Consider the following 144,179-nt stretch of genomic DNA (forward strand, 5'->3'; position numbering starts at 1 on the left):
GATGACTTTGTATTGCTGCTCATAGCAATTTCGCTGTCTCTCCCTCCCCTGGACTGAGAGTTCCTTGGGGGTCAGGGAAGCAGGTCTTACTCATCTCTGCCCCACCCCCACATGGTGCCCAGCCCTCGGTCGGGGACCCAGGAGGCCTCCCTTCTCGTGAGCTGTTCAGCGTCAGGAACAACTCCGTCCCAACAGGAGCTGGGTCTCATGAAGGCCGTGCCTGGAGTTGAGAAACAAGTTCTCCTGGAGAAGTTCCACATTCAGGGTTGGAGGGGCAGCTGGGGAGTATGGGAAGCGTCTCTGTCTCTGCTTTTCCGGGAACACCAGCACCTCTGAGCAGGATGTTAATCAGTAATGGTCCCACGGGGCGCATACTTTGGAATAGCAAATATTTGCTGCAGGCTTTCGGCTACAAACTCCGACCTTCTGTCTTTGCCCTGAATGAAGGACCTTCCCAGGCACCCGAGCGGCCACTCAGCGGTAAGAGGCAGTGGATTGAAGGGATGCCTTCACAGTCTAGCCGGCCAGGGGTGGGAAATGACGTTCTCGCCCTCTCCGGATGGGTTCTAAGGTGAGGGGTGGGAGTCGGCGCAGTGCCTGTCCCTCACTCGAGGACCGAGGAGGGCAGTGCTGGCGGCAGAGGTGTGTTGTAGACACAGGGGCTTCCTTTGCAGGGAGGAAAGACGACGAGGCTTTTAGATCCTGAGAGTTTGCGCCTCAACACTCAATATTCAAGCCACACTCAACATCCTAGCTTTCTTTCTGCCCAGGCGAGCGAGCAAGTCCCCCAGGTCCAGGGCTGGGTGGGGAGCTCTCCAGCGACCCTCAGGGCTGAGAGGCGGAGAGGGAGCTGTGGATTTCTTACCACTCGACTTCTATTTAGGATGATACATCCTCGGTGTGCGTGAGGGGACAGGGTGTGCCTGATGCTTGAGGGGACAGATTCTGTTCCAGTCAGCAGATGAACAGTGACCTCAGGGGCTCCGTGTGTCTGTCTAGTAGGCTGCATACAGGGGCCCCTGTGCATTGCCGGGCTGCCGCTCCAAACCTGAGACTTCGCCACCGGGAGGGGTGACACCTGTTTGGGTGCTGGGGTTGTCTCCTGACCACCGTCAGGGAGAAGGGATCTGAATTCAGGAGTATGCTTCCATGGGATTAATTTATTAACTTACAGAGCAGTGCTAAGTAATGTATACAGGCATGCCCGAGAGACACTGTGGGCACTGACGTTCCAGACTGCAATTAAGTGAATATCGTAACAAAGCGATCACATGAATTTTCTGGTTTTCCAGTGCATATGTTATACTATACTGTAGTCTGTTAGATGTTTAATACTGTTATGTCTAGCCTGACCAGGTGGTGGCACAGTGGATAGAGTGTCAGACTGGGACGCGGAGGACCCAGGTTTGAAACCCCGAGGTTGCCAGCTTGAACACGGGCTCATCTGGTTTGAGCAAAGCTCACCAGCTTAAGCTCAAGGTCACTGGCTCGAGCAAGGGGTTACTCGGTCTGCTGAAGGCCCACGGTCAAGGCACATATGAGAAAGCAATCAGTGAACAACTAAGGTGTCGCAATGAAGAATTGATGCTTCTCATCTCTCTCCCTTCCTGTCTATCTGTCCCTATCTGTCCCTCTCCCTGTCTCTGTCACACACACACACAAATACCATTATGTCTAAAAAACAATATACATAGCTTAATTAAAAAAATACGTTATTGCAAAAAAAAAAAAAAAAAAAAACCACTAACCGTCACCTGAGCCTTCAGCAAACTGCGATCTTTCTGCTGGGGAGGGTCTTGTCTTGACGTTGATGAAAACGCAGAATCTGCGAAGCCCAATAAAACAAGGCCGCCTGTGTAATGAAGGCGTGAGCCAGGGGTCTGTTTGGATTTTGCAGGAGGTACTTACCCTGCATTTGCAATGCTGGAGTGAGCTACTGAGCTCGGCCTTGACATTTAGAATTGCATAGGAGTCCCTAAACACTGACATTTAAGAAACACAGCAGAACTAGTTCATGGAGTAAGGTAGTGACTTCAGGCTGAATTCTCTTGTGCCATTTAGCATAAGCAAGAACAGTGCACTGAATCCTGGGGCCCAGTGTCATTTTCTACTAGGCACAGAGAAGGACACAGCCCGCTGCATTGGGCACTTCACCCTGGTACCGCATTCTGCTACAGGTGGCCTGGTTCAGAATGAGGGTCTCTACTAATGAGAACTCCCATAAGGCTTGTAGCCTCCCCTGTCTGATGCCCACTGAGCTGAGTGGTCCTGTCCCACATAGGCTCTTCTGGGGCGGTGGGCCCAGAAGAGAGTGAGGGTGCATCTCAGTGACCTGCCCAGCCAGTCTGTGGGTCACAGACACGGTGCTGTCAGCTGAACAGCAGGAGCTGGGCATGGGACTGTCAGGCGGTGGCCCAGCCCAGCCCTCTGGTGTCTATCCGGATGGGGAACGTGCAGGTGCTCGGAGTCGGGCTCTGTGCCAGGGGATGCGAAGGAGCTCAGGGTGGTGGTAGGGGCCAGGACGGCTAGTGGGTGGGGTTTGGAGACCCACTGCCCGGACGGAAGGCTGGCTCCCCCGGGGCGGTGAGAGTGAGGATGCACTTCCCAGGTCACTGCGAGGTGTAGACGAGGCCAGTGCAGGCCTCGTGGGGACCTGGCTAGTCATTTCTGTGCTGAGTGCTGCAGGTCTGGTGAAGGAAGGAAGACCGGGATGGGTCTATGTGTTTGGGCCCCAAGGCTGTAGGAGAGGTGCAGGGGGCAGATTCTGATCTGGCAACCTCAGCACTGCCCCTTCTCCTGGTCCTGATCGCTACCTGGACCCTCTAAGTTCCCCCCAAACGTGCCCCAGACCCAGGTCCCCCAAACCCAGCTTGACGGGCTGCTGTCGGGCCCAGCGACCGGGGCCATGATAAAAGCAGACCAGTAAAGGGCCTGTGAACCTCCTGCCCCCAGCCCAGCGCCGACCCCTACCCAGTCAGGCCTGGGACCCCGACCACGTCCTCTTTAGTCCACGCTCTCGAGAGGAAGTGGGATGAGTGGGAATGGTGGGGGAGGCTAGCTGGGTAATGGGACCCGGAAGCTCTGTCACCCCTTCGTGTTCCCAATCTCCCCAAGGGAACTAGCCTGCGTGAGCCGGAGCTAAGCCCTTACCGCCCACACCCCAAAGGAAGGAAGGGGGTCACTGGGGGATCGTACCAGAGCACAGCGATGGGCTGCTATGTCAGGCATTAAAAACGTCTGCCCTCCTTTCTCCCGAGGAAGTCTTGCTGCCGACGAGAAGTGCTCCCTGGGCCTCCACAGCTGACCGGATGAAGGCGGTGCAGCGCCTCCTCCTGCCCTGCCTCCTGGCCGAGGTGTGGCTGGTGGCCGGCCTGGGCCCTGGTCCCCAGTCCCCAGAGCCCCTGCAGACCCCCAGTGCCCAGAACGGGACCTCCCAGGGAGTGCAGGCCCCGGAGGAGGAACAGGCGGAGGACTCCTGGCTGACGGCCGGCGGGCGCCAGCTCTCTGCGGACACCTCCAACATGGGGTTCAACCTGCTGCGGAAGATCTCCCTGAGGCACGAAGGCAACGTGGTCTTCTCCCCGCTCGGCCTGTCCGTGGCCATGGCCGCCCTGATGCTGGGCGTCCAGAGGCAGACCAGAGCCCAGCCGGAGAGCGGGCCCCGCCTGCAGACCCTGAACCAGACCAGGCCCGGGCACTGGCTCGGCCTCTTCCGGCAGCTCCGGGAGCGCCTCGCCCGCAGCCGGGAGCTGGGCCTCAGCCAGGGCAGTCTGGCCTTCCTCCAGGAGGATTTCGACGTCAAAGAGACCTTCCTCAATTTATCCAAGAGGTATTTCGATGAGTGTGTGACCATGAATTTTCGCAATGCCTCCCAAGCCAAAGGGCTCATGAATCATTACATTAACAAAGAGACGCAGGGGAAAATCCCCCAACTCTTTGATGAGATTAACCCTGACACCAAATTAATTCTTGTGGATTACATCTTGCTGAAAGGTATTTGGATCCTGTTCTGCTCTCCCGAAGCCATGGGTCTTTGCGTCCGTCCGTCCCCTCCTTTCCTGTTGGGCCCGCATGTGGTTAATGCCAAATGCTTTTCTGTGAAGTTCTCAGGTTCCACAGACAGACTGAAATAGGCACTGACCGTGCAGGATGTAGCAGGCACAGTGCTGGACGTGTTCATTTGAGGCCCTGGTGACCCACGTGCTTGGAGTCCTTAGTTTCCAAGCACATCTGGTCCTGACACAGTGAATCTTCTAGGTCATTAAAAGAAGAAGGCCAATGGTCTGAGACATTCAGGATTACATCTGCGGTCCTTCACTCTCTCCTTTTGTGAGCTGGGGCAAGCGACAAAGTCACTTGTCCTCAGATTCTTAATACAGAAAACGGGGCACCCCCACCGACTGGAGAGAGGAAGAGAGGCTGAGGGAGGTTAGCTTGCTCAAGGTGACATGGTGCCCGGCACAGGGCACGCTCAGAGAGGGACCCTGGCACTGATGCCCGGCAGAGGGCACGCTCAGAGAGGGACCCTGGCACTGATGCCCAGCAGAGGGCACGCTCAGAGAGGGACCCTGGCACTGGTGCCCGGCACAGGGCACGCTCAGAGAGGGACCCTGGCACTGGTGCCCGGCACAGGGCACGCTCAGAGAGGGACCCTGGCACTGGTGCCCGGCACAGGGCACGCTCAGAGAGGGACCCTGGCACTGGTGCCCGGCACAGGGCACGCTCAGAGAGGGACCCTGGCACTGATGCCCGGCACAGGGCACGCTCAGAGAGGGACCCTGGCACTGATGCCCAGCAGAGGGCACGCTCAGAGAGGGACCCTGGTACTGATGCCCAGCAGAGGGCACGCTCAGAGAGGGACCCTGGCACTGATGCCCAGCAGAGGGCACGCTCAGAGAGGGACCCTGGCACTGATGCCCAGCAGAGGGCACGCTCAGAGAGGGACCCTGGCACTGATGCCCAGCAGAGGGCACGCTCAGAGAGGGACCCTGGCACTGATGCCCAGCAGAGGGCACGCTCAGAGAGGGACCCTGGCACTGATGCCCAGCAGAGGGCACGCTCAGAGAGGGACCCTGGCACTGATGCCCAGCAGAGGGCACGCTCAGAGAGGGACCCTGACACTGGTGCCCGGCACAGGGCACGCTCAGTGAGGGACCCTGACACTCACGCAGGTCCTTCCCCTCCTGCCCCTCTTACGGGGCAGTGGACCTGTGTGGCCACTGCTGTAGCAGAAAGCTGACATGAGGGACTTCCAAAGTGCAGGAGGAGAATGCTTCCAGTTGGCCAGGCCACAGCCCCGGGCAGAGGTCTGGGAAGGAAGTCACGCTGCTGCACGCTGGTGGCCTCCCTTGGATTGTGCGGCTATTTGTCAGCAAAGGGCCCCTTCTCTCAGAGCCACCGTAAGCAGCGCTGGGTGGGGAGTGTCGCCACGTCTGCCCAGTGGACTCTGTTTGCACATGGGTGTGCACCCACGGGACAAAGGCGGAGAGAAGGCCGCTCACGAAGGCAGGGGCAGGGGCAGGGAGAGGCCCAGCCTCTTCTAGGCGGGCACTAGCCACAGGGAACGACTAGGAGACATGTCCTTGCTGCTGTGACCCCAGTAGGCCCACGGGTGTGTCTGTGCTCTGCCAGCTGGGAGTGAGCCCACCACGGCTGACCTTTGGGGAATATCTTTGCCTGCCTGAGTTGTGGTCAAAAGCTACTCGTAAGAGACTGCTTTCACAGCTGGGGCAGGAAGTGGGGTAGGTCCTGGCCCTCCGTGGCTTTAGCAAGAACGATGTTCCCTAGGCTGGTGGCTTCCACAATGAGTCCTTTCTCACCTGCTCAGGGAGATGGCTGACCCCTTTCAACCCTCTGCTCACCGAGGCGGACTCTTTCCACGTGAGCAAGTACAGCTCGGTTAAGGTCCCCATGATGTACAGGGCCGGCGACTTCGCCCACACCTTCGATAAGAATTTTCGTTGCCATGTCCTCAAACTGCCCTACCGAGGAAACGCCACCATGCTGGTGGTCCTCATGGAGAAAGTGGGTGACCACCTCGCCCTCGAAGACTACTTGACCGCAGACCTGGTGGACACATGGCTGAGAAACATGAAAACCAGGTACAGCAGGTCCCCTTGCCCGACACAGGCTCAGCCTGCCATCTGGGCCAGCACCCACGACGGCCCCATGACTGAATGCCCGTCTTACCCCGGAGCGCGGGGGCTGCACCTGTCCTGTGTCCTGCTCTCTCTGGCACCTGCCACTGTGCCCGGCTCACTCGGTCACTTGGCCGGCACTTACTAAGTTTCTCCTACGGCGGGCACTGTGACACATGTGCGAGGGAGCCCTCGAGGACCTTACATTCTAGGGACGGGAGACAACTAGGTCAGAGTGCAGGGAAGGTGACGGTGACGGTGACGGCGGCCCCGGCAGGTGCAGGTGGACGTCGGGGCAGCCCTCGCTAAGGGGGTGGCAGTAAGCAAACCCCAAAGTGAAGCAGGATCACGCGGGTATCTGGCAGGCGACAAGTGCTACGAGCAGAAGTGTGACAGTTCGGGGACGAGAGAGTGCCTGGTGGGTTTAAGGGACATCAGGGCATCCGGGGAGAAGAGGAGGTCTAAGAACCGGGGGACCAGGCACAGTCTCCCAGGGCCATGCTGTAGGCCCCAGACACGACTTGGGCTTCTCCTGCGGGTGGCGGGAAGCCACGGGGGGCTTCGGGCAGAGAAGCAGCATGGTCTGACTCGCACTTGAAAGGGCCACGCAGCCCCGGTGCTGAGTAAAGACTCCATGGGGGTGGGGGGAGGCCAGGAGACCGGCCAGGCGGTCACTGTAACCATCCAGACCAGGACGCTGCCCCTTGGGCTGGGGGGGCAGTGCGCCCCACATCCGTTAGGAGGCCGGAGGTGACAGGATTTGCTAAGGGACCGGAGGTGGGTGAGAGGGAGGAAGACTGAGGGGATAAAGCAAGCAAAAGGAAGTAATGTTCAGCTCCTACCGTACAGCCAACATTGTTCTGGGTACTTGCGTCTCATTCAATCCTCTGAATGACCCTGGGAAACTGGTGCTGGTATTTGTGGCTACACTTGACAGAATAAGAAATTGAGACTTCTTTAAAGACTAATTTAGTGACAATTATTCGTTTTCATGCCTTTTATTTTTGAGCCACAATGCATATAAAATAGATCACCTCGGCATTTCTCTGGCTACCGAGGGGTAGGGGGCGGGAAGTTCCTTTCGCTCCCCTCTTGCTGCCCCGCCCCCAGACCCCTTTTCCCCTGGGAGCCCGCGGTCTACGGAATCCAGACACTGACTGCAGCTGCTACCCTGGAGTCTGGGGTTTGGGTTGCTTTTTAAAACATAGGGAAATGGATTCAAAATGCAGTATTCTTTGCTAAAGAGATTGTGCATCATTGGCTCGGAGGTAAAACTGGTTCCGTGAAGCTGAACTTACCTGTATATAGTTGATGAGCAAGGGCTGCTTTCTCCAAGCTGGACCATTACAGAAGAACAGAGTGGGCTCCACGCACAGTCAACTGAGGGGGACGCGTTAATGGAAATCATCTCAGAGGAAGGAAGGAAAGTGTGATCTGTTTAGCGTGCAGAGTCTCTGTGTGGTTTTTGTCTGCGTTTCACCATGATGTCATGTGTACTTGTACCACAGGAACATGGAAGTTTCCTTCCCAAAGTTCAAGTTAGATCAGAAGTATGAGATGCACGAACTGCTTAAGCAGATGGGAATCAGAAGAATCTTCTCACCCTGGGCCAGCCTGAGCGAACTCTCAGCGACCGCGAGAGATCTGAAAGTATCCAAGGTAAGCCGGGTCCTGGACTGGGACCAAACCCTCAGCAGGAAATGGGGCCAAGACCAACAACTATTTTTGCAAATCATTTTAGTAGAAATTTAGATTTAAGTTCTAAAGGCTTGAAATAGTACCCAAGTTGGATGTTTTAAGAATTTTGAGCTACTTTATTAAATTATTAGTTCACCTAATTTAATTTCTCTTATGCAGAGCTCTCTCTCTCTCTCTCTCTACTCTTCCACACGCTCAAGAAAAAATTTACCCGTGAAGAGAAACTGATTCACAGGTTCATTTAACACTTCATGAAATTGCACCACTTGCAAAATGGAAGAAACCCCAGAGGTCCTCTGCTCAACTTCCCGCCCTTGTTGGAATCCCCTCTGTTCAAATCCCTGCAAACCAGCCCTCCAGTTCCTTCTTCCTTCTTATTTTTCCTTCCTTCCTTCCTTCCTTCCTTCTTTTTTTCTTTCCCTCCCTCCTTCCCACCCTCCCTCACTCCCTCCCTCCCTCCCTTCCTTCTTCCCTCCTTCCCTCCCTCCTTCCCTCCCTCCCTCCCTCCCTCCCTTTTGCTTTCAGTGACAAGAAACTCAATACTCCTTTGAAAAGCAGCCCAATCCACAAATGGATAAAATTGTATTTAGGCTTTTTTCATATATATATATAACTGCTCACAAAAATTAGGGGATATTTATAGCTTCATATTCAGTTTGAAATATTCCCTAATTTTTGTGAGCAGTATATTTGACTTATAACTCCTGCCTAATTCATGCTCTTTGGCCCTTGTTCTGCCTCTAAAGCTACTGAGCCTAAGGTTAGTCACCTTCCCCAAGGAATCCCTTCAGCTCATCTGTGTTCTCCGTGGAAGCCCTACTGGCTTTGAGGGGAAGCAATCGCCTGTTGTTCAGAGCAGCTCAGTGCATTGCAGGGAACTGGTTAGCCTTCCTGGCCGGCTTACTAATGCCAGCGGTCACCAGTCATCATTACAACTGAGGAAATGTTCCATTAAAAATGCATCCACCTAAGCTGGATGGTAAGGTCGCCATGGCCTGAAGTCAGGCCTTAGCATCTCAGGGAAGGTAAGACAAGTGAACGTGACAATCCTGCAGACCAGCACCTGAAAGAATTTCTGCTGCACACATGGAAAATTGCAGCAATGTGCTGTTCTACATTTTAAATTGCAAACCACTCATTATTCTCCCTCTGCTCCAGGAAATAAATTTTCACTACAGGAAATCAAGGAATCTCCAGATGTTGTTACACTGATGTTTCCGTTATCCCCTCTTATAATAATTACGGTATGTGGGTGTACCGCCCACCTAGTATGAGGCTCCTGGACAGAAGGGCCCCCCAGTCATGACCGATGGCCCGAGAACAGGCACTCAGAGTTCAGGAAGACCTCACGGACCCCAGGACTTGCTCCAGGGACCCCTCAGAGAAGTACTGGGTGCTGGGGAGCCTAGCCACACCCCTGACCCCACCTTGCCAGCCAGAAATAAGGTCAAAGTAGTCAGGAGTTCCAGACAGCTTGAGAACCTTCTGGAGGAGCACCAGCTCCGCTCAAGAATCAGTGGCACGAAGTCCACGCTCAGAGAGTATTTGCTGATCTGCGGCACACGTGCGTGGACCAGCCAGCCAGAGTCCTTGCGTCCACACCCAAAACATGCTTCATATTTGGGTTGTTGGGGTCTCCTGGTATTGTCTTGAGCTTCCAAGGCAAGTTCCATACCTGTCTGCACGAAGGAGTCCTGTGCCACTAATTCCTAGGAGTGTGGCCCTGTGGGTAGGGCCATAGCAAAAACTGTCAAAGGGCTCAGTTAATCCCCTCTTCTCCACTGCCGCCCTCTGGTCCTCCCCTCTACTTCCTGTCCCAGGTTTTACAGAGAGCAGCGATTGAGGTCGATGAGAAAGGAACCGAGGCCATGGCGGGAACTGTCTCAGAGATCACCGCTTACTCCATGCCTCCCGTCATCAGAGTGGACCGGCCGTTTCACTTCATGATCTACGAAGAAACCTCTGGAATGCTTCTATTTCTGGGCAGGGTAGTGAATCCAACTGTCCTGTGATTTATGACAGGCCAGAGTCCTCGGTGCACAGCAGACACTGAATGTGGGGCATGGGAACCCATACTGGATACTGGCTCGGGGGGCAGGAGACAGTGGGCCCTGTCCTCTGCTAGTCTGAGCCATTCTTAGACAAACCTGAGTATTAAATTCAAACTAATTTTAAGATGTCTGCCCAATCTGTTTGGTAGTTTAAACCTGTTACTAAGAGCCTTCATTGTTGACTAAAGACAAGCCTGGTAGACTATCTTTACCTTTCGCTGTTACTCATGTATTGCGGGACTTAAAAAAAAAAGGTAGACCAGGACACTGTTTCCAGAGGAAGGCTTTGGGAGGAAGACACGCTCACCTTCTCCATGAGCCATGTGCTTTACACTCTTTACTGCCCTCTGGAGCAAAGAAAGTGTTTTCTTGCCCTCTATTATAGATCACTTCTTGCTAACGACAATCAGAACAACACGGCGGTAGTCGGCCCTGACCACAGCTGCCTCAGTGTGGTCCAACTACTCCGGGGCGTGTTCAACCAGGCACCCACTGAGACATAGGTCATCGAGTTCAAAACCTTCATTTTGCAAAGGGCAGAGACAGGGTCACATTACTTCCACGGGCCCCCAGACACTTTGGGGGTCACTCTTCCATAAAAAATACAGATGTCTATATTGAAAGTTGTATGTTATGACTTCACTGACATAATAATGCATATAGTATGGGTTATAGCTGTCTTTATAGCGGTGCTGTCAAAGGAAGTAACTTGTTTATTGCAAGAGATTAAACATGTTCCTGGGCCTCAGACGCTGTGCCCACTGCACACAATGGACAAGCCACACAGGACATCTCAGATGAAGGCAAGCACTTGCTCAACACCACCCATGTGGCGATGGCAGGGCCTCCAGACTCCAGGCTCCAGCCCATTTCACTTTTCCTTCTTTTACTCTAAACCATCTGGTGAGGTCCAAACAAACAGGCTGCATGTGCTCACCTCTCACCAACTGCGGGCACACAGAATAGGAGCGTGGGCCCGAGTGCCCCCTGACGGCACACGGAATAGTAGCGTGGGCCCGGGTGCCCCCTGACGGCACATGGAATAAAGCGTGGGCCCAGGCGCCCGCTGTGGGCACACGGAATAGAAGCGTGGGCCCGGGTGCCCCCTGACGGCACATGGAATAGAAGTGTGGGTCCGGGAGCCCGCTGCGGGCACACGGAATAGAATTGTGAGCCCGGGTGCCCCCTGACGGCACATGGAATAAAGCGTGGGCCCAGGCGCCCGCTGCGGGCACATGGAATAGAAGCGTGGGCCCGGGTGCCCCCTGACGGCACATGGAATAGAAGTGTGGGTCCGGGAGCCCGCTGCGGGCACACAGAATAGAATTGTGGGCCCGGGTGCCCCCTGACGGCACATGGAATAGAAGTGTGGGCCCGGGAGCCCGCTGCGGGCACACGGAATAGAAGCGTGGGCCCGGGTGCCCCCTGACGGCACATGGAATAGTAGCGTGGGCCCGGGTGCCCCCTGACGGCACACGGAAGAGTAGCATGGGCTTGGGTGCCCTCTGACAGCACACGGAATAGTAGCGTGGGCCCGGGTGCTCCCTGACGGCACACGGAATAGTAGCATGGGCTTGGGTGCCCTCTGACAGCACACGGAATAGTAGCGTGGGCTTGGGTGCCCCCTGACGGCACACGGAATAGTAGCGTGGGCTTGGGTGCCCTCTGACAGCACACGGAATAGTAGCGTGGGCTTGGGTGCCCCCTGACGGCACACGGAATAGTAGCGTGGGCCCGGGCGCCTGCTGCGGGCACACGGAATAGTAGCGTGGGCTTGGGTGCCCTCTGACAGCACACGGAATAGTAGCGTGGGCCCGGGCGCCTGCTGCGGGCACACGGAATAGTAGCGTGGGCTTGGGTGCCCTCTGACAGCACACGGAATAGTAGCGTGGGCCCGGGCGCCTGCTGCGGGCACACGGAATAGTAGCGTGGGCTTGGGTGCCCTCTGACAGCACATGGAATAGTAGCGTGGGCCCGGGCGCCCGCTGCAGGCACACGGAATAGAAGCATGAACTCCATGCCAAGGTTAAAAGGAAAACAGCAAATACACCTGAAACTTGCCTAGGCAGTCATTTACTGTCACAAAGACAAGAAAATATTTTAGGAGTAAATTATGAGACTCCTAAATAGAGCTAACTAATCTTAGAGTGCCAGCTGTGTTAACTAAATGCCTAGTTGCATTTCTATCTGTCTGATATCCAATTTTACACCTAAAATTAACTTACTGAGTAGTCATCTTAACCGTTAATACAAATCGGAGTAACGTGTGTCCCCTTATCCAGGGCGCTGGCTCACACCTGGGGAGGGCGAGGCAGTCCTGGGGCCTAGGAAGAGGGCAGAAACAGAGGACTGCTCCAGCTGGACTCCTCGGGGCCTTGTTAGTACTCGATCAATCAGGTTTATATATGGAAAAATACTAAAAAGAGAAATAAAAGAGGCTCAATCAAATTACCCACCTTTAAGAGATGAAATTTAGAAATAAAAAGTCTATGAAAACATAATATCCTCTGAAATAGAGCTGGCCAAACCCAGCTATGAAAAGGTTCGTTATTATTGAAGGATTCGTATAACACACAAAGTAAACTCTCCTCTGCCTTCCCACATGCCCTGCGAAACGGGAATGGCACAACTGAGGAGCCACTGAGCCATTTCACCCGCAGGTGTTGTAAAGTACCAAAGGCTACAGAATTAATATTAATATTTTAGGAGGCTTGGAGAACATTTTATTAATTTGGGTTAAGGTGTGCAGAGAAATTGTGAGAATAGTCTCTGTATTGTGTGATTGGCATAACCAGGATGGCTCTTGCCATTGTATTGTAAATGAAAAGGGAAGGAAAGCATAGATTCCCTGACATTCCACCACACCTGTGGGGAAAGGAGTGAATGGCTAGCCAGGTGCAGGAAGGGAAAAGCCAAAATAAACCTTTTCTTATAACTATGAGCCATTTGCGGGCATTTGTCCCCATGGAAACTACCTCTCTTATGTAAATGCATGCGGTTAATACGTCTGACTCTGGACAGAGAGATGGCGATGAACACTAGAAAATATAGGAAGGCCTTTTAATATGTAAAGAGATATCTTTCTACCATTGTGTTGACTTGTAAATTTTGTTTTCTCCAAAATGATGTATGGTTTGCAAATTGAACGTGGTCCTATCATGTTAAAGGACATATAACTATAACCAATAGCGGTAAGGGGCTCCTAATTGCAATTTTTGCTTCTGTACTTCCCACTTACAAAACTATAAAAACTAAGTAGAACAAAGGGCCGGCGCGCTCTCCGTCAGATTTCTGTCGGAGTTCCCGCCGCTTGGCCAAGCTAGGCAATAAAGCTTTAATCTGTAACCGACAGACCTTGCTCCTGTCTTCCATAATTCGGGTCCCTCCGAATTTGGATTAACACAACGACTACACCTAACACAATATTCTTTGAGGCAGAAAACGGCCCTATTCTCTATTTAAGAAAAAGAATTTAATACCCCCACATATGCTTGAAGAAGCCCCTAAAACACTGTCAGGTTAGAGACACAGACCAATGTAAAGTGCAATTAATGATACAAAAAAGTTCAAGGTTTCAACTAAGGGGAGAAATCTGAACATCATTATAACAAAGCTTCACTATATTTAATTGTCAGGTTTTAAAAACTGTTCCTACACAGACAGACACCCACCCACATATAGACACTGTCTCTCACACATGCTATAATAATTGAGAACAGATTATTGAATCAATCTAATTCCTTTATCTTCACTGTAAAACTCCTACTCAAGCTGAAGAATCTGTTCATTTCAATTCAAACATTTCACGTTTGCCTACTTAACTGCAAATGGACCCGGCCCTTTCAGGGTAAGGTGTCTGCACTCAGGAAGTCAAATAATGGACTTCAAATGCATATGTGATTTTCAAATGCATATGAGGTTGTGGAAGAAAATTTCTACATGCTCTTTATTTTTACCTCTATGAAGTAAAATCCTTTTAAGCCTTCTCTATTCCTGCTATTAAAATTGAGTTTTTTGCTTGTAATGCTAATCTGTGAAATTCTAGAACCTACCCTTAAGAATACAAGTTTCCATAATTACCAAACAGATGAAGGTGCTGTTTTGTTTCTCTGCAGTTACGGATGGAGATCTTTCTCTGTCACACAGGTTTAAAGGAACTATTTGGTAAGTCAGGCAACGAAGGTCTTTCACAAAAGCATCAGTCTTGTTTCCTGTGCAAATCTACATATGTGTGGATATTCATCAATTTGTTTTTTGCTGTTTTTATATATCTGGTTTTGGAAATATATATAATTTTAACAAGTATTTCAACGATTTTTAACATTATCATGTTCTTAAAAAAAGTCTTCCAAGCATAATTTTGATCAACTGTCATAACTGATAACTCAGTGCCTTGGAATAAGACTGCAGCTGACTTCTGCAAATTCCAGAATTGTATGCACAGTGGTGACGTTTCTGTCAAATCGCTTCCCTCTTCTCTCACATGCATAATGGAAATAAAAGTTCCTCACTCTGCTAAACTCATTATTAAACAAATAAAGTGAAATTCTCCATTTTATTTAAAATAAAGTCAATGCTGATTATGAATCCAAGTGCTGGAAAAACTGATGTCACTCCGATGTCCCATTTAGGCATCAAGACTCTGTACCAGAACACGTGTTCAATTCCATGTCAGTGATGCTGGCAGGAGACATCATTAAAATAGTTGAAGGAAATCCACAAAGAATGTATTAAATCGGCCACATGGTCAAGCTTTTCTCCCTACTCAATTTGTAAGTACTGACAAAAGGGTAGTTGAACAATTTCATTAAGGTGATTATCCTTAAATGAGAGATACTTAAGAGAATCACTGAAAATAGCCCAAACAAGGCCAACTGTAAGAAAAGGGGGGAAATATTGACAGCATGGGAGTTCCACACTTAGCCACTGTTCCTGAGTAATTTATAGTTGATGTTGGTGTGTTTCTGTTAGTACTTAAAAATGAACTGTCTTACTCTTTAATCATAGAATAAAAACTGCAGAAAGGTATTTAAAACTTTTTTCACAAACACAGGTATCTCATCAACCTATGTTTTATTTGGAGTAAATTCACTATTCATTATTCCACATTATAAAAAGTAACCACACACGCATAGGCATTCACAAATTAGATCATCTTTATCATACATCAATATATTTTAAAAAACAAATATTTTCTAATATCAATATAGTTGTATGCTGATTGCATTTTGAAATAGAGAAGCTGACAATAGCTTCATACAGTATATCTCAAGAACTGACATTTTAAAATTAATAACATATATGTTCCACAGGCAAATTCTGATGAAAATATTAGCATCAGTACAAATAAATGCTGTTGACATAGCGTAAGCATGATAGCTTGGAATAACAGCTGATTCAAACTAGATTCATCATTTTTAATTAAATAAAGACAAACACATTCTAAAATGTAAACAAAGTATAAAATAAATTTTTCTAGGAAAGAAAGGAAATCATCAATCTATTATTTTTAAGGTAGTTGTGGCTAAAAGTTATCAGAAATCTCTGTGGAATTTTCATTGCCAAATGTAAATTTCAGATTACCCGAGTACAACATATTGTCACCACAGTGCAGACAGCTGTTTGTCCCCTTTTCGGCGTGACTTTTCAATTGGACTTGGAGATTGGTGAGGAACTGCAATGTCTTTCTTACCCCATGTCCCCTCCCAGTGACGCTCTCGCTAGGGCAATGTCAGTGATACGGGCTTCCACACAGCTTTGCGGTGCTAAAGCCCGAGCGCAGGGAGGTAGAGGGTCCTGCACAAACAAACGCGCTGTCTCTTCGCCAGCAGTAGGTACGGCTCCTACTGAAGTTGCTTTTCATTACACTTCACTATGACATTGGGATTCTGGAGTCACATTATTACTTAAGAAATATATATTCTACCTCCTAGGGATTCTAATTTCAAATATGGACCTCTTAGCAACATCAGCTGCCATAATGGATCTCATTCCAGTGAGTAAAAAAAAAAGAAGCCCCCAGCCATTGCTTTAAGCTTTGTCCATCAATCATATTATCTCCAGTTGTCTTTGTTTGGTCTCCTTCATCAAGCAGATGATTTACGGATTGGATTTTCTGGATTTTCTTTGACAAAAAGGAAGAAGGAAAGAGAGAGAGAGGGAGGGAGAAAGAGAGAGAGAGGAAAGGAGGGAGGGATTGAAGGAGGAAGGGTAGCAGGTGAAAGAGAAGAAAGAGAAAGGAAGAGAAGAAAGGAAAGAGAAAGGAGGAAAGAAGAGAGGAAAAAACAAAACATGAAAAATTTTATCCATAAAATGTTTACAAAGTAAATAAAGAAATATAGATAGAATCAACTTTGAACAAATCTAATATATGAGAATTCTGGTTAAGTGAAAAAAATTACACATTAAATATTACTTGGAATTACCTTTAATTTCCAAATCCTGTGTGTACGTAACATAGTATTCAATTCAATTCATACAATGTTTCCTAAATTTTTCTTTTGCATAATCATAACAGAAATTAATGCAGCTTATATTTGTCAATTATTTAGCCTTAAAAGACTATGCATTCCCATACCTCCTTTAAGACACTGGTGTGTGTCACCTCTATGATACTAAAAAGTGGGAAAATGTATTGCATAGACTTTTGTTGAGCAGCAAAAATGGATAATTAATATTTTCTGAAATCACTTCTAGGCTTATTTCAAGTAGAAAAGAATATATTTTCACTTGGATATAATATGGTGCTGAACCGTGGATACTGCATCACAGAAATGTAAAGAAACATAAGCACACTGACCACCTGTCCGGCTATGTGCAGTGTGCATTCATAACAAAGCCTAGATTGGAAGCACATTCTATAGAGATTAAGTTATGGATGTGCAGATCGAGTCACATGTTAAAAAGTTTCTGTAATACCAATATCCCTCCTCCTTCAGAATATTCAGAACATAAGAAGCAAATGATGTGTTTTGTTAGCAGAAGTTTCTAGATGCATTTTTAAACAATTATACATGTAATTGATCATATAATTATTAGAATAATTATATATTATATCTACTGAGCAAGAGAAAATTCCGTCTATAAGCAGGAAAAGCATGCTCAGCAATGGAAGAGCAGATGAAGATAGTCATCTGGAATAAAGGAGAGTTATATAAATATACAAAGTTTTAATGGTCTTTATTTTTTTTTTTTATTCATTTTTAGAGAGGAGAGAGAGGAGAGAGAGGGAGAAAGAGAGAGAGAAGGGAGGAGGAGCTGGAAGCATCAACTCCCATATGTGCCTTGACCAGGCAAGCCCAGGGTTTTGAACCGGCAACCTCAGTGTTTCCAGGTTGACGCCTTATCCACTGAGCCACCACAGGTCAGGCAATGGTCTTTATTTTTTAAAAGTGCCTGGCATTTAGAAAAATTAGTTGAGAAAAGAATGAACTACATTCTGATGTTATTAATATAAGAATTCCAGGGCAATCTTCTGAGAGGAGGAGGGCCAGAGTGACAGAGAGGACAGATCTCAAAATGCCAGAATATGAAAGCACCTTAGAACAAACCAGGAGTCACCCCTGTCATTTTCCTGATGAGACGAGGCCCAGAGTGCTGAGCAAACGTCCACAGCCACTTAGCTGCCGCTGGAACCTGGCACAGGGCACAGGGCTCCAGCTCCGTGCTCTTTACAGACCATGACCTTGTCTGGCTCTAATTTCACGACTTTTAAATGGATCATCCACAGTATAAACATTAGAGCAAGTGTATCAAAGAGCATTCCCTGTAAATAAAAGTGTCCTCTGTATTAACACTACTAATCTGTAATACAGTATTATTTTTTCTACTTATTACTTTTTTCTATGATATATAGTCCTACTCTTTCCTTGAACTCTTTTCCATAAATTTGTTTCTAAGTTTTGAATGAATCTTAAATACACTTATATTTGTACATACTAATGACCAATTAAAAACTTAGAATCAGTTACAATATAGCTCAGTTCCTAAAGGGACACCAGCATGGAGTTTCCACTAAAAGATGCATGTCAGAAACTTTATTAGAAAATAGTCATGAATTAAGTGACATATGTCTAAAGGAAAATCTGAATGCTGTTTAAATTCCATTTTAATCAGAAGATTCAGGTGTCCCGTAGAAGAGAGTAAACCTTTAAGTCTATTTTGGGCAGTCTGGATGAATCACTTCTCCTGTGATATGACCTTTAATCATGGTGATTCTTATGGGACCACCCTCTTCAATGTTTAAACTAAAAGAAACGAAGACTTCAACAATTCAAACAAGATACCAGCAGCACATAAAAAGGAACCACGGGGGGTATGGAGAACAGAGGTCCTTTATAATCTCAACTTTAAGGACAAGTATGTCTGCAGAAGGCTCCAGCTTCCTGACCCACAGCTCTGGACTCTATGCTGCAGTAGATTTCTGAAGTGGAAGCAGCAGTGCCCATCTTTCTGAGCACGGGGCGATGAAGCACTGTCCACTTACGCTAGCTCTTCTAAGGGATGCAATTATACCCAGTGTCTTCTCATATAAAGTTCCTGAAAGTAAACACCTCATAAAAACAATTTTAAAACCTCGGATATTAGTGGGAGCCATTTAAAGTTTCTTGTTGATTCCCTAAGGTTGCCCTGTCTTTGTCATATACAGATCATCTTATTCAAAGTATTAAACGTAACAGAGGCACATGCGCTAATAATCCCCTTTAATTTAGAACATTTCCTCGTTACAGACATTTTCTGCTTTTTGGAAATAGTGGGAAGGAAAGTGCACCGCGGAGAAGAGTAGGATAATACACGTAGGAGTACATCGCTGGGTTACTTACAAGGTGGCCTTACGTGGCTGCATATCTTTACTTCCACTGCTCTTTGGATCAACCGAGGTACCCGTCCCACGGGAGGTGCTGGGGAGGGGAGCATTAGGAGAAAAGGACGCTGGGAGACTGCTGGCATTACGAGTCCGGAACGAGTCATCTGAAAGCAACACGTGCATAGTCAGACACACTGAATATACGAAGAAAGATGGGAACCTGAGAGAAAAAGGTTAATGGTAGCTGGCATTTTTTCTTTGTAAATAAATTTATTAGGATATAACTTATACATAATAAACTGCAGGAATTTAAGGATTTGTCATATGTACACACTCATGAAGCCGTCACCGCAAGCAGAAGTGAACACACCCTCACTATCAAATGTCTCCTCCGGCCCCCTTGTAATGCCTCTCCGTTCCCCACCCCCAGGCAACCACAGATCTGCCTGTCCCTAGAGATTAGTTTGCATTTTCTAGAACTTTATGTAAACGGAACCATACGATATGTCCTCTTCTTTTGTCTGGCTTCTTTCAGGCAGCAGTTATGTTGAGGTTCATGCATGTTGCTATGTATATCAATACTTCATTCCTTTCTATTGCTGACTGGTCTTCCATTGTATGGATGTGTCAAAATTTGTTTATCCTTCTCCTATTGATGAGATATTTGAGTTTTCTCCAGGTTTTGACTATTACAAATAAAGCTGCTATGAACAATCATGTATAAGACCGTGTGTTCAGTAACAACCCAGGAGCGTCATTTCTGGATCACCTAGGAAGTGTACACTGAACTTCATAAGGAGCTGCCAATGTGTTGTCCGAAGCAGTAGAGGCACCACTCTGATTCCCCGCCACACCGACAGTTCTGGAGTGCTCCGCCTCCTCACACACCCTCCCATCCTGAGCCACTCCTCACACACCCTCCCATCCTGAGCCTTTAGCCGGGCATTCTAGGGGCTGTGAAGAGCCATCTCCTCGGGTTTTCTTCTCACTGCTCTTAATTTGCATTTCTCTGATGATTACTGGTATCTCTTCATGTTACTTATTTGCATAACTTCTTTTGTGAAATGCATGTTCAATACTTTTTGCCATTTTAAAATTAGTTGCCTAATTAGTCTTAAAGATTTCTTTGTATATTCTGGTTCCAAGTCTTTTTGTCAGGCATATGTAATATGAATATTTTCTCCCAATCTGTGTCCTGCTATTTATATTTTTATGATTTATATCAAAGCACAGAAATTTTTAAATTTTGATGAAGTCCAATATGTTAATTTTTTCTTTTATGGTTTGGAGAAATCTTTGTCTATTTCAAAATTCCAATGACTTCTGTCTGTATTTTCAGAAATAAAATCTTAATAATTAAAAGTTTTAACTTATATGCTTAAATTGACACACATTTTGAGTTAATTTTGTGTATAGTGCAAGATAAAAGCTAAGGTTAAATTTTTTATGTTTTTTTTATTTTTATTTATTCATTTTAGAGAAGAGAGAGTGAGAGTGAGAGAGAGAAAGGAGGAGGAGCAAGAAGCATCAACTCCCATATGTGCCTTGACCAGGCAAGCCCAGGGTTTTGAACTGGTGACCTCAACGCCCCAGGTCAACACTTTATCCACTGCGCCACCACAGGTCAGGCTTATGTTTTTTTTTAAATATGGACATCCAATTATTCTAGCATCCCTTCTGAAAAATACTATCCCATCACCACTGATCACACGTGTTGATGTAGGCTACACGGTCTTGATTCCTGGAACTAAAATAAAATAATTTAGGTTTCCTAATAAAGTTTTCTTTATCAAAACAGTTTTGGCTACCTCATTTCTGTGCATTTCACTATTGATGTTAGAATCAGCTTACAAACGTCTACAAAAAGACTGCTAGACTTCTGATCAGGATTGCACTGAACCTCTGGATCCATTTTAAAAGAACTGACATCATAACAACACGAAGACTTCTAAACCATAAACATGGTCTACCTCTCTGTTGTCAGGGTCCAAGACAGGCCACCTCAAAATATCCCACCATGGCATATCGATCACTTTGAATTGAAGCTACTTGACAAGCATCCCGGGCCAGAATGGCACCGTGACCCTGCCGTCTCCATGACTACAGGAAATACACGTCCCATGTGAAAGGTGTCCTCCCCACAGCTGGACAGCCTTTACCACTAAAATGAACAACTCTAGCCAAAGAGCCTGTATAAACAAGCCTTACTGTCCCTTGTTTTAAGTTTACTATCTTGTTTAAATTCCTTACTAATAAATGCCCAAACCTTGCTTATATTCCTTTCTAATAAGCCCCACCATTTTTCCCCTCCTTCTATCAATTTCTTCATAAATTTATTGGTTTTTTGTCTAAAAAATATTAAAAGGTGCCTGGTTGATTGTTTCTCTTATGATCCGAGTATCATACTGTGACTCCCATGAACATGTATTAAGTTAGTTTTTCTGCTGCCAACCTAGCCTTATGTCAGTGCCATTAATTTATTATCAGCCCAGCTGTAAGAATTAAAGAAGGGGTCTCCCCTGCCCCAATACCACTTGTTTAGGTCTTCCTTCATTTCTTTCAGCGATATTTTAAAGTCTTTAATGTACATTTACCATAATTTTTCAGAATTTATCCCTGAGCACTTAACATTTTGAAGTTATTATTTTAAATGTTATTTTTTAAATAGACTTTATTTTTTTAAGTTCTCCATTTACAGACATATTGAGAAGACAGTAGAAAGATGTCCCGCTTACCCCGGCCCAGTTTCCCTCCTACTGATAAGGCCTTCCAGCAGTGCGCCACACTTGTTACAGATACTGAGCCAACAGTGACACCTTATCAAGTCAAATCCATGTGTGCTCAGACTGCCTTAGCTGTCACCTGATGTCTGTCCAGGGTCCCCTCCACAATACCACATTCCTTGTCCTCGGACCCTCCTTGGCTGTGGAAGTGTCTCAGCCTTTCCTTGTCTTCGGTGACTTTAAATAACATTTTTGAGGGGGTACCGGTCAAATCTTTTGTAGGATGCCTGACTACGGCATTTTTCTGACGCTTCTCTTACATCAGACTAGGGTCTCAGGGAGGACGACAAGGAAAAGTGCTCTTTTCCTCGCATCTATCAAGGGTGCATACTAGGGTATACTGTTACCACATTTTATTTTACTGCTTCATGACAGATGCTAGAAATGGGATTCTTTTTTAGTCATAAAGCATTTTAAAAATCTAGGACTCTTGATGAACTTTACCAAACTGCTTTCCAAAAGGATCCCACTGATTTTCACACTCACTCACAATGGACAGTCTACAATCTGTTTCCCTGAATCCTTACCAGCCTCTCCTCACATTCCCCGCCCCCGTCGGCTGTACCCACATAGCCTTGGAATGCTGTCACTGAAGACAGGCAGAAGTCACCAGACAGTCAAGGATGAGTCCATGTTAAGGAAAAGGTATTCCATAGACCAGCCGAGCTATGACTTTGATTTTCCTTTCAGTTTATGTAACACTACTCCCCCTTCCAGCCTGCATGCTCCAAACCGGCCTGCTGTTGCTCCTCAGAACACCAGCACTCAGCCTTTGCAGATGACAGGGGCTCTGCAGGGGAGTTATCCCACACCCCTCTGCCTGCCAGGCTCCTAGCACTACTCCCCGTGCATCTCGCAGGACACAACCATCTTGCAGCCTGTCTTAACAACCATCTTGCAGCCTGTCTTAAGGGCCACACGTAGATAAAAATCTCTTCTCTAGGTGAACACTTCACACATCTGTTCAGAAGCATTTCGCTTCCATTTTCTCTTTGTACCTCCCATGTGTAATTGTTTAGTGACTTTCTCCTCAGTCTTCACTTCCTTAAGTAATCAATAATAAGGAATAAGCACATTTTTCTAACCAAGAAACTTGGGAGATATTTCATTCAAACTACATTCCTGTCTCCAAAATAATTTTGAACCCTTAAGATAAAGTCTATTTCAAATATTGCTCATTTAAAGAAAATCTTATTTTATTGTATTTAGCAACTTTCTGAGGAACTCAGATTTCTACTCACCTAGTGAAATCATGGAAGTCTTGGCTAACCCTGAGGCAGAAGGTGTATACGCTGCTGCAGAACTTTTACTAGAAAAGAGCATAAGTAAGTGTAAATCCAAGAACATGCCGTTTCCACCCACTCACCCAGCACCTGGTCCTTTTCAGTCTTGTTTTCCAGGCTGCCCCTACTTCTTATGAAACACGCTTGTTAGTTTTATTCATTTACTTCTTACGTTCCAGGCCTCACAACAATTATTTTGTCTATAACTTCAAAGCATTTCCTTAAACTTTTGCTGCATCGGAATAACAGTCTTTTGATGCTCAGTTAAGACAAGTATTATGAATGAAATTGCCTTGGAAACGACTTATCTTTAGTTCTCATCTCTTTAGTCCAAATGGAGATCACCTTATTGGCTAGGAACTCTAGTTAGATCTGTTGATAATGTCCTAAAATATAACTAAAAATCTGAATAAACTATCTTCAACAAAAGAAAAACATGTTTTTTTTTATAGCATATTATTTTTCTGGATAAATAAATACTTTTAAAAACTTTGATGTTTCCTTAAAATTACTTTGCTTGTTGGTTGATATGCAGCTGTTATACTACATGAGTATAACGCATATAAAATATCATGTTTGTTTCGTTTATTCTGATTCTCTTCTAATCTTAACCATTCAGTCTGCGGGGCGGAAGGGGAAACTACACATTCATTTATTGTCAGCAGCACTCTGTTCTGAACACTCTGCCATAGAAACATGTCAGCGGCTTCTTAATAGACAAAAACAATATTAATAGCAAATAGATGAGGCTATTAAATATGGTCATAGCAGTAGGTTTCCTAGAATACCAGGATAGCTATTCTAATGTAAATTGGTTAACTACTATTTTTTTAAGTCTTTACAGAAGAAAACTTAAAAATCATTTACCTATAAAAACCTCAAAATTAACCAATTTTTATAATAATGTAAATATTTCACATACACAAAGACTTGTGACCACAAAATAAAAATTAAAACATGAATAGCTGACAGATCATACCTAGCACACTTATCAAAGTTGCCATATTTTGCATGAAAAGCTTGACTATTAATGGACTGGCTTCGAATCAATTTGGATTTCTTGATTTCTTTGCCTAGAGTAACAAGCAGAAGAAAAACGTAATTGTTCACTTCATCTTTAGATGTCCCAACCCCATTCCCTCTCCACGCCCACCATTCTCAGTAGACCATCCCACCATTCTCAGTAAACCACAGGTGGTCTAGACTCCTTTCCTTCCTTTGAGCTGACTGGAGCATCTCTTCCCACAGCTGCCCACTGAGAGCTACCACAACAAACAGCACTGAAAGGGCACAGTGACTTCCCCGTAACTAACTTTTATAGAAGGAAGAGGAGACACAAGAAGTTGTTCTTACTTGTTGACGGGGTGCTAGAAGAGGGTCCTGGCAGAGACACGGGGATGCTCTTGGGCAGAGTTGTTGATGTCTTGGTGTCTCTACCTAAAACAAACTCTGTTTTAAGGGCTGTAATTTCTTCTGGGTTCTTACTAATCTCCACAAATATACTAAATACAGAAAAAGTGAAACATTATCCCTCGCTAAGCCACACTCATTCCCAAATAGTCTTACTTTGCATATTTACAGATTTCAATCCTAGTTACTCATGACCAATTTCACAGCCTTTTTGCTGTTAACCGTTTTCCTTTGAAGACCGGAAGCTCCACACTGATCCCCATCGTTTATTTATATACTCTAACATCTGTACAACACTAAGCAGCCAGTTTTTGAAAATGACTTTTAAAAACAAAAGAAAGAAAAGCAACTTTCCATGTAATGTTAACAACTCGACACGGTCTTTCAGAACGCCAGGATGAAACATGAACTAGCTGAGGGACGCGGTGGTGGAGACAGAAAACCGCTTACGTTTCTTGTCGAAGGCTCGCTCACTCACGGGCCTGCCGTCATTCTGCTGCTTCTCCTTCTCCAGTTGTTCCTGTTATTAAAATCTTAGCATTAAAGGTAATCATAAATAGATTTAGAAAAATGTTCTAATGAGAAATTAAGTTTAGAGATACAAATATTATTCACAAAAATTCCTAAAAGAAGTACTTTTTCTAAATTAGTGTCTAAAGAAGTGCAGTTTTTTCCAGATTTGTGTTCTTTTAATATCTATAGAATTGTGCCTTTGGGGATTTGTTAAGCTAAAACAAAAAGTTTAGTGTCATTGTGGTAATAAGCCTTTATTTTCTAGAAGGTATTTACCGATTTTCATTAGCAAAATATTTGTTACTATTGGCCATTTACATTTCTGATTAGTAAATAGCAAAATAATGTTTTCTTTCAAAAGATTGAGAGAAAAGAAAATTGTCTTTGGGACACTTTAAAAATGTTTTATTGAAGTCTAATATACATAGAGAGTGTAAAATTATAAGTGTACAGCTCAATGAATTTTCCCAAAATGAACACACCTATATAGCCACACCAGCTCACAGACCAGGGTATAAAACATTACCAAAACTCAGGAGTCCCTTATCCCAATAGAATAAGTAGGCAAGAAGATCAATAACCATATCAGGTTCCGAACAAACTACATGTATAAAACACTACACCCTATTATCCTGATCCCAGTAATCATAGCTATCTTGAAGTCCTTCGCTAACTGCCTATCAGGATCACCTATGGGTCTTTTGCTATTGCCTGATTTTTTCTCTTAGGCTTAAATCACTCAGTTTAAAAAAATTTTAGAGCCCTCTTAGTGTCAATCCTGAACTAGAAAGTGAAATTAAAATTTTTAATTCCATTTACAATGATGCCAAAAATATATCTAGAAATAAATGTAACAAAAGACTTCTCTGGAACTCTACAGTTAACACTTAGAAAAAGTAAAGAAGGCTAAATAAACGGAGTGGTAGATAATAATCTTTATGGATTAGAAGACTCATATTAAGATGGCAACTTTCCAAATTGATCTATAGATCCATCCTAATTAACATAATCCTCACAAAAATTCTAGCAGGCTTTTTATGGAGATAAACAAAATAATTCTAAGCTTTATATCAAATAAATTATGATGAAAAGCATGACAAAAAATTACATAATATATTATTAAATTTATATAAATTCTCGTAGCAAACTAATTTGTAGAAGTAGATACTAGATTAGTGGTTTCTGGGGACTGGAATAGAAGATATGAATCATAGAGGGGAGAGAGGAAACTTTTAAAAGAATAAAAATGTTTGTTATTTTGCTTGTGGTGTTGGTTTCACAGATATGTCTGTATGTCAAAATTCATCAAACTTTACACTTAAAATGAATGCAGTTAATTGTATGTTAATAATACTTCAATACTTTAATAAAATAGTTTTTAAAGCCTTTTAAATGTAGTTTTCCTTATAATTCATAAAATAGCAGATTTTAAAAGATCAGGACTCTTATTCAGTCATTTTTTGGGGGGAGAAAGTAGTGTAAAATTAAAAGAAATTATTTATTAGGTTTAATAACAAAGCATAGTTAATACTGGTCAGAAATATGTATGTCTGCGCATGTGAAAACAACATACCATTTCCAAAAGAAGTAGTTCTTCTCTTTCTTTTTCTTGATCCAACAAATCTTTTTCATAAAACTTTTTCTGAAACTAAGTTTAAAGTTTAAAATGAAATTGTGAAACATTAATGTGAGTATATGCCAACTTTTAAATACCCTTTTCAACATGAGGCAAAGAGAGTGTACTTACAGCATCCATAGACATTTCCATTCTGTCCAACTCCAACACAGTCTATAAAGAAAGTTTTTCAAGTTATTCAACAGTAACTGAATCAACCATCATTTCTCAAAAGACTCTTTTTTAATAACTAGTCAAGTTTTAAAATTCTTCCCAACTCTACATTGTATTTTTAATCAATCTCTATATATTAATGCTAAGATCTATTTAAACTTAAAAAAAAAATTTAACCTTAAGAAGAGCAAGTCTAGAGGAACATTTTAAATACAAAACATGCACAATTAAACTAGTGTCTAATCATTCCTGGTGCCACTCTTCTGAAGTTTCAGAAATACAGTATGATCTTTGAATTAAAAAAAATTTTTTTTAGCAAAAAAAAAATCTTTTAGCTAAATATATATGAAGCAATCTATTATTTGGCTTAAAATTCTTAATTCCTTTCCACAGAAACTTTTAATCATATGACACTTTAACCAACAGAAAGGAATTCATTCTGAAAGCATTCTCTCAATTTAGTATTTCTCTTTCAGAATACAGTAGTCTAAAACAAATATATCAATCTAACAGTGGCCCATCTACCCCAGGGTTTTGTCTCTGACAGAGTATATATAGTACTTCTCCAAAGAAGTAACTTTAACAGCCAAAATAAAGCACATCTGTATAGTCATATGCCAAAGCTATTCATTGCAAACATATTTATTGAAAGCTTTATTTTTATGCTGAAATTTATAAATATTTGGAAGTTTATGCCATGAAATATCCCTTTTAAATAAAATTACTTCCCACCTTACAACACTGACTAGAGTCAGCTATTCCATTTTTATCCAGAAGCTTTGTGTAGGGCACCGGTTCTCAACTTGTGGGTCGCGACCCCAGCGGGGTCGCCTAAAGCCATTGGAAAATACATAATGCATAATAGGTATTTACATTCCAAATCATAACTGTAGCAAAATTACAGTTATGAAGTAGCCACCAAAATTATTTTTTGGTTTGGGGTCACCGCAACATGAGGAACTGTATTGCGGGGTCACGGCATTAGAAAGGTTGAGAACCACTGGTGTAGGTAGGGCCTCTCAAAGGTTCCCAACACCTGAGTCTGCTCACATTACACTACAGGATTTTCATGGGACAGATTGACTTGTACTTAAAAGAAGAGCTGTAATTTTGTTAACCAGTGTCACGCCAGTAAATTCAATAGAAAGGGGGAAAAAAAGGACTATCAGACTAAAATAAAGAATCCTCCAGAATAATCTATTGTAGGTGACTAATTCATTATATTAATGATATAATTTCTGTACCTACTTATGGGGTTAGCTTATATTATCTCAAGCTAATAAATTCTTTCAGAAGAGTAACTAACTCTCTCATGTGTACTATTTTGACATATTAATTTCATTGTCTAAATTTCTCCAATTAAATGCAAGCAATGTGTGCGTGCGTGCGTGCGTGTGTTTAAATTTAGATGCATGTCCAGACTCTAGGTCTTTCTGGCTATTTCAGTTTATGAAGAGGAATTCACATTTCAGTATAATAGAATTATACTAATAATACTAAGTTATTAAATCACTTTATTAAAAAGTTCCTCAAGTGACATCTGGCAATAATTTCTAGGGGGGAAAAAAAAGGACCACAGAATTTTTTTTTCAAATCAATGCCATTACTTGAGACATTAATAAATTAATTTCTCTCGCTACAAACAAATTCTCAAAAACTATCTGTCCTGGAGTTCATTTATCCAGATGCATAAATGCAACCATTTTAATTTGACTTAATCTTATAAAAGCATTAGTCATATATTGAGCAAAAAATTCTTGAAGGCTAAAGTATTTTAAGGTTTGACTTCACAAACTGAAAGTTTTACTGTTTTAGTTTTCCAACATTCCCAAACAATCCATATAATTAGATCACATACTAAAACAAAACAAAAAACCCTATATGATGCAATGTTATATTATTGATAAAAGAATGCACTCGGGGTAAGAGATGTATATTCTAGTCCTATTTCTGTCACTTAATAATATGATCTTGAGCAGACAATATTTCTAGGTCTAGATCTTCTGTAAAGACACTGAACTAACTTCATGGCTAAGCTTCTATCAAATGTGACTTTCCCAATTTTAACAACAAAGTTTTCCCAGATTATAACTGCTTGTAAATAAAGTCTAGTGAATGAGGTATTCATTATTAGTTGAACAGCATTTACTGAGCACCTAGAATGTGCCAAGCTCTCTCTTGTGGAGCTTATATTACTAGTAATATGGTTTAATGTCTAAGTGCTAACTCTCATATCCAACTGTAGCACACATCAACCAAATCAGTTGTTAATTCTTTTTTTTTTTTTTTTTTTTTTTGGTTTTTTTTTCATTTTTCTGAAGCTGGAAACAGGGAGAGACAGTCAGACAGACTCCCGCATGCGCCCGACCGGGATCCACCCGGCACGCCCACCAGGGGCAACGCTCTGCCCTCCAGGGGGCGATGCTCTGCCCATCCTGGGCGTCGCCATGTTGCGACCAGAGCCACTCTAGCGCCTGGGGCAGAGGCCACAGAGCCATCCCCAGCGCCCGGGCCATCTTTGCTCCAATGGAGCCCTGGCTGCGGGAGGGGAAGAGAGAGACAGAGAGGGAAAGCGCGGCAGAGGGGTGGAGAAGCAAATGGGCGCTTCTCCTGTGTGCCCTGGCCGGGAATCGAACCCGGGTCCTCCGCACGCTAGGCCGACGCTCTACCGCTGAGCCAACTGGCCAGGGCTCAGTTGTTAATTCTTATGACTCTAACATAGTGCCATCCCATCAAGTTAAAATAATAAAGATATAATTAAGACTATCTTAATGCAAAAAATACAAATGTGGCAAATGTGACACTTTTTATTTCTTAATTTATTGACTGGAGAGAGAGAGAGAGAAACATCGATTTGTTGTTCCACTTATTTATGTGTTCATTGGCTGATTCCTGTATGTGCCCTACCTGGGGATCAAGCCCACAACCCTTGGCGTATTGGGTAACACTCTAACCAACTGATCTACCCAGCCAGGGCCGATACTTACTCTTTTGACAATAGCCAGAACATCTTTATCTTTTTCTTGACATAGAAGTTTTCTCACACACATTTCTAACTGCTGAAGTAGATGTTTATCTGCAGGGATCTTCAAGGTAGATTTCACTTTGGGCAACAAGTAGCAAAGTTTCATTCTATAATAAATGAAATACTATTTACTTTGGATTAATCTATAACTTAAATTTAAGAACTGAATAATAATAGTAACATAAAACTGAAAGAATATTCAAGCTGTAGATAGCCTGAAACTGAATTTACTATGCAACATATGCTATGGAGTGCCTACCATGAAACAAGCACTCATCATTCGGGAGCTGAGATACACTGGTGAATAAAAGCAACAAAACTCTCTGCTGCCCTGGAGCTTCACGCTAGCACGGGGCTGGGGAGAGAGGGTTAACTAAGTAAATGTCTGCTGGACAGTGGGAGGTAGAGAAAAGAACTCGGGGAAAGAAGCCAGGGAGTGCTAGAGGAGGCAGCGTTTCAATTGTAAAACAGGTGGTCAGAGAGGGCTTCAGTGAAGGTTTCATTGAAAAGATGACACTTAAGCAAAGACCAAAAAAAAAAAAAAAAAAATGAGGGAATAAGCCACATGTCTCTGAACACGACAGGCAGTGGCTGCAGCAGGAGCAAAAGTCCTACATGCGGAGCTTACTTAGGTGTTGTCCCAAAGTAGCAAACTGGCAAATTGGCCCAAATGGCAAACTGGCTACAACGGATAGAACTGGGCAAAGGTAAGATTAGGGGATGATCTCTAAAGAGGAGGAGGCCAGATCATCCAGGGCCGTGCAGGCCACTGTTCTGAGACCGGCTTCTGTTTTAAGTGCAGTGCGAAGCCACGGAGGGTTTAGGTAGAGGAATGAAATGATGTTGAGATTAGACTGCAGCTGGTCAAGCACAGCAGAGGCCCCTTCAATAACTCAGGGAAGAAAGATGGTGGCCTGAACCAGAGCGTAGCAGCCGAGCTCGTGAGAAGTGGTTAGGTTCTGAAAACATTTTGCAAGCAGCAGGATGTGCTGAGGGATCGGAAGTGGAATGACAGAAAGGAGTTAAGGTTTTGATCTGAACAAGTGGAAAACTGAAATGGTTATTTACTGAGAGGCAAAAGACCTCAGGAGCAAGATAGGGGCGGTTACTTTGGACAGATCAAGTCGGAGGTGCCCATTAGATATTCAGTGGAAATGCTAAGTGGGCCAAGAGTTGAGAGGAAACCCAGAAAAGTGCAGGAAACCTTCTTAGGAGGAGGCAGTCCCGAGGAACATTCTGCTTGACTAAACTCAAACTCTACTGCTTTGCTGGGGCTGGTGTTAGAGAGGGATGCTAGGTGGTTATATGTTCTGTGGCTGCTGTTTCATTTACCCATCTGAGTGCTCTCCAGATACTACTTTCATTTCTGTGTCAAGCCTTGTGGTGGCTAAGTCCCATGCCTACAGACTTCAGATGGTTTGACAGCTGAGCGTTCAATTAAGGATTCTTCTCATACAACAAGATTTGCTTTCTATTCAATCAAAGAGGATAGCTCTTCCTCTAGAATTTTCAACTCTGTAAATAGCTATAATGGTCTCAAACTTATTCAGAGCTCACCATGGATACTGCTAAGCTTGGTAATGTGTTCTCTAATTACGGGATCTCAGTTTTCCCTTCTCACAACTCGGAAGAAGGCTTCTTTGAATACCAATAATATTTTTCCAGTCTTGATATTGTCTAGACTCAGTATTTTAAATTTTAAACACCCAACAAAAACAACAGTCTATGCACACTTCATTCTTTATAACCCAAGTCAAGTCTAGAAAACATATATTCAGTAGCAGCTACACAAACTAGAGTAATGATTTATCTCTATGAGAATCCTGGGCCCATGCAATTATAAAGATTTTGAGGTGAGGGATGACATCTTCCTAGTAAACTAAACTCTTTATGTACATTACCTCTGGTTTGTTCCTCAGGACACACTGTGGACTAGGTACTAAAGAGATGGATACACAGGGAGGTTTAGGAACTCACCCAAAGACACACCGCTAGTGAGCAGGTGTGTGAGCTGGGAATCGGAAACTCTCCTAGCCTGCACGACCCTACCACCTTGGCCTGTGATGGTTCCTATTTTATCTGCACATCTCCATAGCACTGAGCAAAGGCTTTGGTCCCCCCAAACCAATTAGTATATGCTGAAGCTATTTTGGGGGCCAGCAGCCAGGAAGTGGGAACCAAGACAAACTGCTATACAATGATCCCTTACCCAAAATTATCACCAAAACTCATAGAGCAATACTCAATTATTCTCCCTTTGGTTTCTGCATCGGCAGGTTGCTTTCTCTTAGAACCAATGTCATCTTATTAGTCACGTTGCCCAGAGTAGAGATGATTCAGTTTCCTTTCAAATAATTTCTGCCAACTGCTTGGCAAGTGATAATTCATCACATTGAAAGCTGCTTTTCTAGAATCACTTCGATGTGCAAAATGTTAACAATATAGTCAGATCCAGTACTTGTTTAGCAAGAGCTAAATTTTAAAGAATTAGCAACAGTCTTTTTTTAAAGATATTTTTGTTTGTTTGTTTATTGTACTGATTTTAGAGAGAGAGAGAAAGACAGGAATACGGATCTGTTCCTGCATGTGCCCTGACTGGGGATCGAACCAGCAACCTCTGTGCTTTGGGTTGATGTTCTAACTAACTGAGCTCTCTGGCCAGGGCAGCAACAGTCGTTAAACCTCAAGTCAAGGAAACCTCACTGTCATTTACATAGCACAGATAAGATGCACAATATACTGCAGCCAATGCCAGAAAGCACTCTGTATTTTCTCACACTAAAAATACAAAAACCAGCTCTAGATCTGTTCCCCTTAAACAATGCTCACAAAGTTCTCAACATCCTTTGACAATTCTTTTTGGTATATTTTCTCTTAACAGCAACACCGTCCGTCCAGACTATCTTCCCGTTAGTATCATGAGGAACATGGTGCCTGCAGTTCATGTCAGCTGGTTATAAAAGATGCATACATATCACACAGCATAAAGCGAACTGTGGCTAGCATGGGAAAACTCAGCAAGGGCTCCGGAGTTCCTCTGTTTAAGGAACAGAGACTTTGTGTCCTTCCCTCCTACAGATCAGAGGTTCTCAAGTTCAGAACGGACATGGAGCATAGAACACAAGTCTAATGGCTGAGGGTTTAAAATTGCCTTCAACTCATACAATGTACAAATAACCCTCATGGAAGAGTATGTGTGTGCTAAGTGCCCCCAAACTATTCACTTAAAAATGGTTAAAATTTTAGGTCAATTTTATGTTATGTATTTTTAACGCAATTTTAGAAGAAATAACATGCTTATTTTTGGAGGAAAAAAAAGAAAAAATATATTTATTCATTTTTTCAATTTCCAAGCAAGCCAATTTCAAGCCTGTTCCATTTAATCAAACAGTTCATTAATCAACTGCAATTAACATCTACTGGATTTCAAAAACGTAAGACAGCTGAACATTAGAAAAGATAAGAAAAACACTTCTAAGCATCCCTGTTTCTATGAATCAATGGGGCCCTAAAAATGAACAGATCCTCTCCAATTCCACTCAGAACTATATTTTCTTCAGTCTCGGAAGACAGATAAATGAGAGTATCTACTCAGCCACCTTTTGATGCCAATGTGTGTATTCACGCGGCCAGACATGTCTACCAGGCTGGCTTTGACTACTGCTCTCTCAACCCAATTAAGGAGAGACTCAAGATAGTGTTAAAGGACTGTGTTTCTAAATCCAATGATTGAAGCTTATCAATTAAAACTACTAAGAACTTCAAAGCAAAAAGATTCTTAACTTAATTTTTAATTGACTAAGAAAAAGATTTTGCATATATTCATAATAGTATATACATTAAAATATCATTTTTTCCAATATTTTCTTGGATTGATAGCCATACCTCACATTTGCTACTGGATCATGTGTCAGTTCAATAGCAGGTAGAAAGAAATATTTACAGAAAAATGATTTGGAAAAGATCTCTATAATAAATTCACAGGTATCCAAAAATCGAAGTCTATTCCAATAACTTTTTCCTTGGCCCAGTTCTAGAAACAAAAAAAAAATTATCACAAATTTAATCTGTCCTACATTAAATAACATGTGACAAAATCTGACACACAAAATCCATGTCAACTTTCTCTATACCCACAATTTGTCTAGCAAATATGAGAAATAAGAGGAAAAAATCATGTTATACATCGTTTGTAGACCCCTCAAATTAATACCTCAAAAAACAGAAAAAAATTTATTAAACACTGCATTCAATTCCATTAGCATTTAGTAAATACTGGATGACTATTTCTACTGTTTTTGATCATTCACTATGTGCTAAGTACTTGAAACAAATTCTCTCATTCAACCCTGGAAAGCAATGCAATGGGATAAGCACATAATTATCTCTCCTAAAATATAAGGATACTGAGATTCAGAAACATTAAAGTTACAGAGCAAGTAAGTGCAGGGCTAGAATTCAAATACAGGTGTGTATAACTTCAAAATTTTTTAGCAATCAAATTAACTGTTTCTTCCCCATTTCCTTAAAAATGCTTTGAAGTGGTCTGACCAGTGGTGCTGCAGTTGATACAGTGTCAATCTGGAATGCTGAGATTCCAGGTTCGAAACCCCAAGGTCACTGGCTTGAGCACAGGCTCACCAGCTTGAGCAGAGTCACTGGCTTGAGCATGGGATCATTGACATAATGGCTTGAGCGTGGGATCATCAACACGATCCCTTGGTCACCTAGCTTGAGCCCGAAGGTTACTGGCTTGAGCTCAAAAGTCACTGGCTTGAAGTCCAAAATCACTGACTTGAGCCCAAGGTTGCTGGCTTGAGGCCTAGGTCGCTGGGTTGAGCAAGGGGTCACTGGATCAGCTGGAGCCCCCCCACCCTTGGTCAAGACACTTATGAGAAGCAATCAAAGAACAATTAAAATGCTGCAACAACGAGTTGATACTTCTCATCTCTCTCCCTTCCCGTTTGTGTCTCTCTCTTGCTAAAAAAATAAAATTAAAATTAAAATGCTTTGAAGTAGATAAAGTCTTATGTAAACACACAATTATTAAAATAATTCAGATCAAATTAAAAGGATAATTTTCTCCCTTATTATAGTCTTCTTTCAAAATAAAACATTTTACATATAAGATCCTGTCACTAAAAAATTAAAATTTAGTTAAAATATACTTAAAAAGATTAAAGAATAATAAGCATATTTTTTCTTAAGTAAAATTTTGCGTACTCTTAATTTTTTGAAAAGTAGTAATCACTACTTAAAATAGTAAACTCCAATAACCAGAAAATCCTATTACCTGACTTCATAAAAGCTTTAAGACAGGGGTCAGGAACCTTTTTGGCTGAGAGAGCCATGAACGTCACATATTTTAAAATGTAATTCCATGAGAGCCATACAACAACCCGTATACCTTACGCATTAGCCAATAAAAATTTGGTGTTGTCCTGGAGGACAGCTGTGATTGGCTCCAGCCACCCGCAACTATGAACATGAGCGGTAGGAAATGAATGGATTGTAATACATGAGAATGTATTATATTTTTAACGTTATTTTTTTATTAAAGATTGTCTGCGAGCCAGATGCAGCCATCAAAAGAGCCACATCTGGTTTGCCAGCCATAGGTTCCCGACCCCTGCTTTAAGACCTTATGGTCAAATCAAGCATACAATAATTAATGAACTCACTAAGTAGATACAAAAGTAGGCCAGTATTTTTAGAATTAACATCCTCACTAAAGGTTTTTGTCTTGATTTTGGCCCTTAGAAAATTAAAATAAATATGCATTTGTTAATTGACTTTGTTTTTCTTAAGACTTTATAAACCACCTAGACTCACCAGATTCACATTTATGGGTACTATCAACTCTATTCAAAAACAAAAAATTCCCTGTTAATATTTAAAGTAGAAACATGAAATCAATGCTGTGATTCATGGGTAGTCTGCTTATATTTTAGTTCCAAATTTTATTTCATTGGGGGAGAAACTAGGCTTTCAACATAAGTGTAAATATTTTAATTTCTCAAATATAGAAATTCACACCAAAAATCCCAAAGTATTATTACTTGCATTCATCACAGATCTGATCCTGTCACAACGATTTCTAAAACAAAACAAAATAACCAATAAAAGTCAAATACAAAAGCTCTTCAAGTATTTACCAGCATCAGCCTAATTATTCATGGCAGAATGATACAGTGTAAGTCAGACATAAACTATAACTAAGGCCAACCACTTTGTTTATTTTTTTTTTCAAAGTAAGAGACAATGATTACTTACGTTCAATTAATTTTTGAATGACCTCATGTCTTTGTTCTTGTTTACGATTATAACGTAGAAAAATGCATAGAGTTCGTGAAGCTGCCTTTTGGACAGGTAAGACATTCTTAAAGAAATAAGAAAGACAATTAAACTAGTCTATTAGTACCTATTCTGAATAATCTGGCCCTACAAATCAATGTTAAGTTCTTGAGTAACAGTACAAGCAGTGTTATCTGCTTCTCCAATCACTGTGCTTATATCCCTCTGGAAGCATCTTCATATTTCATGTTAACATCACGGATGCTAAAACGGGTAAAAGGCTGATGGGAAATTGGGTGTTAGCTGCAGATTACAGTGCAAATCACAAGGGAAAAAATATAATTTTGAAGTGGACTAATAGAGTTGTCATCACTCCACAGCCACCCTTAGGTCACTTATAGAGGGACAGCTATCCAGATACAATGCAATATAATACACAGTAGCATTTATGAAGTATTCTTGCCAAAAATGTTTAACGTAAAACTCAGCAACCCCTTAGTTCTAACTTCCAGTTTACAAGAAACATGGAGAATAGATGAACAAAATGGCCTCATGAAGAAGCAATCTGACAAAGGCAGAGCTGGAATATTCCACAGGACAACTAAGTCTTTTCCACATTCAACACCATGAAAAAGTAGAGAAAGGGGGGGAGGGACTCTGTTCTGGATGAAAAGAGAATTAAAAGCTATAACAACCTAAGGCAATACAGAGACCTTCATTATATCCTGCATGGAATAAAACAAATATAAAAGACATTTGGTGAAAGATAATTGGTAAAATTTTAATATGGGTTAAATATTAAATGCTATTAAAGAATACTTGTTCACTTGGTTAAATGTAATGGCATTATGATTATATAGAATGTCCTTTTTAGAAATAAATATTGAATGTTTAGAGATAAAATATAATATCTAGAATTTAAAATTCTCCAGCATAATGAAATAAAAAAAGCAAATATAGACATCCCAACTTATGATGGCTTGATTTAGGATTTTTCAACTTCACTGTGGTGCAAAGCAATACACACAGTAAACTATATGAGATACTTAATACTGTTATAAAATAGGCTTTGTGTTAGATGATTTGGCTTAACTGTAGGCTAATTTAAGAGGTCTGAACATGTTTAAGGTAGGCTAAGCTATGACACTTGGTAGGCTGGGTGTATTAAATGTATATTCCACTTATATTTTCAACTTTCAATGGGTATACTGGGACACAACCCCATCGTAAGTCCAGAAACACCTGCATGACAAAATGTTAACAATAAAATCTAAGTGATGGGAACAGGAGGGTTCATTATAGTATTTTCTCCGTTTTGGGGGGGGGGGTGTATCTTGGAAATTTTTTCATAATGAAAGTAGGAAAAAAAGTCCTCCACTCAAAACCTTCCAAAGATGTCCCTGTCACAAAGAAAACGATCTAGACTCCAGTCACGGCCTTCAGGTCCCTGTGCTGTGGACCCAGCCATCTCTCTAGCCTCCTCTCTCTCTCTACCACTCAGCACACTCGCCCTGCTGCTCCTCACACGGCCAAGCATACCTGTATCAACACCGCTGCGTCACTGTTCCCTTTGCCAGGACCACTCGTCCTTCACACATCCTCATGGCCACTCCACCACTCTGTTCAAGCCTCTGCACGCAGCGCACTTGCAGAGGGGGCCTCTTCCTGCCACTGTATCTGCAACAGCATGCTACTGCCCTCCATCACCTCTTTCCCTCTGGCTTCTCTATACTTATCCCTGACAACATTATACACGTCTGTGCTTGTTTATTGTCTGTTGCCAATAAAATGTAAAGTTCTACAAGATTAGGTCCTTTGTCTCTTCACTCACTACTGGATTCTTAGCATCTAGAACTGTGCTCGGCACATAGTAAAAGCTCAATAAATTTTGTTAAATAAATGAATGAATATGAAGACCATACATTTAAGGCGAGTCTATTTACCCTCTCCCTGGCGGCACACAAACACAGGGTAAGTGGAGGTACCGCCTGTCACGCCTCTCTCCCACTAGGTAAAAGATGACCACAGGGCGAACTACTGGAGAAGCAAAGGCACTCGGGAAGAAAACATCCTTCTGGACAGAATGGAATGAACTGAGTTTGTTGTAATATTTCAAGCATGTAAAAAATTTGGTAGTAATTTCAAGCTCAAGTGTGAGTTCCAAAGATTAAGATAAAAGGTTTGGGGCTCACATTTGTCATCATGATTGTGAACATTCTTTGTAAGAAACGATAATAAATCTGATCACTTGATATGACGTGTGGCAGACAGGCATATTTCTGTAGCAGCTTTTCATGAGTTCTCCATTTTAAAGAAGCTGCAGCTCGCTGTTCAGCAGCTGTGAGTGCTGGAATCAAGTCAGGCAGAGATGAAAACTGGGAAAGAAAACACACCAAAAGCACCAACAATAATTAAATCAATTGCAGGATTTAGTCTGTTTATTCAGCTAAAAATACATGAGGCAAGAAATGCTCTTGTCTATCTCAGAACATAGGAGGCATCTCAGTTGTCACAAGGAGATAATAATCTGCTTAAATCAAATACTTTAAAAATAATCCATAAGTAAAATTTATTAGTTACTGAAAACAAAATTTTAGAATAAAGCCTGGGACTCTTACAACCCTTCTAATTATAGTAAAATTTATTCTGTTTCACTGTCAACAAACTCTGACCTTCTAAATTCCTACCCTTTTGTCCTCACCAGCTGTTATTCTTGGAATAATAATACAAATAAAAACTGAAAATATGCATGTAAACTCCAAGGACAACAAATAAGAATATGGTAGTAGAAGACTTGTGGAGGAAATTCCAGCTGTTCAAACTCCAGCAGACACTCACTGAGCATCTACATGTGGCCAGCTCTGCTGTTTCCCCACACAACTTTTCACTGATTCCTCGCAACAGCTCCTCAAGGAAGGTAAACTTTACAACGTTCAGAAACTTTCTGATATACGGGATTTACCTTATTTTCGTGAATACTGCTTTCTCCACCAGTAGACATAAGTTCCAGGATTTCTGGAAGATGATCTATAAGAGCATCTAGTACCTTTGAATAGAGATATTGATTACTCCTATGGTGATTACAATGTTTTTCTAATCTTAGATTATTAGTTAACATCATCAGTCAATTCCTACACAGAAATAATAGTATTTACCAAACAACGTTTTGGAAGTTTCTATTTTCTTACTTCTTGCTGGAGAGTCTTAGAAACATGATCAACTGCCTTGGTCAAAGTACTTATCACCACCAAACTACCAAAAGAGATTAGTGTATCTGTTTCTTAATACTGTTCAAATAGTCTAGATCTGAGACAGCTATTTCTATACAACCAACATGTTCAAAAATTTTTGAAAAGCAGCGTAATTCAGACAACACCCTCAGTAATGTCTAAGTGTTAAAATGTTGCACTGTAGCAAGTTCGCAGTCATTTAAGTAAATGAAATATACTATTGCATCAAAATTAAGTATTTCAAAGCCTTCGCAAATATACTTCCTAAACAATATTTTTAAAAAAGATATAAAGTGTAACATAACATATGATTAAAAGTGCGTTAAATAAAAACCTTTATATGGAAAAAATAGAAAATGAAAAAATGTAACAAAATAGTAATAGTTATTGGAATTAAAGGTACTCTTTTAAATCTATTTTTTTGGCATTTCCAAATTTTCCTGAACAAACAAATATACATGTATATTTAAAAGCTGAATATATTTTAAAACCTAATCTTTTTTTTGTTTTTTGTTTTTTTTGTATTTTTCTGAAGCTGGAAACGGGGAGAGACAGTCAGACAGACTCCCGCATGCACCCAACCGGGATCCACCCGGCACACCCACCAGGGGGCGACGCTCTGCCCACCAGGGGGCGATGCTCTGCCCCTCCGGGGCGTCGCTCTGCCCCGACCAGAGCCACTCTAGCGCCTGGGGCAGAGGCCAAGGAGCCATCCCCAGTGCCCGGGCCATCCTTGCTCCAATGGAGCCTTGGCTGCGGGAGGGGAAGAGAGAGACAGAGAGGAAGGAGGGGAGGGGGTGGAGAAGCAAATGGGCGCTTCTCCTGTGTGCCCTGGCCGGGAATCGAATCCTGGACCCCCGCATGCCAGGCCGACGCTCTACCGCTGAGCCAACTGGCCAGGGCCTAAAACCTAATCTTTTAAAAAGAGCTTCCCAACTTCCAGTCTATGATACATTGACTTAAAGCTTCTGGGGCCTTAAGAGTTCATGCAATTCCCAAGAAACAGGAGGGAAAAGGGCAATGATATATTCGGACTTAACATAAAAGAAGTAAAAACCAAAGAGTAAGAAGATATTACCTCCAGTGATTCGTCTTGTAATAATGTCATTAGTTCTTTATGTATTAAATTTACTCCAGAATTCAGAAGTTTAGACACCTAAAATGTAGCGATCAGATTTAAGACTACTAGACATAAAGGTTATAATAATAATTTTACATATTTAAAAATATTGTTCAATACTTCTTCTAAAATGAAACTAGGTTCAAACATAAATGCAAAATTACTGGTAGATTTGTAGAAGACCAACTGCACATAGAACTAGCCTTTCAGTCTGCTTCATAATAAGATGAAGTGTGCAGACATATGAGGATGAGGAAATGAACATATGGCATTGGAAGTGTGGAAAGATGAATTTATCAGAGCCATGACTTTGATATCACCAGCAATAGTAAGCCCACAGATGCCTCTGGTGCACAGCAGGAAGTCTCAGAGCAGCCGCCAGGGTCCGAGAGGCTATCTCAGGCTCTGAGCATACACCCTGGCCAGGGCTGCTGAAAGAGGCAAGTTCAATTGAAGGGCTGCAGGGACAGACACCAGCAGGCACGTCACCTTTATTTTTATATATTGGGCTTCTGAGTTAAGCTTTATTTGAAAAAATGTGTCCTGATAAAATGTTTTAAAACCTTTACTCTATAGAGTTGAAAATATTTTCAAAATAATAATAAAGTTATAACATATTAAAATAATTACCAGAATCTAGCAATAACACTATTAGGAAAATTTAAATCACCAGTGTGGATTACAGTGTCATTATTAGCCTATCTACATGGTGTGATTGTGAGAATAAGGAAACTAGACACCCAGCAAATAACTATAGCAATGATTTCCAAACTCACTCTTACCAGTGAAATATTTTTTGTATACACATTTTAATGTTTAACATATTATGTCCACTTTAAAACATAAATAAAAATGAAATATTAAAGAAATGAGATAAAATAAACACAATTAGAAACTTTCATATTGCATAAATACGCATTCTCAGACTCTAATCTCACGCACCCATCGCCAGAGACCACTGGAAAAATACAAGCACACATGGCATCCCCACCTAAATACCCACTTAGTGCACATTAGAGACAGTGTTTCACTCAGCTGGCCAGAACCTCTGTCCTCTCCTCTCCAAAAGCATATTTCTATATGTATATTTACAAGGATGACTTAACTGTGCAACAGAGGAATTATTTTAATTATACCATTCAAAGGGAATATTTCCTAGATTTTGCACAATTAACATTTATTTCATTTGTATCAGAAAAAAATATTATTCAAAAGAAGTTAATTTAACAATGTTTTGACATAGAAACACAGTGCAAAGAAGGGGGTGAAATGTTCTCAGAGGATAAGAATGTGTATTACACCTCTTATAAAGAAAGGAAATAGTTTGTTATGCCACTTATGAACAGATTTTTATGTGACAGTTTTGAAGTTTACAAATTAAAGTTTATATACATTTACTGCAACTATAGCATGCACATACTTACTGCAATCATTCAAGAAACACGCCCCAAATTTCAACCTCAAGCTAAAGTAGTAATTAAATCCATCATAAAAATTCCAACTCACTTTTGCTCTTATATTATGAAGAGTTGTTGTAACAGCTGAATCTAAAAGTTATACTGATGAAACATGATACAATTGCAGTAAAAACAATAAATTTAAACAACTAATTTCTCAATTTTCCATTTGTTATCAAGTTCTTAGGTTTAGGTACAAAGTTAAATGTAAATATTATAAAGCATATAAAAACTGATTTTATTTCCAAATCTACAACACTCACATCTACACCACAATGTTGGCTTAAAGTAAGTACTTAGTATAAATATGTTCAATGAATGGATTAATAAATGAAAAAAATATAACATTTATGTAAATGACTTCTATGAACATTCTTTTTTTTTTCCTGAAGCTGGAAACCGGGAGGCAGTCAGACAGACTCCCACATGCGCCCGACCGGTATCCACCCGGCACGCCCACCAGGGGGCGATGCTTTGCCTATCTGGGGCATTGCTCTGTTGTGACCAGAGCCACGCTAGCTCCTGAGGCAGAGGCCATGGGGCCATCCCCAGCGCCCGGGCCATCTTTTGCTCCAGTGGAGCCTCGGCTGTGGGAGGGGAAGAGAGAGACAGAGGAAGGAGAGGAGGAGGGGTGGAGAAACAGATGGGCGCTTCTCCTGTGTGCCCTGGCCAGGAATCGAACCCGGGACTCCTGCACGCCAGGCCAATGCTCTAGCACTGAGCCAACCAGCCAGGGCCTTCTATGAACATTCTAAGATTAAAATTTTAAAATAAGATTTAGGACTAGAATGTGAAAAAGATATAGAGCCTATATTTTATAATACATCTATAAACAAAATTGTACAAAATACCAAATAATCATCTAGTACACATAAAGTTAACAACAAATGTATCACTTCTTGAGACTTACTTCATAAAAGCAAATGGCAATAGTGTATCTGACTGGTACTTCAGGGTCATGACAGAGGCAAAAGAAGGTAGAATAGAGTTCCATGTGGAAGTTTTTAGGATCAACAAAAACGATCATGGCCTGGTGGAGGGGAAGAGAGAAGATGAGTGGGAAGGAGAGAAAAACATGCATCAATACCTAATATTATCATTCTTTCACTTAAATTGAATCACATCCTCTGAATCATAATTTAGTTAGAAATCAAATTTGGAAGATCCAAATATATGCATGTAATTCTAATTTATATTATATATTGCAGTAATATAAACTACAGTAATATTTACTAGGTTCCAATTAATAAAAAATGTTTAAAATTTTAAAAATATTTAAAAATTTTTAAAAATATATTTTCTAGGTTCCTACTGTATATACCAGACATAACACTAAACAGCAAATGTCAAATAAGGCAGTATTTTTAATGCTACCTATTCAATTAATTTTAGTAATAATCAAAATACTTAATCAGTACAAACATATAATTTGTTACCGGAAAGTTATAAGCACAATTCTTCCGTACTGAAATATATTTCTTCTCCTGCTCTAAGATTTGGGGTGGAATCTGGTTCTCATTGTGCCCGTTTTCCTGTTGCAAACCTAGTGTGCAAAGTTTCTTATAAAACTCCAAAAATCTCAAGTGTTGATCTGGAGTAAAAATTCCTAGAGAAATTGAAAACATTTGTTCAATTGAAAACAAAAATTAGAAAGATAAAAGCAAAGTACAATAAAAGCATAATTAGAACCAAATATTTAAAGAAATGGTCAGTAATCACTAAATAACAGCATCATGGAGGAGAGTAACTATTATGAAGAAATCTGAGGATCTACTGGTTCACCTTATGTTAACTGTCATAATACTATTTTATAAGCTATATAATGCAGAAATTAGGCCTGCAATAATTTCTGCAGCATATATCACACTGTAGACCTAAAAAGTCACTATAGTAATAGTAGTGAGGCCATTGTTGTTATTTACTTATGGTAAATATTCTAAATTACCTAGCAAAAAGACATGCATATGCATCTGCAGAGGAGCTAACAATTGAATCTGTAAGATGGCAAACTCAAAATATTTTTGATCAATAAACTGATTCCACATTTGTTAACTATCTTAGGTAGATAAGAACTCATTAGGAATTCTAATTAATTTTCTAATCACCTATTTTAAAAATCTACAATCCACACAAAAATGTTTTGCTATGCTAAGTGGTTATAACTTAATTGCTGCTTAATTATAGTAAGCTAAGAACTGAGTATTATGTTCAAAATGCCAAAAGTTATAGGTATTATTCTATACTGTAAGCTGAACTTCTCATATTATATATTATTAAACAAATGATTAATAAGAGTATACTTACTATGTACCAATAGTTATATACCTGAGCTCCTTTTATCATTTACCAACTAACACATAAAATGTTCAGAAATGTAGAGGCTATCCCTTCCTCACTCTGTCATTGTTCTTCAAGTAGGTTCTGTTAGGGAAAACGTCATCCCTAAATGTGTTCTAAATAATGCTACCAAAATTCTAAGATTTTACACACTTAAAGGATAGGTTCTACAACTGAATAGCTGAAGTTTAGTGACTTAAGAGAAGTCACTCGGAGAAAAAGGAAAAAATGATCTGTAATCTTGAAATTCTTAGGACACAACATACCGTATAGTCCATGGCATAGTTTTCCTAGATGGAAAGATAAGGAAACAAGAATTGATTCATCTGCTTTGAAAGATTTTTCACAAAATGATTTCACTAAGGGAAGTATAGTTTGACTTCTGTCATCTGGAAAACAAAACAAAATTAAACATATTTTAGATCCATTGCCCACGTTGCACACTTGGAAATGAAGACAAATTCCAGAAAGAAATATGACTGTGCTAGCCACACAGTCACAGGAAGTATCTGAAAACAAGGATGAGGGAGGTGCATAGTGAAGAACGGGTCAGAGGAGAATTGAAATGATCAAAAACTTCAATGCCAGGCTGAGGGGGCTGGACTTTATATTGTGGGCCATTGGAAGTAATATATAAAATGATTACAAATTAAAAAGCTAAGATGATTGAGGTTTTGAGTCCGAATAACTAAAAGAATTCTAGCAACACTAATATCAACAGATGAGAAGCAGGCACAGAAAAACCTTCCTTACTCTCTCAGGCGTTCACCTCATACCATTCTGGAGCTTTTTGATTGAAATTAAGTTCGCTTATAGTCTATATAGTCAATTTTTCCACTTTTACTTCTTATAGATAACTCTTCTTTCAAGTTAAATAATTTTTGAGTATGTCTACTTAAGTCAGAAGTTTCTGATGTATTAGTAGTATTTACTGGTAAGTCATAATACTAACTACTCTCTAAATTTCCCATAGTTCTCTTAAACTTTCAGAAAGAACCCACTGTTCTATGAAGGTCTGACAATATTAAAGCGCTGTAACAGGCTTATCAGTATTATTGTTATCACTGTTATTATAATTCCATTTCAGTACCACATCCACTGCTCTAACTAAATGACATTCTTTCAACAAAAACTTACTTCTTATGGAACAAACATGAATTAAGTAGAAAGATGAATCATAAATGATGTTTGCACTTGAGAAACTCAGAGCAGCAAAGAAGCTAAAACCAAACACTATAAGACAATATGGAGTATAGCCCAGGGGTCTGTAAACCCTTTTTGTAAACTCTCTAGGCTTTGCAGTTTATCTGTCCCCACAGCACAAAAATAACTACAGACAACACATAAACAAGAGGCCTGGCTATGTTTCATAAACTTCATTTACAAAATCAGGTGGCAGTGGGACTTGGCCTATAGGCCATAATTTGCCAACCCCTGGTGTAAAGGATTTGGAAAAGTGTCAAGGAGAGAAATATGAGAGCTAGCATTGAAGAAGGAGAAGAAGTAGGCTAGAGGAAAAATAGAGGGAAGGAAAAAAAACAGGAAGGGAAAGAGTGTGTGGAAAGGCTAAAGGTATGAATGAATCTGCTATGCTGGATACTGGCAAGTGGGGCTGGAGCATCAGACAGCAGAGGAGGAGAAAGAACAGCAGGAAATAAAGCCATGAGCACAGGTTAGACCCGAACTGCCAAAACCCAGGGGTGAGGCAGAGAAGGGGAAGAGGTCAAAGATGATACCAAGTTTCCAGTTCGGATGCGGGGGCTGCTGCATTGTTAGGATGAGGAGACCCATTCATTCAGTCATTCACCACGCACTGCAGTTTTACACCTCTGGCTCATCATACGTACAGCCTAATGATTGTTCCATAACACTCATGCATAGTTATTATCCACACTGCAATAATCTTTAAGAGACTCTCCTAGTTTAGGCAACATTTTATTAATCCCAGTGAATGTAATCCTACAATTACATAATAGTTTCACATCTGAGTACTTGACATATACCCCTCCAATTTTCATCCTATTAAAATGGTAATGTTTCCTGATTTAAAAAAAAAAAAAAAAAACACCCAGCCTTAGTCAAGAGTCTAGTCACACAGTCAGGAGAGAAGCTAACTGTTTTTGTGATTTAATTTGTACAACACTAAGAAATACCTCCTTACCCATTCCCATTTAAAACCCTATCCCAGATTTCTCCTTCTGCGGGCCATGAGATTTCTAGCATTAAAATATTAAGGAGAGAAAAGTAATTTAAATATTGTTTTTTGTTTTGTTTTGTTTTGTTTTGTTTTGTTTTGTGACAGAGACAGGGACAGACAGGGACAGACAGGAAGGGAGAGGGACGAGAAGCATCAACTCTTCATTGCGACTCCTTAGTTGTTCATTGATTGATTTCTCATGTGTGCCTTGACCATGGGGCCACAGCAGACCGAGTAACCCCTTGCTCGAGCCAGTGACCTTGGGCTCAAGCTGGTGAGCCTTGCTCAAACCAGATAAGCTTGCACTCAAGCCGGCGACCTCGGGTTTTCGAACCTGGGTCCTCCGCGTCCCAGTCTAACACTCTATTGACTACACCACTGCCTGGTCATGCAATTTAAATATTATTTTAATCAAGATCTTTCTTAGGATCAATTAGCTGAGGAAAGTTAAAGCCTAATAACTAAGCCAAATCTTTAGTCATACACACGAGTCAGTTAAATTTTGCTGAGAGGAAAGAGCAATATGTACTATGTAGCAACAATGGGTGCCGTGAGGGGAAAAGTGGGAGCAGAGAGGAAGGACCACAAAGAGAGAGATGGGAACATTCATCATGAAACATAAGAAATTCTGTCCTGCATCTACCTTACTTCTTATTAGTGAAGCAAAACATAATAAGGAAAACACTGCTTTCAGAAGCAATGATGTGTCCACATGAAGATTTACCTGAATCAAATATGTCAAGCAGATTAACCAAAGTTTCAAATGCTGCAAGCCGCACACTGCTGCCTTCATCCCTAGAGAGTTCTATTAATTCAGGGAGCACCACACTTTTTGTAAGGTCTGTCCTGCACAATAAGCAACGGAAGAAAAGAAATCAAATCAAGAAATCTGTAACAATGACTTCTTAAAAATGAGTCACTGGGTTAGATGCTATAGAAAAATAAGAAAAATCATAAAGATATGGCTTCTGCTTCCCAGAAAACTAAAATCTGATTGGGAAACTTTGACTTAAACATAAGAAATATTAATAGTAATTGCAAAATTATTTGAATCAATTCCAGTTCCCCCAAAACAATATTATTATCCACAGAGATCTAAATACTAATTTATATTAAATTACAAATTAAAATATAGTTTTCCATTTTAAGCAACTTCAACAATGCCGATCCATGACTGCCTTTGCTGAGGCAGGTTGTAGAATTCAGACATGATGGGGCTGATGGTTGGTTCTTGTCCTCTGTCCATGCTTTTGTCTTTTGCAGATTGAAAGGCTGTTGATAAAGGGGAACCACCTAGGGGAGAGCTGAGTAAGAACAGTGGAGGCAACTTCATCTTGTGAAAAGAGACATGGAGATGATTGGGTCCCCAGTATGTCTTCTGGCCCAGTCTCCTTAGAACACTATGTTTTGATCTTAAAAGGCACAAACAAATGAGGAAGTTTCTCAAAACGCTGGTGCTGTTCTCTCTTGGCCAACCACAGAACACAGGATCACCATCAGCATTTAAGCTAGAGCAGACAGCTAACCATCAGATGACAACAAATCATAGCCAGCACCTCGGTAGGTTTGTATCCCACAGCCAGACACCAGAATTCCTGGTGAGTCATCTGGGTAACCCTGCCTATTTCATTCATCTCATTACCCCTGACCCTGTATCTTAGTCCCTTATGACATCATGGAGCATTAGACTAGAAATACTAGCACCTAGGCTGAAAAAAACTGGATGCTACAAAGACAATGGGATAAGGCTTTCCTCAGACTTCTATTCCATATACTTAAATGATAGAAGAGTTTTTAGTAGAAGGGATTATAATCTAGAATTTTGCCCCAGCCAAGGTGAAGCTTACATGTGAAGGTAAGAGAAAAATACTCTCATAACTAGACTAGCTTAAGCAGTATAAAACCCAAACCTACATCCTGAATAAGTTACTCCGCTACGATCCAGTTTCTAACAGGAGCTAAAGAAAGAGGAAAACATGTGCATCCTCTACGTGTAGCTCGGCTGTGCTGCCTTATTCCCCCCAACTTTTAAAATGTGACAAATGGGCAAAGAAAATTTCCATATATGTCATAAAAAAAGAAATAAAAGTGCCTAATAACTATATATTCAACCTCATTGGTTGTCAGAGAAATATATTCATTTCATAAATATATATGAGCAACTCCTTAAGTAAGCACACTGGATTACATATGGGTGAGGTAACGATAAAAACGATACAATCCTGTCTTCCAGGTGCTGCAAGTTTATAAAGAGATATAGTCAAGGAGACAGAGGGTTATTGAATAATATGAGATATTTGCAAAACAACAGTGAAATATCCCTTTTGCCAATGAGATTACAAAAGTTAATACTAAATCTGCATTGTTGGTAAAGGTGCAGGAAACGTCTTCACGTACTACTGGGAGAAGCATAAACTTAAGTCTTTTTGAGTTCTACAATATAGACACAGATTTTGCCCTTTTTTTTACCTACTTATTCCAGTTTTAGAGATGAGTCAAAGGAATTAGTTGTTTATGTCAAAATTTGTGAAATGATAATAGAAGTGAACACTCAGCTAGTATTCACAAAGAGCCAGGCACTACTCTACCCACTTTACAGGCTAGGTAGAATCTTTCTAGTTTTACTTTTATAAATTAATCTTTAAGCAATATTACCAATTTTCAGAACACTACACAATGACCTGCTTATTTTTAATAATGGCAAAATATCAAGTGACAAAAAAAGAGAATACAAAAAAGAGCACAAATCTGGGCAAGACTGAATTAATTAGGAACCACAATGATTCAGAATCAACCTAGACTTAGAAGACCTATCATAAAAAGTTGTTTCTGAGATCAAAATTAGGGAATTGATTATTCATAAATACAAGTGCCTACATAGTTTCTATGAGGACATTGTCCCATCCTAGATTTAGGCATTTGGAATGATAAGTTATTCAAAGTAAGAAGGAAAGAAGTTAACATTAATTGAATATCCCCCACACTGCTAAGCATTTTCACTTTTATCTCTTTTAAACCAGACACTCTAGGACAGTGGTCCCCAACCCCCAAGCCGCGGACCAGTACCGGTCCATGGGCCATTTGGTACCGGTCCGCAGAGAAAGAATAAATAACTTACATTATTTCCATCTTATTTATATTTAAGTCTGAACGATGTTTTATTTTTTAAAAATGACCAGATTCCCTCTGTTACTCCGTCTAAGACTCACTCTTGATATTTGTCTCAGTCACGTGATACATTTATCTGTCCCACCCTAAAGGCTGGTCTGTGAAAATATTTTCTGACATTAAACCAGCCCGTGGCACAGAAAAGGTTGGGGACCACTGCTCTAGGAAACACTTGTGGTTACAATCATTCTTAAAGATAATATAAAGTTTAGCCTTTCAACAGCATGCTTTCATGGAATACAAGAATAGTATACGCATATTTGACTATCCAGAAATAAGATTACGACATAAGAAATTGAAAGTCTACTTACCCAATGCCCTGAGCTATATTTTCTAATTGCCGACACATACAAGATCGAACTTCGTATTCTACGTCTTGACAGAGTGATTTTACCAAGGGAAGTATTTCTCTCTTAATGCTAGAGGGGAGGAAAAGAACATGTAAATGGTGAGCGTTTTAAAATGATTAATATTTTCACACAATTATCATCAAAATCTTAGCATAAAAACAAATATACTTTAATATAAATCTTTATACTCTCCTATGTATTTTTACATAAGTGATTACATTTGGGTAGTATCAGCTATTTGTAAATTATGTAGATGACTGAGTATTTTTTAAATAATGGCTAATTTGGATTGGCAGTTAAACATTTACCTAAGATAAAAAGCTGTAGGCAAGTGGAATATCTGATTCTAGCAACCATTGGCCAAAATATTCCTCAATTTTATATTTTACTCTTGTGTCATAATTATACACTATTCCATCTATCCATTTGGGATTTATCATTTGGGCACAGAGTAGCATACGAATTATAGACAATCTCTATAAAACCTCAAAATAAGATGTATTATTCAAAATAATGAAGGAAGGAAGAGGAAAACCTACCTTTATGTCATGTTTATCAATTTTTGAAGTCTATACGATAATGCCATTTACCCTCAAAACCACACTAGGTATGTATGTGTCAGGGTAGATTAAGACGGGAAACAGAAGAAAAATTAACCTTATTGATTTTGAAAAGCCATGAGATCAAGAAGAAATGCATCTGAATAAGCAGACTTCTGAGAATTCTATAAAGTTAAGACAGCTAAATTTGTATGCAGTACAGAATAATAAAAATCTACAATAACTGTTATTATTCACTTTTAATCAATTTCATTTAATAAAGTAGACAAAAAGTTAATACAAATACTCACGTATGGGCATCAAATTTGTTGGTCAATTTTCCTAAAATTTTACAACTCACTAAACGAGACTGCACTGTTTGGGAAAGTTGTGCCTTGGAAACGAGTGGATTCAAAATCTGAAGAGAAAGATTTAGAGAACAAATTCACAGAGTGTTATATATTCTGAACACTAATATCAGCTAGTGTTAACACTACTTAACTTAACTAATTAACACTAATTAATTAACACTAATTTTCTTCAAAGACTATGTCAATGTTCTCAATGGTTTTAAAGAATCTAAATTATAACTTGAGGTGCACGATTGTTAATCACCTAGATAACCCTGTTTGTCTTCTGGATTATAACATTTTATATATATATAAACATATATATATATATATATAACATAAAGATGATGATAAATTATATAATTAAAAACAATTACACACACAAAAAAACACTGAATTAAAGCTTATGGTGAATTCTGCAATGTACAACAAGTAAGTAAAATATTATGTAGCTACTACCAAATGAGTTTAAAATAATATTAAAAAATTGGCCCTTGCCAGTTGGCTCGGTGGTAGAGTGTCGGCCTGGCGTGCGGAAGTCCAGGGTTCGATTCCCGGCCAGGACACACAGGAGAGGCGCCCATTTGCTTCTCCGCCCCCCCCCCTTCCTCTCTGTCTCTCTCTTCCCTTCCCGCAGCCGAGGCTCCATTGGAGCAAAGATGGCCCGGGCGCTGGGGATGGCTCCTTAGCCTCTGCCCAGGCGCTAGAGTGGCTCTGGTCGCAACAGAGCGATGCCCCGGAAGGGCAGAGCATCGCCCCCTGGTGGACAGAGTGTCGCCCCTGGTGGGCCTGCCAGGTGGATCCTGGTCGGGCACATGCGGGAGTCTGTCTGACTGTCTCTCCCTGTTTCCAGCTTCAGAAAAAATACAATAAATAAATAAATAAATAAATAAATAAATAAATAAATAAATAATACTAAGTGAAAACCAAAATGATGCTAAATGATCATTAATATGGCCAACAGCAACCACATTGGTGGGGGGGAATTCTGCAATGAAAATATATCAGAATGTTAAAAATGGCTAAGTATAAAATCATGATTTTTTTTCCTACTAATTCCTGTTACTCAATTTTTCTATAACTAACATGTGTTGCTTTTAGAGTGAGAAATAACTTTATTCTTTTTTTTAAATACCATTTTTATCAAAAGAAAAATACCTTCCACTTACTATTTAACAAAAACAAGTATTACTTGCCTCGTGCCTTAGGGTTTCTTTGGGCAACACTTCTATTACGGACAGAAGAGTCTCCAGCCACGCGTTGCTGACGCCTGTCGGACACAGACACACATGACAAATTAAACGTCTCACAAATCTGGGGTCAGCTCAGCCACTAATAGTTACAAGATTATTTAATTATGTTTATTACTAATCTAAGAAGTTTCTCTATTTTTTATCTTAGCCAACATCTAGAAAATATTTATATCTTAAAAATACTAATGGGGCGATATTTTTAATCCAAATTGTGCCTTTCTGGATGAGGTACAATAATATTACAAACATAAATGCTATAAAATTTTTTAAAATCTAAGAAGAAAGTGTAAATCATAAGATGACTAATGGGTCTTCTGATTTTTAAGGATACTGTTTTTTGTGGGTTCTGTAAGGAAACAGCATGGCTATTTTTAGTCATACTAATGATCAACTCTTGGGCAGCATGGCCTCATTCAGTTGTGCTGCTCAGACTAACAAGAGTCACAGAAAATCATGACCACAGACAAGAAACAGTAAGTAAGTATACAAAGAAGCATGCCCGGCCCCTGACCTGCATCCCTGTGCTCCAGATGCAGCAGAATGACTTGCAGGAAGGAGTGGGCATATGTGTGAATGGACACTGATTCCTCCTGTAGAATGGTCAAAAACGATACCGCCGCCGTTAACTGCATTTCCACACCTGCAACATGCAGGACTTCCTGTGTAATCAGAAAGAGTTTGCTATTACATAGATGAGAAATCACAAATTAAAATTTTTAAAAATCCAATGTCATAGACACGAAACAGTCATATTTTACAAATAACTGCATCTGACTTTTAAGAGTATGTATGATTGCTTTATTTAAGAAAACTATATTGATCTGCTCCTGATCACTTACATCATTAGACCACATAAAGTTTAAACATCTTAGTAATTGATAAAATAAAATAACATTCCATTGCTTTATGAATGAAAATTTTAAAAGTATATAAACCTTTAAATAATAGAATAGGCATTTTTGATAGAGTTCAATTTCTACTTTGCTATTTGTATTTTACAATTTGCCATCACACCTAAAACAATAATGTCAAAGCTCAGACCAGCACATGTTTTCATTACTTGTATTTCTCCTTCAAAAAATAAACATCATACATTTTACTATTAAAAACTAATACACTTAGGCCCTAGCCAGGTAGCTCAGGTGGTTAGAGCATAGTCTGATACGCCAAGGTTGCGGGTTCCTTCCCTGGTCAGGGCACATACAAGAGCCAATCAATGGTTGCATGGATAAGTGGAACAACAAATTGATGTTTCTCTCTCTCTCCTTCTAAAATCAATTAAAAATTAAATTAAAAATTATAAAAAATAAAATAAACAAAAATGAAATACACTTAAGATTACACAAACATATTTTCCTCTTCAAACAACTGACAAGAACATATATTGTCATGAAGTAAACTGCATTTAAAAGAAGAAAAATTTAAATATAAGAATGTTTATAAAAATTCATTATATTCATTGCCATCTTCATTCACCATTTAAAAATATCTTAATGTATTTTCAAACTTAAAGCCTACATGAGAATAGTAGTTTTCAACACATCAAAAAGTAAAAAAAAAAACTCTCACAATAAAACCTCATCAAAGATATTACCTATAAATCCTAGAAGAGAGTGTGTGTACGCGTGATGTAAAGGTAGCTATGAGAAATACTTTATTTAACCAATCATGGCAATTATATAATTGAATGCCTATTTTATAACTAACATAGTTAAATTAGTAGGACGTGGAACTTGCAGCCACAAAAGAAAGTTTCATTACCTGTGATCTATATATATAAAATATGAATTATAAAGCTCAAACACTTTGAGGTCATCCTTAACACCTTAGTCCCTCACATACCACATTCAAATGACCAATCAATCCTGATCCAGAACCTTATCATTTATCACTTCTACCACCACCACCTTGATGCAGGCCACCATCATTTCCAACCTGAATTATTCCAATAACCAGTTGACTAGTCCCTGATTCTATCACTGTCCCTTCTACACAGCAGCTAGAGATTCTTTTAAGTCAGATCGTATCACTTTTCTGTTCAAAACTCTCCAATGGCTTCCTATTCTACTCAAATGAAATATCAAAGTCCTTTTAAAGGCTTTCAAGATCTGTTCCTTAGTCCCCTTTTCTCAGATTTCCACGTGGTTGGCTCCGTGAACTCTTTCAAACCTCTGTTCAAATATGACCTCTTCAATGAGCCTTATTTTAACCTGAAAGCCACTCCCTTGCCCCAGTTCTCACCACCCCCTCTCCAGGCTTATTAACTCCATCACTCCACGTATTCATTTGTGTATGGTCTGTCTCTCACATCTAGAACATAAGCCTCATGACTATAAGAATTTTGTCTGCTTTGTTCACTATTGTATCCCTAGCTCACGACAGGCATTTGGTGTAATGGCTGGATGACTGAGTATCTCTTACCCTATCCCCTAAACTTTCTGCTCTTGACCCTCTCTCCCTTCACATATATCATCCACATCTCCTAAAAAGTAGCTTCAAGAGATTTAGGTGAGTCCTAAAGATTAGAGATTGGTAGAATTAGATACAGGCAAAACAACAATGGATCACATAGAAATGCATTCCCGATCCTCTTACTATCACATCAACAAGGAGACGTTTCTGCCATCTTCTACCCCAGCACCTCTGTTACCATGAGTTAGACCATGTACACAACCTCCTTGATTCAGCATGGCGGACCACTGCCAGTTATTGTACTAGAAGACATTCTACAGCATGTCATTCTAACAGAAGAAGAGACAAACTCAGAATCCTCGAGTATTTTGCCCAAGGCCAGCAAGCTAGTAACTGGCAACTCTAATACTTAACTCTGGTCTGCAAGATGCCAAATCTAAGCACTGAACTCTTCCTTCTGGATTCTGCACTCCCGTTCATCCATTATTAAGGCATGGCTTAAACCAATCCAGAGCCTTCCTAAGGGAGCGTGGGAGACCTGCGGGGGTTACTGTGGCATGTGTTTATGTGCTATGGTGACTTCCCAGAAAGCCTAGCACACGTTAGGCTGGCTGGGTTTTGTATTTTGTTTGGTTGTTTTAAACTGTTTATCAGATGCATACACGTTATTTTACAAGTTTTTTTCAACCAATAGTCAATTGTGGATTTTACGAGTTCTTGGCTGAAAGAAAAAGAGAAGAATGATGAAGTGTCAAGCAGAAGCAGCAACTGGTCTCTGGAATCAGCCCTCCCGGACCTCCCTGTTTTACTGTTTCCAAAACAAACATGGTTCCACACTAACAATTTTGGATTTGGAAATCGCTTTCAAAAGATTTGATGTGGCCAGTATACATCACTTACAGGTTTCAGAAGGCACAGCTTTTATTTAGAAACAGAAAATACTTTGCGAAGCAATATTAAAAAAAATTGTGAGGGCCACAGTGTACGTTCCGGTTCACATGAGTCTGCTGTTTTAAGTTCCAAGAGATGTAATTTTGCCCTCTGAGAAAGTCAGTAAAGTCCTGGGTTTGTGCGCATGCACACATTATGCAAAGGAGGACATGAGGAGCTCTCCAGCGTCACATCTTCTTACTGTATTACTTAAGTCTTCACTCCCGCAGCCACATGTGCCCCACTATTCTGCATTTAATTTTCGAAAAATCCTCAAGTCTTATCAGGATTTGGTTTTTTCTCTTGTGCTGACTTCAACATCTGGGACTGTCCACTGTTAAGAAACCAGCGCAGACTAAGAGATTTTATCACTGTTAAAAGTTAATTGATTTCTAAACATATTTTTCTGAAACATAACAATAAGAGTTTGATACTTACCGATATGTATTCTCCTCCACAGTCCCACCTTCTGGACAAACATAGTGAGATCCATACTCTCTGGGTAAATAAGTGTGCATCCTCATGGACCTTGGAAGACACTGAAAAGTAAATTCCTCTATTGCTTAAGTGCCAGTTACCCTTCCTCTTAAATACTAATGTATGGCTGGCATTCCAACTTGAATTCTCAAAAATGAAATGAGACAGTTTATAAATGAGTTAATGGTATACTTCCAAATTTCAAAAACTATTCTGAGTCAAGGAAGAAAATATATGAGACACTTCTGTGTTTAAATTCATTCTTTTGTTAGCATGAAGGGTGGAAGAAAGCATTACAGTCCTTGCAGAGGGGAAACTGCTCTGCCTCCAATAAACCCGCATCAAGAAGAGAGTTCTCAACATATAGAAGCAATAAATAAATCCTTGGCTGATTTGAAAAGAGCAACTATTTTAGATTCACACATTTGGAAACTAAGCTTACTGAATAAAACTGGTAAACACATTCACCATAAACGGTGCTGGTTAAAGGGAAAGGAGCCCTAAAATTACAAAGTTTCTTTGTGTATTTTTAGAAACAACATCATTGATTATTTTGAAATTAAATAATAGAGAGTTAAATATTAAAATATTAAAGATCTAGTACATAATTATAAGGAGTTTTGAGGGTCATAAATGTGGGAATTTTTAGTAACAGTAACAGTGAACAGTTTCTTTTCTCAATAAAATGGTAATATTTATGAAATACTTTAAAAACTGAGTTAAAGATGAATAATTGGATCATGCCAACTCTAAGACACCCTTAGCAATTAACTATGATACCTCGTTCTTTACCCTGTCACTGACTGCCACGTTCCCCACTAAAATAAGGTATAGGGAAGACGCGTGGACAGCACTGAAAATCAAAGCTGAGAGGGAAAATAAAGGCAGACAATGAACAGGAATAAAGAAGATGTGTTTACCCTGCTAAAAATCTGTATTTCAGTGATCTGCAAGGTTCATGAGGAGGTACACGTAAAAATATCCCAAAGATCTCTTTTACACTAAGGAAATACCAATACTACAGTAACTATCATATGACCGTGTAAATGTGCAATGAAGTACCCTGCCATGCAAATCATGACAATACCAAACAAATAAACACATTTCAAGATGATGATTTTGAAACTAAATTTCTACGTAGGCTACTCTGCCAAGTTTTTGTTTGTTTGGTTGGTTGGTTGGGTTTTTTTACATATAATAAATTAGAATCATGTAATTTCATGATTTTGGCTTAAAATGTAAATAAAAAGCAATTTAAAATGTTATGAAGAAAAGATGTGCTTATCAAAGAAATATCTAGTTACTGGACACAATAGCTATAAGTAACCATTTCAAATGATCCATTGTAGTTAACTAGTTAAATATTTTTAAATATATATAAATTGTTTTTTGAGGGAAAAAAACAGCAGTGGAAAGTGTGGCAAATTTCTATAAGCAAGTTGGAAACTAGGGCTTGCTTTCTAGTCAGTCATGGGACTTCCCTTCCATCCCCATCTTTCCCTAAAGTAGCCCAACGAAAATATAATTCTGATAATATAATTCTAATTTCATGTACAGCTATTTATTAAGTACTGGCATATTAAGTACTCTGGGAAATTGGAGAAAAGTAAAAAACATGGTTCCCTACTTTTGAGGGACTCTTGTTGCCTATATACATTTAAATATTCAACAAATATTTATTTAATTACATACAAGACACTGTGCTAGGTGCTAGAGACTTAGCAATGAGCAATGTGCCTGTGAATACTGTAATTAAAACTGAAAGGAGCTAAGGATGAGAAGGACAGGATGGCAGAACATCCAACGAGTAAGCCGATCTCTTCTGAGGAAGGGTCACGGAGAAGTAACAATTGGCCCACGTGAAGTGAAAGAAACAACTACGCAAAAGTTGGAATAGAGAAGTAGGAAAGCAAGGAGAGTGAGAAAGAAAGCGTTCACAGCCCTGAGAAGAAGCGTGGAGTGGACTGAGGAACCGAGAGGCAGTCCGGGTGCCTGGAGCCGTCAGAGGAGGCCTGAGGCTGTGACGGAGACGGAGCCCTAATTGTGTGGGGATTTAGGTTCGGTAAGCAAGAGAACATTCAAACTGGAGTCCTAAATGCTTTGAAATATCATGTCGATTACAAAGATGACAATAAATCAGGAAGCAGTGAAGCAGGTGGGGTGGGAGGAGAGTGGGCCGGGATCACTAGAGGAGCTGTCACACTTATCTGAGCAAACCCTCAGAGTAGCCTGGACCAGCACAGAGAGAGTGTGGCTGGAGAGAGGTGGATGGACTCAGGGAATATCTGGGATATAAAATAAATGGGATTGTATAAGAAAGTAGTAAAAGAATTTAAAATTAAGAATTTCAGAAGCTCCAGCTCATTTTTATTGTAAGCAGGATAAAATTAACCAATAAACAAATAACTAAGAAGCACATGTGAGAACACTGGTCTCCACTAGAATTTATTAAAAGGCAGTATGTATCTCTAGGCCTACTGGAAATATTAGCAAATGTAACATTTTACATATACCCCAAAACTATATGCTCAGTAACTGTTCCCATTGAATTTAATTATGAGTACATATTATAAAATAATTAACGGTATTAATCTATTTTGTCCTTAAACACAAATAGATATACATAAAAAAGAAAAAGACATAACACGGATCTGATTCTCAAAATGCATTGTAGTCAATGGTCAATGTACTTTTCTTTTTTTTTGAGGTGTAAACCCCAGAAAAAAGAGTAATTTGTTTCATCTGTTCATGCTCTCGAATTCCTTTGGTTCCTTAGTGAACTAGAAAAATAGTTATGTAATTTTATGCTTCCTAACCCATTAAAATCTCCCAGTAAGATCAATTCTGATCCTGGTGGTTGCTTTTCACCAAAGTACATTACAGAAATCATTTCACGTTCTTCCTCACGTCAGACTGTCCCTAAGTGTGTGGCCTGTGGATGCAGTGCTGTAGGCTACTGTGGGCTTTTCTGAAAGGTGTCTGGAACATCATGTTCTGCTCATTACGCAAACATGAGTAACTGTCACAAGAGCCTTTTGCTTTTCTCAGAACTTCTAACTTGTCTCAGAAAATATCACCTACATGAGGAAGGCCAGTACTGTTGTTTTTGAGCTGCACACAAAATGAAAAGCAATTTGTATGATCTATTTATGCTATTTAATTCCTTTAGTTAAGACTATTTTATTCTTGGTGAACTATAAGAATAAATCACATTTCATGCTTTCAGAAATCTCCCAACAAAATATTCATACTCAAACACGAAACTGTTTAGGTCTAGATTTTCTCAACTTTAAAATTAGAATCAATATATAACATGGAATTGTTGAAATAAGCTTAAAAGGATGTGTCCAAAGCATTAAGCCAGTGCCTGGCCCACAGTAAGTGTTCCTCACATTATCATTTAATCACATATCTTTACACAATAAAAGCTTTCTATAATATAAACAGCTGAAAATAAGATATTTTTTAAATATCTAGATCATCAGTAAATAGAAAATACTCTAATAAAAATTACATTGGGCCCTGGCCGGTTGGCTCAGTGGTAGAGTGTCGGCCTGGAGTGCAGAAGTCCCGGGTTCGATTCCCGGCCAGGGCACAGGAGAGGCGCCCATCTGCTTTTCCACCCCTCCCCCTCTCCTTCCTCTTTGTCTCTCTCTAAAGATGGCTCCTTGGCCTCTGCCCCAGGCGCTAGAGTGGCTCTGGTTGCAACAGAGCGATGCCCTGGATGGGCAGAGCATCGCCCCCTGGTGAGCGTGCCGGGTGGATCCCGGTCGGGCGCATGCGGGAGTCTGTCTGTCTGCCTCCCTATTTCCAGCTTCAGAAAAATACAAAAAAAAAAAAAATTACATTGGGAGAAACTTATGTTATTTTTTCTATTATTTCCAGTAGTGAAAATAAAATAATACAAAATTAATAAAAGTAGAACCAATGAATCTTCAGCATCAGGTAGACATTAGTTATCTTAAATAATCAAATGCCATATTGATTATATCTCTTCTGCCCTTTCCTCATTATGCATCTTTTCCCCACTCCCCTCAGTCCTAAATCAAATGCTAATTTAGGACTATAAATCAGCATTGTATCACTCTACTGGTATCCTGTTCCCATTTCTCATCCAAGAATACCGTTAGTGGATCAGGCCAATGTGCCACTGATCTTTCGGGTAGATACTCATTGTCTCACAATATACAGTTTAATCAGTGCTCATTTTAAAACTCCTTTTTGAGTGCCTACTATTTACCAAGCACTGCTCTCAGTTCTGGGGAATACCGTGATAAACCAGACTGACAAAGAGCCTGCCCTTATGGAAGACAGGAGAAAGAATGGTAGTCAGAAAGCCAGAGGGGATCATTTAAGGGCATGGCAAAGAGTTTTATTTTATCTGAAATGGAAAGCTACTTGCACTAGGTTCCTGTGGCTGTAGAAAGTAAACTACCACAAACTGAGTGGCTTACAACAACAGAAATTTATTCTGTCAAGTTCTACAGGCTCTAAGTACTAAATCAGTATCACTCAACCAGTATCAAAGTGTCCGCTCTGAAGACACTAGGGTAGCATCTGGTCTTTGCCTGCGTTTCCTGACTCATGGCTGTTTCACTCCAGTCTCTGACTCCGTCTTCACATGGCCTTCTCCTCAGTGTCTGTGTTACATCTCCCTCTGCTTGCCTTTTATAAGGATACACAGCATTTAGGGCCTAGCCAGATCTCCTTATCTCAATGTCCTTAACCACATTTTCCAAGTAAGATAACACACGTAGGTTCAGAGAGTGAGACCTGATATCTTAGGGAGGCCACAAATCTTCCTACCCCATCACTTAAGCAATTCACACAAAGAAGATAGGATTAATGCTTTTAAAAGGTCTCTCTGAATAAAAAACAACAACGTAATTATGTATGATGACAGATGCAATAATTAATTGTGGTAATCATTTCACAATGTATACATATATTAAATTATGTTGTACATTTTAAATATAAACAATTTTATTTTTCAAAAAAATTGTAAATTGCTCCCAAACAAATAAATAAATAAAAGATCTTTGGCATAGAGGGTTCTAGGGGGCAAAGTAGAAGCAATAGTTTCAGTAAGGAGGCTGTTGTAATAAGCACAAAAGAGATGACTAGGTTTGAGAAGAAAATTCACATTATAAATCTGTTACAGTCATGATCAGCTAATAAGAGGTTGTATAGCATTTAAAAGAAAGAACTCAGGAGTCCAGTTTCCTGATCGAACTAATTATACCACTTGCTAGCTTTGTAACTTTGGGTAGGTTACTCAACTAAGTTGTTTCTTTCTCTATCAAATGACCCTTATAGAACTGCTACAAGCATTCAAAGAGATAAAATGTGTAAAATGTTTGACAGTGCCTGACATACAGTAAAACCTCAATAAATGTTAGCTACAGTTATTTTTATCTTTTCCTGACATTGCACATATTTTATAATTTTATGACATATATTTTGGTTCCCAAAATAAGTAAAAAGACACAAGAATTCAATAACTCAAACCTGACCTGTGGTGGCGCAGCGGATAGAGCGCCAGCCTGGAACACTGAGATCGCTGGTTCGAACCCCTGGGCTCGCCTGGTCAAGGCACATACAACAAGCAACCAGTGAAAAGCTAGACTGAAGCAACTACTTCTCGTTCCCCCCACCCTCCACTCTCTGTAAAAGCAATAAATAAAATCTTTAATGAATAAAAGGATTCAATAACTCAACAAGTAGGAACTTTTTCACCCTCCATTACAAAGGAACCACCAATATTACCTGGTGTAATCATATTATTGCCATTTTAAATTTTATAAAGGTCCACAGTATTTTAGAGATTTTTCTTGACAATCAAATTCTTTCACTTCTAGATAATTAAAGTTCAAGCTGAATAATTAAAATTTAACATCTAAGATTTCAATTTAATATCATGTGGAAAAGAATTCAGACTTAATAAAGACTACAGAAAAAATTTCTTTTTCAAAGATACCCTAGAACAGCAGTTCTCAACCTGTGGGTCGCGACCCCCGCCGGGGTCAGCGACCCACAGGTTGAGCGATGGCTTTAGGCAACCCCTGTGTTTTGGTTGTTGGACCCCCGCCGGGGTCGCGACCCACAGGTTGAGAACCGCTGCCCTAGAATTAAAATCTTATAACATGGATATAACAACTACAACTACAATTAAGCGTGTCTCAGTATCTAGGAAATTTAAATTAAAAGTCAAAATATTTCCTCTCTGGATTCTTATTTAAATTTAACCTTGAGATGTATGATCTAACTGCATTATCATTCATTGTCCACTTCAGATAAAATTTAGAAAGTAAAATGCAGAAATACTATGGTTTAACTCAGTTCTAATCTTGACATGGTTTCTGCCATTTTATTTTTAACCTTAAATTCCTTTATCTCTAAAACAGTGAAAATAGCAATCTAATTTGAAAATCATTTTTCAATTAACACATTATTGTAATGATAAAACACAAATTCAATAAAACAAAAAAATAAAAATATCATTGGTGAATTTTTATAATATTATACGTAAGGTCAGAAAACTCTCCATCATTACTTATCCGACATTCTTTATGGCAAAGATAAGGTAAAGGGTGCGTTCTAAAAGCTACTTATACTACTGTTGTAGACATGATAAAACTCTTGGGAATGATTAGCTTCTTACATAAAATATTTATTGTTAAGATCTTTAAATTCACTAAAAGTAAATCACTATAGAATGGCTAGTATTAGTAAGTACCCAAACTATTTTTCCCCATGAATTAACAAACTATAAACCAAGATACTCAAAACCAACAAACATATGGATACCCAAGCCTAGACTCTGGAAGTCATCTCTCACTTCCCATATCCTATCCATTAGTGAGTTCTGTTCCTTCTACCTCCATAAGTGTAATCTTAGGTATATACTGCCACACTCTACTGTCGCAAATTAGCTGTCCTAATCCAAGCCACCTTCGAATACCATGAAAATGAGGGCTGTAGTTTCTTAATTCTCCCACTCCAATTCTCGCTCCACACAATATCAACATGACCACTGTGAAATACAAATGGGTAGGTCACTGCTCTGCTTCAAGCCTTCAGTTGCCACCATCCTAAGGAGGAACAACTCTTGCATGCTCTTCTCCACTGACTGTCACTCTAACATCTGTTTAAGTCAATCCTAACTGGACCCACACCCAAACATGGCTCTTTAAATTCCACCAAGCTCTTGCATCTTTCGGGCTATCTGGTGCTCTCTCTGCCTAGTCCACTCATTCCTGACTCTTCAAATATCTGCCTCTTTCTAATCCTTCAGTTTTTAGCTCCTCAAAAAGGCTTTCCTTGACCTCCCAATGCACAGATGGTGCCCCCAGTCAGTTCATACTGATCTTTACACTCATCTACTTATGTTAAGCTTGTTGCTCCCTCTGGACTGTAACCTCCTTGAAGGCAAGTTCTCTATTTTGACCAGCTCTCCTTTTTTTTTTTTTTGATCAGCTCTACTTTTGCAGAGCTCAGAATAGTGCCTAGCACGTGGGAGGTACTCAGTAAATATTTATGTATGAGAAACTGCCTTTATTACTAAATGCTAACTTATATTAAAAGATTGCTTTTTATAAAAATAACTAACAATTGTGACCATAACAAAAGTGAATAAAGTGGCTATGTGTGTTTTATCATCATTTTACCACTTGAAAGTAACCACTCACAGAAGCAAGGCAGAACTGGAGAGGGTGCTAACTGTATACAAATGCATCTTAACAATATCTGAATACAATGATTTAAAAATGATTTGCACATAAACATAGGTTCTATAATTTGACATAAGACTATTTAAGTGTTTATTTAGCTGCCTACAGGATATGGTAAACCCTCTATGAAAGTCATTATTATTGCCCCATAAAGTCTTACCCACTTGCTTAATTCCTCAGCATTTTTATATAAGGTCAGAATCACACAATTGAATACTTTCCTATGCTTCTTCTTCAATTGTTTTCCACAGTGTTTAGGCCTTCCTGATATACGATCTAATCTGGGACTGAATTCTACCTTTTTTGTATTTTCATTTTTAGTACAGGGCAAGATAAATGAGAATCCTAAATATATGACTGCTTGTTGATTAACTCAAGAAATAAAATCATTTCATCAATAAAAGGTTTTATTAGTAAATAACTATTAGTATACATTTTCTTTATAGTACCCATTCATTCAGTTCATTATTACTTTAAAAGTTTATTAAAATCATCTTTTTAATTCAGTTATATAGTTTCAGCAATATATTTGATTCTTTATCTAAATATACTCTATAGATGAGTGTATAATATTCTTTATACATTCTCATGAAATTAAAATTTTGGGGGGGAGTTACTGTTTAATTAACTTTATTGTAACTTCATTAACAAAAGGATTTTTAAAAAATAATTTAAAGACCTCAAATTTATTATTGTCTCTCCTTCATCTTTTATTTTTACTTTTTGAAACTTTGGACATTCAGTATGCTATCTGTGGACTAGATTTAGCCTACTCAAACCAGTGCGTATATTGCATGCTCAATAGTTTTAGCCTTAAATCTAATATCTTTACATAGAGTAACTCTTAATCCAGAGGCCCTAACCATTTGTTCCCATCTAATGTTGTTTCAGGTATTATGCTAACAAGTTTCAGTCAATTAATCTCACTGAAGTTGAATGTATAATTAAACCTAGACTATGTAGACTTAATTTCATTTAAATTATAGCATAATTCTGGGAGAATAAATATGAAAAAGCTTGATTCACTTTTGAATCACATGTGATGCTAAAATAAACATCTCAATCCACTGCTGTAATTAGTAAAAAAAAAAAACAAAAAAAACAACTCAAATTGCCACATGGTACATCCCTAATTCTACATCACAGTAACTAAAAATATGCTATATATACCTGAGAATAAAACCCAAGAACACACTAATAATTACAGTATTTTAAACACATACAAATTAATTCAGAAGTTATGAAAAAGTTGGAACCAAACAGAAAGCCAAAGAAAAGTATACAAAACCATTAGCAAACATAATCTCCACCCGTATGTAACTTCCCTATTCTATTAGTAGGTAAGCTCCCTGAGGACAACATACAGACTGTTGTCTATTTTGTTCATTCAAGTTCTTAAGAACAGCAGTTAGTACATAGATACAAATAAATAATAAATATTATGTATTAAATATTTAACATGTTAATAATCAACATTAAATAGAGAAGAGAATGTTCTAGTACAGTGGTAGTCAACCTGGTCCCTACTGCCCCCTAGTGGTAGTCAACCTGGTCCCTACTGCCCACTAGTGGGCGTTCCAGCTTTCACGGTGGGCGGTAGCGGGGCAACCAAAGTATAAATAAACAGATACATTTAACTATAGTAAGTTGTTTTATAAAGATTTATTCTGCCAAACTTAGCGAATATCTGACATAAAGTACTTGGTAAGTAATAATTATTATATGCTTTAACTTGCTGTAACTCTGCATTATAAATTTTATAAAGTAAAGTTACTTCCCTACTTTATATGTGGAACCGGTGGGTGGTTAGAAAATTTTACTACTAACAGAGATACAAAAGTTGGTGGTAGGTATAAAAAGGTTGACTACCCCTGTTCTAGTAGATCAAATATTTTTGTTTATAGCAGGAAGACTAATTCTGAAGAATTTAGGAAGCAATAGAATAAATATAAAACTATCATTGTGACGGCCACAATTCAATCTTTATTTGATGAATCTTTAGATGTCACCCCACAGAGTCATTAGAAATATCAGTGAAATGATATATTATCAATGTTGTAGAATACTGTTGATATACAATAAATATAAGACAATGGACTACCAAATAAGATTGCTATGGCAATTTGATTGGCAAGACTGATTAAATTTTTCTGAGCTACTAAAAATCTAACTTTATTAAAATGTCTCTACTCAGAAAATCACTAAAGAAATCTTTACAACTTAAGATCTGGATTTCTCCATTTCCATCAGCTAATTTCCTTAAGTATTTTCATCACAATTCAAAATATCGTAATACTTCCTTCACTCAGTGATTAAGTACAAAAGACCAGCCATCAGAAGCTCTGAAATTTTCCCCTGACAATGACCACATGCTACTGGAGGAAGAAAATGGTAAATTCCAATCTTATTTCGCACCAACTTACTCTGACTTTTGGCAAGACTCTCCGAAGTGTCTCAGCAGGATTCTGTCGCATCAAAGACGGAAGATTTGCGATTACACTTGTTCCCTGGATATCTTGCCCAGCACTTACAAAGAAAAAACAAATTAAAAAAATTTAATTGTAAGCAGAATTCCTGGTTTATAACTATAAAAAGTAGAGAATAATTTGAAAAATGACTGCTTTTAATGTAGAAACTCAGACTTCGATAAAACTTTAAACTTTAAACACATTATTTAGATTTAAAAATAAAATTGGAATTTAAATTTCATTAAGTAAACCTTATAACAAGTGCATAAAGATATTAAGTCTGATCATGCTAAAAACAAGATTATTTACATACATGTCTTAAGTCTAAAAGTCTTTAAGACTATTACTAAATTCTTACTTTAAAATAAGTTTTTATTATGGTAAACTATTAATAATCATAACAGCAGCAGGGACAGCAACGAAGTCAACTACAGCAGAATCATACAGCAGCTCTCTTCCGGCACAAGGAAGATACCTGCGGCCCTAGACTGACTCTGAGATGCCAGCAACTTCTCAAAGATATACTCAATAGTCTTAAAGGTCAGTCGGGTATATTTATACAGTACCTTTATCACACAATCTGCATTATGTCACTAAAGCTTTACCAAAATAATCTCAGTGATAATTCTAATAGTCTAAATACCTTAGGAAAGGTGTTCAAATTCTTCTGAAAAACCAGTTCCATACAAAAAGTTCCTTGTTTTTAAAGCTAAGCACGTAAGAACCACAATTATTTGAAATATATATATAAAAGACGCTAGTCAATGTGCTACTGTTATTCTAACTGATACCAACTTAAATGCTAATTGCTGATGCCATACTTATTTATCTTAAATAAAATTATTTTTACTTAGCTCTTCAAATGGAACTATGTTATTACATGTATATAAGACCTTAATATAGTTTTTAAAACAGCTTTAATTTTACAAATTCTTTTAAGAAGAACATATTCTGATTCAAAACAAAGGTGCCCTCCTACACAGAAAGGCATTTTCCCTGCTGTAGTGAGGTGCTATGAAACACAGGTCAGCACAATAAATACTCCGCTCCTCTCACCACTAGACTCTAAGTGAATACTTTAAAAGACAAAATCAAGAAGGAAAGGAACTGGAATAAGGGGCACATGCCAAGATGAGAGGAGATGAAAACAAAGAAATTAAAGTTGCACATAAAATTACTACTTGTAGTGGGTTGACTGCTGCCCCTCCCACCCCATAAAATGCCTAAACTCTAAACCTAGATGTTATCTTAATTAACCGGTGATGTTATCTTAATTTGAAAAAGGATTTTAGGATGAGGAGATAATTCTGGATTGTCCTGGTAGGCTACAGGACCAATAACAGATGTCCTCAAAAGAGACACTCAGAAGAAAAGACAGACAGACAGAAGGCAATCTGACCCCAGAGCAGGGACGGAAGAGATGCTGCCACAAATCAGAATGCTGACAAGCAGCAGAGGCTGGAAGAGGCGAAAAGAAGATTCTCCCCCAGAGTCCTGCTGCAACTTGATTTCTTTATCTTCATTTTTTTTAACTTTTTCCAATTAAAGTTGACATTCAACATTATATTAGTTTCAGATGTACAGTATAGTAACTTACAAAGTGATCCCCCGATAAGTCCTATATCCAGCTGACACCATATTCAGCTCTTACAATATTATTGACTAGATTCCCTATGCTGCATTGTACATCCCTGTGACTATTTGGAACTGCCAATTTGTATTTCTCAATACCTTCATCTTATTTTTATTTAGAAAATTAAATTTAACAAGGTGACATTAGTCAACAAGAGTACATAGATTTTAAGCAAACATCTCCACATCATTTGACAGTCGATTTATGTTGTATACTCATCACCCAGACAACTTGAATTTGACTCAGTGACTAATTTCAGAGTCCTGGCCTCCAGAACTGTGAGAGAATAAATTTCTGTTATTTTAAGCCATCCAGTTTATGGTAATTTGCTATAGCAGCCACAAAAAACAACTGAAATACTATAGAACTGAGAGAAGAGAAATATCTGAAAAAGTAATGTTTAACATGACAATTTCTGGCCCAGAGCAGAGGTTCAGTAAATGTCTCTTAAAGTGATGAACAAATGGATGACTCTCTGTGTGCACTGATGTCAGTAATATTTAGCACTGAGCATTCAGTAAATTTATTCACTAACTTTCCAATATATGATCTCTAATATTTTATAAAAGTGAAGATGTAACATTGCATGGGAGAAACAAAAAAGAACAAACAAAAAAAAACCCCAAAAAATAAAATGGCAAATTTAAGTCCCAAAATATCAATACTTACATTAAATGGAAATGGTTTGAATCTATCCATTAAAAGACAGCAATTGGTGGAGTGGATTTAAAAACATGACTCAACTAATTGCCTATAAGAAATATAACAATATGAGCACACTGAAAGTAAAAAGAAAAAAAAACACAGAAAACAATACATCATAGAATTGTGAATCAAAAGAGAGCAGGAGAGGCCCTGGCCGGTTGGCTCAGTGGTAGAGCGTCGGCCTGGCGTGCAAGGGGTCCCAGGTTCGATTCCCTGCCAGGGCACACAGGAGATGCGCCCATCTGCTTCTCCACCCCTCCCCCTCTCCTTCCTCTCTGTCTCTCTCTTCCCCTCCCACAGCTGAGGCTCTATTGGAGCAAAGATGGCCCGGGCGCTGGGGATGGCTCCTTGGCCTCTGCCCCAGGTGCTAGAGTGGCTCTGGTCGCAACAGAGCGACGCCCCGGAGGGGCAGAGCATCGCCCCCTGGTGAGCAGAGCGTCGCCCCCTGGTGGGTGTGCCGGGTGGATCCCGGTCGGGCGCATGCGGGAGTCTGTCTGACTGTCTCTCCCCGTTTCCAGCTTCGGAAAAATACAAAAAAAAAAAAAAAAAAAAAAAAGAGAGAGATCAGGAGTGGCTATATTAGTATCAGCTAAAGTTGACTTGAGAAAAAATAAAATCACCAGATATAGAAACGGGATATTACATGATAATAAATGAGGCAATCCAACAGGTAGATATAACAATTCTAAATGTGTATACACCATATAGAGTTACAAAAATGTGAAACAAAACTTCGACAAACTTAAAGGAGAAACAGACAAATACCCAGGTAGAGATTTGCACACCCCTCTCTCAACACCTGATAGAACAACTAGGCAGGAAATCAACAAGGACATGAAAGAACTCAACTACACACATCAACCAAAAAGATCTAATTGACATTTACAGGACACTCCATCCAGCCATAGCAGAACACCCCCCTTCCACATGCCCAAGGAACATGTGTCAAGAAGGACCGTATCTTAGACCATAAAAAAATCCTCAATAAATTTTTAAGAATTAAAATTATCCATAGTTTTCTTTGACCACAATGGAATTAAACTGGAAACCAATAATAGAAAACCAACATAAAGTCTCTAAATTTTTGAAACTAAATAACACATTTCTACATAGATCAAAGAGGAAGTCCCAATGAAAATTTCAAAAATACACTAAACTGAATAAAAATGAAAATATATTGAAATTTGGGGGACACAGTTTGTGGGAGGAGCGCAGAGCACATTCCTAGCAGCTGTGGCTGATGCAATGCTGTGAGAACACTCCAGCTCCCAGAAGCCTCCTGGGCATATCCAGGAAGGGAGCTCCCCCGCTATAAGGAAGTGATTGAGCGTCAACCACGCAGCTCCCTGATCTTTTCAGCCATTGGCTATGAAGGACACGATGTAACATCCTATTGGCTGAACCCATGTATATAAGCTAGCTTACTTCCTGAATAAAGTGGATCTGCGTCACTGAACCTGGTCCCCCCAGTCGGGTCTCTGCGTCTCCGTCGTCCTCACACCCCCCCCCCCCACCCCACAGAACTTGTCCACAACAGTTGAAACAGTGAAAAGAGAGAAATTTATAACACTAAATGCATACATTAGAAAAGATGAAAAATTTCAAATAAATAATCTAACTTTCTACTACAAGAACCTAGGGAAACAACAAAAAAATTGCAACGCAAGCAGAAGAAGGAATTATAAAGAGCAGAAATTAATGAAATAAAAACAGAAGGCCCTGGCTGGTTGGCTCAGCAGTAGAGCGTCGGCCCAGTGTGTGGAAGTCCCGGGTTCGATTTCCGGTCAGGGCACACAGGAGAAGCACTCATCTGCTTCTCCATCCTCCCCCTTTCCTTCCTCTCTCTTTCTTCCCCTTCCACAGCCAAGGCTCCAATGGAGCAAAGTTGGCCTGGGTGCTGAGGATGGCTCCATGGCCTCCACCTCAGGCACTAGAATGGCTCCAGCCGCAACAGAGCAACGCCCTAGATGGGCAGAGCATTGCCCCCTGGTGGGCATGCCAGGTGGATCCCAGTCAGGAGCATGTAAGAGTCTGTCTGACTGCCTCCTCACTTCTAACTTCGGAAAAATACAGAAAAATAAAACAACAGAGAAAATAAGTAAAAGAAAGACCTGGTTCTTTTAAAGGATCAATAAAGTTCACTAACCTGTAGCAAGAAGATAGATAAAAAATGAGAGAAGACACAGATTACCAACATCAGGATTGAATAAAGAAGATGTGGTACATTTATACAATGGAATACTACGTAGCCATAAGAAATGATGACATATTGCCATTTACAACAACATCGATGACCTAAGAACATCATACTAAGTGAAATACATAAATCAGAAAAAGCTAATAGCAATATAATTTCACACATAGGTGGTATATAAAAATGAGACTCATGGACATAAAGGTGAAGTGGATACCTGGGGGAAGGGAGTAAAGAGGGACAAATATATGGTGACGGAAAGTGATTTGACCTTGGGTGATGGGCATACAACATAGTCAATCGAAATGTTTACTTGAAACCTATGTATTCTTCTTTTTTAAATTTAATTTTAAATTTTTATTTTTAATTTATTGTGTTGACATGGTTTCAAGTATCCCACTCAATGTAACACCCTCTACACAGTGCATCACGCCTCCCACGCCTTATGCAAAGTCTCCCTCCACCCCCACCTATTACAAACAACTATATGCCAACAATTTGGACAATATGGATAAAATGGATAAATTTCTAGAAACATACAATCCTCCAAAACTGAATCCAGATGAATCAGAGAACCTGAATAGACAGATAACAACTAGTGAAATTGAAGCAGTAATCAAAATACTCCAAACAAATGTTCCAGACCAGACAACTTCACAGGTGAATTTTACCAAACATTCAAAGAATAGATAATATCTATTCTTCTCAAACTATTCCAAAAACATTCAAGAAGAGGGAAGATTCCCAAGTTCATTTGACAAGGCCAACATTATCCTAATTTCAAAACCATATAAAGAAAGAAAATTATAGGCCAATATTCTTGCTAAACATAGATGCTAAAAACCTCAACTAAATATTAGCAAACCAGATCCAGCTGTACATTAAAAAGATCATACACGCTGATCAAGTGAGATTTATTCCAGGAATGCAAGCTTGGTACAATATCTGCAAATCAATAAATGTGATATACCATATGAACAAAATAAAGGATAAAAATCAAATGATTATATCAATAGATGCAGAAAAGCTATATGATAAAATCCAGCACCGATTTATGATTTAAAAATCTCAGCAAAGTCAGAATAGAAGGAACATAGCTCAACATAGTAAAGGCCATCTATGACAAACCCACAGCCGACATCATACTCAATGGGCAAAAACTACAAGCATTTCCCTTAAGATCGGGAACAAGGTGTGAGATACCACCTCACACCTGCCCAGTTTCACCACTCTTATTCAACCTAGTTCTACAAGTCCTAGCCACAGAAATCAGACAAAAAAATAAAAAATAAAAGGCATCCAAATTGAAAAGTAAGAAGTAAAACAGTCATTTCTTGCAGGTGACATGATACTGATATACAGAACCCTAAAGATTCTACAAAAAAAACCTACTAGAATTAATTCAGTAACATAGCAGGACACAAAATAAATGTCCAGAAATCAGTTGCATTTTTATACTTCAATAATAAACTATCAGAAAGGGAAACTAACAACCCCATCCACAATTGCTTTAAAAAGAATAAAGTACCCAGAAATAAATTTAACCAAGGATGTAAAAGATCTGTACTCAGAAAATTATAAGACCATGAGGAAAAAAATTGAAGAAGATACAAATCTGCCTGACCAGACAGTAGCACAGTGGATAGAGCATCGGACTGGGATGCAGAGAACCCAGGTTCAAAACCCCGAGGTCACTGGCTTGAGTGCATGCTCATCTAGTTTGAGCAAGGCTCACCAGCTTGAACCCAAGGTCGCTGGCTTGAACAAAGGGTCACTCGGTCTGCTGTAGCCCCCCCGGACAACCTATGAGAAAGCAATCTATGAACAACTAAGGTGCCACAATGAAGAACTGATGCTCCTCATCTCTCTCCCTTCCTGTCTGTCCATATCTGTCCCTCTCTGTCACACACACACACAAAAATAATAATAATAATAAGTGGAAACATGTACCATGTTCATGGACAGGAAGAATTAATATCATTAAAATGCCCATACTACCCAAAGCAATCTATAGATTCAATACAATTTCTGTCAAGATACCAATGGTGTATTTTACAGAACTAAAATTAATACTCCAAAAATTTATCTGGAACCACAAAAGACCCTGAATAGGAACAGCAACTTTGAGATAGAAGAACAAAGTTGAAGGAATCACTGTTTCTGATATTTACAAGGCCATAGTAATTAACACGGCATGGTACTGGCGTAAAAACAGACATATAGATCAATGGAACAGAACAGAGAGCCAAGAAATAAAACCACACTTTTTTTTAAAAGACTTTATTCAATTTTCAGAGAGGAGAGGGGGGGGGGGGAAGTGCAGGAAGAATCAACTCCCATATGTGCCTTGACCAGGCAAGCCCAGGGCTTTGAACCAGCGACCTTAGTGTTCCAGGTCAACACTTTATCCCACTGTGCTACAACAGATCAGACAAAAACCACACTTTTATAGTCAATTAATATTTGACAAAGGAGGCAAAAACATAAAATAGGGTAAAGATAGTCTATTCAATAAATGATGTTGGAAATACTGAACAGATACATGCAAAAAGTGAAACTAGACCACCTTCTTGCACCATACACAAGAATAAACTCAAAATGAATTGAAGACTTAAATGTTATACTCAAAACTAAAAATCTTAGAAGAAAACATAAGCAGTAAAATCTCAGACATTTCTCACAGCAATACTCTCTGATATATCTACATAGGCAAGGAAAACAAAAGAAAAAATAAACACACATGATTACATCTAACTAAAAGGTTTTTGCACAGCCAAGGAAACAATCAACAAAATGAAAAGACAGCCCACTGAATGGGACAACATATCTTCCAATACAACTGACAAGAGGTTAATACTCAAAATTTATAAAGAATAAAATTGAACACCAAGAAAACACTCCAATTGAGAAATGGGGAAAGTACCTGAAGAGACACTTCTCCAAAGAGGACATACGGATGACCAACAGACATAAAGAGATGCTTAACACCAGTAACCATCAGAGAAATGCAAACTAAAGCCACAATGATGCACCTCACACCTGTCAGAATAGCTATCATCAGTAAATTAATAAGCAAGTGTTGGCAAGGACATGGAGAAAAGGGATCCCTCAGGTACTGTTGGTGGGAATGCAGATTGGTGCAGATACTACAGAAAATGGTACAGAGGTTCCTCAAAAAGAACTAAAACTGTCACTAACATCTGACCCAATGATTTCACTTCTGGGTATATATCCAAAGAAACCCAAAACACTAATTCAAAAGAATATATTTACCCCTATGTTCACTACAGCATTATTTACAATAGCCAACATACAGGAGCAAGCCAAGTGCCCATTAATAGAGTGGATAAAAAAGCAGTGATACATATATTCAACAGAATATTACTCAGCCACAAGAAAGAACAAAATTTTACCAAGTGTGACAGCAGGTATGGATCTATAGACTATTCTGCTTAGTGAAATAAGTCAGAGAAAGACAAATACCATACGATTTCATGTATATTTAGAGCCTAAAGAACAAAATAAACGAATAAAAAATTTTGAAACAGACTGATAGGTACAGAGAACAGACTGATGGTTGCCTGAGGGGAGGGAGCATGGGGGACTGGGTGAAAGAGGTGAAGGGATTAATAAGTACAAATTGGTAATTACAAAATAGTCACAAGGCTATAAAGTACAGCACAGGGAATATAGTCAATAATATTATAGTAAATATGTATGGTGCCAGATGGGAACTGGAAACACTGGGAGTAACACTTTGTGAAATACATGGTTTTCTAACCACTATTCTATACACCTGAAACCAATACAAAATAATATTGGAAGTAAACTGTAATTGAAAAATAAAAATTTTTTAAATATGAATTTAATTATTATAATCAATTTATGTCTGACCCTTCTCCCCCCAGGAAGAAAAGTGTATATACTTAGGCTGGGTATTAGTGCTTAGAAGGGGAAGCTACTGGGTTAGCCAGTGGCTCTCCGCTGGGAGTGCTCCCCACTACCACCAGGGCACAGAGGACAATGTCTGGAGACATTTTTGATCATCACAACTTGGGAGATGCTATGGACTCAAGGAATGCTGCTAACCATCCTACAATGCAGAGGACAACTGCTTGCAACAGAAAATGTAAATGATTCAACAGGAAGAGTTCTAGAAATCCTGGTTTACACCAAGTAACTAATAGTTGAACCACACAGAACTGCCAATATTGGACAATTATTGACCTACGACAATGGCAATTTCATATTTTCAATCTCTAGTAGAAATATACTGCCAGAGACTTCAAGCAAATGTGTACAGCCTGGTAAGCACAATATGCTAGAGCAGGGGTTGTCAAACTTTAACATGTATCGGACTCACCCTGGAGCACTTGCTAAAACTGGGCCTCACCCCAGAGATTCTGGGGCAGCAGATTCTGGTAGGCCTGAGAACTTCACAGTTTTTAAATGACATGAGTAAATGAGCCAGGTGCACAGTAACAATTTGCCCAAATGAAGCAGAGGTTCGTCAGACACTGCATGCATTCATTACTTTTGTTTGTCCTGGCAACAGGGGCTCCTCTTCATAATTATGATATTAAAAGTGATAGGGCAAAAACTAGGTATCAGAGCTGGGTAACATGTGGTCTGCTTACATGCACATTAGATGGAAGTATGAGGAGGAGCTTGGGAAAGGGCTGTGAATCAGACAAGAGACGGAGAAGAGTAGACTTGGCTGTACGTTCAAGTCGGGTAGGGCACTAAGTTTGCTTGTCCGGAAATTTCATGGGTGGTTGGATCCACTGTTATCTCCTGCTGACTTTGGTCAGAATCAGTATAAATAAGCCAAATATGTGTGACTATATGCCACCAATCACTGACTGGAAGAAACCCAAAACAATCAGCATAAGTTGAAGTCAACAGTATAAAATTCACTTCATTGCTATTCAATATGAACATACATGTAATTCTAAAATAAATGTTTGATATTGATTTTATTTCTATATTTTATTTTTATTTACAAAATTTGCTTTCTAGACTTCAAAACCTACAACTTTCAACTAAAAGTCACAAGGAATAATCATCTTGGCTACACCATGAGCTGCTCCTTTTTGCCCTAATTCTGCTATTCATTGGGACATGATATTCATTCAGCAACTAAAAGGACACAAGCCCACTCAGCAAACCATTCTTCTAAAACTAAAAAGAACTGGGTTAATCATCTAATCTGTGCACTCGTGGCTAAAAAGGAAAGAGGAAGGAAAAAAAGACTAGTTAAATAAATGAATTTAGGACAGCTGTCTTTTAAATTCTAAATTAATGTTACTAATTATTTTATTCCCATTGGGAGATATGCCTATTTTAAAGAGCCATTTATATAGTAATAGCTTAAGCCAATTAAAAACAAGTCAATCCACTCAAGCATTTTTTTTTCAACAATAAAAAATTTCTCAGCCGCAACTGTCATCCCAGCCCCTGCCACTGTCATGGTCACTTCTTATTCAGGTGAATGACGAATAACTAGTTTTTGGCCCCCTCAAACCCAATGCCATTTTGTCCAAATTTTACATTCTCCAGTGCTTAACACAGTATCTAGCACACAATAAGGGTTCCATAAATATTTGATTTAAAATGGAATTGACTGACATGGAATTTGTCTCCATGTCAACAATCATCAAAAGCTGGATCAATCATTACCTGGAAATCCTCCATTTCTAGAATCTTAAACTCTGATCTGACTTGCTGTCTATAAACTCTTATTTTTGTATTTTTCCATTGTTAAATTCATTTTTTACCCTCATCACATTTCTAATCCCTCAATTCCTAATTTTCCAGTTTCTAATACTCATTTTAGTTTTTTACTTGCCAGCCTCAACGTTCTTGACTATTACTTCAATGACCTTTTTCAATTCTCCTCCTCCTAATAACAACAATAAAAATACTATCTAATATACTACATACTAGGCATAATGTTAGTAGGCACCTTACTTGCAGTCATCTTATTTAATTCTCACAATAATCTTATGAAGTAGATTAGATATTATTAGCCCCATTTTATAGATAAGCAAATTAGGGCTTGGAGAGATGAAGGTACTTGCCCAAAGTTACCCAGCCTGCACAACTGCAAAATCCATGCATAACCATTACACACAACACTGCCTCTCTTCCAGCCTGCACCCAGCCAATACCAAACCCACCCATCTTTCTCCATCCCGCTCCCGATCCTAAGCTATGCAGCACTACTAGAGAAAAATGTATAACTATGAAGTTTAATGCTTTTAAAAACATATAATTTCAAAAAAAAAAAAAAAAAGAAAAGTTGGGATTCAATAATGCTGGGGGAAAAACCAAAATGATAACCAATTTTTGAGAAATCAAGAAAAGGTCAAGAAATTCTTGGTGTATCGTATTGCTTAAAACACTTTCAGAAACATCATCTTGGGTCTCCCAAAACAAGACTATCTGTATTAGTTTATGAAACCGATGCCCTTCCCCACAAAAAAAGTATGCGCTGCATGTTAGAACTGACCTAGGTACTACCAATATTGTCTTTCTCTTTTCTTGTACCATGCTTCAACCTTCTAACAGCTCAAATCTAATGAGAAAAACAGATTCACATACGAAGAATTCTGACTAACAAAGAGTCCTTCTCTTTTCCTAGCCAGATGGCCCTCACTGTTTAGTTAATACTAAACCATTAAGAAAAGAGACAGGGGGAGGAGCATATCCAAAAATGACAACATAACATAGTCACTATTAGAGAAAATAATCTTAGAATTCTAGCTCTGCTACTGTTCAACTATGCGTAGAATCTGAAATGATTTGAATATGCACACCCTGCAATTCTAATCCTAGCAGCTCTCATTTCAAAATCCAAAACATAACACAGAAGTTGCTGACACTGCTTGAATTTAGAATGATGAAGCAGATGCCACACAGGCCTTGCTTTGAGTTTGCAATGAAAACTAAACTCTAAATAGTTGATATTTAATTATTTCTTTACTCAAAGTAAATTATTCAACAGTTCTAATGAATAGAACAAAGTTAATTAAGTAATTAGCTTAAAGAATTAAACTTTCAAGAAAAACAAAACTTTCTTTTAAAACAAAGATGACTCAAGATATAAAACAGAAGGTACTGAATACCAATCCATAATGTCAGTAATTTTTCAAATGTGGCTTATTTTCATGTTAGTACTGCAAAACTGAATCCTTAATACTGTTAAATCTTCAAAACATTGCTTTAAAAGGTTCATGTAGTTAGAGAGCCTTTCCACTCTGCTTGCAGTCATCACGCTTAGAATCATACAGAAACAAATCATATTTGTTAATAGCACCAAAGAAAGAATAAAAGAAAAATTAACATTTAAGGGAGTACTATGTGCCAGGCAAGGCACTTTATATACATTTTCACATTAATCTTGACAATATTTATATGCAGTATATTTCTATATTTCTATACTTACTTTACAGTTAAGAAAACAGTCCTGGTGCAGGGGGGATATCATTTACCCAAAGTCTTCCGACTACTGAAGATGAGAGCCAGGATTCCAACCTATGATTTCTAAGTTCATAACCGAGGGCCACTGTACCTCCTAGGATCATAGTCCCATCATAAGAAGTGGCTGAACTGTCAGTCTAAAAATGTCTCTAAGTTGATAAATTTGCAAGAGAAAAACCTGCGCATGAATTATTATAATAGTCATGTTACAATTATTGTAATAGTCATGTTACAATAAATTTTTTTACTAATAATTTCTGCCATATATCTTTTACTATCCCAATGCCATGTCAACATGTGTCAAGAAGTTTCACGTTCACTGTGGAGAAGAGACAAACCCCTCTTTCATTAAGCCAGGATCACCAGTTTTAGGGTGGGCATTTCCTTTTGAATGGCTCCTCAACTTCCTACATCAAAAATGGAGCTCGCCTCCCCTTCCCTCTTTTTACCAGCAGAGGTAGAACCAGCCCTCTGATTCCTCAGGTACACATCTTAGAATTTACATTACCCTTTCCTTCCCCCTCACACCCCACAGCAAATCTCATAACAGTATGCAAGATAAGCATTATCTCTGCTTGCTCTAGAGCAGAAGGAACTTATTAGAGGGCAGACACCCCTACTGTATTCATAATCTTTCCTCACTTGTTGTTTTTGCATTGTTTATTTGGGATTTTTCCATATTCTAATTCAATATTATGATTACATTTCTTAATTCTTTGTGTTTATTTATTATACATAGAAGCATAATTATTAACATTTAGTGTCAATTATACATATTAGTCCACTCACACAAACATGTATGTGTATATTCAGGTCACAATTTAAAATGTATTCTTTACTGTGAGTCATGACTAAAAAGACATTTGAAAATCATCGTTCTACAGTATTTTGCAAAGAGTAAAAGGAAATATTACTAAGGTCTGCCCTAAATATATGACCCATAGCAGGAATATTGAAAGGTATATAAATTACAAGTTCAGGAATAACTACACAAATTTGGAAGATTTTCTGGTAACATTGTAACCTCTCTCATTTTTTTAAATCAGCTTTCTATTTCCCCCATTAACTAATGGCAGTACACATTCCTTTAAAAATATATTAATTTATATATAAATACAGAACATAGCAGGGGAAGAGACAGCTCGGAAGGTGGGGTTTACGTAGCAGCTAACCCGGTAAGCGAGGAACCCAGAGGAAGAACTGAGCAGTGACCAACAGTTGTATGAAAAAGAAATAGAAGCAGGCCACATCTTTGCAACCCACAGGAAGAAAGGATGATAATTAGCTATGGTAGGAAGGGGAAGGGACCAAATGACTTAAACTATAGAAGACAGATGGACTAAAATGTTCGATGATGAGGGAGTATTTATTCAGGACCTGCTGGTTGCCAGGCACTGGTTCTGGGTCCTCCAATACAATCTAAGAATGTTATATGCCTGGCCATCAAACTTGTCAGACAACAAATATTGACTGAGTGCTTATTACATATTGGGCACTGAACAAACCCCTGAACAGGAAAACAGGGAAATCATGGTATAGACACATATGACCCTACCCTATTAGAGCTTCACAGTCAGAGAAGACAGGCATTAAACAACAAAAATCAGTTAAGTCATCCTAAGTGTGCAAAGACCTATAAAAAAAAACAGTATGTAGCACTCTCAAGAAAATCACCTTAAAAAAAGGAAGAAAAAGGAAAGAACATCATCTACTTTGGAGGTCAAGGGAGGGCTTCTCTGAAGAGCTGAAATCTGAAAAATGAGTAGGAATCAGTGAAAAAAAGGGTAGAGGGAACAGTGTGTTCAATGTCCCATGCCAGATGGGATTTATTCAATCACTTCATAAAGATCTACGAACACTTATGAATGCCAGTCACTGTGCGCTGGAAATAGAAAGTAAACAACTAAAACAAAGCACTATGCTTCTGTGCATCGGAATTAGAACAAAAAGGAAGAAATGGCTTCTTGCAGAAATAAAATCAATAGGACTGGATACAAAACTAATTTCTGAAAGGAAAAAAATAGTACAAAATTATTCCCAGGTTTCCTGCCACTGTGATTTAAAAGTATAATTAGGCTTCAATAACAAGTGGCGACATATTTAGATGAAAAAATGATGAATCTGTTTTAGGCACACTGAGTTTGAAAAGCCAGTGAGACAGTCTGTTAGAGGTGGCATGGTGACACCACCCAGCAAGCAGCCCTAGTCCAAAGTCAGGGAGAGGAGCCCAAAGCTAGAGCCACAGATTTGGAACAACTGAAATCTGGGAGTGGCAGTCTGACCCAGAAAGGGAGTCCCTAACAATATCCTGTGGCTCCTCTCTGTTCATTTGACTGATATTATTGTAACTGAGTCACTCAATCAGGAGAAACATAATACAAACAAATCAATTATAAAATTTAGATGTTCATTAGTTAACCAAAACTCAGTCTTGTGAAAGTTATGTGAAATGATGATTCCTTTTCTTTAAAGCTAAAGATGGGATGTGACGGAATGTTGGCATTAAAGAAGGCCTTACAAATATGCATAATTCACCTCCTCACATTGTGCCACTGAAGAGACCAGCATCTACAGAGATTATGGAAGCTGCTCACGGTCGACCAGCTGGTTCTTGTCAGAGGCAGAACACTATCTTCACAAAGAAAAATCTAATTCTAAAAAAAACAACAAAACTATTGATGCTATAAAATGTCTCATGGGTTCCTAAATAACAACTAATTTAAATTACGTTCAAACATATTTTCTTAAGAGAAAGAAATAAGAACAATTGTTCCATGATGTCTTATAATACAAAAACTATTTTAGACATCTGTATCATTCCTTTTGTAATATATGAATTACCAGTCCTCTAGTTGTCTTGAAAGAAAAATACTGTCTGAGAAAACATAATTGCTAATTATAACATATGTAATTCAATAAATAAAAATTGATAAATAAGTAACTAATGTATAAATTAAGCCACATGAGTAAATACATATACACTGTATATCATACCTAAATTACATATATATAATCCAGAAGACTAGGTCTACATGCTATTTATTTATATGGAAATAATGAAGAAACTAAGTAGTATAATAGACTTTTTAAATCACAATAAATATAATTTTTAATTATAAAATTATTTGATGAAATAATAAGCCATTCTATTCTTATTTATACACTGTTTATCTACACAAAACAAAACGACATGTTTAACATGCAAAATAATGAACACTTTAGTATCTTTTAGAAAATAGTAAGCGAAGAATCAGAGCTGATTGGTATACCCTGAGTTGTGTTGTTTTTTTAATGCGGCAGGAAATGAATGTGTTAACCACCTGAAGCAAGTTGATACTTGGGGTGAGCACTGAATTCAATTCTGTCACAATGCAAGAAAGAATTGTAACAGTAGAACTAGTACATCTCCCTCACTTTACTGACACTACAGAGAAGCTGAAGTATGTTACCAAGGTCACACAGCTTTTAGTGGCTGTGCTCTGTTTCTTAGCAACAATTAAAAAAAAATTATATAGCCCTCACTGCTTAGTAAAAAGAAATAAGAAATGAGCCTACAGACTGATTATAATACATATTCCTTAATAAAAAATAAGAGCCTAGATCTGGATGCAACAGAGCGACGCTCCAGAGGGGCAGAGCATCGCCCCCTGGTGGGCATGCCGGGTGGATCCCGGTTGGGCGTATGCGGGAGTCTGTCTCACTGCCTCCCAGTTTTCAGCTTCGGAGAAATGAAAAAAAAAAAAAAAGAAAGAAAGAAGAGCCTAGAGCTGAACTAATAAAATATGTTATTTTAGAGCATTAAGAAATATTTTCCTTAAGAAAAAAAAAAGGCCAGCCTGACGAGGCAGCGGCACAGTGAATAGAGCGTCAGACTGGGACACGGAGGACCCTGGTTTGAGACCCCAAGGTCGCTAGCTTGAGCGCAGGGTCATCCGCTTGGAACAAGGCTCATCAGCTTAAGCCCAAGGTCACTGCCTTGAGCAAGGGGTCACTCAGTCTGCTGTAGCCCCCCAGTCAAGGTACATATGATCAATGAACAACTAAGGTGCTGCAACAAGAAATTGATGCTTCTCATCTCTCTCCCTTCCTGTCTGTCTATCCCTATCTGTCCCTCTCTCTGACTCTCTCTGTCACTGTCACACACACACACAAAAAGGCCAAATCTATTTGCCCACAAGTGTACCAAAAGAAGTGAGTGTTTTCCAAAGTAAAAACACTGGAATTTTGAACCCCTAACAGGTTTCTGCTCATCAAGGATTTGAAAACCATCTTGACTATAAAAATGTGAGGGTTTAAAAAATTTTTATATCAGAAAACTACAGCAACCCTGTGAATGAGTCTATTCTGTCAAAGAAAGATGTAATCTGTATAAATCTCAGAGATACAGAACAGGAAAGTTTGAGGATACCCCAGGCTTTAAGCATGACTTTAGTAGGTGGTGGCACCATTGATCAGAAATAGGTAAGCAACCTACATGTGAGTGAAGATCTGAAAGAAATGGTAGAGCTAGCCAAGTATCTGAGGGAACAGTAAAAGCAGAAGGAACATGAAAAGCCCTGAGGAGAAGTGCGCCTGGTCTGTGTAATGAACAGCAAGGATGGCTGGAGTACACACCAAGGGAAGAGGCGATCAGCAAGAAATGAAATCAGAGCTGTAAGGGGAAGGAGGAGGAAATCACAGAAATCAGATCAAGCCCATTCTCAAGAATGGAACTAGAGATTAGTAACAAAAATATCTGAAAATCTCTAGATATCTGGAAATTAAACAATACACTTCTAAATGACTCACAAGTCAAAGAAGTCTCGAGAATTAAAAAAAAATTTTTTTCAACTAAATAATAATAAAGGTATAACATCAGAATTTGGGAAATGTGGCTATAGCAGTGCCTAGAGAAATTTACACATTATAATGCACATATTAGAACAAAAGAAAGATCTAAAATCAATAACCTAAGCTTCTACCTTAAGAAACTAAAGAAAGAAAAAATTAAGTGCATAGCAAGCAGAAGAAAGGAAATAATACATGCTAGAACAAAAATAGATAAGATTGAAAACAAAAACATTAGAGAAAAATAATGCAACCAAAAGCTGGCTCTTTGAAAAGATCAATAAAACTGATAAACCTCTAGCCATATGAAACAAACAGTATTGTTGGTGTGCTTATAATATTATTGCATCCAATCAGTAATGAAACATGGGCACTTTCTGATAGAAAAGTACAAGTGACCATTTTTTAAAAAGCTCTGAAACTCTTCACTATCCAAGGAGTTTCTGCCCTCAGGGATTCCCATTAGCATCCCCTAGTGGATGAAGCAAGAAACTGGGATACATCTTTTCCTTGCTTAGAACCAAGGAGAGCCTGCTGATGCAACAGACTGGAGAAAATATTCACAAAGCATATATCCAACAAAGAAGCAAAAGACTTCGCCAAACAAGCTATGTGGCTGGCTCATAAACACATGTAGGGATGCTCAACATCCACTGGTCTTCTGGAAAATTCAATTACAAATACAATGAAATACCGGTACACTAGACCACTAGAAGTACCACTAGAATGGCTTAAATAAAGAGACTGATCCTACCAAGTATCAGCGAATATAGGGAGCAACACAATCCCTCAGACACCACTGGTAGAAATGTAAAATAGCACAATCACTTTGGAGACAGTTTAGCAGTGTCTTAAAAATGTAAACAGACACCTACTATATGACCCAGCCATTCAGCTCCTGTTTACCAGAATGGAATGGAAGGCACATTTAGTCTGCAGTAGCCAAAAACTGGAAATTACCCAAATATCCATCAACTAATGAATGAATATACACAATGTATTATATCCTTAAAATGTAATAATTATCAATAGTGAAAAGGGATAAACTATTAACAAATGCAACATCATAAACTTCAAAATAATTATATTGAATAAAGAAGCCAGACAAAGGAGTAGCTATTGCATGATTCATTTATACAATATTCTAGAAATTGAAAACTAATCTATAGTGACAGAAATCAGGTCAGTGGCTGCCTAAGTGGGGGAAGGGATCAGAGAAAGAGGAGAGGATATTACAGAGGGGCACAAAGTTATTTTGGGGGGTGATGTGTATGTTCATTATCTTAATTGTTATGATGGCTTTGTGGGTATATATATGTCAAAATTCATCAAATTGTATAGTTTAAATATGTGCAGTTTATTGGGTATCAATTATGGCTAAATAAAACTGTAAAAAGTTAAATAAATAAATATGCCATGACATGAAAACATGTGTACATTCTAGAAGAGGAAAAATTAATCTATTGTGACAAAAGGCAGATCATTGGTTGCATTAGGTCAGGGTGGAGGATTAACTGCAAAGGGACACCATCTGGAGAGAAAACTTTATAACAGGGGCAGTCAACCTTTTTATACCTACCGCCCACTTCTTCATCTCTGTTAGTAGTAACATTTTCTAACCGCCCACCGGTTCCACAGTAATGGTGATTTATAAAGTAGGGAAGTAACTTTACTTTATAAAATTTATAAAGCAGAGTTACAGCAAGTTAAAGCATATAACAATAATCACTTACCAAGTACTTTATGTCGGATTTTCGCTAAGTTTGGCGGAATAGATCTTTATAAAACAACTTACTATAGTTAAATCTATCTTTTTATTTATACTTTGGTTGCTCCGCTACCGCCCACCATGAAAGCTGGAACGCCCACTAGTGGGCGGTAGGGACCAGGTTGACTACCACTACTTTATAACTACATGAAGTTTCTGGATGGGAATTTTCCTATTCATTCAAAGTAATATATGTTCTGAATTGCAAGTAGATAATTTAGAAGACCAGTAACAATTATCCTTTATTGAACACAACTCAGCACAAAGCATTGTGCCCTCTACATACACTTCCTCTCATCTTCCAAACAACCCCATAATGTAAGTACTATTATTTCCAGTTTAGAGTAGGAGGCATGGACTCAGAGGAGATAAGGAACTTACCCAAGGTCTCTCAGTAAGTAAATGAGCAAGCCTCGGCCCCCAAAAATCAATCTGGATATGTCTTAATATAAAGTATTTCTGACACAGCACACTGCTTTCTCAATGCCCAACAAGCTGGTTAATTAGGGATGACGTCTATTCTATGGAAATTTTTTTTTTTAATGTGTTTGTTTCTCAAACAAGTACTTCCTTGAACACAAGTAACTGCTGGTACAATGCCATTCATTTTCTCAGGAGATGCCTAATAAATAGTAAATACTCAATACATTAGTAAGATTTATCCTAAAGTAACTATTAGTTGGGTTACAAATATTTTCCATTATTAACATCTTTGATTTGGATGGAAAGTTAACACTCTTAAGTAACACCCACACATGAGGATATAACAGACCTTGCCATTATTTCTACATAATTACCGCATGCCAAAGGATAAACCCAAAAGCGGGGGCTGTGAAGAACTAAGTCTGAACACTTTCTCCACGCCTCCCACATATTCAAAGGTTGAATACCTTCCATGTGACCGAATTCTAAGAGAGTTACGATTTTTATCACTTGACCCAGTTAGCACCTTAACTTTTATTTCCCGATTTGGTTGCAGAACTCTCACTCTTTGATATCACTAGGGGGCGCGCTTACTCCTTAAAAAAGTGGGAAGAGACAGAACAAGGAAAATTTTCTAAAGATGTAGTTATCCTGACTGTCCCTAGAAGGTAATGTGCAAGACGTTTCAAAATTCACAGAGTGAAAAATAGCTTAAAAGTGACAAATGATTGTAAAAGTAAACATAATTGTCAGGTTTGGCACATTAACCAATCAATACATTAATGCATAATGTAGATAGCAACTACTACTTAAGGTCATTTGGTAAAACACGTACTGACCTTAACAAAAACTCAGTTTAAAATGCTTCATCATAATTTGTGAAGATTCTGGTTTCTGATAAATACTATGAGCAAAAAAAGTTAATATTTATCACAAACTTCAGCTGATATACTTCACTTGCCTATTACTTTATTAATTTATTGGAAAGCTGAATTAACCCTGCTATCCTCTTTTAAGGTTTGAAATTTACCTTGAGCACTTAAGTAGCAAGGAAGTAGGAAAGGGGGGAAAATTAGTAGGGAATTAACCTTAATTAAATACCGATTCTGTGGCTCTATACGTAATGCAACAACCTGGGGGAACAGAAATTATCATTTCTACTTACAGATGAGGAAACAAGAGCTTAACAACCAAAGTAACTTGCCCATAGTCACACAGATAATGGTAGAAGAGGATATAACTTAAATCTGTTCAACTCTATTGCATATGATAACCAAAAGTCAGAAGTTGCACCTGGCATTTGGTCATCTTCAAATAAACAAATATACCTTATTCTACTTGGTCATCTTCAAATAAACAAATATACCTTATTCTACTAAGAGGTATATATTTATATCACACCAAAAAAAAAAGAAAGAACCAAAATATCAACAACATAAATATGGCTTGTCCTCCAAGAGCCTGTGCTCTGTTAAGGAAAATGCACACACACACACACACACACACACACACACACACACACATACATACATGTTAAGGAATACAAAGCAGTGAGTAATTAACTGAGGGATGCAGCCACTGAGTGATAGGGGAGCCCAGCGAGGCCTGGGGCTCCATGTGGGTTCAGCAGCCAAGAGAGGCCTTAGGAGAGATGCAAGATCACAGCTGGGTCCTGAGGACAGAAGACGTTGGGGACATACAATGATAGGGTATCCCAGGACAGGGAGAAGCAGAAGTAAGGATGAACACAATATATCTAAGTTGCGGTGAAGAGGCCAGCATGACTGGTTCAAAAAGTGAAGGGCTGAAAGGAAACAATCCAGGTGTCCCCTAACTGAGAAATGAATCAACAAAATGTGCCACCCCACACAGTAGAACACTGTTCATCAATAAAAATATAGACAGCGGTAGAGCGTCGGCCTAGCGTGCGGAGGACCCGGGTTCGATTCCCGGCCAGGGCACATAGGAGAAGCGCCCATTTGCTTCTCCACCCCTCCGCCGCACTTTCCTCTCTGTCTCTCTCTTCCCCTCCCGCAGCCAAGGCTCCATTGGAGCAAAGATGGCCCGGGCGCTGGGCATGGCTCTGTGGCCTCTGCCTCAGGCGCTAGAGTGGCTCTGGTCGCAATATGGCGACGCCCAGGATGGGCAGAGCATCGCCCCCTGGGGGGCAGAGCACCGCCCCTGGTGGGTGTGCCGGGTGGATCCCGATCGGGCGCATGCGGGAGTCTGTCTGACTGTCTCTCCCTGTTTCCAGCTTCAGAAAAATGAAAAAAAAAAAAAATAAATAAAATAAAATAAAAATAAAAATATAGAGTACTGATACATGCTACAACACGGATCAAACTTGAAAACATGCTAATTGAAAGAAGTCAGTCACAACAGGTCACATACTATATAATTTAATTTACATGAAAAGTTCACAATAGGCAAACCCAGGGAGACAGGAAAGTAGACCAGTCGTTTCCAAAGGCTGGGAAGGTTGGGAATAAGTGGAGAAAAACTGCTAGTAGATACAGATTTTCTCACTGCGGTGATGAAAATATTCTAAAATTGATTCTGGTGATGGTTGCACTATTCTGAATACACTGAAAACCACTGAACACTACACTTTAAACTGGTGAACTCTATAGAATATGAACTACTTCTAAATCAATCCGTTAAAACCAAGTGAGGGCCTAGTGGGAAGCACATTGCACAGTAAGATGGAGTCACTCGTACTAAGTTTGAGATCTAGAATTGACAGTATCTGGTACGCAATTAGAGATATAAGTAAAGATTTACCTAATGAAAGCACAGCATCCATATTTAAGGACTTTCTCTAAGAAAATAATTCAAACATTTTAAGTACATTTCTAAAATATATGCCAAAATCAAGAAGAAGAGAGAGAACAGGAGAAAGATGTTGTGGTATGATTTTGACTAATCCACAAGCTGTGACTATCAGGAAAGTTGTTTTGCTTCAATTCAGCGCTGCCACAGATGGGTATATCAGCATCATATTTAAGAAAAAACAAAACAAAACAAAAAAAACAACACAAAGTCATCTGTGTCAAATCTTTAAATATCATAATGTCCTAAACTTAATTGTGAAAATAGCATTAATAATTGATCTGTCATACTTTAGGTAAGATAAAGAAGTATAGTTATAATATAATAAAGATAATCTGTTTTTCATTGGATGACGGTCTGTATATAATGCTTTTTTAAATATGAGATTCAATGTAAATGCTATCAGAATCTCCACTAATATAAAGCATTTCCTACTGATGTTTATACATTTGACTCTGAATACTAATTTAACATTATACTCCAAAATAGTTTTAATATACAAAATAAGAGAGCTACAGAAGCAAATCTGACATTCAAAAACAGAAAGAAAAAAAAAATTCTGGGTATCAAAGGAAAAGGTAAAAACCTCCAAAATAAACCTGAAAATCTGAGAGAAAAAAATAAAAATAAATAAAAAACAGGACTCAGTATTGGGTTCTACAGCATTAGGGAGTACAAATTTTTTTTAAAAGGAATAAATTGCATTTAAAATAGAAGGCTCAATACAGGAGGGCAGATGAGGCTTCCACAGAGGAAAGTTTGGAACACATTTACAAACGAACCCACACCCTCCCGAATCCAGGGAAGAAAGAACCTTTCAGGCAGTGTAGTTATCCCTTCAGAAACTGGCCAAAGGTGAAATCCCACTTTTCCCCAGGAGCTAGTGAGACGTTAGGAAAACAAAAGAAGAACTCAGCTGGATACCCAGACACAGCCAAACCAGTGTCTGCCTTCTCAGTCACCTTGCAAACCTCCTTCAAGGTAGATGAGCCACAAGAAACTAAAGGAGATATCAGATCTCTTTTAAAATTCTCTTGACTAGAATGAGAGGATCCATCTGTCTCTATCAGGGCTTTGTAGGTCCCAGAACTGGATAAAACTTAGGTTCTCAGCCTGAGAAATACAGGCAACTCAGAAGACTCGGTTCACTTACAAACAATAAAAGTAAAATAGAAAACAAATAAGCTATCCTAAAAAAGAAGCCTTGTCACTGATATCTAGAATAAAGTATCTGCTGTCACAAGTAAGTAGAGCAAGACTCTCCATTTCCTAATTGTAAGCCAGCGTTTATACAAAGAAAAGAACTCAGAAGGAGTAAGTAGGAATTTATTTCAAACCATTAACCGCTGTATGTTAAAACAAACTTATCCAGTCTGACTTGCAGTGGCACAATGGATAAAGTGTCGACCTGGAACGCTCAAGTTGCCGGTTCGAAACCCCAGGCTTGCTGGGTCAAGGCACATACCAGAACCAACTACTATGAGCTAATGTTTCCGGCTCCTCCTTTTCAGCCCCTTTGTCTCTCTCTGTCCTCTCTCAAAAAATCAATAAATAAAATCTTAAAGCCTGATCGGGTGGTGGTGCAGTGGACAGAGCATCAACCTGGGACACTGAGGTCCCAGGTTTGAAACCCAACGTCACGGGCTTGAGCACAGGTTCACCAGCTTGAGCGCAGGGTCGCTGGCTTGAGGTGGGATCACAGCCATCATCCCAGGGTCGCTGGCTTGAGCCCAAGGTGTCTGGCTTGAGCAAGAGGTCACTGGCTTGGCTGGAACCCCCCTGGTCAAGGCACGTATGAGAAGCAATCAATGAACTACTAAAGTGCTGCAACTACAAGTTGATGCTTCTCATCTCTCCTTTCCTGTCTGTCTCTCTTGAGCATTAAAAAAAATTTTTTTTTAAACTTATCCAAACTTTTACCTACTCCAATCAAAAGAACTTAGGGAGCCTGACCAGGCGGTGGCGCAGTGGATAGAGCATTGGACTGGGATGCCGAGGACCCAGGTAGACCGAGGTCACCCCGAGGTCACCGGCTTGAGCGCTTATCTGGTTTGAGCAAAGCTCACCAGCTTGGACCCAAGGTCGCTGGCTCGAGCAAGGGGTTACTCAGTCTGCTGAAGGCCCACAGTCAAGGCACATATGAGAAAGCAATCAATGAACAACTAAGGTGTCACAACACGCAGCGAAATCTGATGATTGATGCTTCTCATCTCTCTCCGTTCCTGTCTGTCCCTGCCTATCCCTCTCTCCATCTCTGTAAAAAAAAATTAAAAAAAAAAAAAAGAAAAAAAAGAACTTAGGGAAAAGGCAGATGCTTATAACTACTGTTCACCATGGTGGACATGTTAATAATTAAGGAATAAAGTACTTCAAATATAACAATTAAAAATAGGTTAAATGTTGGATTATTCTCTATGTAAACACCAAAACACATACTGTTAATTTATACATTCATAAAACAGTTTTCTTTTCAATAAACAGGTAGAAATGATGAGAGCATGCTACCAAATATCACCAACATCATCAACAAAAGGTCCAAGATCCAGAAACATTTTGAAGTGACAGAATTATTGGAGAGGATGGTAGAAGTTGTAACTTTGCTAAAATTCTGACTAAACTAAAAACAGAAAGCCACTAATAGGCTAAAGAATAATTTTTATAATGAACATCATGGAGAGGGTTTTTTTTTTTAACAATGAATAACATGGGACTGGAAACATGATCTATAAACAAGAAAGAAAAAGAAGTAACTTGCTAGCATCTGAAACTGGCAAATTAGACCTAAACTAAGGAAACAAGTATGAGAAATATCCCAGGAGGTAAATAACACCAGTTTTCAAAATCTGATTCTGAAAAACAAAGGTGAAAACTAATTTCTTAAAAGGGGAAAAATGTTGTGCAAGTTAAGGAAAAAAATTTAAAACAAAAGTACACAAAATACAAAAAGTACACCTTAGGAAATTTTCTGTTTGCTGAAGTATTTTCATAGATATGTTCATTAATGTTCGGCACATTAGCTTTTAAGAAGCTAAACCCACAATTTTTTAAAATAGTTTAGAGAAATCATGTAAACATTTGCAATAACCATCTGCCTTAAGCAATTCTGTAGAGCTTGTGAGATAAAACTTAAATGAGAGTAGACCCAATTAAATTTTAAAATCTCAAGCCTTATTATAAAGCTTACATAGCAAAAGTAATATGAACAGTATATATCCTGACAAATTGAACTACCGTATTTGTGGATTTCTTTCTGCATAGTAAATAGTACATATAAGGTTCAGGGTACCACAATTAACTTAAATTAATCCCTGGATATTCTGACATCTCATTTAAATTTATAGGATGCTATGTGAGAACCACCAAAGCTAAAAAATTAAAAAGAAGAAAAAATGAGATTCAACTCAAACCATTCGTGCTGTTCCTCCTCCTCCAAACAATATTCTTTAAGTTAGGTATCTCATTTGATTTCAGTTCTCAAGTGTATAAGCCCATACCTAAATCTTCATTTGTAATACAATTAAGTGCTTGCTATGCATTCAAACGGTTAGGAAAATCTGAACATAACTGTAGCAGGACAATTCAGAAAGCATTTATCTATGCAGCCAGAGAGAGAGCAGCAATTTCAAGGACTTTTGGAAATACCTGAGCAGATAAACAGCCCTGTCAATATCACTGAGGTCTTCATCAACTGTCAATCTTTCTATTTCTTCTGGTGTCTGTCAAGTGTAAAATACAAATTAAGCACATAAACATCCATCAGTCTTGCCCCCCCAATGCCACTTGGGCGACCCTATATAACTACTGACTAATGAAAAAGTTTCACAATTAAACATTATCATTGAAAACTAATCAAGGGCCTGAGGACTGACTACCTTCCCCACAGAGGTCTGTCTCTAATTGTTGGATTTGGGTTGTGGAGGTTTGGGATTTGGTCTTGGTTTGTTTGTTTCTTTTTTACACTTCCAGCTTCTAGGCTGAAGCTGGAGAATCACATTGTGGCTTCAGAACATTGCTGGAATCAATTTTATATGCACCTATAAAATATATACATACTTTTTTTTTATCTCTAATACCCCAAGGCTGTTTCTTCCAGCACTTCCACCCCAGGAAATGCTAAAAGGGTGATGGCTAAATGGCTAAAGACTGCAGCGGGGTGGGAATGAAAAAGCTGACACCCCGGGGGGGGGGGGGGGGGGACACGACAGGACACGAATAAAATCTGGGACTGGAAGGAAATCAAAGATTCGAGATATTGCGGCAGATGGGAGTGAAAAGAGCTACTGAGAACATGGCTGGGGACCAGGGGGCACGTAAACTCGATTTGCCAGCAGTGAGGGCTGGAGCTCCGGGAGGCTGGGAGGAAGATGACTCTGCGGGAGGGGGCGGGGGGGGGGGGAGCTAGTGAAGGTTGACTCCCTAAAGGGGGGTAGAGAGCAGGGTCCCAGCTAGAGTCGTGGAGGGGTGGGGAGGAAAGGAGGGAAAGGACTTGTGGTGACTCAGGATGGAAGCGAAGGGTCGACGGGGCTCGGAAGCTCGGTAGCAGGACGGCTAGTCCAGTAAGGGAGCTGGTTGGGAGGGGAAGGGAGGCCCGGATGACTCGGGGACAGGGGGACAAGCGCTCGCTCTAATGCGAGAAAGGGGGGACGAGATCAGGGTGTCTCAGCGAGAGGTGGGGGTGGGGGGAGATCGCGGCTGTGTTGACTGAGTCGTGGGACGGGGGCCAGAACCCAGGCAGCTCCCAGGGGCCGAGGGGCACCCAGGAGAGGACGCAGGGTAAGCCGGCTGCGGCTCCGGGGGGAGCGCCTGCAGGGGCGGGAGGAACAGGGGCTGCGACCGCGGGACCACGGCTGTCCGAGGGGGCGGTGCGGGGGGCGGCGCGGAGCTGACCGAAGGACGGCGTTCGGCCCGGGCTGACGGAGGGCACTCGGGAGCCCAGGGCGTCCTGGAGCCGCGGCGCTGGCCCCGGGTCAGGGCCCACAGCCAGGGGCCCGTCCCTCGAGGATGGGGTCCAGGCTGGGAGATCCGGGGCTGCATCGAAGCAGGGGCCCGGGAAGGGCCGGTGTAGGATGACATGGCGACCGGAGGAGGACTGCGGGGCCAGCCGGACACCGGGACGGGGATCGGGGATCGGGGCCGGGGCCAGCCGCCGGGCGCCCTACGGGCAGCTCCTCCTCCCCGGGGCGCGCACCTTGAGGCTCCGGCGGACCGGCCTCTCGATGATGGTGAGCTCCTGCAGGTCATCCATGTAGCCGAACAGGCTGTTCTGACTGAAATCCATCGCGGCGACGGCAGCGGGCGGCGGCGGAGGCATGGACCGCCGGAGCCCCTCGCCGCCCGGGCCGGAGCGGCCCCGGGATGCCGGACGCGTACCGCCCCGCGGGCGCCCGCCAGCAGGACTTTCTCCCGCTCTCGACCGCGGGGATCGGGCGGGCGGCGGGCGGCGAGCGACAAGCGGGCAGCAAAAGAAGGAGCGCTGCCGCCGAGGGGGCGGGGCGGGCAAGGCGAGGGGGCGGGGCGGGGCTCGAGGGCGGGCTGCGTGGGCGGGGCCGGGCGGGGGCGGTGCTACGGCGCCCGCCTCAGTCCCGCCCCCTCCCCCGCTCCGCGCCCTCGCCGGCTGGACGCAACCGCCACGCAAGCGCCGGTGCCTTTCCGCTACCAGCTCCCAACTGTGTCCCACCCCGCGGCGCAGGCGCAGAGCCTTCCACTTTCCGCAACCAGTGGGGGCGGTTTGGGGGTGTGTTGGGGGGGTGTGTTGGGGGCGGGATGGGGGCGGGGGACGGGAGCGGAGAGGCTGAACCAATCAGACGGGAAGCAAAGGAGAGGAAAGTGAGTGAGGGTCTTGTTTAACCTGCTACGCTAGAGTCATCTTTCAGTTATTCCTGGGACGGCCCATCCCAGAAGGCTAGCAGTGGACACTGAGACCAGCCTAGCTAGCCCTGGGGGAGAGGCGTGTGCCCAAAAGAATCATTTTCCGCGTGGTTGGTACGGAGGCGATCGGGAAGGGGGTCTGGAAACGAGATCCTAGAGGGGCTCGCATCTGGGAAAGGGCAGCAGTCAGGAAAGGCCTCCTGAAGCGGAGACACTTAAACTGAATCTTAAACGATCAGTAAGACTTTTCCAAGAGAAATAATAAGATCTCTTCAATCCACTGCGGATTGAAGCCTGGACGTGTTTTGGTTGTGGGACTTGCAATTAGAATAGAGCTTGGAGTGTCGGGAAGCAAGCGATTGGCAGAAGAGTGGAGAAGAAGCAGGTCCTTTATGCAGAGAGGCCCTGCTCTGGGCAGCCACGTTGAGTCACTTGCCCTCAATTTTATTAAGAAAAAGAAGCGGCTGGTTGTTCAGTGGGTAGAGCCTCGGTCCTGCGTGCTGACGTCCGGGGTTCGGTGGATACCCGGTCAGAACACTCATAAGAAGCAACCATCTGCTTCTCTTCCCCTCCTTCTCTCCCCCTTCTCTCTCTCTTCTCTCACAGCCAGTGGCTGGATTGGTCTGAGCCTCCTCCTCAGGCACTAAAGCTCAGTTGGTTAGAGCATCCGCCCCAGAGGGGGATTGCTGGGTGGATCCCAGTCTGGGCACATGTGGGAGTCTGTCTCACTAGCTCTCCTCCTCTCACTTGAGAGAGAGAGAGAGAGAGAGAGGGAATAGGAAGCAAAGAAAGGGCTACTGGGGTGAGTTTTTGGACCTCAGGGATAGTTATGTTGATCATAGTCTTCAGCTTGTAAGGGTCAGCAAGGCCCCTTGCTCTCTCTTTTTTAAAATTTGTTATTTTCCACTCATTCCCTCTCCACGTGCCCATTTTCTATCTCCTATTTGCACCCTCATATGTTTATGTCCAGTACAAGTTTATATCCTGGAAGATACTGTTTTTAGTTTATGTATCAATTTTTAATGTACATGAATGGTCTTGAGCTAAGAACTCAGTCTGGTTCTTGTTTCAACATAATGCTTTAGAGAGCTATCCATGAGGCTATATATATCAGGAGTTCATTAATTCCTACCACTGATGATATTGGATTTGTGCATTCAACACCTTTTTAGTTATTGATTCCTTAAATAATGGACAGTGATGTTGCCAGCAGTTTCTTGTTAACCACACACAATGCTGGGACGGAACGTGTCTCTTATGGACCACAAGAAAAATGGTATTGCTGAGTCTTGGAGTCCACATGTACTTAGCTTCATTCTGCCACCGGAGTGGCTCTCCAGAATGGCTTTGTCACTTTGCACTCTCACCAATGGCACATAAAGGCAGGAAGATTCCTGCTTCCTCACTCTATATAGTAACATTTGATATTATCTGATGCCCTAAATTATATCAATCTGATATTGGTAGGGTAATATCACACCATAATTTTCATTTGTACTTATTTGATTAGTAATGTTAATCATTTTTTATATATACTTAAGAACTATTGAAGTATTTTCCTTCTATGAAATACCTATTGGTATCCTTTGTCTACTTTTTAGCCAGATTTCCTACTATTTTTCTGAATGAATTGAAGTTTTTACATATTAATCTCTTGTCAGGCTTGGACATTGCAGATCTCCCAATCTTTCATGCATCCTGTTAACTTGGTTTTTGCTACTTTACAAAATAGGGGAAATTCTTAATTTTGATGTAGACAAATGCATCGACCTTTAGCCTTGCAGAGTGTGCTTTGGGGTCTTGTTTAAGAATCCTTTCTGCCTGACCTGTGGTGGCGCAGTGGATAAAGCGTCAACATGGAAACACTGAGGTCACTGGTTCAAAACCCTGAGCTTGCCTGGTCAAGGCACATATGGGAGTTGATGCTTCCTGCTCCTCCTCTCTCTCTCTTTCTTTCTTTCTCTCTCTCTCTCTCTCTCTCTCTCTCGCGCTCTCTCTCTCTCTCCTCTCTAAAATGAATAAATAAAATAATAATTCTAGAACATTTAAAAAAAAAAAAGAATCCTTTCTACCCACAGTCACAAAATATTCTCCTATAGTTCCCTCTTATTTAACTTCATACTTTCCCCTATCATAGTTAGCTCTGAATTCATCCAAAATAGGAATATGATATCATTTTCACTACACGAGTCAGTTTTCCCAGCAATTACCATCAAACTGTCTTTTCTTCACTGATGTGTGATGGTGTCTGGGTTGTACGCCAAGTCTCCATAGACATGTCTCTGTTTCTGGGTTCTGGTTGGTGTTCTGTTGATCTAGTCCTGTCTGTGTACCAATGCTGCCCTCATCTTACTGGTATAGCTTCGCTCCATATGTCCTAATATCTGGTAGAGTGTGTTTTTTTAGTACTTGTTTATTTTGTTTATTTTAGTACTGACTTTGAAATTCAAAGCAAAAAAACAAAACAGTCAGTGGTTACCCCAAAGCTGGAATTCAGGTTTTCTGATCCCTACTCCACTAAGGATGGAGAGCAGTGTAAGGTCTTTTTCCCCACCGAGGAAGACAGAAAGGCGTAGTTACGAAGTGTGGAATAATAAAAGCTTTATTTAGTACAGCACTTCCCGGACAATGTTCTCTGGTCCCGGGGACAGAGGCCAGAGAAGTCGCATGGATGAAACCACGTGGGGGGAATTTAAAGGGTCTCGTCTAGGGTGGTCAAGTTAATATGACATGGCGAAATTTCACTGGCTGACAGACGGTTGCTCTTTTCCAAAGGACTCCTGGGAAGTTTCTTTTGGAGCACATGGGTGTGGGCGGTTCCAGCCAGAGTTCCCGGGTCTGGTTTCTCGCATGACCTTTCCCCATTGCCCACTGACCTTACATTCTGACCTTTTATATTAGATAGAGGCTCCACTATTCATCTGGCTACTTCCTGCTGGTTAGGGGCGTCGTGGGGAGGAGATGTTGGAAGATGGTGGCTTTGAGGGGAGTCACGAGGAACATCTGTTTAACCATGACTCGAGAAACTTCATGGATGCAGTCCTGTAAGAATTTTTTTAAAAAAGAGGAGCAACAGGAGGATCTGCAGGGCCCAACCTTTTGGTGAGCTGGAGACGGGTAGGGCCCAGTGGTTCCGACTGCCAGCGGTCCTGCATGGGGGCAAGCTTGAGGTGAGAGACAGGGTTAGAAATGAGGGTAGTATTGATTATGGGGGAGCCCTTGTTAGTGAGGAAGATGTTGTCAGCTGGATAGTGGTTTCGAGACTTTGTAGAATGTCACGACCCAGAAGGGGTACAGGGCATGATGGCATAACTAAGAACAAGTGCAAAAAGGGAATTCCATCCAAACTGCATGTCAGGGGTGGCGTGCGAAGGGGAAAAGAAGAGGTCACATCCACTCCCATAACTGAGACCTGTGAGGGAACTAGAGGTCCAGAGTGTGATGGCAAAACAGGGAAGGTAGCCCCCGTGTCCACAAGAAATGAGATGGACTTACCCACTCCTGTAGCATTACCCTGGGCTTGGTGTGGGTGATGGGAGTCTTTGAGTCTGGGCCGTGTCAGTCATCCTTGAGGCATAGGAGTTCGAGCAATGGGCTGCCTGGCTGGTTTGGCCTCCCATTTGGATGACTTGTCCTCCACATAGAGGCGCTAAGGAAAAGCCTGTTGCCCAAATGGGCAATTGCTCCACCAGTGACCGGGCTGCTTGCAGTCAGGGCAGGGCTTAGTGGGCACTGACGTGAGCAGGGGCACTGTCAGGACTAGTGACCCTCCTTGCCACATTTAAAGCAAGCTTTTGGTGGGGTTCCTCTTTGTGGCCCAGACTTGGATCGGGCACTTCCTGTGCCTTGCTCCTGTTGCTCTGCTGGCCTCAGGGCTGCCACAAGAGCCTGGGTTTGGAGTGTTACCTTCTGCTGTGTATGGGCCTGACAAACAGCCTCGGCCTTTTTCTACTATTTGTGACCATTAAAAACTTTAAATGCCATGTTCACAGGTTCCGGATAGGGGTTTAGGGACTGAGGATAAGAGGAGGGGGGCTCCTGGGGAGCCCAGCACCCAGATCCTGCTGGAAATGCTGGAGCCAGAGGAAGGACAAGGCCAGGCCTTCCTGAAAGAAAACCAGAGCTGGGGCGTAGGGTCAGGAATCCTGCAAACCGGCATAAAGGCCAATGGCTGACAGAGGGTGACCTGACGGAGGAGGGGTTTAAGAACACAGTGGAGAAGGGAGGGACCCCTGGCCAGCAGGGGAGGAGAAAGAGAAAATGGTATTTGCAGGTGAATGAGAAACAGGATTCTGTGAAGGGAGGGCAGGGGGCCCCTAGAGAAAAAAGACCCGAGCGGAATAGGTCCACAGAGGGACCAGAGAGGGATCCCGAGAGAGGGGTGCCCTGGGTGTTGGGCAGGAGGGGGAGAAAGTTGGGGGTCTGGCAAAGGAGGAAAAATCAGGAGCAGAGGGTTTAGCTGAGGTTTCTCTGGCCACAAAGGGCCTGCGCCATGTAGCAGGTGGCACAGTGATTAGGACAAGAGCGCAAATACTAGAAGCCCTGAATGTGAGGGATCTCCAACCAGTTCCCAGTTCTTTTGGCGATAGTGAAATTGGTGAGGATGTTAAAATCGAAAGTCCCTTCAGGAGGCCACCTGGTTCGGTTATCCAGTGGGTTCTATGGCCTGGCCACAGCGGAGAAGAAGAACAGTTTTTTCTTCTTTAGGGAAGAAGAGATTTCAGATAAGGCACTCCAGGAGTGTTTTTGAGTCAGGTTTAGATCCCTGTGCCTCTCGTGGCCACCCTCAGTTCTCGGAGTGATCAGAGATGAGAATTGGTGTTCTGCAACTCAATCTCTGGCCACCAGACGGTTAGGTAAAGTGAGAGTGACTGGGACGTCTCCATGGGCACACATGCAATCAGAACGGAAAAGAGGTCCCTGACACAGCTGCGGTTACAAACAGGGAGTCTCAGGCGGAAAAAACTGAGGGGAGGCTGGAGGCAGAAGACTTACTGCACTGTGTGCCAAAGTGGGTGGAAAGTCGGAGGTCCTGGTTCTTTCTTGGAAGGGAAGGGGAGAAGAGCGATCCTTGCGGACTTCAACTCCTTCCGGGTTTCAGCACCAAATGTAAGGTATTTTCAGCCGAGGAAGAAGGAAGGGCATAGCCACCAAGTGTGGATAAGCAAAAGCTTTATTTAGTACAGCGCTTCTCGGACGAGGTTCTCTGGTCCGGGGGAAAGAGGCCAGAGAAGTCACATGGATGAAACCGCGTGGGGGAAGTTTAAAGGGTCTCGTCTAGGGTGGTCAAGTTAATATGACATGGTGAAATTTTACTGGCTGACAGACAGTTGCTCTTTACCAATGGACTCCTGGGAAGTTTCTTTTGGCACGCATGGGTGTGGGCGGTTCCAGCCAGAGTTCCCAGGTCTGGTTCCTCATGTGACCTTCCCCGATTGCCCACCAACCTTACAAGCAGAAAGAGGTATATCTTGATGAGATCAGGATAGAGAAGAGGCAAAGTGTATGGGGGTGGGTGTTGGGTGTTCCTTAACAAGGCCTTGCAGCCTCCCTTTTCTGTCAGCTTCTGAAATTATCCTCCTTTTCCCCTTGATCTGTAACTGATATTGAATAAAACTTTGCCCTATTTCAGCTAAAAAGTAGTATCTCATGTTTGGATTTTGTAACAGCATCATCTGAGGTTTATTAACACTCCTAATGCTCATTCAATACACAGAGACATAGCTTTGATGTTGGTGGTTACAGGGCAGGAGGTTGACAAAGAACCGTTCCATGTGATGACTGAAATCTGTAATACTACAGTTAGCACTGTGGTAGAAACCATCCACCCTCACCTGGCTGCCAGGAAACCCGAATCCCAGTCCTGACTCTGCCAGTAACACACAGTGGAACAACTTCTTGGAGCCTGTTTTCCATATCTGAACTTTTTTCTTAAGACTTGTCTCAATGTGCCCTGGAAGCAGCCTGTGACATGCACAACTATGCCAATTTTACAGGTAATGAAACTGATGCTCAGAGAAGTTCTGTGACTTAAGCTGTAGCATACAGCTATGGGAAGCTAAATTTATTCACTTCATTAGTTCATTCAACAATAGCATGGTTATTAAGCACATGGAATTTAAAGCCCAGCCACCTGGTTTGATCCTGGTTCTGCTACTTCCTACTGTGGGAAGGTATTTAGCCACTCTGTCCCTCACCTTATGAATCTATGTATCTCTAAGACAGTAATAAAAATAGTACTTAGCTCAAAGTCTTGTACGAATTAAATGAATAATATGTATACAATACTTAGAGAAATTCCTGGCACAAAGGAAAAACTCAGTGTTTGCTATTATTATTATTACCACTAGACCAGTGTCCCCCACCCTGGCACCCAGCTTCAGAAAAGACAAATTGCGCTGAATCAATTGACTACTGTGAAAGTCAGACTAATGCTCTCCCAAAGATGTGCACATTTTAATCCCCTGAAACTGTGACTATGTTCATGTATGTGGCAAAAGAAACTTTGAAGATGTGACTGAATGAAATCTTGAGAGTAGAGAGATTATCTTGGATGATCTAGGTGGGCTCACAGTAATCATCCATCCTATGTGTGAAAGAAAGCCGGAGGGTCAGTTTCAGAGTGGTGTGAGGGAAGAGAAACTTGACTGGCCGCTGCTGGCCTTGGAGATGGAGGTGGGAAGTCTCTAGGAGCTGGAAAAGGGAGAAACCGAAATCTCAACTCTCCTCGAGCCTCCCCATGGAAATGCAACCCTGCTCACATGTTGGTGTCAGGGAGTGAAGCCCAGCTCTAACGCCCAGAACTGTAAGGTAATATATGCGTGTTGTTTTAATCTGCTAGACTGACGGCACTTTGTTACAGCAGCAACAAGAAGCTAATGCAGTTTTCTATGTGAGAAAACATTTAAGTTAGATGTCTACCTCAGACTGTACACAAAAGTCAGCTTCAGGTGAATAAAGAACCTGAACATGAAAGACGAATCTTTCAGACTTTTAGAAGAAAATGTAGGAGAATCATTGTATGACATCAGAATAGGGAGAGTTTTCTTAAACAAAACAAAAAGCACATGCTATAAAAGAAAAGATTGATAAATCTAACTACTTTAAAATTAAAAACTTAGAGTCATCAAAAGACACCACAAAGACAAGGACAAGATAAACTATAGACTTCGAAAAGATATTTACATCGATCATAGAGAATTGCTTTTCCGAATCAAGAACTCCAACAAAGCAGAAGACAACTGAATAGAAAAATGGGCAAAACATATAAACAACCACAGTCTGGAAGAGGTGTCACCAATGACACCTCTGTAAACCTATGAAAAGAAGTTCAGTCTCATTAATAATCAGAGAAAAGCAAACGTACACATCCACGAAATGAAGAAAAGAGTGACAACGGAGAGACCATGTGGGAAATGATAATAGTTTGGGTTGGAGTCATTATGACAAAGATGGAATAATACGAACAGATTTGAGAGATTTTGGAGGAGTCTGGGATGTGTTGGGGGGTTGGAGTAGAGGTCTGGAAGGCAGAAGCATTAGGATGATTTCCAAGTGTTTAGCTTGTGCAGCTGGATGGACACATCACCCATCCAGCACTCATTCTGTGCTCTCTTTAGTATCTGAGTAGATGGCAGCTGGGGACAGTTGCCACACAGCTCCATCTGCAACCCCAAGCAGACTTCCCCAAGTCTGTCCCCATGTCAGCAACTGCTCCCTGTAGCTCTCTTCTCGTCAGTTTGAATCTGGACAGATAAGTGAAGTTCCTAGTGGGCCGTGTCTATTGGGATCTGCCCAGCACCTGACACATGGTTAGCACATAGTAAGGGCTCTGTTGATGTTACTGAAAAAGTGGAAAAGAAAGAGGAAAGAGGGAGGATGGGTAGCACAGGGAGCACAGCATTGCATAGTAGAAGATCTTCTGCCCCATGGTCCAAGCCACCATTATTTCTCACCTGGATTAATGGACCCTCTGCTTCTGCTCTGCTACTTTTAAAGATGCTTCCAACACAACCAGACTGGCCTCTCCCCACTAGCTGTCAGTATCCTTTCCTGACCTCTTCTAGACATTCCCACCCTCAATTGTGACCATGGAAAATGTCTTCAGACATTGCTAAATGGGATATCGAGGAACAAAACTCCCCCCCTCCGCAATTAGTACCCCTGTTACAAACTCCGCAATGTCTCCCCGTCTCACACAGAGAATGTCTTCCCGCATCTTTTCTGACTTCATATCTTCCTGTCTTCTCCCTCCCCCGGCCCTGCTTTCTTCATGTACACCAGCTGCCTTGCTCTTTCACAAACACTGGCAGTACAATCCGGCCAGAGCCATGGAGCCACCGGTCAGAGCCATGGAGCCACCAGTCAGAGCCATGGAGCCACCAGTCAGAGCCATGGAGCCACCGGCCAGAGCCATGGAGCCACCGGCCAGAGCCATGGAGCCACCGGCCAGAGCCATGGAGCCACCAGTCAGAGCCATGGAGCCACCGGCCAGAGCCATGGAGCCACCGGTCAGAGCCATGGAGCCACCGGCCAGAGCCATGGAGCCACCGGTCAGAGCCATGGAGCCACCGGCCAGAGCCATGGAGCCACCGGTCAGAGCCATGGAGCCACCGGTCAGAGCCATGGAGCCACCGGTCAGAGCCATGGAGCCACCGTTTCCTCTGCTTGGAATGCTCTGCCGGTGGACTTGCAGATAACTCCCTCCACCGTGTCCCTTCAAGGTGTTGCTCAAATGGCACCTTGTCAGTAAGGCCAGCTCAGGGTATCTTTTATGAAATTAAAATCCAACTGCGTCAGTTTTCTAAGTCCTCCTTAACAAAATACCACAGACTGGGTAACTAAACAACAGAAATGTATTGTCTCACGGCTCTGGAAGCTGGAAGTCCAAGATCAAGGAACAGGCAGGTTCGTTTCTCCTGAGGCTTGCACGTGGCCGGCCGCCTTCCCACTGTGTCCTCACATGGTCTTTCCTATGTGTGGAGGCATCCCTGGTGTCTCTCTGTGTGTCCGGATTTCCTCTTCTCACAAGGACACCAGTCATACTGGGTTAGGGCCCACCCTAATAGCCTCGTTTTAACTCACTCACCTCTTTAAGGGCCCTATCTCCAAATACAGTCACAGTCTAAGGTACTGGCGTTAGACTTCAATGTCTGAATTTCAGGGGACACAGTTTAGCCCATAACACCCACCATCACTCCCACTAGCACTTATCAGTCTTAACATGCTGAATATTTTACTTATTCATCTCATTTACAGTCTTTTTCTCCTTCTATTCCTCACTCAAAAATTGTGTTTTATATAGGAAGGGGTTTTATCCATTTTAGTCACCGTTTCAATCCCAATGACTAGAATAATGCCTGGTACACAGTAGGTGCCCATCAATTATTTTTTAAAGTAGTGGCAGAGCTGCTCCACTAACTAGCTGTAAACTGGGGAAAGTCGCTTTAATTATTTGGGCCTCAGCTCTTCTGTCTAATAAGGGAATTAGGCTAGATAATATAGAACCAGAATTCTGTCCTATCTGAATCTGGGTGCTAACTTTGCCCAGATTCCGTAGAAAACAGTCCAAGGCAAGGCTTAAGTGCTCCCCCTTCCTTGGGGGGTGAAACCCAGGGAAATCAGCGAGAAGGGAGGCAGGGCAGGGTGGGAATCACGTGCCCGGCACTGGCTACACCAGGGGTCCCCAAACTACAGCCCCGCGGGCCACATGCAGCCCCCTGAGGCCATTTATCCTGCCCCCGCTGCACTTCCGGAAGGGGCACCTCTTTCATTGGTGGTCAGTGAGAGGAGCATAGTTCCCATTGAAATACTGGTCAGTTTGATTTAAATTTACTTGTTCTTTATTTTAAATATTGTATTTGTTCCCGTTTTTTTTTTTACTTTAAAATAAGATATGTGTAGTGTGCATAGGGATTTGTTCATAGTTTTTTTATAGTCCGGCCCTCCAACGATCTGAGGGACAGTGAACTGGCCCCCTGTGTAAAAAGTTTGGGGACCTCTGGGCTACACGCTGGCCCCCAGTTCATGAAGAAACACAGCCAGCTGCGTGACCACCCAGACGTCCCCACAGGCCCAGGCTCGGGAACTCTCCACGCTAGACAGCAGGTAAGGCTCCTTCAGCCTTTTGCTTCCCGTTGGTCAAAGTCAGCTCCTTGGAGAGTTAACCCACTTGCACTTTGATGTTCCCTGGAGAAGCCAGACCCCAGTCCCTTGGGAGGAGGGCTGAGGGGGTTGGCCCCAGACTGCAGAGACAGAGGAAGGAAGGTAATCAAGACAGCAATCCCTGGCCCCCAGGGCTGAGCAAGTAAGTGGCTCAGAGCCTAGGAGACAGGTGAGACCCAGAGAATCTGACACGGCCTAGATGTGTCCAAGAGAGGGGGGTGGCGGAAGGAGTGAGTGAGGAGACGATAGCAGGAGAGTCTGGGACAGAAGTCGGGACAGAGCTGGCAGGAAGCACTGCTCCGCTCCAGCAGGAGGGGAGGGAGCTCGCCCTGCGGGCAGCGTGCTTGGGTGGTCCCTGGGGCTGCCGAGCTGGGTGGAATCGGTTTGTTTGAAGTCGTGCTGGGGACTCCATGGCCCTAGCTGCCTGGCCTCTTGGAACTGTATCGGTGAGGTCCTTGGAGAGGGCGCCAGCCTCCTTCCCTGCACGGGCAGAGCCCAGTGTCTGTGGTGGGGGAGGCGCCGGATCTCCTAGGCAGGGAGGGCCCTGGGCGGGCGCCAAGCCAGGGAGCTGCATCGCCCCAGTCCTCCTCCCCGCTTGCTGCTCCGGCCCCCCCTCCCATGTCACTTTGCAAACTTGCTAAACTCCAGCCGCCCCCTCAGCTGTCTCTGGAGGGAGAGAGGACGTTCACTGCCAAGGGTCCCCTCCTCCGGGAGGGGGTGTTTTTCTCCTGCGTGGGCTGTGTGTGTTGGGTTGTGCCCCAGCTGGAGGGCAGATCCCGCCCTCCGAGGTGATGATACACGCTTAGAGCAGATTGCACATTTGTCTCCTGGGAGGCAGTGGGCGAGGGAAGCAAACACGCGTGTGCGCGCGCGGGAAGGGCATCTGCAGCGCCGTGTGTATGTGTGTGTGTGGGGGGGTAATGGGCACCGAGAGTGGGGCGCTGTCTGACGGGTCTTTGTTCCCTGTGTGCAGAAGCAGCGGGAGATTGATTATAGGGCTGGGTCTCCAGGCCGTGGATGTGGGTGCAAGGAGCTGGGTATGCACTTGACTGGCAAGGTGGGGGTGATGGTTACCCCGGTGACCGAGCTAGGAAGTGGGTTGGTCTTGCAGACAAAAAATGCTGGAAAGAAAGACTAATAAGTACTGGTTAAAGCTTCTCTCTCCCTCTTTTTCTTCGTTGGAGCACCAGTTAGACGGAGCCCTGTCACCATAAATGAAGAAGAACTTCTAGTGGCTGGCCCATCCCTGTCTTGCTCTGGCTCCCTGTGAACACCCTTCTCCACACTCCAAGACAACGAAGCTGGCATAGAAGACCTGGGTCCTAGCCCCAGCTGGCTCTGGGGCCTGGACAGGTCACTCCCTTCTTCCCTTCTCCAGGCTCCGCTCAGATCAGGCATCCCAAGATGTGCTCTGATTCCTGGGCCCCACCCCAGACCTTCTGCTTCTGCAGCTTTGGAGCTGCACTTAAGAACCTGCATTCTATCATTCCCCCTTCCCTACCCCAGGCACACGACCACTGTGGTTCAGAACCACTGCCACGTGACACTGAGGGCACAGGCTGGGAATCAGACACACCCAGATTCTCCTCTCAGCTCAGCTCTCTCCTTGGGCAGTTTATCTGTTGCCCAGCTGAGCCTCAGTTTCCTCATCTCGGTAATGGAGGGAAAAGGACCACCGACCACATAGCATCGTTGTGACAACCGGCGGAGATGAAGCGGCCACGCACAGCACAGTGCCTGGCACGGGATGAGGGTCTGGGAAGTGTCCGGCTTTTTAGCGTATTATTCTACCTGCCTCTATCGTGTCTCTGCTGTCCCCTCCTCTTCCCAATCAGCTTTCTTCCTTCTGCTCCTTCTTCTGCAGCCAAATCCTACATCCTGGAAAATTGTGTCTGCAATAAGCAAGGAACCATCAGGCTAGAGTTCAGGCAGAGCAGGAGGGGACAGGGCGCTCACAGCTGGGGCCCTCACACCCAGGTCCAACTTCATTTCATCTGTTGCCATGACGACTTATGACTTGCCAACTTCTGTGAGGTAAAATGACTTCCTCCAGCATCAGGGGGCTCCAGATTCAAGCGGTCAGTTTCCCAAGGCACCAAGATATGGGAGGGCTCCATGCCCACTCTCAAACCAACCACTACATTTTCATTTCAGGATAAACTGACAGCTCCTCTACCACGAGGACTTAAGCTGAATTTTGCATCAAAGCCCCAGCACCTAACACAATGCGTAGCATACAGCAATGCTCGAGAAATGGTGATGGAGTGAATAAATAACGTGGTGTAAATCTGATTTTCTTGACTGTCTTCACCAACGAGCTTTATTTAGGAGAGACATAAAATAGACTTAAGATTCCAGGCATCTGTCATTTGATTTCTTCCCCACCTATCCATCCCCTTTGGGGAAGCTGTGATCCAGCCTCTTCCGATGGCATTTATTCACCTTGACCTCAACATGTTAATACGCAGGAAAACCCAGGGACTGCAGCTACAATTCACCCTCGCCACAACCCCCCCCCCCAAAGTTTTGAAGTAGTGTTGCCTTAACAAATTTGTTCATCTAAGCTCTTCTGAACCAGATTGGTTATTATATATCAAATTCTGTATGCCATGAAAATCAATCCTTCCTTTGCAGGGACCTCTTCCCCCAGCCATGAATTTTTTATGCCTTGTCAACTCCCATCCTCCTCTCTCTTGAGAACTGCCTCTCTCTAGCAAAAGACAGAATCGATGGAACTCAAATCTGTTCAGGATCGCAGCTGATTAACAAATGTCATAAAGAAAAAGATTAAAACTCTTGGCTCAAAGCTTTTCTAAAAATTATCAGAGAGATTAATATATCTATTCTGTCTGCCATTAATAGACAATTGTGAGATAATAAGAAATATATGTATTGATCTCTGCCTCACAGTTGCTGGCACACTGCTCCTAAAACTGTTGTGATTTCCTAAATGATAAGAGTAACAGGTGCATCTCTCATTTTAATAATTATCTTTGAAGACAAAAACCATATGATTTCACTTATATGTGGAATCTAAAAATGACCTTGGCCAGACGGCTCAGTTGGTTAAAGCATCACCCTTATACCCAAAGTTTGTGGGTTTGATCCCTGGTCAGGGCACATATAGGAACAGATTGGTGTTTCTGTCTCTCTCACTTTCCCTTCTTCTGTAAAACCAATGAATCAAACAATCAATAAAATGAACAAATAAAACAGAAACAAACTCATAGATACAGAGAACAAATTGATGGCTGCCAGATGGGAGGGGGTGCCAGAGATGCGTGGAAGGGGTGAAGGAAGTAAGAAGCACAAATTGGCAGTTACAAAATAGTCTCGGGGATGTAAAGTGCAGCAGAGAGGATATAGTCAATGATATTATAGTAATTGTATATGGTGTCAGATGGGTACTAGACTTTTTGGGGTGATGATAACTTTTATAAAGTTCTAATCAGTATGTTATATATCTGAAACTAATATATGTCAACTGTAATTGGAAACAATTACTTTTTCAATTATAAAATTAAATGTGTGTTTTGGGGGGTTTTTTTTTACCCTGTCCCTGACATGGCTCCTAAAACTCTTGTAAATTCCCTAAGTGATGAGAGCACTAATAGTGTCTTTTGTTCTAATGAGGTGACTTTGGGTGGGCTTCTGGGTAGGTTTCTGGGTGTGTCTGGTCACCAGAAAAACCAAAGCATGATGATAAATTTTCAGCCTCAGTCCCATCCTCCAGAGAGGGGAGAGGGATGGGAATGGAGTTCCTCATGGATCATGCCTCCGTGAGGAAGCCTCCATAAAAACCTAATCGTCGTAGGAGGTCCAGAGAGCTTCCGGGTTGGTGATGGAGAAGGTTCAGAGGGAGTGGCACACCAGCCTCACTACTCCCTGCTGGTGTGCGTCCCCTTGGCCACACCACACGTGTGTTATTTGTCTGTGTTATCGCCTTGAGTGCACTTATCAGTTCCTTCCACAAGCAGAGCTGAAAGCTGGTTCTGGTTCCTGGCCCGCGCGCTCAGCTCTGTTGCGTAAAGGAAGTGACTCTTTTACTCAAACCCAGTGTGAAAAAATGTATTCAGTCTAACAAAAATATTTATACAGCATCACTCTACTTGGGTCTAAGAGGTTACAAAGGGGTGTGAAAAAGAGACAGCCCCTGCCCATATGAGCTTATGACCTAACAGGAGAAACAAGCCTTACAGGATGTTTGGTCCTATCCAAACCTCCACGGAGACATGTGGTCCACACTGAATGTCTCACCCCATGTGCCATGATCAACCACACTACCAAGGCAAGAAAGGTTATTATTAGCAATACAGACACAACACAATTATTGAGCAAATAAAACATGAGAGTATTAATCCTGAAAACCAGGGGTAGTCAACCTTTTTATACCTACCGCCCACTTCTTCATCTCTGTTAGTAGTAACGTTTTCTAACCGCCCACCGGTTCCACAGTAATGGTGATTTATAAAGTAGGGAAGTAACTTTACTTTATAAAATTTATAAAGCAGAGTTACAGCAAGTTAAAGCATATAATAATAATTACTTACCAAGTACTTTATGTCGGATTTTCGCTAAGTTTGGCAGAATAAATCTTTATAAAACAACTTACTATAGTTAAATCTATGTTTTTATTTATACTTTGGTTGCTCCGCTACCACCCACCATGAAAGCTGGAACGCCCACTAGTGGGCGGTAGGGACCAGGTTGACTACCACTGCTGTAAACCAAAAGTACAAATAAATATTATGAACTATTCAAACCCTAGGATGTTTTCTAAGCATGGATGTTTTGGACAGGACCATTTGGCACAGACCAAATATGTTCAGGGACATTTTTGATAGCACCAAATTTCAGAGACCTTATGGCATGGACCAAATGTCAACAACATATACAAACTATTGACAAGTGCAGCTTCATACGTTAACCATCTAAGTGTTTTAAAACCAAAAACTGGTTGTAGTTCCTCAAACGTGACTTTTAAGCCAAAGTGGGTGGGGGGTGTGAAGGAGAAAGTGTGTGGTATAGTTTACATCCACGGGGAAATTAAGTCTTTATACTACTCGCTCCCTCTCCTTAAAAAGAGAGATGGAAGAGGGAGTACGACCTATGACGGGTGCTTACTGTGTGAAGAGATTACATCAGTGAATCTATTCATCAAAGGTGTTCCCTGAATCATCTGGAGGACGGAAATAAAAGTCTCCTTCTCTGGGAAAAAGAAGAGAGAGGAGATGGCTGAAATACCAAGAGACAGGGTACTGGAAAGACTTAAAGACTTTCTAATATTCCATATTAACTTGCTGGCATTGCTGAGTTTTAAAGGCCCCCTCTTTTGCCGGTAAATCTTCAACAAAATTTGTGCCAAAAAGACACTGTGTCCCGTGAGTGGAGCTTCTTCATCATGAAGAATGACATTCACCATGAAGAATGACATCTCTCAGTTTATCAGACACTTGGCAAGAAAGTGATGAGTATGTATTATAAGGGAGGCAAAATAGAAGAAATGACTAATTACTAGACACAAATGAAAGCATGAATGATAGTTCGCTAGCACATGAATGATAGTTCGCTAGAGGGTTTCTCTAGCCCTCACAATTGGGTATAACTTGGAGATACAGGATGCACAATGAGGTGCTGGGATTCAGACCCAGATCAACCCACTGTGTCATGTCTGTGGAATGTGGAGAAGGTTTCCGGTTTGAAAAATGACTTCATACAGTGTCTCCTTGGGTGTCTGTGATGTATGTTATCACTCTCCTTGAGCACAGCATCAAATGGTCATTGTTCTGGGAGGTTTTTCCTCTGGATCAAGATGTGGGAGGGAATAAAGCCAGACCCAGACACCATGGTGTATACTTCCTGCTATGTCACTGGTATTCTGTTAGCATGTGCTGAATGAATGAATGAATGAGTGAATGAATGAATGACTCTAATTTCACTCACAGCCATGGTTTATGCTTGCTGTGCAAATGGAAGCAGAACATAATGGTTTCTCTTACCCAATACTCAGGAGTTTATTTTGCTGTAAATGACAGTACCTTTGCACATTACCAGAGAATTATAAGTTCTCATTGTTCAAATTATTGTCCTCAGTAATTATTGTGGTGACACAGGGAGAGAAACTGAGCTGCCCCCTCTTATGAAACAGTGAGCCAGCGTGAGTCAGGAATGAGCATTAGCAGGTGTTATGGCAAATACTGGTGGCAACGGACTGCGTAGGGCTCTGTGTGCCAAGACAAACCTCACAAGGCACGGCGTTAAGATCCTTGCTCTGTCTTGCTGAGAAATTGTGTAGAAGCATTTGATACCAGCTTAGTTCATTTCATCCTAAATGTGAGCCATTCTGACACTGCCTTGCTCCTGAGGTGCTTTCAGTCTTTTGGGTCACATCATCTATTTATAGCTGGGTCTCCAAATATAAACTAAAAAGTTCTGCCTCATCTCCCCGTCCAACCCAGACTTTCTGGACACTAGAATACCAGTGACATAGCAGGAAGTATATATACACCATGGAGTATAGGTCTGGCATTATTCCCTCCCACATCTTGATCCAGAGCAAGAGCCTCCCAGAACAATGACCATTTGATGCTGTGCTCTAGGGGAGTGATAACATACATCACAGACACCCAAGGAGACGCTATATGTCATGTTTCAAACCGGAAACGTCCTCCATACCCCATAGACATGACACAGTGGGCTGATCTGGTTCTGAATCCCAGTCTTGTCCCTCACTAGCTGAGTGACCTGGGGCATGTTTCTTTTCCTCTCTGAACCTCTACTGCAGGAGATAAAACAGAAATAAGGTATTCTAAGATCATTCAAGTAACAGAAAAAGGAGGGGTTGATGGATTTAGAAACTAAGGCAGATGTTGGGCAGATAAAATGTATTATGCTCACTTTGTTACAAATGGCGCTGCCCACATGAGGCCGTCGCCCCCGTGATATTAATGTGTGTTGAGAATCCTTGTAGCCTGGGGCTTGGTTTTGGGATTAAGCCTTTCCCACCCTTTTTGATGTGGGGTGGTACAATCCAATCATGCCTCAGAGAAGTGACTTTGTATTAGAGACTTCCCTATTTTGTATATTGGATTAGAGATTGTGAAGCTACAATATAAAATGGGGGCAGAACGAGAGCTTGCGCTCTTGGTTCCTGGGATGATTAGCATGAGAGAGCTGAGGGAGCAGAGCAGAGAGCAGCGGAAAGAGGCCATGTGGCCAGGAGAAGCAGCCAAGATGGCGGAGTGCTGAGTGAGATGCCAGTTTGTGTGCAGTTTATGCAGGGAGAAGGAAGGAGATGGGGAACTGAGGAGAATAAGGCTGGTGAGCTAGAAACCTTTGATTCTAGGAAACTCGGATAAGTCAGTGGCTTTGTGAGCACTGAATGTGAGTGGGTTTTGGAGCCCAGTGTGTGTTTTTACTTGCCCACTGGGTGCAAGCTAGAATTAAAGAAAATGGCCTATCAGTTTTTGGCTCCATTGTTTCTTTACCGACTGTCCGAATCCAATGCGAACCTGCATGGGCTGGGCGGCTGTGATGGCAGCCCTGGCCACGGCTTCTGGCTTTACAGCAGATCTTCAAAATATATAGTCTATTCCACTCCAAACAAATTGCTGTAATTCAAAGCACAGCACACATGAAACTGGTAACATAAAAGATAAGATGCTTCTCTTAAAATTAGCTCCAGACCCATGAAACAATTTTAAGAATTCTATAGCCCTTCAAACTCTTCACTAGGTGACTACATTGTGGTAGAGTCTAGAGAAGCAATCAATGCATGCACAAAACACCCATCTACATTCAATGGTGACTCTTGATACACATGAACCTAGACACAAGCAAGACCTACTTACCACAGTTTCTAGTTTGTTGCTAAGAAACCACAACTGCCTGGCATGAATGTGTGACCACTCTGTGTCTTGTGTCAACTCATTATGCCAACATGATTAGAGTGAACTTAACATTGGAGAATGAAATGTGGGATTGTGTTTTTCATCACCTATACGGTTAATCTATTATTGTCCAGAGAACTAAAGAATATTTTCCAGGGCCAAGTGAAAGAACAGAAAGGTCAAAGAAGAATGAAGATCATGTGGAGGGAGGAAGGAAACATGATTCTTCACATGACAGTCCACAAAGACCCACCCACTGGGTGGCAACCATTCATCTTCTGTCTTTTATCCCTTTCAGATATGGTGCTGTCATACTAGTCAAGCAGGGACACCTAAGGCTTGACACCAGGATATAAGTAGGACAGTGAGAAGCAATGTTTCCATGGTTAATGGGCATTGTTGTCACCCTAAGCCACTCTCCTCTCCCAGTCCTAAGAGAACAAAGACTGGTAGAAAGTGGCTGTACTCTCCTCCCCAAGAGTGAGAGGGTCAGAGGTGATGGGCCTTTTCTTCTAGTAGCTCTGCCCACTCTCTAGCCTATCTCCATGGGCTAGGCATCCATTAGCCTTTCGGTGGCTGCCATTTCTCAGAATTCTACGATCACCCTGGAGCCCAGAAGCACATGAGATTTTTTTTTTTTCTGAGCTCCTAAAGAAGGACACTTAGTAAATCAAGTCTCTTAAGAAAGTAAATGGTCTCAAGATAACTCAAAGCTATTCATATACTCCTTCAGCTGGATTTAAATTCTTTTACCCTTATGCTCTGGTTTCTCTTCAGATCGTATAAATCTTTCGCCCTTTAAGTTCTTTTACCCCGTTTTACTGGATGATCAATTTTTTAAAAAATTGGCAGATCCTTTTTAAAATATACTCAACAATAGAAAACTTAGACAATGTGTTTAAAAGCCACTTGTTATTAATACCTGATTTATAGAGCTGTATCACGTGCATTCTTCAAAGTCCCGATGGTTGGCGCAAACATGTACCTTGGGTGTTAATCTCTTTTAATCTCTGCTTTTATCCCATCACTTTTCTGTCCAAGAACTTGACCTCATGCCTGAATCCCATTGCAGCCAGTCCAAAGCCTATTTTTTTAAAGCAAAGTCCCACCTCAACTTAGCCTCCAGCTCCCGCCACGATGGCTGCCTCTGCTTGTGCTACAAGGCATGCTCTTTCCTGCTGTCCCCAACTGATAGATAAAATGGCTATTCAGCCACCATCTTTCTTAAGAGCAATGCAGGCCTGAAGCGGGAAGAAGGACCTCTCTATTCAGTAACCCGGCTCAGACCTCCCTTGAAGCTGGATGCTGATGAGGGACAGTTGGATGAGGGTACAGACAATTATGAGGAACTGTAGCGCCACTCCCAACTACAAACAGAAGAAGCAATCTTGCAGCTGCCTTTGCCTAAGGCCCTTTGGTGACTCCATATAAACCCTGCCCTGTCCCTCCCTCGGAGCTGACACCCTTTGCTGGTCTCAGCCAGCCTGCACCCAGGTGTTTTTAAAATAAACTTTCCTTTTGTTTTTTTTGTGTGTGTTTTTTTTTTCTTTTGTATTTTTCTGAAGCTGGAAACGGGGAGAAACAGTCAGACAGACTCCCGCATGCGCCGGACCGGGATCCACCCGGCACGCCCACCAGGGGCGAGCTCTGCCCACCAGGGGGCGATGCTCTGCCCCTCTGGGGCGTCGCTCTGCTGCGACCAGAGCCACTGTAGCGCCTGGGGCAGAGGCCAAGGAGCCATCCCCAGTGCCCGGGCCATCTTTGCTCCAATGGAGCCTTGGCCACGGGAGGGGAAGAGAGAGACAGAGAGGAAGGAGGGGGGGTGGAGAAGCAAATGGGCACTTTTCCTATGTGCCCTGGCCAGGAATCGAACCAGGGTCCCCCGCACGCCAGGCCGATGCTCTACCACTGAGCCAATCGGCCAGGGCCTAAACTTTCCTTTTGGAACACACTAGCCTCTCGTTTTTGGTTTCACCTGTGGTTTCTGCCTTTCACCCACCATGCTCTATTCTTTATCTCCATAAATAGTAGTAATCCAACTGTTGGGCAGATAAAATATATTATGCTCACTTTGTTAAATATGGCGCTGCCCACGTGGAGGCCGTTGCTCAGGTGATATTAATGTGTGTCTTTGTGGGCTGTGAACAGGCAGAATCCTTGTAGCCTGGGGCTTGGTTTTGGGATTAAGCCTTTCCCACCCTTTTTGATGTGGGGTGGTACAATCCCATCATGCCCCTTGGATTAAAGGTTTGGATTTCTACACTATAAAATAGGGGCAGAACGGGAGCTTGCTCTCTTGGTTCCTGAGATTATCATTAGAGGAGAGAGCAGAGAGCAGAGAGAAAGGCCACGTGGAGGAGGCCAGGAGAAGCAGCCAAGATGGTGGAGTGTTGAGTGAGAAGCCAGTTTGTGCAGAGTTTGTAAAGGGAGAAGGAAGGAGATGGGGAATGTTACATCCCAGGAGACAGACCACAGCAAACCCAAAGTGAATTTTATAAGTTTTATTGCAAACCTTCTCAGGGACTGCAGGCAACCCACGCAAGGGAGCACTGCAGCCCTGAGCTTCTAAAATGGTTCCTTTTTATAGGGTGGCTATCTAGGCTGAGCAAGCATTATACAGAAGCAGGTGTGGCAGTTAGCTATTCGCTAGGGAGGTCACGTGCAGCATAGCAACAGGGGGGGTATAGCTCAGTGGAGAATTTCAAACATAAACTTCTGATAAGGGTCTCTGACTCATAAGATGCAGGATGTTGGGTCTACATTTCTAACGGTTGTTTATCTTTTTTTTTTTTCCTTCAGCCATGTACTGGATGTACTCAGTTTTCATGGCTAGTGGCCTGCACCGCTTGTCCTAAGATGTCACAGGGAACAGAGGTGAATAAGTCTGGTGAGCTAGAAACTTTTGATTCTAGGAATCTCGGATAAGTCAGTAGCTTTGTGAGCACTGAATGTGAGTGGATTTTGGAGCCCATTGTGTGTTTTTTTGTTTGTTTGTTTTTGTTTTTGTTTTTTTATATTTTTCTGAAGCTGGAAACGGGGAAAGACAGTCAGACAGACTCCCACATGCGCCCGACCGGGATCCACCTGGCACGCCCACCAGGGGGCGATGCTCTGTCTCTCCGGGGCGTCGCTCTGTTGCGACCAGAGCCACTCTAGCGCCTGGAGCAGAGGCCAAGGAGCCATCCCCAGCGCCGGGCCATCTCTGCTCCAATGGAGCCTCGGCTGCGGGAGGGGAAGAGAGAGACAGAGAGGAAGGAGAGGGGGAGGGGTGGAGAAGCAGATGGGCGCTTCTCCTGTGTGCCCTGGCCGGGAATCGAACCGGGGACTTCCGCACGCCAGGCCGACGCTCTACCACCGAGCCAACCGGCCAGGGCCAGTGTGTGTTTTTTACTTGCCCGCCGGGTGCAAGCTAGAATTAAAGATGGTGGCCCACCAGTTTTTGGCTCCGTTGTTTCTATACCGACTGTCCGAATCCAATGCGAACCTGCATAGGCCAGGCTGCTGTGGTAGTGGCCGCGGCCACTGGCTATACACCAACCTTGCCCATTAAAGTTCAATTTATGTTTGCTTTCCTCCGGGAACTACCTCAGATAATCTTAACCCTCAGTTTCTCCTCAGTCCAGATGCCCAATTGTTTACACATGGTCTGTTCCAGTCTTCTGCACTCCCTGTGTTTTGCATTTCCATTGTTGATGCGGAAGGCAACATAAATACCATAGAAAGCTTATTGGATTTGGAATTGAATCTCAGCTTTGTCGCCTATTCCCTGTGTGGCCTTGGATTAAGTTACTTAACCTCTCTGGATCTCAAGTTTCTTCATCTATGAAAACATGGACAATAATATCTAGTTTGCAAGATGGCGGTGATTGTTAGAGGTAATGGCTACAAAAAAGTACCTGGCAAACAGGGAGTTTAATAATGACGGCCACCACTGGTGTTAGTGATCTCCAAGGCTTTTTTTCCCCTATGGGACATGGTTAAAGAGAGCTGGCTGGCTGCTGCTGAGACAGGAAGACCTGACTTCTTCCTGACCCCACTCCTGTCTGAACATGCCAACTCCTCCTACCTCCCTCCTCCCCTTCCGCCCGCCACACGCAAAATACCCTTGTTGGCTCTGGGATAAACTGTGCATTTTGATCCAGGGATGTTGTTCGCTCCTCCTTTGTGCCTCCATATGGACGTTTCACATCAATGTGTCCCCTTTGAGCCACTCCACCCTGTGAGACCCAACTCAAATCTACCTTCTCCCTCACCCCTTCCATCGAAATCTGCTTGAAATGCCTCTTTATCCTCACCTTGCTGTCTGTGTTCTTTGCTCATGGCCCTGCGGGGATGGCATGATTAACCTATAAAAGGGCCTTAGAATCATTTCTGACCCAGCAAGCACAATGGAAGTGTTAGCTTTTACTATCCTCATCTTCATCTTCACCCTCCATCACCTACTGTGCTGTACACCTCTCCGGACCGGGCTGTCCGAGGAGGCTGAGCCCCAGGCTGTCCGAGGAGGCTGAGCCCCAGGCTGTCCGAGGAGGCTGAGCCCCGGGCTGTCCACGGAGGCTGAGCCCCAGGCTGTCCACGGAGGCTGAGCTCCAAGCTGAGTCCCAGGCTGTCCACGGAGGCTGAGCCCCAGGCTGTCCATGGAGGCTGAGCCCCAGGCTGAGCCCCAGGCTGTCCACGGAGGCTGAGCCCCGGGCTGTCCGAGGAGGCTGAGCCCCAGGCTGTCCACGGAGGCTGAACCCCAGGCTGTCCACGGAGGCTGAGCCCCAGGCTGTCCGAGGAGGCTGAGCCCCAGGCTGTCCGAGGAGGCTGAGCCCCGGGCTGTCCACGGAGGCTGAGCCCTAGGCTGTCCGAGGAGGCTGAGCCCCGGGCTGTCCACGGAGGCTGAGCCCTAGGCTGTCCACGGAGGCTGAGCCCCAGGCTGAGCCCCAGGCTGTCCACGGAGGCTGAGCCCCAGGCTGAGCCCCAGGCTGTCCACGGAGGCTGAGCCCTAGGCTGTCCACGGAGGCTGAGCCCCAGGCTGAGCCCCAGGCTGTCCACGGAGGCTGAGCCCCAGGCTGTCCACGGAGGCTGAGCCCCAGGCTGTCCACGGAGGCTGAGCCCTAGGCTGTCCACGGAGGCTGAGCCCCAGGCTGAGCCCCAGGCTGTCCACGGAGGCTGAGCCCCAGGCTGAGCCCCAGGCTGTCCACGGAGGCTGAGCCCTAGGCTGTCCACGGAGGCTGAGCCCCAGGCTGAGCCCCAGGCTGTCCACGGAGGCTGAGCCCCAGGCTGAGCCCCAGGCTGTCCACGGAGGCTGAGCCCTAGGCTGTCCACGGAGGCTGAGCCCCAGGCTGAGCCCCAGGCTGTCCACGGAGGCTGAGCCCCAGGCTGTCTACGGAGGAGGCTGAGCTCCAGGATGAGCCCCAGGCTGTCCACGGAGGCTGAGCCCCAGGCTGAGCCCCAGGCTGAGCCCCAGGCTGTCCACAGAGGCTGAGCCCTAGGCTGTCCACGGAGGCTGAGCCCCAGGCTGAGCCCCAGGCTGTCCACGGAGGCTGAGCCCTAGGCTGTCCATGGAGGAGGCTGAGCTCCAGGATGAGCCCCAGGCTGTCCACGGAGGCTGAGCCCCAGGCTGAGCCCCAGGCTGTCCACGGAGGCTGAGCCCCAGGCTGTCCACGGAGGCTGAGCCCCAGGCTGTCCATGGAGGCTGAGCCCCAGGCTGAGCCCCAGGCTGTCCATGGAGGCTGAGCCCCAGGCTGTCCATGGAGGCTGAGCCCCAGGCTGTCCACGGAGGCTGAGCCCCAGGCTGTCCGAGGAGGCTGAGCCCCAGGCTGTCCATGGAGGCTGAGCCCCAGGCTGAGCCCCAGGCTGTCCATGGAGGCTGAGCCCCAGGCTGTCCATGGAGGCTGAGCCCCGGGCTGTCCACGGAGGCTGAGCCCCAGGCTGTCCGAGGAGGCTGAGCCCCAGGCTGTCCACGGAGGCTGAGCCCCGGGCTGTCCACGGAGGCTGAGTCCCAGGCTGTCCACGGAGGCTGAGTCCCAGGCTGTCCACGGAGGCTGAGCCCCAGGCTGAGCCCCAGGCTGTCCACGGAGGCTGAGCCCCAGGCTGTCCACGGAGGCTGAGTCCCAGGCTGTCCACGGAGGCTGAGCTCCAGGCTGAGTCCCAGGCTGTCCACGGAGGCTGAGCCCCGGGCTGTCCACGGAGGCTGAGCCCCAGGCTGTCCACGGAGGCTGAGCCCCAGGCTGTCCACGGAGGCTGAGCCCCAGGCTGAGCCCCAGGCTGTCCGTGGAGGCTGAGCCCCAGGCTGTCCGAGGAGGCTGAGCCCCAGGCTGTCCGAGGAGGCAGAGCCCCAGGCTGTCCGAGGAGGCTGAGCCCCGGGCTGTCCACGGAGGCTGAACCCCAGGCTGTCCACGGAGGCTGAGCCCCGGGCTGTCCACGGAGGCTGAGCCCCGGGCTGTCCACGGAGGCTGAACCCCAGGCTGTCCACGGAGGCTGAGCCCCAGGCTGTCCGAGGAGGCTGAGCCCCAGGCTGTCCACGGAGGCAGAGCCCCAGGCTGAGCCCCAGGCTGTCCACGGAGGCAGAGCCCCAGGCTGAGCCCCAGGCTGTCCACGGAGGCTGAGCCCCAGGCTGTCCACGGAGGCAGAGCCCCAGGCTGAGCCCCAGGCTGTCCACGGAGGCAGAGCCCCAGGCTGAGCCCCAGGCTGTCCGAGGAGGCTGAGCCCCAGGCTGTCCACGGAGGCTGAGCCCCGGGCTGTCCACGGAGGCTGAGTCCCAGGCTGTCCACGGAGGCTGAGCTCCAGGCTGAGTCCCAGGCTGTCCATGGAGGCTGAGCCCCAGGCTGTCCATGGAGGCTGAGCCCCAGGCTGTCCACGGAGGCTGAGCCCCAGGCTGTCCATGCAGGCTGAGTCCCAGGCTGTCCACGGAGGCTGAGCCCCAGGCTGTCCACGGAGGCTGAGCCCCAGGCTGAGCCCCAGGCTGTCCACGGAGGCTGAGCCCCGGGCTGTCCACGGAGGCTGAACCCCAGGCTGTCCACGGAGGCTGAACCCCAGGCTGTCCACGGAGGCTGAGCCCCAGGTTGTCCGAGGAGGCTGAGCCCCAGGCTGTCCATGGAGGCTGAGCCCCAGGCTGTCCACGGAGGCTGAGCCCTAGGCTGAGCCCCAGGCTGTCCACGGAGGCTGAGCCCCAGGCTGTCCACGGAGGCTGAGTCCCAGGCTGTCCACGGAGGCTGAGCTCCAGGCTGAGTCCCAGGCTGTCCACGGAGGCTGAGCCCCGGGCTGAGTCCCAGGCTGTCCACGGAGGCTGAGCCCCGGGCTGTCCGAGGAGGCTGAGCCCCGGGTTGTCCGAGGAGGCTGAGCCCCAGGCTGTCCACGGAGGCTGAGCCCCAGGCTGTCCGAGGAGGCTGAGTCCCAGGCTGTCCACGGAGGCTGAGCCCCAGGCTGTCCACGGAGGCAGAGCCCCAGGCTGAGCCCCAGGCTGTCCACGGAGGCAGAGCCCCAGGCTGAGCCCCAGGCTGTCCACGGAGGCTGAGCCCCGGGTTGTCCGAGGAGGCTGAGCCCCGGGCTGTCCGAGGAGGCTGAGCCCCAGGCTGTCCACGGAGGCTGAGCCCCAGGCTGTCCACGGAGGCTGAGCCCCAGGCTGTCCACGGAGGCAGAGCCCCAGGCTGAGCCCCAGGCTGTCCACGGAGGCTGAGCCCCAGGCTGTCCACGGAGGCTGAGCCCCAGGCTGTCTGAGGAGGCTGAGCCCCGGGCTGTCCACGGAGGCTGAGCCCCAGGCTGTCCACGGAGGCTGAGCCCCAGGCTGTCCACGGAGGCTGAGCCCCAGGCTGACCGAGGAGGCTGAGCCCCAGGCTGTCCACGGAGGCTGAGCCCCAGGCTGTCCATGGAGGCTGAGCCCCAGGCTGACCGAGGAGGCTGATCCCCAGGCTGTCCACGGAGGCTGAGCCCCAGGCTGTCCACGGAGGCTGAGCCCCAGGCTGACCGAGGAGGCTGAGCCCCAGGCTGACCGAGGAGGCTGAGCCCCAGGCTGTCCACGGAGGCTGAGCCCCAGGCTGTCCACGGAGGCAGAGCCCCAGGCTGAGCCCCAGGCTGTCCACGGAGGCTGAGCCCCAGGCTGTCCACGGAGGCTGAGCCCCAGGCTGTCCACGGAGGCAGAGCCCCAGGCTGAGCCCCAGGCTGTCCACGGAGGCTGAGCCCCAGGCTGTCCACGGAGGCAGAGCCCCAGGCTGAGCCCCAGGCTGTCCACGGAGGCTGAGCCCCAGGCTGTCCACGGAGGCAGAGCCCCAGGCTGAGCCCCAGGCTGTCCACGGAGGCAGAGCCCCAGGCTGAGCCCCAGGCTGTCCACGGAGGCTGAGCCCCAGGCTGTCCACGGAGGCTGAGCCCCGGGCTGTCCGAGGAGGCTGAGCCCCGGGCTGTCCGAGGAGGCTGAGCCCCAGGCTGTCCGAGGAGGCTGAGCCTCAGGCTGTCCGAGGAGGCTGAGCCCCAGGCTGTCCATGGAGGCTGAGCCCCGGGCTGTCCACGGAGGCTGAGCCCCAGGCTGTCCATGGAGGCTGAGCCCCAGGCTGTCCATGGAGGCTGAGCCCCAGGCTGTCCGAGGAGGCTGAGCCCCAGGCTGTCCGAGGAGGCTGAGCCCCAGGCTGTCCGAGGAGGCTGAGCCCCAGGCTGTCCACGGAGGCTGAGCCCCAGGCTGAGCCCCAGGCTGTCCACGGAGGCTGAGCCCCAGGCTGTCCACGGAGGCTGAGCCCCAGGCTGAGCCCCAGGCTGTCCACGGAGGCTGAGCCCCGGGCTGTCCACGGAGGCTGAGCCCCAGGCTGTCCACGGAGGCTGAGCCCCAGGCTGTCCACGGAGGAGGCTGAGCCCCAGGCTGTCCATGGAGGCTGAGCCCCAGGCTGTCCATGGAGGCTGAGCCCCGAGCTGTCCACGGAGGAGGCTGAGCCCCGGGCTGTCCACGGAGGAGGCTGAGCCCCGGGCTGTCCACGGAGGCTGAGCCCCAGGCTGTCCACGGAGGAGGCTGAGCCCCAGGCTGTCCGAGGAGGCTGAGCCCCAGGCTGTCCACGGAGGCTGAGCCCCAGGCTGTCCGAGGAGGCTGAGCCCCAGGCTGAGCCCCAGGCTGAGCCCCAGGCTGTCCGAGGAGGCTGAGCCCCAGGCTGAGCCCCAGGCTGTCCATGGAGGCTGAGCCCCAGGCTGAGCCCCAGGTTGTCCATGGAGGCTGAGCCCCAGGCTGTCCTTGGAGGCAGAGTCCCAGGCACCGCAGGGCCAGGCTCCTTGCCTCTACTTCCCATTGTGTGAGGCTAATAAGGAACCCTGAGGAAGGAGAGGAGGAGGGACAAGAGTGTTGTCCAGTAGTGAAGTCTCCCCTGTAGACTGCTGAAAGCTAAGGCTACAGAAGCCCCCCTCTCCTCACCTCTCTCCCTGTCAACAGCTCCCTCCCCTTACCCCCTCAGGCTCCCTGATGTTACTAGCCCCAAGCACCATTTGGTCCCTTCATTCAATCCTCCTGAAATTACCCAAATTGGCTAGGTCATCTGTTTCTTGCCAGGACGCTGACTGAGACACCAACCTTCTAAATATCGTTTACAACAATGCTTGATTCATGTCGGGTTCTGGGAAGCTCTTCTGAAATTTTTTTTTAACTATTATAAATTCATATGTATTTTTAAGATCATTTAAATATTTGGCCCTGGGGCTCCCTGAGACTGTGTCAAGGATGCTGAGATGTGAGGGGCTCCCTGAGAAGTCCAAGCAGCGCCCTAAAGCGTGGATGAGGGGGCTGACCAGATGCTGAGGAGGCTGCGGCCTTCAGGTCCAGAGCAGAGTCTCCGACAAGCCCTCAGGAAGGGCAACTCCTTGTCCCCTCCACAGAGTGCAGTGCCCCTCAGGGAACAAAGGAGGCCCCTGTCAGCTGCACTAAGCTTCAGAGGGAGACGCACACCAGGGTTCTCTCCCCCCACTGCTCTGGACAGCGGTGCCCATGTGCTAGCAAGGCCCACAGAGCAGCCGACAGCCAGCCTGTCCCTGACCTTGGTAATGGCAGCTCCAAGTCAAATTTAATATATATATATATATATATATATATATATATATATATATATATATATATACACATATTTTTTTTGAGAGATAGGGAGAGAGAGAGAGAGAGAGAGAGAAAGAAAAACATCAACTCATTTCTCCACTTAGTTGAGCATTTATTGCTTCTTGTACATGCCTTAACCAGAGATTGAACCGGCGATCTCGGGCTCCAGCTGGCGACCTCAGGGTTCAACCTGGTGACCTCAGCATTCTGGGTCAATGCTCTATTCACTGTACCACCACCAGTCAGACTAGATCTGATTGGTTTTTAAAAATAAAAAATGGGACATTACTTGAGCCTCATTATTATGGCATAGATTGTAATTGTCATTCCCTTTCCATTTTATAGGAGAAGCTCATACAACGGCTGTCCAGAAAAAGAAGAAAAAAAAAAAAAAAGACCTGATTTCCCAGAATCCTTTGCAGTTAGATGTTAACAGAATTTCCGGGTTCTGTCCTTAAGGAAAGGGGCATGGTGGTAAGGGTTTGTTCTCACTCAGTTCTGCTCTGTGCAGCCCTGGGGGCCCTGCACCTTCATTTGCAGGGTCCTAATGGGCTCCCCACTCAGGTTTGCATTCTAGGGGTTTCCAGAACTTCAGGATGGAGAATGAGGGTGACTGTAAAGAAGAACAAGGGGGCATTTATTGGGTTGATGTATCAGTTCTGTATCTCGATTATAGTGGGGGTCACACAAACCTATACAAGTGTTAAAATGTATAGAACTATACTCCAGACTGGATGGAAAGTCAACTTTACTGCATAATTTAAAGAATGAAGTTAATACACACCTTTAAGTATATGTGTATGTATATGTATGTATCTATATGTACCCACACTATTTGTACATATAAATAATGCACAAAAAGTACTACTCAATGTTTGGTCGGCAGACCGGCAGCCACAATCATTGTCAGGGTCCGTATAGGACCTTTTGCTAGAAGATCAATCAACTACTTTGCTAAGCACACAGTTTATTTAGGCTGTAGCTGACTTTTCTTTTTTAAAGAAAGATCTCAGTCAACAGTGTGTTGGTTTACGTTACAGTGCAAGCTCCTTTTATAGAAGCTGATGGGCCCTTTGAGTAGCCCTGCTTTAGAAGGTGTGGCTATGATCATGTCCATGTTATTTACATAAGGGCATTGTAACACTGGTCGCTGAAGGCAGACCATGGCCTTGGTCTCTGGGTGGCCAATGCCGGGCACGGGACCTGGCTGGCAGACAGGGGGTGTCAAGTCAGGTTTGTCGGCGACACAAATAAGGACCTGAAAGGCCAATGACTGTCACACACAGCTCATTTATTCATTCGTTCATTCAACTGACAAATTTGTTGAGGAGCAGACAGACAAACAATATACTCTAATGCAAGGCGTCCTGATATGCCAGCTGAATAATGGCCCGAGGGAAGGGTCTGGCACGAGGACCAAAATGGGTGACAACCTGCTGAAACGTATATATCTTTCCCTGATGCCAGACATCTTGCTTTTTTCCTCGTGCGCCCCCAGCATGGGTCCTTCGCTCCAAAGCCCTATAGTCCCCTGTTTTAAATCCAGAGCCCCTTGTCCTGCTTGAGAAAAGTCAGACAAGACCTGGCCCATGAAAAGGCAAAGAGGTGATGCAGGGGAGAGACGGCAACCCTGGCCCCAGTGCTGCCCACAGTGAACTGTCTGCCTCGGGCAGGTGTCCCCCTCTAGGGCCTCGGTTTGCCCCCCTGCCCAGTGGGTGAGCTGGGCTCTCAGACTTCCGTAGCTTCACCCCTCCTATCTGGCTGTCTCAGATTCCTTGGGGATGAAATTGTCACTCATTGATTAGACCCTTTTCATCCTTCTCTTTCTGCCCTAGATCTGCAACTCATGAGTATATTGGTTCTTTGCCAAACGCCAGTGAGCTTTGACCGCAGACAAAAGCATGTGTCTCCACTGATAGAAAAATCAGAAGCTGAACGCCTGGCCGCCACCTCCCCACCCTCCTCGAGTCCTCTCGGTGCCCTTGGCACCGCCCACGGTTCCCGGGCGGGCGATGAAGTCCGAAGAAGGCCGTTGTCTCCACCATGGCAGACCTCTGGCGGACTGCGGCGGCCTCTATTATTTCAATGTATTATTTATATGGCCCACTTTCCACCGCCAAGGACAGCCCACAAAGCACACTTGATCTTGCACAAGGAAACCACGAGCTCTGCCCTCTGAGATGTGTGTGCTCTCCACCTACAGCCACACACAAGTTGGCCAAAGCCTTTCACTTCACTGGGGCACATCACTAGGCTGGGAACAATGGGACCTCAGAATAATAGGACAGTCCAAGATTCAAGGCTGCTTTCAAGGCAGGGGTGTGGGCGACATGAGACATGGTCATGGGGGGCGGGGTTTGCAGCAGCTGCCGAGTGTACCTGGCAGGCTGCAGCCCATGGCTTCACACAGTTACATCTTAGAGGCGAGCAGCGTAGCAGGCCAGGCATCGGGTTCCTAACCAGAGCCTGGGTTCCAGTTCCTTGCTGTCACTGCTACCCAGACGGCTTCAGACTTATGCATGCCAACTCTCTGAGGTCTACCTCCTCACCTGTAAAATATAAATGTACTAACTCTGCCCTGCCAGCCGCACGGGGCTATGGCAAGGAGCAAGGGAACAGTACACGTTGAAGTTCGCTGGAAGACACTAGGCTGGCACAGAGTCCCCAGTTTCTCCAGGAGGGATGGAGGGATCCAGCCTTCCCCCAGGCCACCGGCCATCCCCGCACGGTACCTGGAGACTCGGGACTCAGCTCAGCAAGTGACTGGCGGGGAGAACCACCCAGCAGCCCCGCCCTCCAGGTTGCAAAGGGCAGAGTCCAGGGGGGCTTGCAGGCGGGCTCCGAGGCGTGGCCTGCACCTTTAATGAGTGACATTCTTATTACACTGGATCTTCTACTACGCAAACTTGATGCAACTTGAAGCTGAGCGAACTTGACCTGTGTTTAAAGATTTTCCGGCGATGCTGGGAAATGGACTACATCACACTTGACAAAATTCCATTCAAGTAATTACCCAGGGAGAGGTATTATCACTGCACAGATGCAAGTGCTCCATTTCGTGGGGTTAAAAATACCCACTTGCAGAGCCGTGGTGAGCACTCCTGGAGACAGCGTGCGGACCGCTCCTGGCACGGCCTCGTGAGTCTCTTCCCCGAAGTCTTGCCGATGAGCTGAAAGCTTCTCCCTGGCCCGGAGCCCTCTCCCTTGGCTCAGCCCTGGCAGCTGCACTTTCTGATGGCTCTGCTAATCAATGTTTCAAGTCCACGTTGATGGAGCCCAGGCCCTGATCCCAAAAGCCCCGACTCACGGCTGGTGGAGTTTTTTTGTTTCTCAGAAAAAGCTTGCCTATTTTTTTCAAGACCACAAACAGCATGGTCCTCTGGGTTTTCTGCCGCCAAAACAGATCTCTTGAGGAAATCAAGTTAAAGAAATCCTCACAGACAGTAGTTTTAAATGCTCCTGAGTCTACCTTCCAGACCTAGAGAAATACAGGTCAACATGTGGGTCAGCTGGACAAGTATCTTACCGAACACTGACCAGGTATGGGAGATTGAATTACTTACTGCCCCCAAGTATTCATCACTCCCTGTACTCACACCCTTGCCACGGCTTCGTTTTGGGCAGAATGATTCTACATTCTTTGATTTGGGGGCTTGACCATGTGACTTGCTTTGGCCAATGGAATGCAATGTCAGTTCCAAGCCTAAGCCTTAAGAAGTGGCATAGGTTTTTGAGACGGACATAAAAGACATACTTCTCCTGGGTAGTTGCTGCCCCACCAGTCTGCCACAAGAGAGCGCTCACAACCAGGAAATGAATTCTCCCCCAAATCCTGTCCTCAGAATTCCAGGTTGGCAGCTGGTAGTCTGAAAGGTTGACAGAAGGGACTGTGTGAGGGTGGAATCCAAGATGTCAGCATTTTTGGCCTACTGCCCAGTTCTGAATTAAGTTTATTTAGTGTTTAAATTTAGTTTATTTTTTCAGGTTTTCTATTTCTTCTTGGGTCAATTTGTTAATTTCTCAACAATTGTCCATTTTCTTTTCTTTCTTTTTTTTTTGATGGTTAATTTTACTTTTTTATTTTTAATTTATTGTGTTGACATGCTTACTAGTGAATGTCCATTTTCTTTATATTATCATATTTAGGCATAAAGTTACTTTTAACGTTTCCTTATTATCCTTTTAGTATTGTGATAACTACTCTTTGTGTGTGTGTGTGTGTGTGTGTGTGTGTGTGTGTGTGTGTGTGTGTATTTTTCTGAAGCTGGAAATGGGGAGAGACAGTCAGACAGACTCCCGCATGTGCCCACCGGGATCCACCCGGCACGCCCACCAGGGGCGACGCTCTGCCCACCAGGGGGCGATGCTCTGCCCCTCCGGGGCATCGCTCTGCTGCAACCAGAGCCACTCCAGCGCCTGGGGCAGAGGCCAAGGAGCCATCCCCAGCGCACGGGCCATCTTAGCTCCAATGGAGCCTTGGCTGCGGGAGGGGAAGAGAGAGACAGAGAGGAAGGAGGATGGGGGATGGAGAAGCAAATGGGCGTTTCTCCTGTGTGCCCTGGCCGGGAATCAAACCCAGGTTCTCCGCACGCCAGGCCGACGCTCTACCACTGAGCCAGCCGGCCAGGGCCTACTCTTTTATTCCTGATGATGGTGATTTTTGTTTTCTCTCATTTTCCCCCCTTTATCAAGGAAAACCTTAGCTGTGGTTTTAAAGTAAAAGCTGAAATTGTTCATTTTTTTTCCATTGTGTTTGTTTTCTATTTTATTGATTTCTACTCTTTATTTCTTTTTTTTTTTCACTTACTTTGGATTTAATTTTCCCTTCCTAATTTAGAAACAGATCACTTATTTCAAATCTTTCTTTTCTTCTAATACAAACATGTAAAGCTACACAAAAATATTTTTATGTGCCAATTTAGTTACATACTACACATTTTGGTGTTTTATCTACATTCATTCAAAATATTTTCTGATTTCACTTGTGATTTTTTTTAATGTGCCCCTTGCATTATTGAGAACTGTTTTACTCCATTCCTATATATCTGCTGAATCTTATTGTTATCTTATTGTTATTAATTATAAATTTAATAGCTCTGTGGTTACATAATATACTCTGTATGTCTTTGATCTTCTGAAACTTATGGGACTTATATTATGGCTCAGTATATGTTCTGTTTTGGGAGTGGTCTATAAGCTTTACACAGTCTGACAATCCCAGCTTTTTGCATAAAGTGTTTAGTTCATTGATATTTAAATAATTATCAGTATGGTTGGGTTTAAGACTACCATCTTGATTAAGTTTTTCATTTGTCCTGTATGTTCTTTGTTCCTCTGCTCATACTTCCTTGCCTTATTTTGGGTGAGTTAAGTATAATTGATTATGCCATTTAGTTATTCAATTAACCTTTTAGCAAAACCTATGTGTGTTGTTTCTAGTGTATTTTTTTTTTTAGAAATTGAAACCTGATTTTTTAACTTAATCACATTCTATTCTTTAACTAATAGTATTCTACGCCACAAACAATATCAGAAACCTACACTATTACATCCCAGTTATCCCTTCCCTGTCCTGTGCACTCTTCTCCTATACTTTAATTCTGTGTATGTAATAACCCCATAACGCGTTGCTATTATTCTCAGTTATTACCTTTAAGATTATATTTACATGTGTGTATAAAGATAATTCAGAAGGTCTTTTACATTACCCCACACGTTCACCCCTTCTGATGCCCTTGGTTCCTTTCTGCACACGCAGGCCTCCGTCTGGCGTAGGCTTCCTTGAACCTGCAGAAATTCCTTTAGCATTTCTTTCAGTGTGCATCGGCTGGCAAAGAAATTCCCTAAACTTGGTTCATCTTAAAATGTATTTGTTTCTCTTTCAGCTTTGTAGGATATTTTCCCTAAAGAATTCCAGATCGATATTTTTTTCTTTTAATATTAATTATTTTTTCTTTCAATATTTTTTTCATCATTCTGTTCTCTTCCATTCACCATTGGTTTTTTTTTTTTTTTTTTTTTTTTTAAAGATTGCTACTAATCTTGTGGTTTCCCTATATAAATGTTTCTTTTTATTGATCTCTGGGTTGTTTATAATTCTTTTATTTCCATATTTGATTGCCAGGAGTTTGACTACAATCTGCCTAGCTGATTTATCCTCTTTGGGGGTTCTTGGAGCTTTTTGGATCAGTGAGTTATTGTTTTTGTCTTTATCAAATTTGTAAAAATTTAAGCCAATATTTTTTCAAATATTACTTTTCACCTGTTATTTCTCTTCTCACCAGTTACATGTGTGTTTGGCCACTCAGTACTGCTGTACACTTTATTGATACACTGTTCATTTTTTTCCCATTTTCCCCTTTCTATGCTTCAGTTGGATTATCTTTAGTGGCCTCTCTTCAATTCTCGTGTCCAGTATGCTGTTAACCCCATTCCATAAATTTATAATTTATATATTATATTTTTCAGTTCCATAATTTCCATTTAGTTATTTTTTAGAGCAACCAACTTTCTCCTTTTCTGAATTTCTAATCTTTCCAATTATTATATTTATATATTCTTCTAGATTCTTATATATATATTTATCAAAAATAACTTTAAAGTATATTTCTGATAATTCTAACATATGGATCATCTGTGGAACTGTGCCTATTAACTGATTTTTTTTCTTGACTACAAGTTACACTTCCCTGCCTCACAGTATGTCCTGTGTTTTTTATTTCTTTCGTATTCTGGACTTTGTATCAGGGAAGGGTTTATCTCTGGTTAGTTATTTTATATTTCTTTGTCCACAGTTCTTTAATGACTTTAAGTATGAGTTGGCCAATGATGGCCCACAGTTCAAATCCAGCTCACACCCTGTCTTGGTACATGTTATGAAATAAAAATGGCTTCTGTATTTTTTAAAGAACTGTGAAGAAGAAAAAGAAGGAGAAGGAGCAGAAGGAGAAGGAGGAGGAGGAGAAACAAAGACCATGGGTAACAAAGTATTTAATCTCTGGTCCATAACAAAATATTTGTCAAGACCAAATCAAAGAAAAATATATATCTTTTTGTTTATCCATTGTTTTCTTGTATTTCAGCAGTAGCAACGGTCTTTCGCATCCCTCCAGAATTCATACTGTAGTTTTAATTTCTATAGCCTTATTCATGGAAACTGTGCATCTTCTCATTTATGTATTGGTTATTTGAATAGCCTCACTTTTTTGTTTGTTTCTTTTTTCTTTTGTAAGTTAAAAGAAATTTTTCATTGAAAGATTTTTCATGAAAAAAGTTATTGTATATTTTTAACAATTTTATTGAGGCCTAACTTACATACAATAAAATAAAATACACAGATTTAAAGTGTATCCTTGAAGGGGCTTTGATATGCACCTACATTTGTGAGACCATCACCACAGTTGAGACAATGAACATACTCAGTGCTTCTGGAATCTCTCCACCTGCCTGCATCTCTCCAACCCCACAACCGCTAATCTTTTCTTCTGTAACTCCTAATCCGTCTTTAATACCATCTAGTATGGTTTTTATCTTGTTGTTTTCATTGCTAGAATTTCAATTTGACTCTTTTTTAAAAATATAGTTCATGCTTTTATTTAACATGTTCAATCCTTTCTTTAGCTTCTTGAAAATATAACATGCAGTTGTTGGTGTTTTAATGACCTTATCTACAAATTCTATCATTTGTGTTATTTTTTTATTAGTGTCTATTAATTACTTTTTTTTTTAAACCTTATTATGGGTTGTAGTTCCCTGTTTCTTGGCTTGTGACTTTTTACCAGATGCAGATATTTACCATGTTGTTGAGCTTTGTTCTGAGATGTGATCAAGGTCCTTGGAAACGTCGAGTCTTGCTTTGTTAGGCAGGACTGGAGCAACATTTAAAGTGAAACTAATATTCTTCTGCTACTGAGAGAAAATACTTCTCAGTACCTCACCTGATGCTCCATGAAGTATGACGTTTTCCACTTCTGCTCATGGGAATAGACACTATTTCCTCTGTTGTGTGAGCCAGAGAGATTGCTCACTATCAGTTTGAGAGGCTCTTCCCTTCATCATGTTTGCTTTTCCATAAGCAGTGCACTCAGCTGAATACCGAAGGGGACCTTGTGCAGATCTTTGAAGTTCTGTCTGTGTGCCTCTTTCTCATCTCTGCTTCTCTGCTATGTGAACTTTTGACCATTTGGGTTATCTGCACTTCCAGTTTCAGACCCCTAACCTTGTGGAAACTGTGGATGGTTTGTTAAGCCTCTTGCATGTTTTTCTACTAGACAGTTCGACTTTTTATTGATTTCTGAAAGTGATTTATATATTCTGGGTATTAGTTCTTTGTTATACTTGTGACAAATAGTTTCACCTATTGTGTGGCTTGATTTTTTCATTCTTCTCATGGTGACTTTATTTAATAGAGCTTCTCAATTTTAGTATATTCAAATTAATAACTTTTCCCCTTATGGTTAAGTGTTTTTATTGTGTTTGGATTAAGCATATGGTCTTTATTTGCAAATTTCAGGAAACCAGAACTAACCCAGTTGGCACTACTCAAGGGAGACACTAAGAAGGTGAGTGGTATACATTGAGTTTGAAGTTATCTTCAAGAGCAGCTTTTATAAACAATAAAGTCTATTTGTGGCTTGGTTGTTTTTTTTTAATTAACATTGAGTTTATTGAAAAAAATTAAAAGCTAATATCCTTAAGTTTTTAGGTTTAATTAAAACTTTGATCTTCCATGTATAAATCTAAGAGGATTTTTACAACCTAGTTGATAAAATCCCCTAAATATTTTAGGTTGAATATGTATTAACATAACTAATTTTCTTTTTAAGTTTGTATCTATAATTAATTTTATTTTTAAACACTGCTTTTGTTTCTAACAAGCAAGGCCTTCCCACAAATCTGGTGAATCTTATGAACCTGATAAAATAAACTTACACAATTTTGAATGTTTCATCTTTATAATCACAAGTTAAATCTCTTACTGAAGTGCACCAGTAAAATTAGAATCGTAACCCTAATCTGTCACATACACCAAATTCTTATGCACAAATAAAATCTTTAATATGCACAAATTATTCTTAAAACATTCCAAACTTATAATGCCATTATTTTTATATTTTATTTTCTTTTTAAATAATTACAAACCTGCCCAGGTCTTTGGTGGGCCCTGTCTGGGTAGTTCAGTTGGTTGGGGCGTTGTCCCGGTTCAGTCTCCGATTGGTGTGCATATGGGAGTCAATCAGTGAATGCATGGGCAAGTGGAACAGTAGGAGAGGGTTTTTCTCTCTCTCCTTCTCTCTTCCTTCCTCTCTTTCTAAAAATCAATCAATAATTTTTTAATTAATCAATTTATATTAAAAAAATAAAGTTACCAAGATGCTAATTTTTAACCAGGCTGGCACTGCCCCCTAGGGGACATTTTTGAAATTTGACAACAAGTGTTTAGCAGTCCCAGGGATGGACAGATGTTCTAGTTTTTAGCACATGGGTGTCAGGGATGCCTGACATTCTGAAATACACAGGACAGTCCCATACAACTAAGATATCCTGTACAAATTTCAAAAGTCCCTTCATGTAAGCAAAAAATTTATAATAACTTGCGCCTAGAACTTTACCACGTGCTACAAGTAAGTATTTTTTTTTTTTGGCATAGTTTTAATTTAGGCTGACTTTTCAGGAATTGAAATTATCTTGCAAATCTAGGAGGGACTGTATTTTGATATGTTCTGAACTTTACCAAGAGTTACTGACCATTTCAGGAAATTGTGTTGTGAGTAGCAATGTCACTCATGGTGCTTGAGCCAGTGTGTATGTGCAGTGATCACATTCATGGAAAATAGATATAGATGTATAGATAGGGATAAATAGATGTATTTCTTAATCCCTTGTTTCATATGATCTAATATAAAAAGAAAACTTCATGACTTTCAGTTGAACATTGTATAAATATTATCTTGATTCTAAACTTGAATGCAAAAACAACTGATCTGTTTTATCTTCTGCTATAATAGTGTTTGACTATATACATATTGAAATATGTATGTTTTATTATAAATAACTTTCTTTTATTTCTCTTTTACATTACAGTTTGGGCAGTATCTTGTGTGCAATGAGATGATCTTATATACGAATTCCATTACAGGATAAGAGAGATTATTACAAAGTATTTTTTTTTTTTTTTGTATTTTTCTGAAGCTGGAAACAGGGAGGCAGTCAGACTCCCACATGTGCCTGACTGGGATCCACCCGACACGCCCACCAGGGGGCGATGCTCTGCCCCTCCGGGGCGTTGCTCTGTCGCAACCAGAGCCACTCTAGTGCCTGGGGCCGAGGCCATGGAGCCATCCCCAGCGCCCGGACCATCTTTTGCTCCAATGGAGCCTTGGCTGCGGGAGGAGAAGAGAGAGACAGAGAGGAAGGAGAGGGGAAGGGGTGGAGAAGCAGATGGACGCTTCTCCTGTGTGCCCTGGCCGGGAATCGAACCCGGGACTTCTGCACGCCAGGCCGACACTTTACCACTGAGCCAACCGGCCAGGGCCTACAAAGTATTTTTAAACCTAAAAAATATATATATGTGTAGCCCAGGATCAATAGTTACGATACTACTGTACTGTATACTAAAATTGAACAATAAAGCAAGTGGATGACAGGTAAAAGGAGTATGTTTTTTCTTACTTGAGTGGGAATTAACATATAAGAAAGGGGAGGAAGCTAGAATGACCCATATGGTGATAGATTAGAGTTGGAGACATCAGTGTAAACTCATGTTTAGCTTAATATCAATACAGGTGGTTACAAAGAGAAGTATTTATAAATATCTGTACATACATGGATTAGTATATATACATACATTTCCTTGCTCTATAGCTAAGAAGGCCTAGAAGCAATAACACCCTAGTAACAATGAGCACACCCAGTATGCAGATGTTGACATTAAATACCAAGTTCTAATAACAGAACCAGAATTTCAGTTCTAGGACTAGGATAAGAAATTGACAAAATAAGCCTATAGCATCAGGTAGTGCCAGAGCATAAAAGAGTCCTACACACACACACACACACACACACACACACACACACACACACACAGTGATGGGGGTATGTCAGAGAGACACAGGAGCCAACTCCAAGTCTCACAATGGCCAAAGCTGAAAAAAACTTGAGCCACAAAATAATTAAAGTGCTATCGATTATGAACCAAAGTGTGAAATAAATAACAATGAGTTCATAATGATTTAAACAAATGATTAAATAAATAAATAAATAAATAGGAGAGAAGAGAGAAATCTCCCATGCAGAAGTATTCCAAATAACTTTTGAAGACTCTCCACCCTCAAAGAGGTGGAGGTAACTGCCCACTCTCTCCATGTGGGCTATATACCTAGTGACCCTGAGCTCCTTCCAAAGAGAACAGTGTGGAGAGGGATGTGGGTGTAGGAGACAACCCCGCACCAACATAAACGGCAGTTAACTGCAGAGCAAGGGTTACTTGGAGACAAGAGATCTTGGGGTATGTTAGCAATGGGGAGACATTGGCCTGGGTTACTTGAATGCAAGTACGCAGGATTCTTGGAGGAATGCCTCCAAGAACCAGATGTCCTTTATGGTTGGTAAGTTTAAGTTCTGAGGCTCTGACTCTTCTTGTGTCCTTGTTCATGAAAGAAACAATAGACATGCAGGGTTGGGATGAAACGGATGGGGAAAAAAGGCTCGTGTAACTTTCTAGTTTTTGTTCATGAAAGAAACAGTAGACATGCAGGGTTGGGATGAAACGCATGGGGAAAAAAGGCTCGTGTAACTTTCTAGTTTTATCTGCTGATCTATGGCTTTTGGAACTCAATAAATATGCAGTGGCTCAGTTTCTCGGTCTGAATCCGCCTAAGAGTTTCAGCCCTCTGCCCATTAACTTGCATCTGGTGTTTCTTTTTTTTTTTTCCTTTTTGTATTTTTCTGAAGTTGGAAACGGGGAGGCAGTCAGACAGACTCCCGCATGCGCCTGACCGGGATCCACCCGGAACGCCCACCAGGGGGCGATGCTCTGCCCATCTAGGGCACCGCTCTGCTGCAACCAGAGCCATTCTAGCACCTGAAGCAGAGACCACAGAGCCATCCCCAGCACCCAGGCAAACTTTGCTCCAATGGAGCCTTGGCTGCGGGAGGGGAAGAGAGAGACAGAGAGGAAGGAGAGAGGGAGGGGTGGAGAAGCAGATGGGTGCTTCTCCTGTGTGCCCTGGCCAGGAATCGAACCCAGGACTCCTGCCTGCCAGGCCGATGCTCTACCACTGAGCCAACCGGCCAGGGCCTGGTGTGTCTTGTCTTGCGAGTCTGAACCATAAAGAATTTGTAACATCTGGCGTCCAACGTGGGGCACGATCCCATAAATGGGTGCTTGAAGCGGTCAGAGTTTGCAGTCTTGGGACCATCAGACCAAAGGGGTATAAGACTGCTCGGTAGGTAAACGAAACCTTTGGGAGGCAGAGTAATGGGGAATTCTCATGCCAATTCCTCATCAATAGAGACCCAGCACATGAAAATACTGCAAACATTATTAAAAGGGTCTGGTATAACTGTTAAAAATAAAAGTAAAGGCCCTGGCCGGTTGGCTCAGCAGTAGAGCGTTGGCCTGGCGTGCAGGAGTCCCGGGTTCGATTCTCGGCCAGGGCACATAGGAGAAGCGCCCATCTGCTTCTCCACCCCTCCCCCTCTCCTTCCTCTCTGTCTCTCTCTTCCCTCCCACAGCCAAGTCTCCATTGGAGCAAAGATGGCCCGGGCGCTGGGGATAGCTCTGTGGCCTCTGCCTCAGGCGCTAGAATGGCTCTGGATGCAACAGAGCGATGCCCCAGAGGGGCAGAACATCGCCCCCTGGTGGGCATGCCGGGTGGATCCCGGTCGGGCGCATGCGGGAGTCTGTCTGACTGCCTCCCCGTTTCCAGCTTCGGAAAAATGAAAAAAAAAAATTAAGTTATTATTTAAAAATATAAAGAAGCATTGTTACTGGTTTCAGCCACAAGGAAATGCTGCTTTAAGTTTAAAAACCTGGAACCAAGTAATGAGAGCTTTATGGCAGATCAACAAGGAGACACTATTTCTCTTTCTGTTTGGTCTCTTTGTAATTTCACTTCTTTGGCTTTGCAATCTTCGCAGTCTGCTTCTGAATCCTCATGGCCTCCAGCTCGTCAGGTAATGTCTGATATTGGTATAGGTTGAGCAGTAACTGTTAAAAGGAGAGAAGCTTGAAGCATTACATCAATTGGTACAAACTCAATTAGAATTAGGACATATAGAAGAATCACAAAGTCCTTAGAATTCTCCAGTCTTTGTAATAAAGAAATAATACTGATATTCTTTGGTGTTTTGGCTATGATCCTCTGAGCTATCATTTTGTTTCTTTCCTGTTCTTTGCCTGGAAATCAAGACAGGGGACTCCTGATGGATCTGATTACAAAATCTTTTAGTGGCCACCGAGTTTTATTTTCTTCTTGGGAGATTTTGATTAGTCTCATCCATCCTTAGTCTATGTCAGAAAATGCCTTGACTAAAATCAGGCAGGCATCTTTCTAGTCTGATTGTGCTCTGAAATCCTGGTTTCTTTCTGGCTTGTCTGGTCTGGTTTGTTTGAATCCAGTCTCTGTTTAGTTTTTGTTTGATGTTGTCTAAAATATAATTTTTTAAGGCCTGAATTAAGTTCTTGTACGCAAAAATTGGAAATGCCACCTTTTATATTGAAAAAATTATTTCATCCATATATTTTATTTTATATTATTTTTTGTTGCTTTTTTAAAATTGATTTTAACTTATTGTGTTTACATAGATTCTACTGTTGCTCCGAATGTATCCCCACTTCCCGGTATTCCCCTCAACATCTCCCTTACCCCCTCCTTAGAGCACCCTCCTTTCTTCTCTTCAGGTTTATCCCATCCTATCATCCATTTTCCCTCTGTCCTCTTTTCCTCTGGTCCCTTTGATCCCTCCTCTGTCTCATTCCATTCCTCAGTTCACATTGTTCATTGGATTTATCAAATGAGTGAGGTATTGATATTTTTCTTTCTCTGCCTGGCTTATTTCACTTAACATAATAGTTTTCAGGTCCATCTAAGTTATTGCAAAAGGTAAGAATTCCTTCTTTTTCCCCATAGCATTCCATTGTATATATGTACCACTGCTTTATAATCCACTCATCCACTGACGGACATTTGGGCTGTTCCAGATCTTCGCTATTGTGAACAATGCTGCCATAAATGTGGGGGTTCATTTCTCCTTTTGAAACAGTGCTATGGTGTTCTTGGGGTATATTCCTAAAAGTGGGATAGCAGGGTCAAAAGGCAGTTTGATTTTTAATTTTTTGAGGAATCTCCATACTGTTTTCCACAGTGACTGTACCAGTCTGCATTCCCACCAGCAGTGCAGGAGGGTTCCCTTTTCTCCACATCCTCTCCAGCATGTATTCTGTGTTGTTTTGTTGATGAGCGTCATTCTGACTGGCGTGAGGTGATATCTCATTGTGGTTTTAATTTGCATTTCTCTAATGATTAGTGATGTTGAGCATTTTTTCATATGCCTATTGGCCATCTGTATGTACTCTTTGAAGAAGTGTCTATTCATTTCTTTTGCCCATTTTTGATAGGATTGTTTGTCTTCCTAGTGTTGAGTTTTACAAGTTCTTTATAAATTTTGGTTATTAACCCCTTATCAGATGTATTGTCAAATATGTTCTCCCATTGTGTCATTTGTCTTTTTATTCTGTTCTTATTGTCTTTAGCTGTGCAAAGCTTTTTAGTTTGATATAGTCCCATTTGTTTATCCTGTCTTTTATTTCCCTTGCCCGTGGAGATAAATCAGCAAATATATTGCTGCGAGAGATGTCAGAGAACTTACTGCCTATGTTTTCTTCTAAGATGCTTATGGTTTCATGGCTTACATTTAAGTCTTTTATCCATTTTGAGTTTATTTTTCTGAATGGTGTAAGTTGGTGGTCTAATTTCATTTTTTTTTTTTGCAAGTAGCTGTCCAATTTTCCCAACACCATTTGTTGAAGAGGCTGTCTTTACACCATTGTACGCTCTTACCTCCTTTGTCAAATATCAGTTGTCCATAAAGGTGTGGGTTTATTTCTGGGTTCTCTGTTCTGTTCCACTGATCTATATGCATGTTTTTATGCCAGTACCAAGCTGTTTTGAGTACAATGACCTTGTAGTATAACTTGATATCAGGAAGTGTGATGCCTCCCACTTTATTCTTCCTTTTCAAGATTGCTGAGGTTAGTCCTGTTCTTATATGGTTCAATATAAATTTTTGGAATGTGTGTTCTATATCTTTGAAGTGTGTCATTGCTATTTTAATTGGTATTGCATTGAATTTATAACTTGCTTTGGGTAATATAGATATTTTAATGATGTTTATTCTTCCTTTCCATGAACATGGTATATGCTTCCACGTGTTTGTTGTATCTTTCTTGAATTTTTTTATCAATGTTTTATAATTTTACAAGTACAAGTCTTTAATCACTTTGGTTAAATTTACTCCTACTTTATTTTTTTGGTTGCAATAGTGAAGGTGATTGTTTCCTTAATTTCTCTTTCTGACAGTTCATTGTTGGTGTATAAAAATGCCTCTGATTGCTGAGTATTGATTTTATATCCTGCCACCTTGCTGAATTCATTTATCAGGTCCAATAGTTTTTTGACTGAGACTTTAGGGTTTTCAATATACAGTATCATATCATCTGCAAATAATGATATTTTACTTCTTCTTTTCCAATATGGATGCCTTTTATTTCTTCTTCTTGTCTGATTGTTGTGACTAGGACTTCCAGTATTATGTTGAATGAGAGTGGTGAAAGGGGGCACCCCTGCCTTGTTCCTGATCTTAAGGGGATTGCTTTTAATTTTTGCCCATTGAGTATGATGTTGGCTGTGGGTTTGTCATAGATGGCCTTTATCATGTTGAGGTATGTTCCCTGTATTCCCACTTTGCTGAGAGGTTTTTTGTGTTTTTTTTTTTGTATTTTTCTGAAGCTGGAAATGGGGAGAGACAGTCAGACAGACTCCCGCATGCGCCCAACCAGGATCCACCCGGCACGCCCACCATGGGAGACGCTCTGCCCACAAGGGGGCGATGCTCTGCCCCTCCGGGGCGTCGCTCTGCCATGACCAGAGCCACTCTAGCGCCTGGGGCAGAGGCCAAGGAGCCATCCCCAGCGCCCGGGCCATCTTTGCTCCAATGGAGCCTTGGCTGCGGGAGGGGAAAAGAGAGACAGAGAGGAAGGGGGGGGGGTGGAGAAGCAAATGGGCGCTTCTCCTATGTGCCCTGGCCGGGAATTGAACCCGGGTCCCCCACACGCCAGGCCGATGCTCTACCGCTGAGCCAACCGGCCAGGGCCTGCTGAGAGTTTTGATCATGAATGGGTGCTGGATTTTATCAAATGCTTTTTCTGCATCTACTGAAATAATCATGTGGTTTTTCTCCTTCCTTTTGTTTATGTGATGAATCACATTGATTTGCAAATATTGTACCAGCATTGCCTCCCCAGAATAAATCCCACTTGATTATGGTGTATGATTTTTTTCATATATTGCTGGATCTGGTTTGCTAATATTTTGTTGAGGATTTTAGCATCTAAATTCATCAGGGATATTGGCCTATAATTTTCTTTCTTTGTGTTGTCTTTGCCTAGTATTGGGATCAGAATAATGCTAGCATCATAAAAGGAGCTTGGAACTCTTCCTTCTTGACTTTTTTGAAATAGCTTGTGAATGATAGGAGTTAGTTCTTCTTTGAATATTTGGTAGAATTCACTTGTGAAACCATCTGGCCCCAGGCTTTTGTTTGTTGGAAGTTTTTTGATAACTGTTTCAATCTCAGTTGTTGTAGTCAGTCTGTTTAGGCTTTCTGATACTTCCAGATTGATTTTTAAAAGATTATATGTTTCAAGAAATTTATCCATTTCATCTAGGTTGTCTAATTTTTTGGCATACAGTTCTTCATAGTATTTTCTTACAATCCTTTGTATTTCTGTCGTGTCAGTTGTTATTTCTCCATTCTCATTTCTAATTTTATTTATTTGAGTCCTCTCTCTCTCTCTCTCTCTCTCTTTTTTTTTTTTTTTTTTTTTTTTTTTTTTTTTGGTGAGTCTGGCTAAAGGTTCATCGATCTTGTTTACCTTTTCAAAGAACCAGCTCCTGGTTTTATTGATTCTCTGTATTGTTTCTTTAGCCTTTATGTCATTTATTTTTCACTCTGATCTTTATTATTTCCTTCCTTCTACTACTTCTGGACTTTACTTGCTGTTCTTTTTCTAGTTCTTTTAGATGCAAGATTAAGTTGTTTATTTGAGCTTTTTCTAGCTTCTTAAAGTGTGCCTGTAGTGCTATGAACTTCCGTCTCAGTACAGCTTTTGCTGTGTCCCATAAATTTTGAGTTGTTGTATGCTCATTATCATTCATTTCTAGGAATTTTTTAATTTTTTTCTTTAATCTATTGTTAACCCATTTGTTATTTAATAACATGCTATTTAATTTCCAAGTGTTTGAGTATTTTTCAGTTTTTCTTTTGTAGTTGATTTTTAGTTTCACGTCATTGTGATCAGAGAAAGTGCTTGATATGATTTCAATCTTCTTAAATTTGTTGAGACTGCTTTTGTGTGCTAACATGTGCTCTATCCTAGAGAATGTACCATGAGCACTTGAAAAGAATGTATATTCTGCTGCTGTAGGGTGAAAGGTTCTGAAGATATCTATTAAATCGAGTTGATCTAGTGTGTCTTTAAGTCTGCTGTTTCTTTGTTAATTTTCTTTCTTGAGGGTTTATCTAGTGATGTTAGTGGGATATTGAAATCCCCTACTATTATAGTATTGCTGTTGATCTCGCCCTTTATATCCATCAAAGTATGCTTTATGTATTTAGGTGCTCCTATATTAGGTACGTAGATATTTATAATGGTTATATCTTCCTGTTGGATTGCTCCCTTTATCATTATGTAATGACCTCCTTTAACTCTTACTTTAGCCTTTGTTTTAAAGTCCATTCTGTCTGATTTAAGTATTGCTACCCCAGCTTTTTTTTTCATTCCCATTTGCATGAAATATTTTTTTCCATCCTTTTACCTTCAGTCTATGTGCATTTTTTGTTTTGAGGTGTGTCTCTTGTAGACAACATACGTATGGGTCCTGTTTTTTTTATCCACACAGCTACCCTATGTCTTTTGATTGGATCATTTAATCCATTTACATTTAAGGTTATTATTGATATGTAGTTGTTTCTTGCCATTTTATTCTTTAAAGCTATATTCCCATTTTGCTATATTCTTTTCCCCCTTTGATATGTTTACAACAGGCCCCTTAACATTTCTTGCAGCATTGGTTTGGTTTTAATGAATTCCTTGAGTTTGTTTTTTGTCTGGGAAGCTTTTTATTTCTCCTTTAATTTTAAACGATAGCCTTGCTAGATAAAGTAGTCTTGGTTGTAGGCTCTTGTTCTGCATTACTTTGAATATTTCTTGCCATTCCCTTCTGGCCTCAAGTGTTTCCATTGAGAAGTCAGATGTCATCCTTATGGGGCTCCTTTGTAGGTGATAGCCTTTTGTTCTCTAGAAGCTTTTAATATTTTCTCTTAGCTTTGGTATTTTAATTATGATGTGTCTTGGTGTAGATTTCTTTGGGTTTCTCTTTAATGGTATTCTCTGTGCTTCTTGAACTTGTGTGACTTCTTTTATTCTTTTTAATAAAAATAGTTAAAGTCTATACATTTTAAGAGCCTGAACAGGAGTCTGAATTCCAGTACAGATGCATCAAATGTGGCAAGATTTCCCTTCCATGATGCTGTTGCAACATCTTATTAAGTCTTTAAAGCAAACCAAGAGACTTGTTGAACTAATCATCGCTATCATTATGGGACTAATAGCTGTAACCACTGTGGCCGCTGTATCTGGAATTGCATTACATCAAAGCATATAGACTGTGGACTTTGTACAAAAATGGCATGAAAATTCTAAACAACTGTGGACTTCTCATCAACATATAAATAGTAACAATGCTAAAGTTAATAATTTAGAACAAACTGTGATTATGTTAGGAAATCAAATTGTTAGTCTACAAAGACAAATTAAGCTAAAATGTGATTGAAATGTAACTACTTTTTGTGTTACCTCTTTTTCTTGGAATTATACTTATTTCCCTTGGCAAAATATTAAAAAGCATTTGTTAAATCATGGAAACTTAACTATGAAAAAAATTTTTTTGTACTTTTCTGAAGCTGGAAACGGGGAGAGACAGTCAGACAGACTCCCACATGAGCTGACCGGGATCCACCTGGCACGCCCACTAGGGGCGACGCTCTGCCCACCAGGGGGCGATGCTCTGCCCCTCCGGGGCGTCGCTCTGCCGCAACCAGAGCCACTCTAGCACCTGGGGTAGAGGCCAAGGAGCCATCCCCAGCGCCCGGGCCATTTTTGCTCCAATGGAGCCTTGGCTGTGGGAGGGGAAGAGACAGAGAGGAAGGGGGGGTGGAGAAGCAAATGGGCGCTTCTTCTATGTGCCCTGGCCAGGAATCGAACCCGGGTCCCCCGCACACCAGGCCAACGCTCTACCGCTGAGCCAACCAGCCAGGGCCTAACTATGAAAATTTTAAATTTACAAAAGCATATTAATGCTTTTAGGAATCAGTTGAAATTGATTAATGAAGAAAATTTACTAACAGCTATTTCTAATGGAATCAGTAACTTGTATCCTTTAAAACAATTTAAGATTTTTTGGAGGAACTGTAGGAGGCATTGTACTAATTGCCGGGGTCCAGCCCCGGGGGGGATCCAGGGGTCCCACAGGAAGAGACGGTGTCAGCGAAATCGAATGAGAGAGCCGAATTCTTTTCTTTCTCTTTATTCTCTGGTTAGCATTTACTGCCAGGCATCTCCGCTAAATTCTGGTCTAGCTTCCTTTTTATGCACACACACTGAGTTACAATCACATGGTATTTTGAATACATCATTGTTTTAGTTTCACTGTGGTTACATATTTCTAGATAACAGTTAATTCATATCTATAAACTACAAGTCAGGTGGTAAGTTATTCAAAGTACAGTTATACAATAACTTGAATAGTAATAACAATATCGGTACAAACTTCTAAAAGATTAGTACTAATTAATAACTCTATTTTACTGTTGTTGTGAGTCAAGGGCGCAGAGAGAGATAGCAGACGAAATCATCAAGGAATAGCAAAGGACCACCGCTTGCTCAGGCAAATAGCCTTGAGTTCATGTAGTGTCCTAATTCTTTTCCCACAAGACTACAAAAGGCTTGCTATTTAAGAAACTGACATAGTATTAAGAGTAACTTTTACTTAAAGATACATAGAGCACATTTGCAAGATAGCTAGTAGCAACATAATATCAGAAGGCATTAGTTGCTACTGCTGCTATGAATCCCACCACATTCCTCTCCTTATTCTTGGAAAATACAAAAATCTCCTGAAAATGTTTTACTGAGAAAAGCCTAGCAACTGCCTTCAGTGACAAAACAAGTCTTTTAACAAAACATTCTTTACTTGCCAGCTGCACTCCCATCCAAGGCCACGCAACAGGCCACTCCACTACACTTTACCTAAGATTCTAATGTCTAGTTAAACTTTATTCATTTACTATATTCATATACTAGTTAAGTTCTAACTTTATTCTTTCTAACATGATTAATAAGAAGAAATTCTTCTACAAACTTAACCCTTTATGAGGGATATCATGGCCAGCCTCTTATGTCTATGAGCCCAGCTCAAGGGGCTTACAGGCTTTTCTGTAGAACTTACACCTTCTGTCTCATTTCCAAAGAAATTACTACAAATCTACAGGGAAAGCACGGTACTATTATCCCTGTGCTATAAATAATAGCACACACCCAGGAAAGGGGGGATATAAGGCCAGGTTAATTCAAAAAGGTCAAAGGGGGAAGTATCGTTGTGCCTTTCCTTTGCGGTGACTTTGTCAACCCACAGCTGTTGGTCTTCACTGCTGTGACTTTATCAACCAGTAGCCATCGATCTTCTTTTGCTGTGACTTTGTCAACCAGCAGTTGTGGATCTTCTCCTGCTATGACCTAGTTAGCCAGCATTAGTGGATAGGCTCCCGACAACTAATCATTTGTTTTATATTTCTTTTATTATATTTAGTTAGAAGAAGAGACATTCGACGTCAAAGCAAAATAGCCTTTATATAGCATTCAGCTCTAGAAATTAGAAGGAAATGTATTATAAGTTTTTAAAAAGGTAGAAACATTAGCTGCTAAAACTAAGCATTTCGGAAGGGATGTTGCTCCTCCCTCACTCACATAACTATAATTAACTCTGTTTGGCCCCTAAATGGCTGGTTAGTCAAAGACGGGTAAGATTCCTGAAGGCAGGAACAACTTAAGACAGGCACAGTCGAAGAGGGGCCATCAGAAGAAGACTAAAGAACTAACAAAAGTAAGGCTCAAACCCTCACCCCGGAGACTACCAGAGACTGCTCCCCTGAAGTAGTGGCCATCATCTACTGTCCAGGGAACCTAAAGAGGGGGACTCCATGGAAACTCTAGAAAAAACAAGCAGCTGATAATACTACCAATAAGGTAGCCCTAAAACCGGTAGGGTTTTTAGGTAATTTTAGTAATTTCACTAGAACCCTTGTTGCCTAAGGTTATTTTGTAACCAATTAGAAAAAAACATTTCCAGAAAGAAAGGGATGACTAAGGATAAGCAATGATTAGAAAAGTCAGTGCAAGCTAAATAAAAAAGAAAAAAGGAGGATATGTAGGAGACAACCCTGCACCAATATAAGCGGCAGTTAACTGCAGAGCAAAAGTTACTTGGAGACAAGAGATCTTGGTGTATATTAGCCATGGAGAGATATTGGCCTGGGTTACTTAAATGCAAGTATGCAGAATTCTTGTAGGAATATCTCCAAGAACCAGATGTCCTTTATGATTGATAAGCTCCGAGGCTCTGACTCTTCTTGTGTCCTTGTTCATGAAAGAAACAATAGGGTTGGGGATGAAACAGATGGGGAAAAAAGGCTTGTGCAACTTTCTAGTTTTATCTTCTGACCTATGTATGGCTTTTGGAACTCAATAAATATTCAGTGGCTCAGTTTATCGGGCTGAATCCATGTCTAAGAGTTTCAACCTTCTGCCCATTAACTTGCATCTGGTGTGTCTTTTGCCTCGCAAGTCCGAACTGTAAAGAAATTCATAACATGTGGGAAAATAACTTCACAGTGGGGAAACCTGACAAATGCAACTCCAGTCAGGTGGTCAAGCTCAGCATCAATAGCAATAAGTCATGTTGACAGCATGTACCCTTGACAAGATATGGTAAGAATGGCACTTTATCTCTGTGGTCTTTCTTCCTCCCCCCAATCCATAACTCTAATCTAATCATGAGGAAAATTCAAGAGAGATCACTGCCGCGGACTAGCGCAGCTCCTAATAACGGTGCGGAATTAAGGAAACATACTCATCAAGAAAAAATGGGACCAGGAAGACTCTTCAAATGCTGATGGCAATATCTGAGTGCCCCAAAGCCCCAGTTT

General features: G+C 42.2%; 2 protein-coding genes across 6 annotated transcripts; one reads left to right on the forward strand and one right to left on the reverse strand.

The window, feature by feature from the left end:
• The first annotated feature begins 364 nt into the window (after positions 1-364).
• On the forward strand, positions 365-11,403 carry SERPINA10 (serpin family A member 10). 3 transcript variants are annotated; one of them, XR_010746253.1, is made up of 6 exons: positions 365-480; positions 3,258-3,993; positions 5,828-6,101; positions 7,646-7,796; positions 9,656-10,866; positions 10,946-11,050. XR_010746253.1 is itself a non-coding variant. In XM_066343417.1 (5 exons), the coding sequence occupies exons 1-5, from the start codon at positions 442-444 to the stop codon at positions 9,845-9,847; spliced, it is 1,392 nt and encodes a 463-aa protein (XP_066199514.1). In that variant the 5' UTR covers positions 365-441; the 3' UTR covers positions 9,848-11,403. The 3 variants fall into 3 exon arrangements, 2 of the variants coding, with proteins under 2 accessions (XP_066199514.1, XP_066199515.1); XM_066343417.1 differs by having other exon boundaries at positions 9,656-11,403; XM_066343418.1 differs by having other exon boundaries at positions 373-480; positions 3,262-3,993; positions 9,656-11,070.
• A 3,590-nt stretch (positions 11,404-14,993) lies between these two features.
• Positions 14,994-93,136, reverse strand: PPP4R4 (protein phosphatase 4 regulatory subunit 4). 3 transcript variants are annotated; one of them, XM_066343031.1, is made up of 26 exons: positions 92,857-93,136; positions 91,311-91,384; positions 65,763-65,865; positions 55,571-55,660; positions 52,302-52,449; positions 51,734-51,807; positions 50,499-50,605; positions 49,610-49,717; positions 46,855-46,976; positions 44,200-44,322; positions 43,033-43,202; positions 42,507-42,626; positions 40,098-40,175; positions 38,752-38,835; positions 37,982-38,164; positions 35,769-35,874; positions 33,381-33,528; positions 29,458-29,602; positions 26,429-26,470; positions 26,255-26,329; positions 24,619-24,688; positions 24,112-24,195; positions 23,738-23,831; positions 22,717-22,784; positions 18,709-18,856; positions 14,994-16,010 (listed from the first exon to the last, which is right to left on the reverse strand). In XM_066343031.1, the coding sequence occupies exons 1-26, from the start codon at positions 92,977-92,979 to the stop codon at positions 15,986-15,988; spliced, it is 2,712 nt and encodes a 903-aa protein (XP_066199128.1). In that variant the 5' UTR covers positions 92,980-93,136; the 3' UTR covers positions 14,994-15,985. The 3 variants fall into 3 exon arrangements, with proteins under 3 accessions (XP_066199128.1, XP_066199129.1, XP_066199130.1); XM_066343032.1 differs by lacking the exon at positions 55,571-55,660; XM_066343033.1 differs by lacking the exons at positions 14,994-16,010; positions 18,709-18,856; positions 22,717-22,784; ... (17 more) ...; positions 51,734-51,807; positions 52,302-52,449 and adding an exon at positions 55,125-55,466 and having other exon boundaries at positions 55,571-55,671.
• Between the last annotated feature and the right edge of the window lie 51,043 nt (positions 93,137-144,179).

Source organism: Saccopteryx leptura, chromosome 6, assembly GCF_036850995.1.
Source record: "Saccopteryx leptura isolate mSacLep1 chromosome 6, mSacLep1_pri_phased_curated, whole genome shotgun sequence".
NCBI lineage: Eukaryota > Metazoa > Chordata > Mammalia > Chiroptera > Emballonuridae > Saccopteryx > Saccopteryx leptura.

Coding starts and splice junctions, on each gene's coding strand:
- PPP4R4 (XM_066343031.1), bottom strand. CDS start 92,979: ATGCCTCCGCCGCCGCCCGCTGCCGTCGCCGCGATGGATTTCAGTCAG. Junction 55,661..65,762: donor GAGTCTTGCCAAAAGTCAGA/GTAAGTTGGTGC, acceptor GTGTCTTCCAAG/GTCCATGAGGATGCACACTT. Junction 52,450..55,570: donor GTGGAGGAGAATACATATCG/GTAAGTATCAAA, acceptor CTGATTACACAG/GAAGTCCTGCATGTTGCAGG.
- SERPINA10 (XM_066343417.1), top strand. CDS start 442: ATGAAGGACCTTCCCAGGCACCCGAGCGGCCACTCAGCG. Junction 481..3,257: donor ACCCGAGCGGCCACTCAGCG/GTAAGAGGCAGT, acceptor CTTTCTCCCGAG/GAAGTCTTGCTGCCGACGAG. Junction 6,102..7,645: donor CTGAGAAACATGAAAACCAG/GTACAGCAGGTC, acceptor CTTGTACCACAG/GAACATGGAAGTTTCCTTCC.